Source organism: Aulostomus chinensis, chromosome 2 (assembly GCF_037954235.1).
Source record: "Aulostomus chinensis isolate RoL2024-O1b breed Wild chromosome 2, RoL_Achi_v1.0, whole genome shotgun sequence".
Classification (NCBI taxonomy): domain Eukaryota; kingdom Metazoa; phylum Chordata; class Actinopteri; order Syngnathiformes; family Aulostomidae; genus Aulostomus; species Aulostomus chinensis.
The window spans coordinates 7710695-7813116 of NC_141321.1; the positions used below are offsets into that span (position 1 = coordinate 7710695).

Here is a 102422-nt window from a genome sequence, read left to right on the forward strand (position 1 = left end):
AGCGAAGACTTTCGACCGACTCAACAACAAACAATATCGCCTCTGGTTAGCTTGCTAGCGAACTCGGTAAACATTAGCTAAAATAAAAGGCTAAAACATAAGACACGTAAATAGAAAAACTCACACAAGTAGCGTTTAGAAAACATTCCGATGTTGCCAATGACGCTTTCTTGCCTTACATGTCTTTAGGGAACTCTACCAGCGTAATATTACAGCTATTCCTTCATTAGGCTACAGCTAATTCCTCATCAGCAGGCGTCCCGACGCCTCGTGCAAACTGGCTCAATGTACAAAATCGGTTAAATGTGATTTCCGAACCTCGCTGGTCATTGTCGCTGTCCCCATCACTGCCGAACAATTCATCCATATCCGCCATTTCTTCCGAACTCGTAGGTAACGTAACCTTTAGGAAATAATAAATAGACCATGAGGGGGGAAGTTTCTGCTTCCGAGGTCAATCCGTGTAAAACCTCGACCATGTAGTGAGCCGTAAAGGCCAGGAGGGGGCGGTGTGACGCCGGTCACAAAACCCAAGTCGGGACAACTGAACCCTTCCTCCGCTCCTGGATTGCCAAAACTTGATGGTGGGCCGTGGGCCAAAGGCAAGTGCAAATATGCAAATATGCAAAAACGTTAAAAGCATTTACCAAGTCCTCTTATTTTAATATTGTTAATTTTTTTTTTTTTTAAACAAATGTACATGACACTGGCCTGCCATTACAGGTCAGTTTTTAAGAGCTGGTAAGAGCCAAAGACCACAAATGTTCTGTAATATGTAAGTAGATAGATACTTTATTGATCCCATAGGATCAAAAAGTGCTTAATATAACCAACTGTAACATCAGGAACTGATGTGCTTCTGGGGCTGCACGGTGGTGCAGTGGTCAGCACTGTGGCCTCACAGTTAGGGGGTTCCAGGTTTGAGTCCCGACTCGGGATCTTTCTGTGTGGAGTCTGCATGTTATCCCTGTTCCTGTGTGGGTTCTCTCTGGTACTCCAGCTTCCTCCCACAGTCCAAAGACATGCAATTTGGGGACGAGGCTGATTGGATTCTCTAACTTGACTGTAGGTGTGAATGGTTGTTCGTCTCTGTATGTTGGCCCTGCGATGGACTGGCGACCTGTCCAGGGTGAACCCTGCAGATTAAATCAAACATCAGTTTTAGTGATGCCTCTCGCCCATAGATGCTGGGATAGGCTCCAGCCCACCCGCGACCCTTACTAGTAAGGAATAAGCGGAAGACGATGATGGATGGATGGAGACGACGATGTGCTTCTGCTGCCAAATCGATACCTGGGTTTCCCACCTTTAAATAAAAAATACCAGCAGCAATGATATACTGTATATTATCTGGGGAAAAAAAGTTATACTTGTAGTTACATTATTATTGTTATAATCTATGTATTTACTACTGTTACTACTGGTGGGCCAAATCAAACCTTCTGGTGGGCCACCTGCAGCCAGCAGGACCTTGAACCAAAGGCATTGACAACCAGCACATGTGCCCCATGTTGTCTGTCCATGTTTGAATTTTCCCCGCTGAGATATTTTTTGAAAATAGATTAAATCAAACATAAGTTTTAGAGATGCCCTGAGTGTTGACATGAAGACAGCACTTACAAGCTTTCCACTTGACCTTCACACGCGTTATATGAGGCTGGATCCTGGAGTCAGGTGTGTGACAGAGGTTTACTCTCTGGTGCCCTGCCCTCAGTGCTTTCTTTGACTTTAGAACTCTTTGGAACTACTTAACATTTTCAGTGTCATCCAGCTAATGCAGCAATATGGCAACTGATGTATCTGTCAGCGCCAACATCCATCCGTGGAGTTTTTGTGTAACATGTACAAGTATTGTGTTACTGAGCACACATTGGATGAACTGAGAAGGTACTTGAAATTTTATCCTCAGATTTGTGTAATGTGGAAGGAGATGAACTGCGCTTGATCTCTCAAGGTCAAGGGTGATGTCTTTGGAGGGACTATTTTTGTCTGAGACAGGGGCGGAGATGCATGAAAACAGGGAGGTTTACTTTAATGTTGTACTGGGTCACCTTGTTAAGTTTTAGTCAGGTTGGTAAAGTCCTCTAGAATCCACAGGTTTAACTGAAAAACAACACAAAAAAACAACATTTAAACATTTTGCCAGAAACCTTTAAAACCAATGTCTACTCCATATTGTATGTTTGTACTGACAGTGGTTGCTGTAGTCATGCTAAACCTGTCTGTTGCTTCTTATGATAACACAAAACTACTACTTCCATCAACATATGATACATTTAGTGTCAAATCAAATTATTTTTGGATTCAACAGATTATTTTTATAATCAAATATCACATTTTGAAGGGTTCATCAGGCTTCAATAACACCTGACACCCTTCATCCTTAAACCATTATAATTTTCAATTAGAAAAAAATATTGTGAGAAATTTAACTACTGTTCAGCTCAAATTAATAGGCGTTATTCCTAGAAAAGGAAGACCTCCTTGACCTCCTCCATCTGCCCCCAATTTAGAGGTTATTTTTTCTCTCGATTCCAGACTGAAGAGTGGTTTGCAGACAATTTTATGACTTCATCCTTTTTGTTTTTAAAAGTGCTTTTACGTTTCTCCTTTAATTTGCTCAAAACTGAACTATTTGGCTATGTGAGTAATTTGTCAATAAAGAAAAACAAAGCTTTTCTGAAAACTTGCAACAGCATTTCTCCTCTTTTTATGGTATTTTTTGATTGACCAGCAGATGGGGTATGTTCGTCAGATGTCTGATCTCATGTGTCATAGTTAAACATTAGCATACAGTAAATGAATAACAAAAGGCACGATATCACATTTGCTTTGAAACGTGTTGAAAATGATCGAATGTCTATTTAATAGCAGAAATACCTGTATTTCATGAGCTGCAACAGTTGAAGTTCTAATATGATTGGCCCTTCAACAAAAAGGGGAGGGCTCACTTACACCATTGGCTACAAACGGAGAGACTCTTTGCTGATTGGTTTATTTAGACGTCAGTCAGAGAGGAGCGTCGCTCGCCGTGTTACCGCCCTTAACGCTGTGTAAGAACGCAGACAGACACTGCAGACATCGCTTTCACTGGGAAGACTGGTAACGAGTCAGAGGTCCTCTCGCTCCGTCCCATCACCCTCAGGTAAGATATACCCTCAGTGGTTTGAAAATATGCCAATTAATTAAAATAAGCGGGCCAGCTGGCCTGCTTTTACCCAGTATCACTTAAATGTGTGCCCTCTAGCTGTGTGGTTTAGCTAAACGGCTATCAGCTTGAGTCATCTATGAAGGTTAGCATGTTAGCTGCTAATACACATCACCGGACTATTTCGCAGTTGTGGCTCATATTGAGCAACCCACGAGTGGGTCCAGTTTGTGTCTTTGAGTGGGTCTTGTCGCGTACAAGCCAAGTTATATAACATTGCCTACAAACTTGGATGATGTTAATCACCAGCGACATGTTTACTGTCAGTGTGAAAACGATAAAGTTGACAACAGGAGATGGATGGAGGTGTTTAAGTAGGTTAACAGCCCCAAAACACAACGTACCTGTTGCTACGAGTGTAATGATGTTCACTGCAGTCACCACTCAGTCAGTTGCCAGTCTTAGGATTCTGGTGTGTGGTGCGGTTTTTGATTTCTCGATTTAAACTCGGCCGCCCGATCCTCAGGGGCAGCCATAGGGGCTTCAGCTGGGAGAGGCTGTGTGCTCAGCTGCCTTGGTGCAGCAAGACCATTGTACCTGGCTGGGACACATTTCCTTGTTCAGGATCTTGGGCCTTCTCGAAGGTAGCCGGAGAAGCAGGGCTCGGTGGTGAATGAGGGGTGTGGTCCTTGTATCAAGCCGTCCGGTTTTAGAGTGCGGTTTCTTTATCATATCTCTGAATGCTGGGAGTCAGGTATTGTAGCTGCCTGGGGTGTATTGACTAAGCATTTTTTGATGATACTGCAGTGTTGTGTTGCTGTTAAACAGGCCCAGCAGATATGGTTGTTGTTGGTTTTTTAAAGCTATATACAGTTGCGATTACCAAACCCTGCATCTCAGAAGCATCAACACGCCATACTTTTTGTATTATTTATACACTTGTTCTCATAAGTCACTGGCAAGCTGAAAAACTGGGTGCTCCAGCTGGGTACTCCTTGGAGTATTCCTGTTCTCATTATATAATAATTGTGTGTGTGTGTGTGTGTGTGTCCTCCGGCGTGTGCATTGTGAAGACAATCATGCATGTTCGTTTCACAAACACTCCACTTCCTGCCTGGTCCTCCTCAGGTCTGCACAACAGTTTGAAGAACAGAAATGATGATTGCCATTTACTATTATGAATAGTTTTATTTTAAAGTGGCAAAGTAATTCATGTTTTCACCCACATCTGCTATTTTTGTTTTTTTTCCGTCTGTAAGCAGTGTGACACCAATGTTACCTGATATTCATAAACTTTGGTGGGAAGTACAGTAAGACACTGTACATGTTTTTTTTTTTTTGTTTTTTTTGGCTAATCCATTTAACACGAAGTAAAGTGCGTTCTTCTTCTTCATCATTGCCCTTCTGGCTCTATGTACCGGTCACATGATTTTTTTTTGTAATTTATGTGAATATACCCTTGTGTCGCTGTCTGTTTTCTATGATTCTGTGACCCTTTGGGCAGTCATACAAGTGCTGCACACCAGTGTAGGACAAAGGATAGTTGAGCTGCAACAGGATATAAAATAAAGAGAATGAAAAAGAGGAGAGTAGGTGGGAGAAGGAAGCACATGCTCTTGTCTCATGGGGAAGTAGAGCTGGGTCATTCTAACTATAGTTTTTTTGTGTGTTGTTGGGGTGGTGTAATATAATAATGTACTAAGCAACCAGTGCATCTTGCTCATCTCTCAGTGGCAGTTACTTCATTTTCACCCCTGGGGATCGAAAAAAAGCACCCGACCTGGCTGTGGATTGTACAGACTGTGTTACAGATACATTTTAACTTACGTTTTTGTTTTAGCTGCTAAGGATTACGTAATAACTAGTTTCAGGGATGATGGACATCGCATCATACTCTGAACATGTTTTAAATGTTCTCACAACGAATGTGTCAGCTTGTGTTGAGCACATGTTAGAGAAATAGCTGAATTTTATTACCAGTATTTTTTTTATTGTTGTTGTTGTTGTTTAATTTAGTAAAACATTGTTTATTTGAAAACAACTGCACAAAAGGTTTGTTTCTGTTTTTTTGCAAGCTGAGAAATAGACATTTCAAATTTATCAGTAATGTAATTTTCTTGATAACCAAGCATGTACACTCATGATATACTTTTAATATATCACAATTGCAATATTGTACACAGTAATTGGAATATAACTTTTTCACTAAACAGTGCAGCACTTTTGTAAACGTTACCTTTATAAAAGAGCAGGATGCCTCTCTAGTTGACCCCGAAAACATGTTGTGACGTAACTTAAAACAGAGGTAAATTATTCTAAAAAGTCAGATGACAACGATGGAAATTTTTGGCAACTTCACGTTTTTGTTTTATATCAAAAACCATTTGAAAGTGATCAATAGTCCACCAGTGAAAGGTTACAAGAATCCTCTTATTTCATGATTTTCCTACAGATCAGTTATTTGGTTGTTCAACTGATTTGGGAAACATTAGACAATATTTTCCCATTATGGAAGAAATTGAAATTGGTCTTTTAAATCCACCTGCATAAGCAATTTTTTTGTTTTTGTTGTATTAAAGCTTTGCAGGGCTGGGTGGCATGAAAGGAATAAACTATGTCCAAACATAGCACATAGGTGAGTGTTGGAAGGTCGAAGGTGAGTGCAGACAGGTTTGCTGTATTATTGGCTCGGAGCCATCTGTTGTTATCTTGGAGGATTAGCAGAGAGGAGAAGGGGAATGGAATCAATCAGAGGAGGCTAATGGATCCTCTCAGTGTCTTCTCCCTCTTCTGAGCCTCCAGCCATTATCTCTGTCTGCATGCACCATTACTCCTGTCCGAAAGTCCCCGGCCTCTCTGGAAGCACCGGCCATTGCTTGAAATGTGTTGATTTATTTCTTGGTGGAGTGGAAAGTGGATTCTGAGGAAAGAGGGTATTATTGTAAATGGGGTTATTTTGAGCTGACCTTGTCATAAGATCATTAAAACTGTGTGACTTAGCCCAGGCCACTTTCTCTAAATCCTGACCTCAAATGTCATCACTCCATTGCCTTCTGCCAGTCTTAGAATTTGTTTGAGCAGTTTCAGCAAATTAGGACCGTACACTCATAAATCCTACCTGACGTCATGCAGCATTCCCAGCTTTCCGTGCCCACGTTGGCTTGTGAAAGTTGGTGTGTCAGAGTTGGGTCTAGATCTGAGACTCTGAGCAGAATACATCATTGAAGTGAATCTATTAAAAGCACATTTCCTGACTCTGAAAACTATAAAGAGAAATGCAAACATACTCACACGAAGCTTTCATATATTTCTGGTGTCCTGACAATCTCTGTTGATTAGGAAAGATGAACTAAATGATCCCCTCTCCAGACCACAGGCTTGGAATGAAGTCCCTAGAAACAAATCCTGGCATTCTTCCCTGAACACAGCACAAAAGTCCCAGAGGTTGATGCAGCCTGCAGAATATTGTTAATTGATTTGAACACATTGTATTTTTAATGTATTATTCTGACATTGCAACATATTTGGAAAGGATAAAGATATCCGGAGTGTTGTGTTGGTTATATTGATTCACTTCCATATGTAATTTTTAGAATTAGAAATGCACCAGGATATTTATCGACCCACAGACCGAAAAGGAATCTTCAAAGACGTGAGTAGGAGTTCTATGAACCTGTGCCGGAGAACTCGTCCCATCTGACCGTAAGTCTGTCGCAGTAAAATGAAACTGAACTGGATTCAGTACACAGAGAACTGTACAGAGGAATGTTCAAGCAGGATAAAAGGCAATTTCAGAGCAAATGAATTCAGTTTCATGAAACTGAATTCAGTTTCAAGTTTATTGTATTGCAGTTTCAAGTCATAAATTCAACTAAAAATGTGGCTATTAAAGTCCCGTGTTTTGATGCCGTGATTCAAGATGCCCAGTTGAAATAAAAATAAAAGTCATTCTAGTTCAGTTTGTAGCGACCCATAATTCAGCTTGTATAAACTGTAGTTATGTTTACGTCATCTTACAGCCCTTCACTTTCAGTCCATGTATTTAAAATGTTTCACCACCACACTCCAAAATTAGCTGTGTTGCTATTCAGAAAATGCGAGCCGAACTAATACTTCATTCAGCCCTGTTGCACCTCTCACTTCGATTTGCTGTATCCAAATGAACAACTTTACAGTAGAATGTGATATTATTACTATGTGATCATCATGTTCATAAACTTCAGTTGAAGCCATCTGTGTTGACATTTTAGTCCAACCTCATCTGCTGGTGCTCAGGCTGGTAAATGACCCTGCAATGACCGGCAGATACATTTCAGTTTAAATGTGATTGTGTAATAGGGAAGGTGAGGGGAGGAATTAAGTCTGGACAGAGCTGCAATTCTGGAGGCAAGAGCCTGTCAGACTGGTGAGGGAACTCCTTGGAGCAGGAGAAATCCCTCTGGCAGCTCCGGGGAAACGGCCCCAAATGTTTAAAGAATCCTTTGCCAAACCGCAAAGTTGAGTATTTTTTCTTCTGTCACTGTGTTAAGAAAACATTTCTTTTTCTTTTCAACAATGATTTAAAGCAGTTGGATTGAAGGGAAGTCATTAATGTTCTTCAGGCTTTACAGGTAAAAACTATCAGGCTCCGAAATGACAAGAAAGCTTGCAGTGCAATAAGTATTCCCCATATTCATTTAAATAAATACACTGATGTACTGTTTTGTCCTGGCTTGTGGGAGCCTTAAATTCAGTGTAGTTTGCGATGTCCGTACAGTAAGTGCGTGAGGAGCCCTGCAGAGAATCTGGAAATCATGAGGTCATGTTGTGTTCAGGCTGTGGCGTGGGAGAGCAAACTGAAGGCTGAGGCCTCTCTTTTCTAGTTCACAGCATACACACTCTGTCCCCGACTCTTTCACTTTTCCAAGCTCCATTTAATTTGCACTGTAGTCTTCTTGTACTTTTACTTTATTCCTGTGCGGTGTGATATTACTCAAATAGGTTTTACCCTCAGACGAATGGATGACAAAAGTAGTGGATGGATACACTCGTGTGATGAGAATGAGCTGCTTTTCTTTGTCTCTGAGGTCACTGTTGTCTAAAGCAGCATAGAGCTGGTTTACAGGAAGAGTTACTGGCAGTCTTCATGGGAGCGGTCAGATGATTTTTCTGAGAGGGTTCTCTCCCTGTTCCAGCTGTGTTTGTTGCATCATTGCAGAGCCTTGTGTGCAGTGGGCCAGCTGTGATCACAGCCTGTGAATGTGACCCACTATTGTTTAGAGTGATGAGGTAAACAATGCGTGCCTCGGTTGGAAAGTTAAAAGTTCGGATTGACTTTTTTTTTAATCAGTGAAATGAAAAGATGAGTCCACACCTCCTCTTCCTTCATGAATGTTTGTTTGATTGTGTGTTCTCCTGCCCTTGCTCATCTGTAGGTAACCTCCCCCTGGACTGGAGCAACGAGCCCGTCTGCTGGTCAGCGTTGTCTTGTGAGCTGTAGTGGGCATCATGGCGTTGGCATACAAAAAGGACCTAGACAAGTACAAGGATCTGGACGAAGATGAAATCCTTAACAAGTTATCGGCAGAGGAACTCAAACAGCTGGAGACGGCCCTGGAGGAGATGGACCCTGAGGTTAGAGCCCTGATGTGGGGAGGACAGAGGAGTACTGTGGGAAAAAAGTTTATTTTCAAGATAGAACCGATTTCCTGTTTTTTCCCGACTATCTTAAACCAAGAATCGAATAAGGACGCTACACTGAATCATAAACAACTGTTTAATACACAACCCATGGTTCAAAACACATCTGAAACGCATGGTTTTGGTTCCAGAAAGAAAGAAAGAAAAGTTCCTTTTAGATTGTGTGTATTTTCTGAGTGTGTGGCATACTGTATATACACACACACACACTGTTGAATGGACTTTGTGCTTGCTTTTCCGAGTCAAACAAAGCAGAGGAGAGCACAGTCTAACGCAGCTGCTTTTATTTTGACTGGTCAAACTTCAGCGCTTTATCCATCGCATTCATCATGAGCAGAGTTGCGTCTTTAACTGCATTTGGGAGGTTTGTTGGGGTTGAAGGTCACTGCAGAGTCATGTCTTTAGTTTGCAGGAGGAAATGGGCGCTGCAAAGATTGTAACAATCTGGAGAGTAGCATGTTCTGTCATTCAAAGCTGTTGTTTCGTCATCGCTCCACAGGCCAAGTAACTCCTCTCCCAACACGCTCACCTCCAGTAGTTTCTGGCACATCAGTGACATAGTGGTGATGTAGTAATGAATGATGTATTTCAGGCCACAGATGTTATTTCAGTTTTATTTTATTTAAGTTATTTCAGGCCTCAGGCCAAGTGCCCCTTTTTTTCAAAGGGCCTGATTGGAGCCGATCTGATATGTGTGTCAGAGAAGCCTCGTCACCAAGCTTTACACTTCTATGATGATTCCACTGTAGGCTGCAAAAAGAAAGCAAAATGCACCTAATCCAGTAATGAGCAATCGGTGGACTTAGTAGTAGGTTTAACACATCATGAGGAATCTCTCTATAAAGTGAAGAGTGCTGTGGTTGCGGTCCTAAATTCAACTGTACGCAGGAAGGGTGGAGGAGTAGAGGGACTCCGTGGCCTCTCTGGATGCTGCTCAGGAAATTTAGGGCTTGGGTTTCTACTGCTCCTCTGCACGTTTTCCACAAATGTTTTGCCGCAATGTTTTTCAGAATGCTTATAAAACCCAGCCTTTCTTTACTCTTGCATTTCATAACTGTATGGTGATGCAAGGGTCAGGGGAGTAGAGGTCATGCTGGGAGAGGTGTAGGGGAGAGAAACAGAATATAAACACACAATATGAAAGAATCAGCGGCAAGAAGTGTTGTTTTTGTTTTGTTTTGTTTTTTAATTCAGTGATTTTTACAGACTGTATGAAATTTGAACGAATGCAGCCACATCTAGATACATCGGTGAATTGTCACACCCTAAGTCTGAAATGCCAGAGTATGTAAACTGAAGAAAATCATACCCTTGAGTGGAACAGATGAGGGGAAGGGCATATACCAAAAAGGATATGATGTACGCACTTCCTTGAATGCATTGCAGTCTTAAATCAGGGAATTTTGCATCCAGCCACGCTTCTCAGTTCTAGTCTCCTTTCCCTGGCTGAGAAAAGAACTTAATGGGCAAGTCTAAGTAGCAACAGCTACATCAACATGCTGCCAAGTGTTTGTGTGTTTGTCAGCAGAGCAGTAGCCCCCCTCCGGTGCCTTGGCATTAAAGTGGGTGAGACAAGTCCCCCAACATGGTGGCCACACAAAGCTCACAGGAAACTCTGCACTGCTGCTGGTGTCCATGCACTTCTTCTGTTATTTTGGTTCTCCAGTATTCTGAATGGGCCTATTTCAAACAAGAAAAGTGTTGACTCTGGTTTTTTTTTTGGGGGGGGGGTGTAATGGTCAAAAAGTACTGCTGCATTTGACTTCTACCGATGAATGATTGTACTCTGCAGTACTGCATCCTCCAGCTGTATTAGAGCTCCGAAATTGGTATTGAAAAGGAAATGGTTAACCTGTGGTTGTATGAAGTGTTGCTCTGTATTTGCTCCACACAAGAGGGTGATTAGTAAAACAGTCTTTCAACGTATTGTCCAGTAATGAAATTTGCCCCCTCCCCTGCCTCTTCAGTGCTGAGAGACATACAGCATTACAGCTGTGCTGCCTAGATTTCCATCACAACAAATCTCTGCTTTGTTTTATCACACTGTTGAACCTCAAAACAGTGAGTCAGCAATGTTGAAGTTAACACCCTATACACCTAGAACCATTTTGGTTAACTGTCAGCATGTCTATTCATAGAATTAAATATTTTGTTTTTGCTTAACAAAACCAAATGTTTCAGTTTTACCTTTTTTGTAAGTGCTTATTTGGACACTTCTTTGTGTGAGTCGTCATAGCCCTGAGAATATCCTATATTTGACATTAGCGGGCCTGCCAGGTCTTGAGTTTGATTCCTAGATGCTATAAGCATCTTTAGGGTTTGGGACTGAGTTTCTTTTATTAAATATGCAATGAAGTTGTGATTTATCTCAACTGACTGAACAATCCTGGGATTAACTCAATTAAAGACTTTGAAGGTTCCACTTTAATAGCTAATAACACAAGCGGATATGTTCAATCATACAAATGTATATCGACTTATATTATTTCCAGGTTCAAATCTGAAGTTAAAGAGAAGCTACACTTTCACATACTGAAGACAGCAAGTCTCTAGGAAGTGTATTTTGATACTTTCTTAGCTCACTGGTATCACACATCTCCTTGTTTCCTCCAGAATGCTCTTCTTCCTGCGGGTTTGCGCCAGAAAGACCAGACAACTAAGAAGGCAACAGGCAACTTTGACAGAGAAGCACTCCTCAAGTACCTGGAGAAGGAAGCCATTGAGCACAAGGACCGAGAGGACATCGTGCCCTTCACTGGGGAGAAAAAAGGTGTGTGTGCTGGTCTACATGAATCCGCTGTAAAGCATAGGAAAAAAAAAAACTTTTGCATTCTAAAATAAAATTGCATATTTTCAACAGGAATGTCTGGAAAGGAAGTGTGTTATACCTGGTGTACAGTTTTAAATGTTGATGTCAGTAATGGGGTGTATCACGTGTTAATATTGTATGTGGCGGGCTAGAGAGCTGGTGTGTGTGTCTGACACAGCTATAATTACTCCTCCACTGTCTTTGCTGGTATTATTAATGCAGGTCTCCTCTTACGCAACATGCAGCACTGAGGAGTGGGTGGATTTGTACTCTGGGTTTGGAGATACTATAGGGAGACACTGGGAGTCAAAAAAGGGGGCTTGAAAGATGGAAAAATAAAGTGTGTGTGTGTGTGTGTGTGTGTGGGAGAGGTCTAGTGATTGGTAAATCTGGACCTGATGACTGAGTGTTTTATTCATCTTTCTTGGAAGAGGCTGTTTTGAAGCTATTAGCTGAATTTAATCTTTATTTCTTTTTAAAATTTCACTAAACAAAGTACCCTTTGTCTCGTTGAACAGAGATACATGTGGACACATGGAGTCGAGCTATTCGAGTTATTGCCACCACAAAATCTTGGGTTCTACTGTCTGAGTGACTATATAAGCAGCGCTTTAGTGAAAAACTAAGTCTGATGTTGAAAATGCGTGACACTCAAGCGCCCAAATGCTTCATTCTTAACAGTATGAGATGTTTCTCTCAAGACGATCATTTGTCTGTGGACGTCTAAACAGATGTCAGTGGGGAGGTAAAAACTTGTAAGGACTTTGCCGGTAATGCATGTGTGACCTGACCTGCTCAGAAGAAACCCGTCCTGTTGAACAGGTTGTGATAGGCACTTATTGTCCTCTAAAATAAGAGGCAATGTTTGATGTGACACCACGAGGGGGGAAAAAAAAAACATGGCTAAGTAGAGCAGGGTAGAGAACCCTCAGACTCTACAGGGGAAGTCCACTTGTTTGACCCACTGGAGATGAATTGCTAATTATATTTAATTTGAATGCTAATTATGTTTGTGAGTAAAGAGGACACATGTAGCAAATATCTTTCCTGTGGCCCTTACCTATGACAACATGGAAAACTTAAATCATCGTTGTGTTGGACGTAGCTGGTTCTCCTCCCCTTGTTATAGTCACCCCCTGCTGATAAATGATGGTGTGTATGTGTGACTCCTATGAATAACACACACGGGAACAAAACAGCCGGCTTAAATTCCATGGCAACCATTGGAGCCTTCTAAACGATTTTTGGCTCAGCAACTTTATGGCTTTTCTATAATTCATCTGTTGTTTTTCATTTCCTCTAGAGCTGAGTTTTGTCTGGTGAAGGATGTAGAAAGTCAGGGTTGATCATCTATGGAAGAAACTTAGTACTGCTATAAGTATAACAACTTGCACCATGGCCAAATGTTTGGTGTCGCCTCCATCAATTAATGGAATTGCTTTTTAAAAATGAATATGATGAAATACCCTTTGTGAGGTGGTGTTGTCAGGCTTTTTCTCTGGTTGTTAGCGTTAAGTCAAAGCCATCATAACTGGTATTTAATGCCTCTGTCTGCTCTCATCTACATGAAGCTGTGGACGTAGCTGCTTCTCCTCCCCTTGTTCAAGCTGTAATTTTAAGACGACTTTTAAAAGTTAAAATGGGAATTGGTGCATTTTTTTAATCTTCTAGTGTTTAGTGATACTAGTAATTGGGTCAGCAGTTAGATTTTTTTGGGATCTTCTCCGTCTTTCAGAACCCGGAAATGGAGTTTCATTCCCTTTTTCATTTGTTCCACATTCAAGTTTTTATGGAAGCGCATTAACAATTGGAATATTAAAAATGGGATCAAACTATTTTTTTACATCTCCCATTCAGGACATTCGTAAACTTTTTCATTAAATGTTATTGTTTTGTTGTTGTTTTTTTTCTGATTTCATCAAATTTTTCGAATGCGTGATTTCAAATGCGTAGTTCATCGACGGAGGGACAAATATTGAAATCCATGATTTAGAGCTGCGTTTATCGACTCTTTTGGGCTAGTCTTTCCTTGCTTGAAAGGGACTGGCACAGGGTGTCGTCTGATGGCTGTATCTAGGGTTCAGCGGCTCTCAGGAAGTGCCAGAGCCCCCACCAGGGACCATTTTGAGTAATTTGACTGGCTTGACTTACTTGGAGGGAGGGGAAGAATAAGGAGGGGTCTGTTCTGTTGGTGATTTGTGTGAGGGGACGGATATTTAGAAAGGCAGCGGATGGCACCCACTGGCGGGTCCCTCAGCTTGTTGTCGGAGCATTGCATTTCTGATTAAAACCCTTTCATTGTTCCTTGACTTCCCTCACTCCTTCCGTTTCTTCCCTGAGATTAGCTACCACGGCAATACCAGATGGTCAATGCTGGACTGAGGTTACCATGTCTGTATTAATGGTTGGGGAATGTTGTGTAAAACGAGCAGAGATTTATTTGTACAGCGCATGATAAGGACCATTAGAACTGTAACAAACTGTCTTCATATGTTTGCAACACTGACATCAAAGCTTTTAACACAGAGTGAGAGTAAAAACTCACGGTTGGTACACATGTCTTCAGTTGAAGATATTGTGTAAGAGAGGATTCATTCAAGTCTGACACACAGCTTGGCTTGGTAGAGGGAACGTAATGACAGATTTATGCTCAAAAGCACAGGAAGCAGTCACTGGAATGATTGTGTGAAGTGAACGCTGCAGTGTGTGCTGTCTAATGTCAGCTAGAGACATGTGTCCTGATTGGTCCTGGTGGGAATTCCAGGCAGCCTCCAGGAGTGAACGTGTTACAGTATGAGTGTGATCAGGGCGCTTGTGCAGACGAGATTAGGACTCTGTCTCCCCTGACTTAATACGGGTCAATAATAAAGAATTCCAAACCCATTTCATATGTAGTATGCAGAAGCTGTACTTGTGAATGCAGCCATTGGCTTTGCAGGCGCACGCACACATGCGTGCTTGGCAGTCATGCTGTCTCATGACACTGGAATAAGAATGGCTCTAGGAGAAGAACAAGTCACATGAAGCAATACATACCCAATTGAAAGTTTGGGTAGAAATATGAGGTTTATGTAACATCTCATAAAACTGTGCCGAAGTTAAAATGATTTGTTGCTGTATGTTACGAGGGCTGAATCAGCTCATTTATTTGTCCTTTCTGTCTGTTTCCTTAGGTAAAGTATTCATTCCTAAGCAGAAACCAGTAGAAACACGGCAGGAGGAAGTTACAACCCTTGACCCGGAATTAGAGGAGGCCCTGTCCAGTGCCACGGATACGGAACTGTGTGATCTTGCAGGTAAGAGATTGAAGCAAATGTTAACATGCTGTATTTCTTTGCAGGAAAGCAATGCACAACATTGTGTTAGGAAAGCCCATTCTCTGCTGGGCCAGTGAAACACAAGCCCTTTGAACCACTCAATCTACACAACCCTGATTTTTACTGCAAATGCTGGTGTGTGTGTGTGTGTGTGTGTGTGGGGGGGGGGCTTTCTGAGGAAAATGACATCAATTGTCTTCTGTGACCTTTTAGCCAAAAACCCAAAGACCCGACTGTACTTTTAATCTTGGAGTGCCTGTGTGTGGTTGCTCACTCTGCCTTTTGTTTGCAGCAATCCTTGGTGTTCACACGCTGGTTACCAGTACTCAGACGTATGATGGGACTGGAACGAAAGAGGGTTTCAACAGTAAGTTTAATTAAAACCTACATTCCAGTAGCAGCTCCACTTGCCTCAGCCCTTGTGGATATCAGTGAAACCCACTAGCCCTTATAGTCCGTCTGACAATCTCTTGTCCAATCTCTTCTCCAATTGATCAGTTTGTTAGGTTCATTCACAAACTCTGCTTTTGATAAGTTGCTCATTGATGGCACAGTGGAATTGCTGAGGAGCTACGCTGGGAATGAGGACTGTAGTTGACTCGCTCTCCGTCCTTTATGAAGTTCACTCGCGCATTGACTTGTGTTTCCAGAGGATTGAAACACTTGTCATGGTGGCAGGTATCCCCCTAGAAGAGAAGGAGCTGAGGGCACGTTGAAGGGTTGAAAACAGCGACTATAGTCTGTGTGACTTGTCCAAATCAAATTGTAATGAATACACAACGTGTGGTTTGTTTTCTAGTGAGTCTGGTTCAGTTTCACAGCTTGCAAAGTCACACTCACCAACTAAAAGGATTAATTGTGCTGGGAAATGTGAACTCTTCCCAGGGGTTTAGCAAACATCATATTTCAGAAGAAGCCCAAGTCCGTCCTCTCTCTGTCATGTTATCTGATATTTTGTTTACAAATGAACACATGACATGATCAGGCTTCCCATGATCCTCTGCATTTTTGTTCACGTCCTGCGATCGGGTGGAAAGTGCTGTCTCTGCAGTCACACTACACTTGAGTTCGCTTGCTTGGGGAAGGTTGTCCTGGCCAGGTTGTTCTGGTCCCCACCAGAGTTGGAGAACTACTTCCACAAGCACCCAAACAAACTCTACCAGAGGTTGAACTGCACCAGTTTTTTTTTTTAGTTTTTTTTAACAGAACTGAGCCAATCCTGGGTTGTGAAAGCACCCTTGGTCTCACCTCTCTTTGGATTGGAATGAGGAACAGTACCCTGTGTGTGTCTTTCCAGATGTAATAAAAGGGGAGAAGATGAACCCTGTGTTTGATGAGCCTCCCAATCCCACGAATGTAGAAGAAACCCTCAACAGGATAAAGAGCAATGACATCTCCTTAAAAGAAGTCAACCTGAACAACATTAAGGTGCAGCAACACAAACAGAAAGCTGATTTGGTCTCTATACTACACTCTGGTTCATCCATGGACCAACGGCTGTATTTGTGCTCCTAGAACATCCCTATTCCCACGCTCAGGGACTTCGCCAAAGCCATGGAGAAGAACACACACGTTACAAAGTTCAGCCTGGCAGCAACGCGGAGTAACGACCCCATCGCTTTGGTAAGAGAGTGTGGTTTGAGGGCTTCAGTGGCTTTCTTGACATCATAAAACTCTATATTTACATCTGACAGGATGATATACACCATGTCATTCATCTGCGTCAAACACATGCTGATGCTTTCTCCCATGAATTTTCTCTCGTTTTTCCATGTTCAAACAGACATTTCATAGAATGCATGTTCATTCCGTTTTTCCTAAAGGCCTGGAAACATCATGGAAATTCACTGATGAATTGTGTATGAACACTCATCTGAATGTCACCCTCCAGGCGTTCAGTGATATGCTGCGAGAGAACAAGACGTTGCGAAGTTTGAATTTGGAGTCAAACTTTATCACTGGAGCTGGCGTACAGGCGCTGACGGAGGCGCTACGAGACAACGACACGCTGACGGAGATCAAGATAGACAACCAGGTACTGTAGAGTGTGGGTGACACCGGCACAAAAGCCTTTATCCTCTGCACGTTGCATTTGCATAAAATTCCAGTTCAAACAAATCACCAGACTATCAAATGAAAAACTAGTTGAGCGTCCTGCAGCGGGGAAGGAGTTCACCATGTCTTCTTCTATAAACTAAAGTGTGTTAGACGTGTGTTTCAGAGGCAGCAGCTGGGTACAACAGTAGAGATGGAGATTGCTAAGATGTTGGAAGAGAACAACAGCATCGTGAAGTTTGGCTACCACTTCACCCAGCAAGGGCCTCGCTCCCGAGCTGCCGCCGCCATCACTAAGAACAACGACCTGGGTATGTTTCACATACGTGTTTAAACCTGCTGAAGATGAGTGCGTTGACTCCTGGCATCATCTGTTTTCACCTTCATCGTCAGAGTGTGTCACGACCGATGTTGTGACATACCCTGCAGAAACAGCTGCCTTTGCTTTCTTTCAGGAAGCCATAGTGATGACCTCTTCTCTCTTTTAGCTTGTCGTCCTGTCAAGGCTGCTGTAGCACAGGTCTGCTGCATGAGTGTGGTCATCAGTGCGTCATAGATTTTTTTCCACAGAGTTTGAGTGGATCATTCACTGCATTAACTGTACGGAGACTGATCTGCTTGAGAGTGACAGCATCTCACTTCTTGTTTCCTTTCATCCTGACACACTCTTGAAATAGCTCATGATGACTAACAAGACGAAGGTTGCTCAGCATGTTTGCAGTTCATCATTCCCTGTTTTCTTATTTGGGGGGAAGCCTCTCCTATTAACTACACATATCCTCTCCAGTCCGCAGGAAGCGAGTGGAAGGGGACCTGTAGGGGCGGAGCCTCACCTGTATCCCAATCAATCCCATTGTTTCATCTCACCATGTGGAATAACTTCTGCCAGTGCCCTGGTCTCATCTCACTGCGTGGGTAAAAGTCTTGTGCCAAATCACGGGGCAAGGCATGCTCAACTAGAACACACATCTGAGAAGAAGGGAAATAACTGGAATCGTCCCCTTGTCTGTCCACGTTCATACTCCTGCTTATTATGTGGTTGTTTTTGCAGGTATACGTCTAATTAGCTCTTAGTCATTTCATTTCAGCTGCTCTTTTTTGAGCTTTTGAATTACCTGCCCAGACTTTTTACTTGTTTCTTTTGTACTGTGCTCTAAGTGTGTGAAGTAAACATGAACATTATCAAGTAAGAGAACCAATGTCATTGTAAAAACAGTAACTAACATTCAGACAGCCCTCTCTCCTTCTCGGAGCAGCGTAGTTTGCTGTTCCTGAGCTTCTATTGGTATCATCTTGAGGTTGATCTGTCGACATGTAGAACGAGCCAGGAGCCGTCAGCTAGGACCCCAGCTCTCTGCCGTCTCACACAGAACGCTCATGATTTAGCCCCTTGCAGCAGTAGAAAAGACTGACGTAGTTTCCAGCTTCATGACACATAATGTTGCCGAGCAGATTATTGTTCATGTCATATGCTGGCTGGTTTGCAGGTGTTGTTTATTGGCGTTGCCTTGTAACGCCAGCCTGACTGAATGATTACCACGAGCAACGCATTTTAGTTAGCGCTGGCGTCAGCCGGAGAAATAATGGTGACTCATGTAAAGTTCATGACAGTACCACTGCATGATGTTTTATATTTCTTTACGGTTTTCCAACTGAGGAGCATATTTTATACTGGTGATATTCTAATGTTGGTTAACCTAATCACTCACACCCCTAACTCATCATTATGACCTGATATTCTAGTATATCTACTCCAGTCTAGAGTGAAGAGGAGTCACAACTAATGCTGCAAATGTTGGCTCAGCACATAGGTGCTTAACCTTGCCAAAGACTAACATGCGGTGCTTAAAGTATCATTACTGGACTCGTGTCTTTACAGCGAGTCACATCCTCCCCGTACCGGAGGCTGTTCACTAGAACTTGTGCTTTGCGATGTTCCATTTTATTTTCGTGGACCAGTTATAGTAGAATCTTGAACAAGTAGTGACAGGTGAGGAGGAGGAGTATGAAATCTCTCAGTTCAGCTTCTCAGACTGCAGCTACTTGCAAAAGGGTTTATGATTAACTTCTCCTGGCGTGTCATTTATTTACCTTTCCTCACACTTAAGCGTCAGTCCGCGCTCCACAGTAGCACACCAGTTACGATGTAAAAGGTGACAACATGCTGTGCCTGAAAATGAATTTCACAAGGTACATAACCTGCTTAAGATGGCTATTGAAAGACTAATTCAGCAGTTACCTGAAACTTGTATGTTCTGCTTTTAATGTAACAGGAACAATATTCTAGCATGAACCCATCACTCTTGGCCAAAAGTTCTTTCATCTGAACAGCATCACATTCCCTGGACACGTGTTTGGCTGAGCTACATGGGGTCTATATTTCGGGGTCCTTCCATCATCATATCTGTTCTTTCGCTCTTTGTCCTCTCTTTCCTCGGTCTCTGCGGTTTATTGTGCTTTGCAGGTTGTGCTGCTTCTTTGCTTGGGCTTGTTAATGGCAATAAAAATCTGTGGCTCACGTATATGAATTGTAACATGCCATCTCAAAGTGCACACACTCACTCTTGAGTGTGTACTATATGAATCTGCACAACTACTGCTTAGATTTTTTTTTTGTATGTTATATCAAATCCAGGTGTAGATTCCACATAAGGAAAAATGTACTATTATAAAATCACAAGACTTTGAAGAAATGCACTGCTGAATATCCTCAACAATAAATGTTTTTACATACTGTCTCTGCCGTCTTTTTTGTTTTGTTTTGTTTTAAAACCGATCCTCAAAAGTGAGGTTGAGCCTCTGTGATTGTCCTACTGGATGGCTGAAGTTAAGTCCAGCTGATTTTCTTGCTCCGTATAGCTCCACTTTTGCTTTGGGAGGTGCTTGGTGTCTGTTTGCACCCTTTAATTAGACCCAGTTTCTGTGATTGTTTGCACATGCCTGTGAAATGATGTAATCGGTATGACTCCATCCCTCTCTGGGTTTCCTGGGGCAGAGTGCTTTAGTGAGCTGTTGTCAGAGTCTCCTGTGGTTGGGACGGAAGTGAATGACTCAAGTGTTTCCACGCGAAGAGAAGAGAACCAGAGCAGCCAGTTTGTCATGTCTCTTAGTTGCCCCAGAGTTCAGCAGGGAAGATATAACCTAGAGTCAGAGTGTGGAATTAAATATGCTGTTGTACATTACAGCTGCTCCTTCAGACCAAGACTGTGAAGAGCAACTAACGGCTTCTGGTCCACATCTGGACGTGACCTGCATCTGTTAGTAGCACAAGCAGCTGCCGCTGGCAGAATGACTCACATTTTTGGAGTCACGGCTCGTAGAGGTGAAAGTGGTGAAGTACATTTACCTTATACATATATATGATTCAAGTACCTGTACTTCACATGAGTATTGGCTTTCTTTGGGAACTCTTGACTTTTAGTTCACTAGATTTCAGTGAAGTTTCTCATTACTTGGAAGCTTTGAAGTCAGTCAGACAGCAAGAAGGTTCCAGGTTCCAGTCCCAGCTCCAGCACAGGATCTTTCTGTGTGGAGTCTCCATGTTCTCCCTGTTCCTGTGTGGGTTCTCTCTGGTACTCCAGCTTCCTCCCACAGTAGGATGATTGATACTCTAAATTGACTGTAGGTGTGAGTGTGAATGGTTGTTTGTCTCTATGTGTTGGTCCTGTGATGGACTGGTGACCTGTCTAGGGTGAACCCTGCCTCTCACCTGAAGGCTGCTGGGATAGGCTCCACCCCCCCCCCCCCCCGCGACCCTTAACAGGATAAGTGGTAGAAAATGGATGGACGGATGGAATATTCCAGTCCTCGAATCCAAATTTGACTGAGCAACTTCCACTACTTATTTTGCCTCTTATTGAAATGTTCCTGCTAGCTTCCAGCACCTGAAGCTCACCCTGGCTGTTTTTTGGTCAACTTTGAATAATATTCGACCGGGAAGATTTATGCTTTGGCTCAAGTCCTGGTGTTGTGTTCCTTGTCGACCACTGCAAGAAATAAACAACCCCATATATTAAAGGAGTGACAGAGAAATGTAGATTCAGTTTGAATGCACTGTCTGTCTTCATCTATTTATCTGGGCTTTTTTCAACACCACCCCAACTGCCCTCCAGCCTGTCTCCCTTCTCCACCCTCCCTTCAGGGTGCTTGCTCTTCAGCAGGTATGTTCACCTGTTGGGCCTCATCAGAATGTTTTGGAGGGAGTTTACAACCCACAAGAATGCACAGATTCCTATCGAAATCCTCTCTTAGCTAGAATACAACCAGAAAAGCAGTCACTTCTATTTAAATACTTGTGAAAGGCAACCTGATACATTCTCAGGATCCATTGAATATATATAAACATATATCTTATCATTATAAGTATAGTTTTGTCAGTGTTTTTTTTTTTTTAACCTGTCTTGATTTTGAAATAGCTGAAATATTTCAATTTAATTTAAAAAATTCCATTGCTTAAAAACAAATCTCGCTGAATTTATGAACTGCAGATGCTTATTTCCATTCAAGCCAAGCCAGGGGAAAATAAGAACATTAATAAAATCTTTACTGGTTCCAATCAGCATCGAACATCCCAGAATTAAATCAGCTGCATCCTCCCAAGAGTCTCCGGAGTCCTGATCCTTGGCTTCTTCTAATCCCACCTCATCAAACTTCTAATGGGCCGAGACTGTGGCCAGGACAGACACTGAGGGGAAAAAAAGCTTCTGTGAGAGACCATAGAGGGAACATGATGAAATTAAACTGAACAAAACAGATGATGATGATTGTATCTCCGACTAAAGCTGATAAATTGTGTATTAAAAAGTTCTAAATGCAAGGCAGCAAGTTCTGACAGGACGTGAGAGTGCAAACTGTGTAGAGGTGGATGAATGAGGGAGGTGTGACGAAGGACACGCCAGGAGTTTGACCCCTGAAAAGAAAGTGTGTCCTTGCCACCTAGCAGTTTCCTCAGTCTAATTTCGACCAGTGGCACACATCTGATCACTCTCAGCTGGCCCAACCAAACGGAACAGTAAAGCTTAAAAGGTCCAATTGCACCATCTAGCGCTTTAAAACGATTTATCTAGAAAAGGCTCACCACAATAATCCAGCAGGGGGCAGTAGAAGCCCGTGCTGTCTGTCCATGGACGGAATTAACGTCACTGGGGCACTGTAGGTACTTATCAATCTTCCTGGGACTGAACAATTACTGATAACCTCTCTTCTACCTGATCGCCCTCTCTAGAGCCCCATGAAGAGAAGGAAGCATTTCAATAGAATGTATTCAGTCGTCAACATTTTGAAAGATGGAATATATCTGATAGTTCTCACAGCACCATAATTGCCACCATATTGGGCGGCATGGCTCAGGGGGTAGAGTGGCCATCTAGCAACCAAAGGGTCGCTGGTTCGATCCTCGACCCCAGTGACCATGTCGAAGTGTCCTTGAGCAAGATACTGAACCCATAATTGTTCCTGATGAGTAGGTTGGCACCTTGCATGGTAGCCTCCACCATCAGTGTGTGAATGTGTGTGTGTGAATGGGTGAATGAGACGACACTGTGAAGCACTTTGAGTGCCGCGAAGGTAGAAAAGCGCTATATAAAATTGAGTCCATTTACCATTTACCATAAATCCTTGAGTCCTGCTGCCTTAGCAAACCAACCAGCGAACGATTTCCCCCTGGTTGCAGTATAATCTCTGCCGTCATCTGTGGGTGCAGGCAGATCAGGAGGCAGCTCAAGAGATCGTTGTCATAGTAACATGACAGATGACTCACAGTGCCTCGCCTCCCTCCTCCCTCCTTCCACCTGATCTCTGTCTGGTTTGTGTGGTTTTGCCTAAAAAGAGAAAGTGAGCCAGTGAAATCATGGATTGTAGGTCAGCGTTCTGTTGTTTCTACTCATGCGGGGGTTCTGACATCATTAGATTAGAGGATAAATGTTTGGGTAAAGTGATTCATCCTCTTTCCTTCTTTGAAAACTACCTGATTTAGAGACTGTGGACATAAGCAGACGCGTCCCAGTGAGCAACAAAGATGCATGGAGAATGTGATATGAATAATGGACCAACCTGAAGTTCAGTCTGGTGTCAACCCTTGTTGAGCATTGTGTTTAATTAATGAGTTGATGTCCCTCCCCATGGTCTCTTTGTACTCTTACATAACTTTAATGACCTGATTTGCATGTGAAAATGCCATTTAGTGGGCTGACTACATGATGGTCAACAGCCGGAGAGACTCGTCATTCAAACATCATGAATCCCCTCTTCGCTTCCTATTGTGAAACCGATTTTTGCTCCACAGCAAATTAGATTTCATTGAGGTTCCTTTTGTGCATCCCAAGGCGGCACCTGCAGTCCTGGTAATGACCAGGCTTCCCCTCCACCACAGCTCGTGATCCAGAATCACACTCACTGCATTACAGTTACTCCTGAATAAACGTATTCAAAGGGGAGAAAGCACAATAAGTGAATTCTGTTCCATTCTGGGTTCTGAATAATCATATCGGTCTTCTGTTGCGCAGGCGACCAAAACCTGAAGCCTTGAACATTTAATCCAGTAATGAGAAGAGGAGTGTCCTCGCCTTCACATGCAATCACGTAACCCGCTTGTTTGACGAAGATTTATCTCCTTATTCAAGGCAACAGGTTGATATTAGATAACAACAAATGATGCACCGGTGTGTGTGTGTGTGTGTGTGTGTGTGTGTGTGTGTGTGTACCTGAAAAAAGATAAGTTAATGGGGACTTCACCGCATGTAAATTTGTGCCGAAGTCGTTTTATTTTCCTTCAACAGTATCATGTTGTGACCCTGTCTACTTACTGAAAAAGGAAAATTCATGATGTAATTACCAGTGAACAAGACGTCGTCTGATTGAGTGTCGAATTGTTTCCTTCCATCCTAAAGATCTGTATGAATGTTTGTGTGACTGTCAGCCTACAACCACTCAGTTCCTCCTTCTGCAGCCTCTGTGACAGGAACGCTCAGCTTGGGAACCCCCAAACAGATCTTTATAGCTTGCAACACGTGGTGATGAGCGGGAACATGTTATTTTCATGCTTGGCTGGTCATGGGACTCTTTCCTCTGAAGGACCCATAGTTAGTGGGTCTTTAGGGTTGCGGATGTTTGCTATTCTGAGGTGAGGAGTCACAGACGCCTGCTGAATATTTCCGCCCGGTGTGAGAGGTTGACCACTGACCTTCATTCTCTGTTGTGGTCTCCACCTGATGCAGCACACAACTGGCCAGAGAGCATTTCCAGCTCAAACTTTCACTTTTTGATTTTTTTTCCAGCAGTTTTAAAGGTCTAAAAAGCGCATGGACTTTGAGTGAAGTGCCTGAAAATGTATTTGATTTAGTTCGTTAGTGAGTCTCTGTGTTGCTCATTTTTATAATTTTCTGGTGTTTGCTTTTAATTTTCAGAGACGCGTAGACCCACTTATGTCCTGCCAAAGCGGTTTATACACTATGTGAACGCTGGGATCGGTTAATAAAAACTGTATTTTGGTTTTAAATTTGTAAGTTTGTGTTGTAGAAATGCTTCGCTCATGGTGACGGAAGAAGACCATTCCATGTCGCATAAATGGTTACTATTAGATCACCAATGGCTACACAAAACCTTTGGAGGCACGGCCAGTTCACGCTTGAACCCTTTCTTAGTTCTCCTCTGAAACCGCGTTCATCTCAAAGGTTCCTGAGTGATGTGGCAGGACCGACCACTGCAGTTACAGCAGTTTTAAGGGTTGATATCATTTGTTATGCAAAACCAGGCTGCATTTCACACTGGCCAGGGAAGAACTTGAGAAATTTGGGAACAGAGGAAACAGAAAGCCAGCCAGTAAAAACAACAACAACAACAAAAACAAACAACCACCTTAAGCAGTCCACAGTTGTTACCAAACACCTGAGTGACATCCTTGAGGACTTGTGACTTTCCAAGTGGAACTGCTGTGCCACATATTTTGTTGCTATATAATTTAGTACCAGGAATTCCACGAGCTTCTCTATCGGAATTACTTTCTTTGTCATAAGAGTGGTTCCACAGAGGACCTCGTGGTATTGAAAACAAAATCTACTTACATACAAAAAATGTATACAATACATCGATGCCATGCGGTATAGATAATCCTACAGAGAAAATAAACCCATAAATGAAGGTGAAATTTAATGTACAATTTTAAATTAGGCTTCTTTTAATTTATTACCAAGACAAAACCTTTTCAACCAGCCAACCTCAATGCCAGTCGATCTCTCCATAGTCTAAAATATGAGTCAGGGAGCAGAGTTAGACTTTGTAAGCAGTTTCGGAAGTATTCATTTGTGTATCCTTTCTTTGCAAAATCTATTTCTCCTATGTAAATAATAAAATAGCTCCACTGTAGAATTATTGGTCTCTGAGCTTCTTAAAAACACAAATTAACAATTAATATTATTTGTATGAAACTTTTAGATTAAATTTAGAGAGAAATTCTTCATCTTGAAGTAACTGCCCCTTAGCATCCCGAGCTGGTAACGAATATAACAGCATGTCTACCCATGTTGGTAAAATAACTATTTATTTTTGAAGATAATATTCACACTGTTCCAGATGTTAAAAAAGAGTTTTCAGTTCAAAAAAATCTACTAACAACAATACTTGTTACTTGTATTATTATTATTATTATTATTATTATTATTATTATTATTATTATTATTATTATTATTATTATTATTATTATTATTACGTTAGTACGCTTGTGTTTAAGGTATTCAATTTTCTTTTGAAAGCCAAACAGGAAACTGAGTTCTTCCTGACTGGACGTACCGACGTAATGTACGTCATGTCGTCAACTATACGGGTGGCTAAAGCTACCAGTGAGGCAGTGGTCCACGAACATGGCTGCAGCTCCCAGGACTGACATGCGTAACATGACCGGGGATGGGAACCCCCCTGCGTCCTGAACCGGCGACTGACGCGGCTGCAGCGAGTCCAGGGGTCCGCTGAAACCCACCGACGCGACCGGGCTTCATTTATTCAAGAGAAGATGGCGGAGTTCTCGCCCGTCCTGCCGATCCGGGATGGAGGAGGACGATTTGGCCAGCCCATCTTCCCTCGGTCCAGGTCCGGTTCTGAATCAGAGAGTGAACTGTCCCAGAGCCTGGCCCGGACCAAGATCCGCTCCTATGGGAGCACCGCCAGCGTCGCGGCCTCTCTGGGAGAGAAGTACATTGAGCATCGGGTTACAGGCAGCGATACCCTGCAAGGGATTGCGCTTAAATACGGTGTTACGGTAAGATGCTATCTGGATGTTTGTGCTGATGCAAATCCAGACCTGTGCCTCGCTGCATCTGGTCGGCTCAGGGTAGAGCTGTCAGCTCCCACGCCAACTGCTCACCGGCTGGGGTCGTTTTCTGTCGCTTAGCCCAGCACACACACTTTTTAAAGTGTGTCAACTCTCTCAGAGGAATCCGACGCTAGAGTGGCAGCTCCACTGGTCCCGCCGGCCTGCCGGTGCCCAGTTGACTTGATGTAGAACAACACTCAGCACAGCAAGTGCTTGATTGTGATGAGGCTCACAGCTCAGCTCAGTGCTGCTGCTCTGTTCACTGTATTACCCTTGTTGTTGTTGTTGTTGTTGTTGTTGTTGTTGTGTTTTTGGCTCATCTTGAGTGTCTCTGCAAAATGCGGCTGGTCTAACCTGGCACGCTCACATATGTGAAGAAAATGGTCCACATTGACAGAAGCACCCAGGTGGCCTGTCACCCTTGGAGGGGGTGGTGGTTTGCTCAGGAGGACTCCAGCGTGTCTTGTTGAACCCAAAGCTGATGAAAAACAATTAAAGGGTGTAAATGCTAGTTCATTACAGTGTTGTGATACTGAAACTCGGAACCCCTTTACACAGCAGACAAAACTGAAAACGTAGAGTTCAGCAGCAGCTACTACCGAACAATGTGTACACAATGTGAAGTATTCCACGCGGGTGGCCCGCTGCGACCCTGCTCAGTAAGAGTGCCCCGGCTTCCCAGGCATCTCAGTGCCCTGGTGCCTTTTAGTTCAACATTCCAGATCACAGGACAGTGATGCTACGGTTAGCACCATAGCTACATGTCGACGCCAAAGGAGTACTGTAGCTATTTTAAGAGCCAAGAACGCACAGGGCGATTATGAAATAAGATGAACAGCAATCAAAGTAAACGCAGCAGTCAGAGTAGCTGCAGGCGCTGTGGCGCGTGTGCTTCCAGCTTCCCCAGCTGGAGAAGTCCTGCTCAGGAGACGCAACATTTTTTATTGATGGATGTTCCCTTGGGACGAATCGTCTCCTTTTCAAAGGGATCGGAAAACGTAAATCAAGACCAAAACAGTTACAACACACTGCTTGAAATGTACAGCAAAGGTTGACAGTGTTAGCAGTGCAGAGTTGATGAACCTGAAAATACGACCACGGAAAAACAAGCGCAGGAGAAATGATTCAACTCCTTGCATATTGATTAGTAGGATCTCATTCAGTGACCTCTCCGACCTTTCATTTGGGGCACCAAAAGCCTACTTTAGCCTTTACCACCTTTGTGGGCTTGGTGGCCGGTGGGGCTGAGGCATAAAACGTCGGTGTCTACCAGAGTGTTTCTATGGATGACGATGATCCAGGGATTGACGGGATTCTAATTGAGACAATATTTCGAGTTTAGCTGTCCAGCAGAGAAGTGGGCGCCTCGGTGCGGCTGACAGCTCACACCCACGCAGGGATGCTGAGCCAGTATTGACCCCCGTCTTGCTCCTTTGCTGGCCCGGCAGTATTTGAGCCGTTTCTCAGCTGTTTCTCCTGAGCTCGTGGTCGCTGACGCATTAATAACACGTGATACCACCGTGTCCATGCTGCTGGCTCAGAGATCCTCCACTATGAACCCTGTCAGAAATGTGCTTATTAGTATTTCAGCAGTATAATAATTTTCTCAGGTGCCTTTGTGCACCTCTCGAACACTGATGTAGACGAACTAGTTTCTTTAAAAAACATTTGTTTTCTTAAAATTGTTTCTCTCGTACCTTTTTAACAGTGCACTAAAATCAGAATGCTGCTGGTCTCAGTCTCATGAGTACTTCTGCTGACTGTGACCTTGTTCAAGTTGTTGCTGTTTACATGGCGGTGTCTTATTCAGAGTAAATCTTAGTCAGATTAATTCCAGAATATTGCCGTGAGTGAACCCGAACAGTCTTTAAACATCTACTCAGTCAGCTTCAGTTCAGAGTTTGTGTGCTGGGACGGTCGAGGGTGCATTTCCAGGTGAACCTTCTCCCTCTGACAGTGCAGGTGTAAGGTAAGACTTTTGCTTGCGCTGAATCAGTGCCAGCTCTGATATTTGTGTTGATAAAATGTCAGAAACACATTGTAGTTGCTGCTGAGTCGAGGGTCTCAGCTCGCGGACGTGGCAGTATCACGTGGTAGCTGTGGTGGTCAGCACAGAGCAGCAGCTCCTCACACTGTCCTCCTCTCTGTTGCTCTGATCCACCAGATGGAGCAAATCAAGAGAGCCAACAAGCTGTTCAGCAACGACTGCATCTTCCTGAAGAACAGCCTCAACATCCCCGTGGTGTCGGAGAAGTGCTCCATATTTAATGGACTGTCTCTGGAGTCTCCTGACGGGGAGAGCGATGTAACGTGTCAGGAGACGGATACACCCTGTGTTGTGATGCAGGATATTGAAGGACCTTCGCCACCTCCTTCACCACCACCCACTGGAGATTCCACAGCCCCCCAGCCCCAACCAGAGGAGCTCTCAGCCAAAGACTTCTTACACAGACTGGACTTGCAAATCAAACAGTCAAAGCAGGCAGCGCGCAGGCTGAAAGAAGAGGAAGTGAGGTGAGCCAGGCCTGATGAAGTTGCTGCTTATTTCCTCCGTGCACCAACTGCTGGAGTGCACTTCCTCTGATGACCCTGTCTCACCCAGTCACCTTCTCTCTTCCTCATTTATTTATAATATCAATGACACTGAAATGAGAAATGCTCACTAGTTGTGGTGTGACCATGCAGATTTGAAGCCTTCCTATAAGGGCAACCCCCCCCCCCCCCCAAAAAGCAGCTTTTTGCTCACAGACTTATTTAGACTTGAAGAACTTGAAGTGGGGCGGCACGGTGGTGTAGTGGTCAGCACTGTGTCCTCACAGCAAGAAGGTACCAGGTTCCAGTCCTGGCTCCATCACAGGATCTTTCTGTGTGAGTCTGCATGTTCTCCATGTTCCTGTGTGGGTTCTCTCTGGTACTCCAGCTTCCTCCCACAGTCCAAAGACATCAAGAGGGGACGAGGCTGATTGATACTCTAAATTGACTGTAGGTGTGACTGTGAGTGTGAATGGTTGTCTGTCTCTATGTGTTGGTCCTGAGATGGACTGGTGACCTGTCCAGGGTGAAGCCCGCTTCTCACCCAAAGGCTGCTGGGATAGGCTCCACCCCCCCCCCCCGTGACCCTTAACAGCATAAGTGGAAGAAAATGGATGGATGGATGGAACTGGAAGTGGCTGTAACAGAGTGACGTGGCAAGTGAGGAATGGAAGATGGGAATCCGGCGTGTTTCAGTGCGGCTGTGCTAGTCAGATACCTCATTGTGCAAGTGTCAGGTATTTGGCTGTCAGGCTTGAAGTGTTTTCCTGATGCTGCGTGTTGGGACAGTGGTCCTCTCAGCAGTACACACATTCATACAGAGACACTGAGTCATTCCAGCACTCTCCTCTCCAGGCTCTGAGGGTGTGTGAACGGATACTGGCGCCCTCGTTCCCGGCCGTCTTCCTCGCGGCAGCTTCACTGTGTGTGTCTGATCTCTGGGAGAGGTGGCACCTTTTTTGAATAACGGTGCTACAGTTCTATAAAAAGATTGTTCACATAGACTGCTATAGGAGTGCAGGCCAACAATCCTCCACACGACTGCTCTCCTTATAAAGAATATTTATGTTCTTCTGTTCCAGAAGCTTTTGGGCGTGAGGTGGGGTTCACCCTGGACATGTTGAGGTTATTCTTTTTCATAAAGCATTATTTTTCTGTGAGTGATTAATTTAAATCGATCAGTGGTTTTGCCAGTACAAACAAGTGTACATTCCAGAGTTGCGAGGGATGAGCAGGCCATCCTTGTTCTCTCTTTAAGCTCATCAGATGGTTGTGATTAAGGTATTTCACTGCCCTGAGGAGGTTGGACAGTCAGCAAGACCTGGGGGGGGGGTTAAACATCCAGGTGACAAACTCCAAACGTGGTAGGTAGATCATGACAGGCTGAGTGAACTCAAGTTGGACACAGTTGATCCGCCACAACCTTTGATTGGTCTCCGCTGGGCTGCGACCTCGTTGCCATGAGCCCTTGATAGTGGATCTGTGTCATGGTACAGGCTGATCCACTCTTCCCTCCAGCTCACTGGTATCCAGTTGAATCTAGTCAGTCTAGTCTAGTCAATTAGAGTCGAGGCTAATCAGTCTAGTCAGAGTCTCGTCTCGTCTCGTCTCGTCTCGTCTCGTCTCGTCTTGTCTCGTCTAGTCTAATGTCAAAGACCACAAATGGAAAACCACCCTAATGGCCTGCTTACGCTTCTCTTTCCTCTTCAGTGTTTCCTCTCATCTGTCATCTCAAGAAGTTCTGACACTGAGTCTGAACCTGCTTGTGTTCTCTCTCACGTGTGTGTGTGTGTGTGTGCGTGTGTGTGAACGGAGAACGTATGTATGTGTATATATGTATATAGACACACACATACATATATGTGTGTATATATAATATATATAATATATATATATATATATATATATATATATATATATATATATACGTGTGTATACATATATATACACATACATATATATACACACACACACACACACACACACACATATATATATATATACACACACATATATATATATTATGGCATGCCGTTCAGGAAATTAATCTTTGAATATATTGTGTGAACCTCTGAATATATTGAATGAAACTCTGAATATATTGAATGAAATTCTGAATATATATATGAAACTCTGAATATATATACGAAACTCTGAATATATATATACATGCAACTCTGAATATATTGAATGAAACTCTGAATATATATACGAAACTCTGAATATATATATGAAACTCAGAATATATATACGAAACTGAATATATTGAAATAAACTCTGAATATATATATGAAAATCTGAATATATTGAATGAAACTCTGAATATATATATGAAACTCTGAATATATTGAATGAAACTTTGAATATATGGAATGAAACTCTGAATATATATATTCAGTTTCATTCCATATATTCAGATTTTCATTCAATATATTCAGAGTTTCATATATATATATTCACAGTTTGATTCAATATATTCAGCGTTTCATTCAATATATTCAGAGTTTCATATATATATATTCATAGTTTCATTCAATATATTCAAGGTGTCGGCAAATCTCATTTGCATTTGTCTGTCTGTCCACAGTCCGCTGTGTGAGTAACGTGTCCAAAGCTGACGATGTGTCGCTGATCATCAAATATGTTCAGTACTAAACTTACGTTCAGCCTGCATTGGTCTATGAATGTGGGCGATTCTTACTGTATATGAACAATATATGAAGAGCTACCCTTTCAGTTCACGAAATCCCTGCAGCCGCAGCAGCTTCTCCAGTCCCGGAGAAGTGCCGCGTCAGAGCGCAGTGCCATTACGCACGGCCGATCACTGTTTTACCTTCATTGAACCACCTGAAAACTATATCAAGCGAACCATACAGATCTAAATACGATCACTGTTTTACCTTCATTGAACCACCTGAAAACTATATCAAGCGAACCATACAGATCTAAATACGATCACTGTTTTACCTTCATTGAACCACCTGAAAACTATATCGAGCTAACCATACAGATCTAAATATGATCACTGTTTTACTTTCATTGAACCACCTGAAAACTATATCGAGCGAACCATACAGATCTAAATACGGACCTCTACACACAGCAGAGTGTTCCGTTAATAGTTCTGCTTTTTTATGAAGGAAAAACATGGCCGCCCGCAGGCACTGCCGTGAAGTCTGACGTCAGTTGAGTTTCATATATATATTCAGAGTTTCACTACATATATTCAGGATTCATTATATATATTCAAAGTTTCATTCCATATATTCAAAGTTTCATTCAATATATTCAAAGTTTCATTCAATATATTCAAAGTTTCATTCCATATATTCAGGGTTTCATTCAATATATTCAGAGTTTCACTCGATATATTCAGGATTCATTATATATATATATATATATATATATTCAAAGTTTTGTATATATATTCAGAGTTTCATTCAATATATTCACAGTTTCATATATATATTCAGAGTTTCATTCAATATATTCACATTTTCATGTATATATTCAGAGTTTATTTCAATATATTCAGAGTTTTGTGTATATATTCAGAGTTTCATATATATATTCAGAGTTTATTTCAATATATTCAGAGTTTCGTATATACAGAGTTTCATATATATATTCAGAGTTTCATATATATATTCAGAGTTTCATATATATTCAGAGTTTATTTCAATATATTCAGAGTTTCGTATATATATTCAGAGTTTCATATATATATTCAGAGTTTCATTCAATATATTCAGAGTTTCATATATATATATTCAGAGTTTCATTCAATATATTCAGAGGTTCACTCAATATATTCAAACATTCATTTCCTGAACGGCATGCCATAATATATATATATATATATATATATATATATATATATATATATATATATATATATATATATATATATATATATATATATATATATATATACATATACATATATACACACACACACACACACACACACGCACACATACATACATACATACATATATACACATACATACATACATATATATGTGTGTGTGTGTATATATACATATATATGTGTGTATATATATGTGTGTATATGTATATGTGTATATATATACACATATATATACATATATATGTGTGTATATATATATACATATACATATATATGTGTGTATATATATGTGTGTATATGTATATGTGTATGTGGTACAGAGGAGCCCTCAGCTGTGACCAGCGCGGCTGTTTGATCAGCCTCATCCATTATTCACACACTCGCCTCCACTCTGTTGACCAGTCTGCCTCAGGAAATTTGAAATGTGATTCCTTGCTGGAACATTTTCCACTGAGTAAACCTCATTTGTGTTTTTCTCATTCACAGGAACCATGAGGAGAGTTACGCTGCCCCCACTACATCATACCAGGAGATATAAAGGACGAGTATGTTTACTTGAAGCCCCATCTTAAGACGCACACACACACACACACACACACACACACACACACACACACACACACACACACACACACACACACACAAACTATGACACAACATCTTCATGATTTTTTTTCTTTCCCCTTCTGCTTTTATGAACCTATGTTGAACAAATGTGTTATTTTTTTTGCCTTTTCTTTATTGATTATTACAATTGTAATTGTTACAATGTGTGTGTGATTATTGTTGTTTTGTACCATTTTACTGGGAGACTCAGCACTTATGGGCATCTTATATCTAAGGACGCTTTATCATATATTGCTGTACAGAACCCACCTGTTGCACACCCCCCCCCCCCCCCACACACACACACACACACACACTCAGAGATTTCAGAAGGATTAGCTCATGGTACTTGCAAACTAGTGCTTCTGATTTTCTGAATCCCCTCCTGGAATAGTACCTTTCAAAGTATATCCAAGCCTTGGTCCTCGGTGTTTACCCTGTATGAGTGTGCCCCACACTGGAAGCGTGGATGGACTCAAGCCTCTCGTTTGCCTCAGGAGTGTGTCCAGGGGAGTAACAGAAGGGTTTGCTCTATTTTTGAAGTGTGAATGTATTATTTATGTGTGTGGAGACGTGTCTGTTACAGTTTTATTGTGCTTCTAAAGACTATTGCTTTTATTTGGGGAGAATAAATACATATTTAAAGACCAAAGACCCGACGTTTTGTCATGACAATGCCAGTAGAAGTAAAGAAAAGACAATGTTTTAATTGATTTTGCACTCCAGGAAGAAAAAATCACATATTTACATTTAAAAATATCTCATCTGGTGTCTTTAAAGAGATGGAAATGTTTATCGCTGACACATGCAGAGAGAAATGATTCAGACATCGCCCCCGTGTGGGCCTCAAGAGTTATTACAGCAGAACAGAACAAAGGAGTCAAGGGTCGCTGACTACAAAACATGTTTTTGGTCAAATAAGAAGCAAGAGTACATTAAGGTCTTACATATACAATAGATAAAGAAATATAGTAGGCTAAGACATCACACATAATGAGTAAAAGTTGATATATGTGTTTTTAAAAATATATATTAGAAACAGCAGTGGATGACAATGCTAGATTAACACTCTGGGATGTAAACGGAGAGCAAATGAGTCATTTTACTGCTTTGTTTGTCGTTATTAAATCCCTTCTCTTGATAATTCTATGGGAGGGTAAAGAAGTTCCTCTAAGCAGGTAGTTATTAGTACACAGTACCATGCTGGGGGAAAAAACTGCAAGAATCAAGGTTCTGTTGGAGGGAGTAGTCCTGTATTTCAGGCCTGAGACTGGAGGACGGAGGGCGGATTCACAGGCTGCTGTAGATCCTCTTGATGGTGTCGCCCTCGTCCTTGGTGATGATGCCCTTCTCGATGTAAGCGTCCACCTGCTGGTCCATGAAGTCCTTCAGTTTTGACAAGTCATAATCTGTAAAAAAAAGGAAATAACGTGTCTATAATTGAGAAAGGAAGTGAAACATCCAGGACACATAAGACAACAGAATCTTATCGTGATGCTTGAACTTAATGATCTGCTTGAATTCAGAGCAGTGCATAAAGAAAAGAACGAGGGTTATAATTTGAGATTTTACTTAGCTGTCAAAACAGTGGGTGGGTAAAGAATTAGGGTAGCATTTATATTTACGTACTATATTGGGTTGTATATAAAATAGGGATCTTCTTAATATTAGAGATTGTACTGGTTGTACATAGACTAGAGATATTTGTTTATAAATTGGGTTGGTTTGTACTGTTTAAAGGATCAGGACGATGTTTCTAACTTTCCATACATGAGCTGAAGATAAGAGGTAGGAGTAAAACTTCCTCCTACTCCTTTTTCAACATGTACTGCAGTATTCAATGTGTTTTGTTTCAGATTATTTGTGTACTGTATCCCGAAGTGTCTTCTTAAGACAAGACACCCAAACAGGCCATAATGTGGCTGTCGTTCATGATCAGGACGGATTAAGGTCAGAGTTAGCACGTCTGCTGGAGAATATAACCAGCAAGAACATGAAACAGAAAGGCAGAAAGATTGGTGACGGACACTTAACAGGTTACACTTATCAAACAATTCAATTGAAGGAAACAATTTACAACAATTCACCAAGTTCTAGACACACTGCTTGGACTCACTTTGCTCTAAAGTCATTATCCCAGCAGGATGGGGCTTCTTTTAGAGAAGAACCGACTCGGTATCATCAACCACGGCAAGAAAAGCAAACAGTGCCGTCTCTGCTCTGATGAGTAAAGAGGGGACAGCTGGACAGAGGACAGCGCGTATGCTTTTCTGCTCGAGCAGTGATGTACTTGATTGCTCTGAGACGCGGTTCACTACTGACAAACAAGACCTGTGTGAGGGATTAACACTCAGCGCTGCTCTTTGCTGCCCTGACTGTCACAAGTCCAGAACCGAAATCAGGATGTCGCCTCTCCGTCCATCTGCTGCTCTGGCTAATCTGTGTCATGTGTAGGCGCGCGCGCGCACACACACACACACACACACACACACACGCACACGCACGCACGCACACACACATTTACACGCCCTGTGATTGTCCTAATGGGTTCTTCTGGTAGAGTAAACACAATAAATGGCCTAGCAGGCGCACTCTGTTTCTATGGCATTGTTTTTGGTTGAAAAGGCTTTTGTTCTCCACCAGCTGTACCTTCTCTAAAGAGGAAGAAATGCAGAGAAAGTAGAGGGAGAAATTTAGAGTGTTGGACGAGCAGGAACTAATGTTCTTCATGCTGGCTGCTGAGAGTCCCTTACCAGGAATATTGGGTGAGCATTTAGACTCCAGACTGAGCTCGTCTGTTCTCGTACCATTATCTGTCTGTCTCCTCCGCACTGACAGGCAGGCACGGAGGCCCCTGTTGTCCCAGACAACCGCTACACACACTAGAATGCTAATGAAGTAGCCCATACACAGCCAGGTTGGAGATGAGCACCACACAAAAGTTCCCTGCTGCTACGGCCCTGCAGCTCCCATCTGCTCATCAGTACTGTAAACTCACTCTCGGGCTTTTTTTTTTTCTTTCTCTGCGGTTTTCAAGAGGCAGCCAGGAATCTGGGTCAAACCCTGTTCTATCTGTTGCACTGACTGAATTATTTTTTTGGCACCAAATATTGATCTGCGCACATTAGATCAGGCCACTGAGCATCAACTGTTGGTTCACTTTGATTTCTGGCCGAGCATCACTCGTACAATGATCACTTCGGCACTGCTTCGTTAAAGGACGTAGTTTCGTTACATCTTGAGAATGCTGCCCAGTACAATACAAGAAGCCTGGTTTGATGACCGTGTTCATATCTGAGGATGTCCAATCCATACACGGAAGGTGGTTTGCAGCTCCCCAGCTCCTTCCATTATTACCTATCATTTGGTTGTCAGCAAGTCCATAGGTTTTTGGACCCTGATGTGACTAAAAACTGGAAAACCACTGAAGGGTATACGCTACAGAATTTAAATGTTGATTCAAGATGTCTATACTCCATGAAATCATTGCCTAAGATCCTGGCCGGCACTCCCATTGAAGTATCATTCAACATTCTGAAGAGATTAGATTATCGATTGGAAAATATGGAAGGATAATGGAGTAACAAAGCTTTGTCATTTACTCTCTAATGATGACCACAATCGTTGAAAAGAATTTGATGATTTAATCATTGATTATAATATCCCAGTGAGCGAGTACTTGAACTATATCACTCTCCAGCATTCTATTGAATTATGTGTGTAACTGCAAACACAGATTTGAAAATGTTCGACGCAGTCATGATCTGTGAAACAAAAACATAGTTAAGTTATGGTATTCAACTTTAAATGATAGTAGCGGTGATCAATTTGATGTTTGGACAAAAAAAAAAAGGGCCAGAGATCTGCATAAACGGGAGGAAGAGCTGTCCTGGAATGATACATGGAAAAATGCAAGGCAACCCTTTCCATGTCTAAAAAACAAACTAAGACAATTCAAAATACTCAACAGATTATATTACACACCCTCAAAACTATTTACAATGGGCTTACAAGAGGACAGTAGCTGTCCAAAATGCGGCAGTACCGATGGAACCTTGCTCCATTTACTCTGGGACTACCATGAAATAAAAGAAATTTGGTTTGGCATCACAAAACGGGCCGTGAACCCGATCAACAAAAGCATTCCACTGACACCAGAATCATGTATATTAGGGGATTCACATAATTTAAAAAAAGTTTCACCTGGAGAAAAATGGGTCTTCCTCTCGTTGTGCATGATTACTAAAAAAATAATCATGAACCACTGGATTTGTTCCACGGCTCCCTCCGGGAAGGAATGGGTCACTGAGGCCGTGGAGACAATAAATTTAGAGAAAATGGTCTTTAGATTAGAAAATAATGACCGGGGTTATGTGGACATTTGGGTTCCGTTAGAAAATTATCTACTGTCATTATGGTGCACATGGTTTTGGTTTAGTTTTTGTTGTTGTTGTTGTTGCTATTGTTGTTTAGGAAGTTGGCTTGTTGAGATTTGATGAGCTTAGGTGCCTGAAATCATTAAAAAGGAGTAACGGGGAGGGATGGCTAGGGTTGGAAAGTACTGGAAGCGTGCTGTTTATCTGATTATGTCTCATTTAAAAAAAATGTTATTATTATTTTGAATACGTTTGTGTGTACAAGTATGTTTGTGTTTGTGTATATGTCTCTGTAAAATAAAATTTATTAAAAAAAAAAGCATGTAGTTTTGTCTAATTCCCCATCCACTCCTGTTCCCTTTGCTAAGCTAACTAGCAGTCAGCTGATCTGGTACGTTCTGACTCCTCCTCCTATTGAAGCGGCTCAAAGAGATGGATGGCTATCACCCTGTTGAGAGATCAGTGCCCTGAGCTTTGGAGAGCAGCAACATTTTCTTGGCTTTTTCCCATCCATCCATCCATTGTCTTCCGCTTATTCCTGTTAAGGGTCGCGGGGGGGTGGAGTCTATCCCAGCAGCCTTCAGGTGAGAGGCGGGGTTCACCCTGGACAGGTCACCAGTCCATCACAGGACCAACACATAGAGACAGACAACCATTCACACTCACAGTCACACCTACGGTCAATTTAGAGTATCAATCAGCCTCGTCCCCTCTTGATGTCTTTGGACTGTGGGAGGAAGCTGGAGTACCAGAGAGAACCCACACAGGAACAGGGAGAACATGGAGACTCCACAGAGAAAGATCCCATGCTGGAGCCGGGACTCGAACCCGGCACCTTCTTGCTGTGAGGCCACAGTGCTGACCACTGCACCACCGTGCAGCCCTGGCTTTTTCAGGTATGACAAAATATTCAAAGGGAAGCATCCAGTGACAAAGATTTGATGGTCTTTTCATGATGTTTTTTGTTGCTGTTGTTGCGTTAGAAGTGCAAATGGATTCAGTCTCTGCGACATTTCTTTTTGTCATACATGACTGGATCCACACACGCCATAGATGTTGAGGGACAGGTAGCGAGATTAACTCAGGGGACCTTTGTCTCAGGACAAAACCGCTGCATCACGGGTAATTAGGACAGACTCCTGAAGAATGATCCATATTCATAAGATTTCCCACTTCCATAAATCTATTTAAATTGCTAATTGAAGTTAACAAAAGAGGCTTTAAATGTTTTGTTCTTCTGTGCGTCACCTTAGACCCACCTGTGACCCACCACGACTCAAGAGAGGAGAAAATGTTTTCTTGTTCGTAAAACACAGCAAAGGCCGGATGGGGAGGACATCATTAGACTCGATGAAGTTATTCACAGACGTGATTCAGCTGCCGGACGTGATCAAGGTCTGCAGCTGAGCTCTTTCAATACGCGAAGAACGGGAGTGTGTCTCACCATCTTTGCCCTCTTCTTTGTTGTGTTTCTTCAACCATTCGATGTTCTTGCGGATGGCCTCCAGATACGTCTCAGACTTGCCGGGCCGATCTGAGGGGAAGACACAAGAACACATCTTACATCCAAGAAGAGTTTGAAAAGGCTTCTAGTGTAGAGCATCAGTACTCAGAGGAGAATTCCCTTGAAAGACACTCATAGATTTATTAATTATTTATCCCACAAAACTTTCCTCAAGCAAAACTTATGCTTCATTTTTTTTTTTTAAATCTATGCAGTGATGGGAACTCGGTTCATGAGAACTAAATTGAGGCTTGTGACTGATCAGGATTAGATTGTTTCACCAAATTTTCAATAAAATATTCCGCTAAATAATTCAAACACAGCCGAAAAGCTTCCATAAATTCTTATGTAACTCTGCACAGCCTGTTAACACATAGCACATATTTTAGTTGTCCTTGTGGGATTTACTTCATTCTCTGCTGAAATGTCCAGAGGATAATCCCGCTGTGTTTCATTTTGTTTTTCTCTCCTCTGTGCGTGTGTGTGACTGTGTATTGAGCTGACAGACAATAATGGCAGCTTTGATAGGCTTTCCTGTTGTTGTTATTGAACTGGCCTAGTTCAGGGACAAGCAGGGTCTTAGCTGGGATCGCCCTGGTGTTGTTTATGAGCCGTCGGCCCTGCTGAGCCCCAACAAAAGGTCTGAGGTGGTCTCAACCGTCACATTTGTACGCTTAACTAAAGCAGCACAGAGATGATTGCTTCATTTCATTCACTGAATTGATGTCACTTAGTTATATTCATGCATTTATTTGAGACCTCAGGAAAAAAAAAAATCAAAGCAGTTAAATCACATAGGAAACAAAGAGTCAAGCTGGATCTAGAACCTAGATCACTTCTCAACGGCTCAGTGTGAATCAGGTAGTTTTAGCGGGTCATCAGAGCGGCGTTGTGGACTGACTGGTCTCGGCTGACAGCGTCTCCTCCTTGGTGGAGTCCTTCAGGTTCTCGTACTCCTTCTGCATCTTGGCGGCTTCGGCCTTTGTGTTGTCGTCCTCGTCCAAACTCTTTGCTAGACCAACAGCAGAATGTTGAAAATGGATAAAAGTCTGCTTGTCTGATTAACAAGTACGTTTTTCGATAAATTTCTTACTTTTAAGAGCAGACCAAAAAATCGAGATGAGGTAGGCTTTTTTCTACCAGTCAGATAAATAAAGTATTTGTTGCAGTTAATCGGTACGTAGAAAACTTAAAGTACCTCATGTGTGGTGTAGTACTTATAGATCAGATATTTAAATAGCAAAATGCTAGACGTCATCAAGAGCTCGACAAGAGAAAAGAACCTTTCTAGATCAGTTTTATGTCTGAAGAACTGACAGACCCCGGAAGAGATGATAACCGGGTTTTATATTTCAAATATGGTTTACTTATAGAGCAATGATCAAACCATGTGTCATATTTTCTGATAAAAAAAAGTATTCTCTCTACCGTTGGATCCCATGAAATCCGGTGGCCCGAGAGATTTGCCCAATTTGTTCTTGGTCTGCATGGCAATCATAGCGTCCAGGTTTTCTGCGGGTGGGTGAGACAGGACAAATATTAATTTCAAGTTTGTGCAGCATTGTGTCACCAGTTCACAGTGCCGACAATGAATGGCAGCCTCAAGCTCTTCCTCTGTGACTCAGAGGCTTGAAGGGATTTAATTCAGTTAACGCAAATGAGGGATGAGTGTACGACGGTCCTAATATTCTAGTTTGCACTGCTTGCACTGTGGATCGTTTGTTTATGAATTGCATGCTGAATACTGGCCAGACTGCTGCTGTATCAGAACAGGCGCTTCTGATATAATTAATAATGTTTGTCACACCATGTACTGCTTCTCTGTGTCAAACTGTTGGCCAACAGTGGGTCAGGAGCCCTTCAGGTGTGTCACTCAAAACATTGCAGTCCAAAATGACACAACCACAGCAACACGTCCTCTCTGATCAACAATGCTGGGGTAATTATGATGTCAAACTCCACATGAATCCACGACCGGCCATGCCCTGGTTTCTTCCACACAGAGAAAATGCCAGAATGTTTTCAGTTTTTGGTTCAGATTCTGAAGGTGATGATGAAACATGGAAACTTGATTAATAATCGCTAATCACATGAAGGGGAGTTCCGCACACACGACAGCCACGCTCTCCTACAGTATGTACCACACCTCCTTCCCTGCACTTCCTCTGTGGATTCATGCCACCTCCTGCACCTGGACCACACACAAACACACACACACACACACACACACACACACACACACACACACACACACACACACACACACACACACACACACACACGCACGCACGCACGCATGCACGCACACACACAGACACACACACACACACACACTGCTCGTCTTCCTCCCTCCCTCTCCTCTGCATCTCTGGCTCTCTGTAGCTGAAGGACAGCTGTGTGTGCTCAGTTGTGTACCTGGGTCACTCACTGGAACACCGTATCCAGTCGGGGGCAGTTGCTAGGCGATAGTGACAACTGTCCCGTTGTCCCTGACAATCTGTAACAAACTATAAGGCCAAAGCCAGGGGAGGCTGCCAGGGAAACTCGCTTCCTATGCATTGTTAAAAGGCTGTTATGTTCTATGTGACGTAAGCCAATTTTTCTCTGCCGCCGCCACTGGAGGTCATCTGAAGGAGTATCGATCATCCCTCCATGGTCAACAAACGATTTAACACTCTGTCACAGCTTTTGTACACATTCTCAACCCACGACAGTTGGTTTCAGATTATATTTCTGCTCCCATTAGATAATGAACAGAAAATTAAAATTAAATTAATTTAAATAAATTTTCTTAAGTTTCCTGCTTCTAAAAGTTCAGGATTTTTCAAATGAAGCCTCTTCCCAGTCCTGATGGTCATTTTAAACAGAGAGCAAGGAGCGAGATGTCAGGTCTGGGGCTTGCTGCTGCTCACAGAGCTGATGACTTCCCTCACCAGCACTGCCTCGTGACCTTTTCTCTGGATACTGACGGGACGGCCATAAACCAGGCTGGAAATAGGACTCCCCTGACACTAATCTGTCTGTGAGAGCTTTACACTCGACTGCAGGGGCTGATAGGGAAAACTAGCCTGGTTCAACACGTATAGAAAACCAGGAGAGAGCAGTGATAAGAGGTTAGATGCATATATGCTAGAAGTGGCCATCTCTCTCTGTCCCACTCAGCGTGTGTGTGTTAGGCCACGAAGATCTAAGATGATACCCGTAACTTACATTGTTTCATATCAAACTCTGTGCAACTGACACCACAATAAAGACATTATTCTTGCTTTTTTTTCATTTTAGGAGTATTTCCTCTGGTCTGCAGAGTCACTGTACTGAGTTCCTGTTGTTCTCACAGTGTCATGGTCAGCCCTCTCATTCCTACCCCTAATTCGAATTCGTTCCTTGGTATGACAACATTCCTCATAAGCATTTCTTTAGTATAAGTAAATTATACCATTGTGACATGGCACCAATGAGAGTGACTATAAAAGATGGAAAGTAAAAAAATTAAAAATAAAAACCAACCTTTAATGAAAACGATTTTGTGAAACTAGAATGTCAAGAATGATCAGTTAAATAATAAACTACAATTCTGGTAAGATATTTAAGTGCGTTATGCTCTGAATACTCTCGAGTGGCTTAATCAATACCAAATAAATCATTCATTCTTGGTTTTTAAAGCAGCCATAACTCATCAAAAGAAATGAAACCTTTCTTTCAGCAATCTAGACTGAATTTACTAAACAGTGAGTAATTGATTAAGTTTTTTACAGTTGTGGAATTGATGGACTTTTTAACTCTCGCTCTCTCTATATGCATATATATAAATATACACACAAATCTATCTCTCCCTCTCTCTATATAATAGAAATATATAAACATATACGTAAATATAAATACATATAAACATATATGTATTTCTATATGTAAATATACACACGCATATAGATATAGACACAGGTGTAGAAAACATGGGATAAATGGTGGTTAAAGGACGTATGAACCATTCTGACAGACGCCGCGCTGACGCTGACATATGAACGCGTCTCACCCAGGTAGGAAACTCCCTCCTCAGGTGTGATGGTGCCGTACTTCACCATCATCTTCACAAAGTCAATCAGTGTCTTCATGATGGTGATCAGCGTCTCTCTCTCCTGAACGTCTTGATCTACAACGGCAAACAAGAAACCTCATTAAAACATTTTTTTTTGTAACAGGTTGCCATGGTGATAATGTTACTGTGCTGTACTTGACTGTGGGAGTCAGGATGATGGGACTATCATTAATTAGTGATGCGTGTGTGTGTGTGTGTGTGTGTGTGTGTGTGTGTGTGTGTGTGTGTGTGTGTGTGTGTGCGTGTGTTTATGTGTGTCATCTGCACCTCCTTGGAGGACATGTTGGGATGAACAAAGCAAGTACTGACTCATCTTTGAGAACATTATTGCCATGACAACAGCTTTGTAGTCCTGTTCTTGATCTGCTACCCAGGAGAAGAAGCCTGGAAGCAATACCGTGATCAGTGACCCGTGGGTAGGCCGGTACCTGAATTGAGGCTTCTGAGGAGGCGGTAGAAGTTTGGGAAGTACTGGAGGTCCTGGAGCCCGTCCTCTGGGCTCACCTCATTGCCCTCCTCAGGATCTTTGTCCCAAGTGTTGTCTACTGTCTCATCCCCTTCGTCCTCTGCATCCCTGTCCACCTCATCCTCGGTCTCATCCGCGGCCTCTTCCTCCTCGTCATCGTTGAAACTGCGAGTGGGCTGCTCCCAAGCATCCTGGAGGGTCATTCTTTTGTTCATCTCTGTTCTTATTTTCATAACATCAGCATCATCACCAGCATGTACTCAGCAGGTCTTACCGAGTCTGCTCCTGCACCCTGGTCCTCCTCCTCTCCTCTGAGTTCTTGGTCAGAATTCTCAATCTCGTTGTTTTTGGCATTTTTAGTGATGAGATCCTGGAGAGCCTCTGCCACTTGGTACTCCAGAGTGTCTGCTTGACTGTCTGTTATCTATAGAAAAACAGACAGACACACGCGCTGTGAGACACACGCACTGTGAGACACACGCCCCGTGAGGCACACGCCCCGTGAGACACATGCCCTGTTAGACACACGGGCTGTTAGACACACGGGCTGTTAGACACACGCGCTGTTAGACACACGTGCTGTGAGACACATGCCCCGTGAGGCACACGCCCTGTGAGACACACGCCCTGTTAGACACACGCCCTGTGAGACACACGCCCCGTGAGGCACACGCCCCGTGAGACACATGCCCTGTTAGACACATGCCCTGTTAGACACATGCCCTGTTAGACACACGGGCTGTTAGACACACGCGCTGTTAGACACACGTGCTGTGAGACACACGTGCTGTGAGACACACGTGCTGTGAGACACATGCCCCGTCAGGCACATGCCCTGTGAGACACACGCCCTGTGAGACACACGCCCTGTTAGACACACGCCCCGTGAGACACACGCCCCGTGAGGCACACGCCCTGTTAGACACACGCCCTGTGAGACACACGCCCTGTGAGGCACACGCCCTGTGAGACATACGCCCTGTTAGACACACGCCCAGTTAGACACACGCCCTGTGAGACATACGCCCTGTGAGGCACACGCCCCGTGAGACACACGCAGACCTTAAGAAAACAGAAAACAAGAAACGTCCACTATCATCTGGTCCATCGCCAGCCTGAAATGTTGTATTTTGCTTGTGTGCGAGCTCTGTTCGTGTTAGGGGAGATGGACAGAGGCACGTGCGCGGACTTTAAATCTACATGTAGCCCATATTGATCACTATCACTGAAAGATCTGCCTCAGGGAACCCATCAATCAGGCAGTTCCTCATCCTCTTCCTGTAAGTACACGACGGGAGAGGAGGACCCTGCTGAGGTAAGGTCAAACCACAAGCTACGTCACAACCTACCAGCCCCAGCTTGAGCAGCTTGGAGACAATCCTGTCAAATACTCCTCTGTCATCCTCCTCATAGATTTTGTTAGCGATCTTCTGGACGATGTCGTCTGCAGTCAGCGGAGTGCCGTCCACCTGACGGAAGCTCTCCGGATCATCTGAGAGGAGGACACACATGAGGCAAGTTATTAAAACCCTCTAGAAATCCCTTCAACTTCCTCCTGACGTCAAGCTCGTCTGGTTTCATCTGTCTGACTGAACACCGTTGAATGATAACAACATTGCTGGATATTTTAAGAATATTTCAACGACAGAAAAAAAACTCCCTGTTTCATCACTTCTGATTGAATCCAAATCTGCCAATACAAATTCCAATAGCAGAGCAGAGATCTTAAGAGTTTTTTTTCCTTGTAATTGATATTTTAATCAATATCAAAAAAGAAAAACTGGACAAACTCGATATTTTATGTCTTCAAAAACATTTCAACTGCGACGTCCCCAAGTCCCCATTTTCTTCAGCTCCCGTCTGATCTCATTCTGCTACTCATTTGCAGATGTAGACACCGCTTCTGATGTCAGAGCAGCTGTGACATCATCGCACCTGATTCTGATGTCCCATCTCTGATTTCAACCCCATTTTTTGGGCAAACAAATTACACAAATTTTGCAGGAGCTGTGTGTGCTTCCTTCACGCACATTTTCCAGTTTTCTCTGCCTTCATATCGCACAAAAATCGCACACTCCTCATACTCAAGATATCTTTGTATCTGTATTTTTCAACAAGAAAGCCTCGAGTGTAACAGCTTGGCTATTTCATAACTATCTCCGCTGCTATCTGAGGTCCACACACATACCTTGGCCTCTACTTGTGGGTGGACTCACCAGTGTTGCATCTTCAAGCTCTATTTCTATCACGCTCTCCAAAATAAGACATTAGATCCACATTGTGCTCTCCAAATTTAAATGTAACATAACCTGCTGCTTGTCATTGCTGGGCATCCACGTGAATTGATGAAGTGCAGCACTGAGTGCCGGGTGTCTGAGAGATGCTGCTTTATGCCGATGATGCTGAAATAAAGGTCAGTACAGTCAGATGTTGTCGATCTGAACGAAGACGATATCAGCCGACGAGGCACACATCAATTCCACAGGAAACTGAGGGTTTCATGAGGATGGCCTGTATTCAGAGGCAACTTTGAAACAAGAATGGACTTCATCACTGTGGTCTCAGAGGTCTGTCTTGCGTAAAGAGATAAAAGAATGCTTACTGCTGCTCCAGTAGTTTAGCATTAGCGGCCAGAGCTGCAGTGTTGCAGGGAGGGAGGATAATCTTTCTCTCCTATGTCCACGTGTTCTCTCTTTCAGTCTCCCTGCTTACTCCCATCACAGGCACGTGTTTTCTCTGCCAACTCTTTCCTAAAATGTCTCCTTGGTGGCCTGCTGGTGTCAAACAGAGGCACGAGGTCTGGGGCCTGCCCTCACACCACCTCTAGCTTCTCTACGCTGACATGGGCCAGCAGCTCATGACATGCCTCTCCTGCCACAGCAGCTACTGTATGCGTACCCTGGTACTTGCCGTAGTCCATGCCGTTCTTAGTTGAGTCGTAGTCCTCAGCCAGACGGCGGATCTTGGTGGAATCGGACTCATCTGGAATGTACTGATCCTTCTTCTGACCCGCTTTTTCCGGCACCTCAGTGGTCCCTTTTGACCTCTGGTCGTCAGCCAGTGACTTGAGTACCGTGGAGTCGTCCTGGTCTGACTCTGCGTCCTTGGAGACAGGGGGACGTTTGCTCTCTGAATGGAGGCAGAGACAAAATGATGGACAAGGGGAGATCATGAAATGCCATCACCGGAAGGTGGTTTAATAGATGAAGGCTGTTTTCCTGGAAGTGCTGCAACATGAAGCCACTCAGCAGGCAGAAATAAAGTCATTAATTGATTGGCAATAAGGTTTCCTCTTACCAGCTGACTGGACTGCAGCCTTCACACTGTCCGCCTCAGCAATCTGGGCCAAAGACACATGTTGAACAAAACATTATCATTCACAAAATAAGATTGGACTCAGTAATGTTGACAGGAAATGTGCAAACTTCTTTTGACCAGAAAATGAATGGAAATTTCACAACAGGACAGAGGAGGAGGGTCTTACCTGCTCTTGTATGGGCCTTTCTTCTGTCAGCTGTCTGTTGTACACTGTTTTTTCTGTAACAGACACAAAAAAACCCCAAAACAAACATGTATGGAGTCAGTAAGAATTCGTTTTTCATAAGACATTATGTAGGTAATAAATTAGAGATAAATAATATCTTTAAAAAAAAAACAAATCTTTAGTGTTGTTCAATTATATTTCTTATTCTACCCCCCCCCCCCACATCAGCGTTTTGGGTTGTCAGACTTCATATGCTTATATGTGCTCTTCCAACTCTCCCTGCAAAGGCAGACCTTAATCGGATTATCAAACAAAAGATTAAACCGCGGCGAAAATAGACCAGAAGCGGCCTCACCACGACCATTAAAAACCCCAACTCACGCTGAGCTGCGTGGCTGCATTCTGTTAATCAACAGATTTACAGCAACATCTTCAGAAATTATAAAACCTGCTGAGCAATTATAATGTCCTGGTCAATGTCAGTTTCTATTTGCATTTTGATTCAATTTCCCTCCGCTACCTTTTAATTCAATTATCAGATGAGATGGCCCGCTGGCGATGATCTGTTTTAAACCCGCAGGGTACGGGTTCGGTGCTCTTAAAGTTTTGGGAACTAAGTGGGGGGTGGGGTTGGAGGTTCTGTCAGCATATTGTAGGTGTTACAGTGAGAGCATCTACTCACCCGGGGAGAATCTTCACATATTGAATGTCAGGCTGTTTAAATGCCAACTCACCAGCAGCGGCGGCTGTAGGTGTGGGGAAGGCTGAAATCTGGCTCTCTACGCTCAGGAGTAGAAGCTGGAAAAGGATGAAAAGACCGACGTGCTTTGACGCCATCCTGAAACAAGCCGCGAGCCTCCGGAGGCGAACCTTTCCCTTTTGTCTTCTGCTCTTGAGCCCCCTCCAGAAGAACAGTGCTGAATGTGGACAGCTCCGCTCCGGTTGGCCGCTACCTGGTGCTGAAGCTGGCGAGGCTGCGAGCTGGGTACCTGGACTCTGACTGGCTGACTCTGACTGACTGACTCTGACAGACTGGCCGTATGTCCGCTGTGCACTGGAGCTGTCGGCGGTGCTGAAAGCAGGTCACCTTTTTAGACACACAAACAGATCGGCAGAGAGGCTCGACAAGCCCCGTGTGATCTGCAGCATCACCCTGCCGGGCAGTAATACTGCTCACTACACCAGGACCAGCCCCCTCTGGAGGAGGAGGAGGAGGCGGGGAACACTGCAAAAAGTGTCCACCCCACAGGCTCGCAGGGTCCCTGCAGGAACGGCCGTTGTTTCTACTGTGTACAGGCTTCAAGTTCTTACTTTGCACATCAGACTGAGACATGAAAGCAGGACAGAAATTAAACCGCGCAGTGGGACTACTCAATAGCTGAATCTGCTTCCTAGAACCGGGCCTTTGTTGGTATATATTAGTAAATATTTCTGTTTCTCTATTTTTTTATGGATCCTTAACAAACCCAGAAATGATCACCAACAGTCAAGACGGGGCTGTGACGTATTTCTCATCTGGATGTCGTTGATATTTTCAATTTCTTGTTTATTTGAATTATTTTCCTCGATGATATTGTTTTGATCTTTTTACATTTCCTCAAGTTTCTGTTGTTTGTATCTCCATTTTTGCTCTCCCTTCAGAATTCTTTAAAGATGTCATTAAACCGTATCATTCAAGGTGTAACAATAATGATAATAATAATAATAATAATATGGGCAAAATGACCTGATTCACCTGATCAATACATTTATACCTATGTAAAAACATAATATTTTAAATACTATGTCATATTTTTTTCCGGGAATTGTACATGGTGTCATATTTTTTGCAGTGTTACAGCAGGAAACGCGCCTGAGATGTGCGTCAGAGGCGACCTGCGCCATGGTTGTAAATCTCTGCTGTCCACTAGCCAGTCAATAGCAGCCGCTATTAAAACGGCAGATGATTACAACCACAAGCATAGGGGACACATATCAGGCCGGTTTTATGGCCTCTGTTCTCTCATAAACTGGCTAAATCGCTAATTAGATGTAGACACGCATCTCTGACATGATGAGTTTCCAGCAGCCTGTAAAATGAGGGTCACAACAAAAGGAACTGCTTTTATTTTCAGGTTTCTGGTAAACAGAAGCCCAAGGTCATGAAAACCTTTGGTGTCGAGCAGGGTTGAAAAGAAGAGTGTGATGGTTCCGGTTCCTAATGGAGACGTTTTCTGGGACACTGACCCCTGAGGACTTCTCGGCATCATTTCTGAGTTCCTAGTTTTATATTTGTGTTGGGCATCAATTAGGTTTAGGACGAAGACAAGGGCTGTCCAAAGAAAGATAGCTGTGCAAACTCTTTGTGTGTGTGTATGTGTGTGTGTGCGTGTATGTGTGTGTGTGTGTGTACATTTCTACCAACTGAGAACTCTGTATGTTTTGAATGCAGGAACCAGGGTGAAAATCTAGTTCAGACTCAGTAATTCCTCAGCAGAGTTGAGCATTTCTGATTGGCTGAGAACTCACAGCATTTTATTTCACCTTCCCGTGCAAGTAAACTGTTTATTTTTTCACTGTTGACTGTTTTTCACAGAAACAAAAAATGTGCGATTGATGAACTGGGGTGGTTTATATAATCTTCCCAGGAGTTTAGGTTGTGGTGGAGTTGCAAGAACATTTTATTTCCTTGAAGAGAAGTTTCAGGAACTCAGACCCATCCCAATGGGATCTGATCACAAGTGAGCAGTTCACACTTGGCTTCAACATGCATCTCCACTTGCATCTCCTGATTATTTACTTATTAAACACTGGTTAATTGAATATATTATTGTGTCTCTCTTGAATGAATTTTACAGGAAACCTGAAACACTCTCCTCTTACGCAACACTAATGGTGGGTCGTTTAATCTTTTAAAAGCCTCAAGTCACACAGCAGACTGTTCTTAGGCTCCCGGGTAACAGTTGCATAGCAGCTGAACACACTTCACCAAGGAGCAGACACAGTAACTTCTAACTGTAACAGCATTCACAACTAAACTCATACTCAGTGTCCCAAACAAGAACTGTTAATAGTTGGCCACACACGACCCCACAGACTTCACCAAAGGCCCGAGTGGATGGTTCCAGCGATGGCCCGGGAAAGTCAGGCCACAACCAGGTTGTACTTGCCCACCAAAGTTAATTTCTGTAGTAAACTCAAGGGCAGTTGGTGCTATTGGCAGATGGACTGATTCAGCTGTCTCAGCCATGGCAAATGTCAGTAGTTTGGGTCGGGTGACGGTTACGGTTAGGGTTAGGGTTGGAGGTTGGAGGTCCACAAATGCTGTGAACCTCCAACCCTCCAGCACAGAACAGAGGTAGAGGATGGCAGTTCCCAGTCAAAGGAGACGCACTTGCACTCTTTGGGAGTGGAGGTTGGCTGAGTGGCTGCCAGGACCCATTCGCCGTCATCCAGAGTTTGATGCTGTTGCGCAGCTCGAGGTATGGAACAGTGGAACAAGTTCACCATGCCCCGTAACTCCTGCCAAGACTTTACTGTGGCAGGTGGAGGAAAACTCACCACAGCCTCTACCTCTGATGGGAGGTTGAGTGCCCGTCTCTGGTCACACTGCTTCCCAGAAGGTCAACAGCATCCCTCTTGGCCGAAACAGACAAGAAGTTCCGTGTCTTCAACAAACACATTTTATCAGTACCAATACTTGAAGGATGGCTGTGTTTTAATATGAGTGCACTACTGCTGCTGTTGTTGTTGTGTGTGTGTGTGTGTGTGTGTGTGTGTGTGTGTGTGTGTGTGTGTGTGCGTGTGTGTGTGTGTGTGTGTGTAGGGCTCCATCAGACAAGTCATTAGTAGCATTAAGGGATATGATTTGGTTGATGTGATGTTAATCCTCTGGTCTATGAAAGCTGCAGGTCTGAGGCTAACCTTCATGCTGGTCAGTGATTGGCTGATTCGTCTCTCAGAGTTTGTTTTTTGTTGTTGTTTTTTTTTACACCCAATAGCGCTTCATTGTTCCAATCAAGTTCATGCAGAACAAACATAACAATGCATCAGCAAAACAGCTTTAGGATACTCAGGCCTCATTCATGAACAGTTCTTCAGCACACCGAGACTTTACCCTCAGTTTAGTCACTGACAGGAAGCAAAACCTGATTATTTTTGTAACTCCTTGCCCCTGACATCTGTTGTATCCCTCTTGTAATATCAAAATCTTTTCAACCCAGAGTGATTGACAGTCACAAGTTCGGGCTTACAAACAAACAACAATCAGGCTTTGTTTCCTGTCTGTAAGACTAAACAGTATAAAAAGTCGAAGAACATTAAATGAGGGATGTCCTTTGAGTCCAAAGTCTGTTTGACATCGTTGGCCTTGAGATTTGAGGGCTTTTAAAATATGACCTCTTTCCATTCTTGACCTCTCAGTAAACTAAACAAGTACAGGGAGGCCGACTGCCATCGAAGCCTTACTGACCATCTCAGATTAGCAACATCAACTGTAAAATCTGGTGGGATTTCCTGCTTAGGAGGACAAACTTTAGTTCAATCGGCTGTTTTATGTTACTTTCAGGAGAACATTAGAAGGCAACATCAGTGCACTGACCCCCCCCCCCCCCCCCATTGATACATTTTAGCCCTTCTGATTGACTTCTACCTTAAATGCATGCTAAGATGAATGTAAACAATTCACAGTGTCAGCCAGTGTCCAATCATGGACTTTATTTAATCATGATGTCACTTTACAGTTGCTGTGTTTGTGAAATGCGTGTGTGTTGGCTTTCTTCATTACATTTCACTAACTTGATCAAATAATATCAATATGAGTATGGTGTGAGACGCAAAGTGTAAAGAACAGACACCACACATTTCACCCAGTTTACAGAGTGTGTTCATCAAGAGTTCATCGCAGGAAGGCAGAATCTATTATACCAGAGAAACTAAATTCTCAAGCATACGTGCAGACTGCAGACATAGATAGGAACACCGTACAGAACCCATACCTCCAGCGCTTGGCCTGTCTCGGCTGAGTGGTGCTGCCAGTAACACCAAAGGATACTGCCCAGGAATATCAAGTTTTCATCTAAATGCGGAAGAATCACCAAAGTGGCCACCAGAGGCAGGTTCTATAACCGTATGCACTCAGGTCACGAACAAAATGTACTCATCTGCTGACACCCACGGCCCTGTTTAAGGGGTTACGGAGGCAGGCGGTTAGCGGACCGTGCTATGTGTGCGTTTGGGGCGTTTTCAGCTTCGTTTTTTAATCAGAAGGAGTGTGATCAGAACGCGAACCAAAACGCAGGGTGCAAAAGATAATTAACCACCCAATTATTCATAGGAGGGTTTTGGGCGTGACGTCACTCAAGCCAAGCAGAGAGCACTGATTCTGTCTGAATCCCTGATTGGGTTTAATAGGAACTTTTTACAATAATGAGTACAAAGACAGATTAGTGTGTTTACGTGAACACAATATTCTAATGACTGAGAATATTAGTTTCCATGAGCTTCAGCTATGTGATATCTGAAAAAACTGGTATATATAGTTAACTGTCAGATTTCTCTTCCGGTACACGGCACAGACTCGTATCGGTGACTTGACGTTGCTCTCCCGTGTTGTCATGTCATCCTCTTTCTTCTTTTTCTTCTGGGTTTCCTGCAGCGTGTTGATATTTGCACAGATTTAAAAAAAAAACTGAAGATTTCAGATTAATCTTTCAATAAGGCTGGAATTAATCATTTTCTTTGTCTTGTTTGAGGTTTTATTTTATTTTTTATACTTCATCAATATTAAATTTACAATCTAACTTGGTGTGTCAGCCATTGGTTATCATTGAGTGCCCTCTGGTGGTGCATTGGTTGTATCTTGTGTCATTATTTTCATCTCAGGTCAGGAGCAGTCATCCACGCGCTACTACACTTTCATAGTAATGAATATGTTAGGGATGTGGGATTCTGGGCTGCATCCTGGCCTTCCTATTTGTGTCAGGTGGTCTTTTCCTGGTGATGTGTGTGTTGGAAGAACAAGGCGGAGGCTGAAGACCTCCGACAAATATTCCACAGGAAGGAACAGGAGAGGAAGGCTAACTTTGATCTTCTCTGCTCTCTGGATGACTGTGGAGTCGAGGGCACAAGAGTCTCTCTGGAGCTCCTGAGCGGTCTTCTGCATCAGAGATTTCCTCCCCAACAAGCTCTGCACACCCCCTTCTCTCCCATGGTTGACCAGACCAACAACACAGACCCCAGTTGCTATCTGACCACCACCTGCAGGATGATGGACACCTGCAGATTAGAGGATGCAGGCAATAATCTTAATCCTGTGAAATGTCCCTCAATTCTGGTGTAGGTGTGACCAAAAAAACCTCCCCCACAGACAGAGAGAAGAGTCCCCCTACCCTGAACACCTGGTCTTAAGATGGACTACAAAACTCCACTGAAGTCTTTTCATCTGTCTCCACTACTCAGAGGGATTTACTGCTTCCTTTAGTGAAATCACCTCTGCCTTCAGTCGCTGCTTCAGGCCCAACGTGGAGGATTCACATTGTGTTGAATATGTTTGCCTTTAGTGAGCAGATCTCATAAGGAGTTATCCTTGCTATTGTAATGTGAACTGGGTCCAGGGTCAGTCAGATCCCCAGGCTTGGAGCAGGGCAGAGATATCCTGAGCACTGGGAGAAAAACACGATCAAAAAGCAGGAAATTCACAAGGCAAAATATCGAGTGAGAGCCGAGTGAGGACAATTCTAGATGTCCCAGGAGCTGATCAGATGATGTGGGGATTCCTCCCTTTGCCTCAGAGATGCAGTGTCATCCTAGGGGAGGAATGTTCAACTCCCAGCTTCCTGACAGGTAAATGAGCAGCTCTGCTAGACTACATTTTTATGAGCATGAGATAAAGAAGCTAAATGTTTGATGTGTGTGTCACAGTACATTGATGTTTTAGGCAGGTGTGGAGAAATGCTGGAAAGTGAGTCTGTCTGGGGTCGCATGAGGAGACAGAGGGATTTGAGGCAGCCTTCCTCCACAGAGGATCTGGGGGGGTTCGTTCTTCAAATGTTTGGAACAAGCTCCCTGCTAAGTTCCTTCAAAAACTGTGTGCAAGTGCACCAAGAGGAAGTGATGCTGTTTGAAGGTAAAGGGTGGTCACACCAAACAGTGATTTGATGGAGATTCACTCCTATATTTTTGAAAACATTCTGACATAACAGCATTTCTTCACACCTGCCCACAACCTTTGCGCAACACTGTATAACAAAATCCTCCTCTCACCATCCGGTCTCTGGGGATGGTGATGTTTGTCTCCTTCAAGCTGGGATCCTCTACCAGAGGTCTGGTGGGCTGAGGGTCCTGCAGTATCTTAGCTGTTCCTGGACTGAGCTCTTCTGGACAGAGACCTCAGGTGTTGTACCTGGAGTCTGCAGGAGTCACTCCCCCAGTTTGGGGGTCACAGCCCCCAGTGGCACCACTGTTGACTCTTCTGCCCCTTGTATCTATCCAGGTCCTGGTGCTCCTTCTTCAGGGTGCTACTGTGTCTTGGGATGCTCCATCTATCAGTCATCACCACTTAACCAGTCTGGATCTGGAAGTCCTCCAGGATCTTAGCTGGGTCCTTCTCCACCACCTTAGGGGTTCCTCCATTCTGACCTTAGGACCTGCAGCCCAGACTCAGTGCAGATGCACCATGCAGCCACTTGGTTGTGGTGCTCCATGGTGGCTCTTCCTGCCTGAATCTTCCACCTTGTTACTGTTGCTACTTATATTGTGTGGCTTTCTGAGAAGACTCGTAGCCCAGCCTGCATCTGGGCTCCTCTCTGGTCTGGTAGATCAAACTGTACACACACACACACACACACACACACACACACACACACACACACACACACACACACACACACACACACACACACACAGTAGGAGCCGTTAGTCAGATTCAGTCTGTTGGTTTGTGTCCTGCTACCAGTCTGCCACTGGGTGGCAGTATAGGTTAATGGTGCTGGGTCATACTTGACTCAGGTGCACTATTCAGTATAAGGTGCCTATGCACCGCATCAGCTGATGAGGCCCGGATGGGATCACGAGAGATGGAACTGTTAGTTCAATGTTTCACTCACATTTCATACTCACAGATCAATGGATGGGATGCGCCGTTTCCTCCATGAACTTGTGATTACACGGGAACTTCGAAAGGTGCCCACACCCATCACTCACTGGTTCCTCCTCCATGAAGACATACATTTTGGTGCTGTCCTTGTATTTTCTGAGTTATTCAACTCTAAGGGGGGTATAAATCAGTAGATAAAAGACAAACTATGAAAGGATCTTGTCATTTCTTTTCAAAAATAAACATTTAATTTATATTCATTAAAAAATAAAAATTGAAAACTTATTTTTAATTCAAACGCATTCACACACACACACACACACACAGCTTCAGCTACAGTTTCTCATTATCACACAATAACAACGCTGAGGTTCAAAATCTCCATCACCTTCCTATTGTCTTATAGGTTCAAGGTCAAAGACTCTTATAGACAGACAGACAGACGGATAGATAGATAAATAGATAGATAGATAGATAGATAGATAGATAGATAGACAGATATAAATAGACAGATAGATAGATAGATCGATAGATGAATAGATAGATAGATAGATAAATAGACAGATAGATTGATAGACAGATAGATAGATAGACAGATAGATAGATAGATGCATGAATGTATAGATAGACAGATAGACGGACAGATGATAGATAGATCGACAGATAGATAGACAATAGATAGATAGGCAGATAGATAGATAGATGCATGAATGTATAGATAGACAGATAGACAGACAGATGATAGATAGATCGACAGATAGATAGATGATAGACAGATAGATAGATAGATGCATGAATGTATAGATAGACAGATAGACAGACAGATGATATATAGATCGACAGATAGACAGATAGATAGGCAGATAGATAGATAGATAGATAGATGATAGATAAATAGATAGACAGACAGATAGATAGATAGATAGATGATAAATAGATAGACAGACAGATAGATAGATAGATAGATGATAGATAGACAGATAGATATAGATGCATGAATGTATAGATAGACAGATAGACAGATAGATAGGCAGATAGATAGATAGATAGATAGATAGATAGATAGATAGATAGATAGATAGATAGATAGATAGGCAGATAGATAGATAGATACATGAATGGATAGATAGACAGATAGACAAACAGATGATAGATAGACAGATAGATTGATGACAGATAGATAGATAGATAGACAGATAGATAGATAAATAGATAGACAGGCAGATAGATAGTTAGATAGATAGATAGATAGGTAGATAGACAGATAGATAGATGCATGAATGTATAGATAGATAGATAGACAGATAGATAGATGCATGAATGTATCGATAGATAGATAGACAGATAGATGCATGAATGTATCGATAGATAGATGATAGATAGATAGATAGATGCATGAATGTATAGATAGACAGATAGATAAATAGACAGATAAATAGATGCATGAATGTATAGATAGATAGATAGACAGATAGATAGACAGATAGATAGACAGATAGATGCATGAATATATAGATAGACAGATAGATAGATAGATGCATGAATGTATAGATAGATAGACAGATAGATAGATGATATAGATAGATGCATGAATGTATAGATAGATAGATAGATAGACAGATAGATAGATGCATGAATGTATAGATAGATAGATAGATAAATAGATAGATGATAGATAGATAGATAGACAGACAGACAGACAGACAGATAGATAGATAGATAGATAGATAGATAGACAGACAGATAGATAGATAGATAGATACATAGATAGATAGAGTGGCACATGACAGTATGTAGGTAGTATAAAAACAGACTAAAATGAAGTACCTTCTGGCTCAGGCCCTAATAAGACAAGATGAAAATAAAATTAAAAGAAATAAAGGTAAAGTTACAATAAAGTACCTGTAGGAATAATTTACAGTGATGAAGAGTGCAGGTCACTGTGCGGGCTGAAAGGCAAAATGCATTTTCACTTTTCCCTTTCGTCTGGCGTATTTTCACCGGCGGTCACAGCAGATTCCGCCCTGCAGACCTGCAGCGAACACCGCCCTCATTCTCTGAAAGGTAACGTTCAAGGTCCCTCGGAAAGTAGACGGTCTCCCTTTTCAGAGGAAAAGAACTAGCTTCTTAGGGGCTCAGTCAGATAAAAAAGTGTCAAATAATATCAAGAACATGGTTAAACTAAAAAAAAAAAGAAAAAGGCCAGAACACAACAGTGTCGGCCAAGTAGCTTGCATCAAACAAGAGCGGGCAGAGGATCACCTGACAGCGTCATGTGACAGGGAGAACATCATGTTTCAGACAGTTACTTTATCAAGTCAGTTGAACAAACAGCAAGTCCATAAACAGAAGTGCAGCCAGTAAACAAAGTGGACAGAAATGTTCATCATGTAATCATCAGTCACTGGCTGGAAACTCAGCTGGTTCAGAGTTTGTTGTTCAGAATAATGAATCTTGATTGACATTGTTTCCGTCCTTTCTGAGTTTTCAATTTCTCAGTGGAAATAATTGTATGTTGGAGGCAACAGTCCAGCAGAGCGTGAGTTTATGTTTGAGCGTAAATTTGGTTACTGTATTCAAACTAATGCCAACACTCATCATCAGCTGTCACTCTTCCGGGCAGAGGAGCAACTTTCACCAAGATGGCGGCCACCTCAGCTGACCGAGCTTCACGCTGTAGTCAGACCAGCCAGGGGAGAATGCTTCAGTAAACACAACGCAGACGCGACAGCAGCTCTCATCCCGGCGTCACACTGACAAAGACCTGAAGGCTGTTTAGCTTTTTAGCTACACTCATCTCCTCACATTTATGACGATGATGCTGATGTGTTTCATGGTGGGGAAGCAGCTGTGGTTCTGGGAGCAACTATGAGACTGAGCTGGCTGACAGGGTGTGATGAAGGCGACCATTTGCTTCCATGAGAAAGTCTCAGTGTTGCTCAGCAAAGTGACGGTGATGTCACTTAAATCATGAAATGAAAAAGTGTAGTTTAACAAGTATCCACGCCAACCGTCAACCGGAATACTCAGATGTTGCTGTTAAGTGGGCTTTTAGTGTTTCCATTGGGACCACGGGGATGGTAAGTTCCTGCACCCTGCGCGCGCGCGCACACACACACACACACGCACACACACACACACACACACACACACACACACATACACACATAGGTTTGTGTGGCTATCCTTGTTAGGACATTCCATTGACTTCCATTCATGTGAATATCCTAACCCAAGCCCTAATCTTAATCCTAAACCTAACCAATCGATGCCTAACCTCAACCTTAAACTAACTACAATTTACACCTTCACTCTAACTTTGACCAGGTGTTCAAAAATGAAGTTCTGCTGCATCAGGATAGGTCTTTGGTCCCCGTGAGGACGAGGGGTCCTAATAAGGTTAGTGTTTATATCAGAAAAGGTCTCCAAACGATAACAAAAACCAAGTATACACACACACACACACACACACACAAACACACACACACACACACCCCACTGTTACCTGGCTGTGATGGGGAGGCCTGTGGTCCTACTCGACCCTGAACACACCGCACAGGCTTCAGAGCAGACACAAGACCAAAAGCAGCACCTACCCCTCCAGACTGCACACAGGGCGGGTCTCTCTCCTGTGCTGCTCTCTTCCACATGTGGAGGGTAGAGGAAGTCTAGACATGTCACTTTTCCCATCACTGTGTGGACGTCACTGCTCTGGACCAGTTCAGGACGAGTGGAAAAAGTAACCAAAGCCCTCTCATATTCATAAAGGTTAGAGTCGTTTCATTTACTATTAACTATGATTGAAGCTGCAAAAGCTTTCTGCTCATCAGGAGAGGCACAGAAAAATGTCATGTAATATTAAAGAGCAACATGATTCATTCTTTTTCACTTTGTCACCTACTGGATGTAATAGAGGAGCCTTCATGCTTTTTTGTTCATAATTTTAGAACTAAGTTAAGATCAAATTCATTCATTGAAACAAACTTAAACAACCTAAACTAGTCACCTATTAGTTTGTTTGTAGTTTCAAGACCGGACTTGGATGCTGGATACAGTTATGGCTTTTTTTTGGGGGGGGGGGGGTGCATGTTTGGGCCAAATGTTTTGTGTGTGTGTGTGTGTGTGTGTGTGTGTGTGTGTGTGTGTGTGTGTGTGTGTGTTCTTTTTGGTAATGTTTAAAACAGGGTTTGTCTCCAGAGAACATTAACTTTCTATTCATATCAAAGCCAAAAGCAAACTGTTTGTAGGACTTCAAAGACGGCAGGCTGAAGACAAACAAGCCTTTGAATGGACGCTCTGATTTATTCTATTCAGATTGCTATCGGTGGTCAGCAGGCCTGCTGAAGAGTCGGCTTTGTTCCATTCCAACATCAGCTTTCCCAAAACAAATAAAAAAAAGAACTGCAAAAAAACCCCAAAGTGTAATATTCATATTTACACTATACGATAACACTTTATTTAAACTTATCTAGTAACTAATTTCTCAGGGGTTTTAGATGGAAGAACTTGAGACCTTCCACTGCTGTGGATCCAATACTCACTCTTCACCACTAGGGGGCTATGTTTTCTTCCTATCCACATACCATTACAGGAGGAACGGAGAGATAATACAGAAGTTAGAGGATTGACGCTGATATGTGCCTGTCTGTTGTTTTAATGCCAATTGCTCAAATTAGAGTTTCGAGTTAGGAAACCACCACCGACAGAGCACCAGGCAGACTGCTGATAATCACTTTTCTCTTTTTCTATCAAGATGTATTAGATGTACTATTTTTACATGTGAGCGGCTTCAGGCAGCTTCAGCACATGAACCAATGAACCAGGAGATCCCATGTGTTCCCAAAGATACATGCAAGGAGGGATCAAACATGTGACCCCCACCCCCACCCCCCCCACAGCGGTTCCATCAACAGATGAGTCTCTCTTTCACTGTTAAGTGATGATGCCGCCGACTTCGTCCTCATCCTCTGATTTCTGGCCAGCAGGTTCGTCAGCTCATTCGGCCACAGGTCAGTTCAGTCCTCCGTGTTGCATCGGTGTTTCTGAGGCTGCACCTCTGAGAATGAATGTGACAACGTAAGTCACATGTTCAGCTGGATGAAGCCTGTATGTGTGGCCCATAGCAGCCGGACAAAGACAGCATGTTTTGGCAGCCATTTAAGATCTGGATCATGACACGGTGATGCAGTACGGATTTTCTGGATGAAACTACAAGGCCAAGATAAGGGTGAAGTATGAGTGGGTTGGAAAAAAAAAGTGATTTAAGGAATGAGTCAACATTTATATGCTTTCTTGCCAGGAGTTTTATAACATCGTCTTCACCACATGTTACCAGAGGAAGTGGAGGAAACGCATGAATGTAACGAACTGATTTTTATGCGGATTAATCAAACAGTGTGTAATATGTTAATTTATAGATTTTTGAGGTGCTGGCAGATTAGTAATCCCTCTACTTGCTGGGATTGCAAACTAAACCACACACATTCTTTATAATCTGATCTAATTGAAATGAATCCAATCTAATCTAACTGGGAAAGGGCACAGTGATGGCAAAGAAAATGAAAAGAATGAGGATAAATAAAAGTAATTCTATTCAAATGCATTTAAACAAAAAACACAGACAAAACAGAAATATTCTGAAAGGGAATCGCTAATGTTGGCAGCTAATAAAACCACAGCAGGCATAACAGACACACACACACACACGAAAAATGTACAAAGCAGATCTTTCTTAAAATACTCAAAAAATAAATAAATCAAAACCTCTCATACTGTATCAAAGTATTTGTGATTATTCCCACCTCTCACACCTCTGGGGTCTTGCTTGCTACTGGCCTTTATGCTAAGCTATGCTAACCATTCGGTGACAGTTCCTTCATCAGAACTTCTGACGACACTTTGATGAGCTGTATCGACCTCGCTACACTGATGGATGGTCAGCGGGTGGGTGGTCTGTCTGTTCAGTTTTCCTGTAAGCTCAACAGAGACATAAAGCTGGACCTCTCTTCTCCCTGCCAAAATAAGTCTGCTGGAGTCTCACCAAGCCACCAGTAATATGTTTTCCTGGACTGGGGCGCAGAATCGTCCAGAGGGCATCTTAATGAGCCAAAAATGTGTAGTCACTGATTTTCCTGCTCATTTCTAAATGTGTGTTGGCAAATTTCTGCCTGTCTCGCATGTGTGTCAAATGGACAGGAAACCAGTAGCCTACTGCACCATTTGCGGTTTATTTTCCAGATCTGATCCTTCCATGCATTTTCCATCATGGCAACTGTTTCCCCTAAAATAATGAGGCAGCAATATTTCTTGATATTTGTCTCTCAGTGACTGTATTATTCTGAAAGGGAGTAGCTAATGTTGGCAGCTAATATGACCACAGCAGGCAGGGAAATAATTGTTTTAATCCCATACCGTCTAAAAATGACAGAAAATTGTCATAATGGCTGCCACCTACCAGGAATAGACCCATTTTCTGTCCTTTTTCCCACTTCACACAGAAATACTGTCAGAGGAATGGCAACATAATGTTTAAGAAATCTTTAATAAAAGACAAGTGATACACCCTTAAGAAGGTTGACACAGATACACGATACACACACCTTGTCATGGCTGGTCTTATGTACAGATGATTCAAGCAAATCCCATTCAAAAACGTGCACACACGCACATACACACAAAGAAAGAGACTGATTACGACATCTGATTATCCTCCATATCGACATATGCCTAATGCATGTTTTTGGCCATTGGTACAGTACACCTTTGCACACAAAGGGAATGACTATAGGGAATGCTATGCAACGTAATGCACTGTCCTGGTGTGCAGCACTGATCCATTGAGTGGAAAGAGTCTAAAAAATTCCCTCATTGAACCACAACAGCAGGATGTTACAATGAGCTCCATGGGAATGGATGCAGGAGAAAGAGGAAGAAAGGAGAGAAAGGAGGGGATGTGAGTAGTCAGGGGTGAGTGAGTGAGACGAGAGAAGGAGAAGAGTGAGAAGGAGAAAGAGAAGTGAGAGCGAGAGGTGACAGAGGTCAGATATGAGAGGTTAAAGCGTTCCTTCATCCAGGAGTTTGTTGATGCCGTTGCAGATCTTTCTCAGAGCCAGTCTGTACTCCTCTCCTTCCCCATACAACTCAGCCAGGAACTCGCCGTGGGCAAAATGGTTGAAAACATGATCGATGCGAGCATGCGAGCGCGTGGTCAGATGCTGCTCGACAAGGGTGTGAAGCAGGTCCCGACATTCCAGCAGGAGCTCTGACAGAATATTCCTGTCGAAGGTGTACTCCACCTCGTAGAATGACACAGCCGTCATGGCTGCCTGGTTCATCTTCTTCTTGAACCGCTCCACCGTATCCAGCTCATCGGGGCTGAACTGGTGGTTGCGGTAGAGGATGCCTATCTTCAGGGCGATCTTTATGACATCCTTGATGATCTTGTGGGCCTCCTTCTTGCTCTTGGTGAACTCCCGGCTTGCTTTGTAGAGCTCATCCAAAATCTCGCTGCTGATGTCGTCTGTCAGCATGTTGGCCACCACCATGGTCGCCATCTTACTCAGGATCTTCTTTTGGGCCTGCAGAGCCAGGGAGCGAGAGTTGAAGCTCTCCTGTCCTGAGGGGACAGAAAAGAAGAGTTTCAGGTTGGTTGAACTAAATAACAGACATACATTATTAGGCGTCCAAGCACAAATGGTGAGGAATCTGATTGTGCCCGCTCAGGTAAGACCTTCCTCGTCTTCTCCACTTAAAGTATGTGGAGTTAAGAAATTATAAATGCCACAAAAATGAGATCTATTATCAAGGCCCAAAAACCCACGGATACTCAAACCCAGTCTCATACATGAAACGACCACAAAAATTACATCTGATGATATTTGTTAAGTGGACTGGTGACCTTTCCAGGGTGAACCCCACCTCTCGCCCGAAGGCTGCTGGGATAGGCTCCACCCCCCTGGGACCCTTAACAGGACAAGCAGAAGAAAATGGATGGATGGATGGATGGAAGAGTTTGAGGAACTGAATATAAGATTTGTCCACATATGAACAAAAGCTCGATGGAACCGTATTCAGTGAGGAACAGGACAAACTTTTACACACTGTAATATAAACACGAGTCCTTCCTTTCTCCAGGAGTCAGTGGCTGGACATAAAGAGCTCTGTGTGCCTCTGCACTAACTCTCACTACTTGCTGTTGTGTAACAGGACGATTGCCTGCAGTACTTAATATGTTCTCAGGAAAAATGAAAGAATACTGTTGACGCAAACTGCTCTCAATGATTCAGCCGCTTTGGCCGCCCTTTTCAAACTGAAAAGATGCTGACGAAAGCACTTGAAGATTTACAAAATTTAAAAGTAACTCAAATAGAACACAGTCTGAGGCTGAGCAAACCAATGCTAAAGTAGATGAAATGCGGTGCAGCCACATTCTGCAGCAGGGCGGCGTCCTTCCTGGAGCTGGCACTGATGTAGTGGTCTGACTAGGAGGAATGACGCTCTGGATAACAGCTGTACACCGATAAGAACCTCTCTGCACATTCTGTTCACATTGATCACCGGGTTGCATTGTTGTTGCAATTTAGTATGGAGAAGAATATGAAAGAGCGCCCGAGTCCTCAATGGCAGCAGCCTCACGGCTGTCTGTGTGGATGTGAGGAGAGGGACGGGTGTTTATTTAGGTGCCACCCAGCTGCAAATTACACAGCAGATAACTCTGTTATGATTAAAGCCAAGGAAAGAGGCTCCGCTTCTCCCTCCTGTTCTCCTGTCCCTGGGCACACTGTCAGAGTCATCATCCTCCACATGTACGACCATGGATGGAGGGAAGGAAGGCGGGCAGAGAGAGAGAGAGAGAGACGGGGGCGTCATTGCCCAGTGGGTGCAACACACAGCAGATGAGCCCATTCAAAGAGGAACACCTGCCTTGTTGTCATTATAATTTTATTAAAACAGACAGCTACATGACCATGTACGATTTTCATCATCTGTCTGTGTGTGTGTTTGTGTGTGTGTGTGTATATGTACTTTACATACACCCACGTTCATGAGAGGCTGAGTGCTGCACAATGGGAGAAACCCCATCTGTGACATTTCGTGAAGTGAAATGACATTTCAAGCACAGATAATTAGCCCACTGTGACATTTAACAACTAATAAAGCAAATGTTTTGGGTTAAACTCATTTCCAAATATGATGGGATGGACCCTCTCACTACTATTCCAAGCAACAACATGAGAGTGAGGGTAAGAGGAGGGAGGTAGTGTAATGGCGATTTTAAACCACACTCAAAGTTGCAGGATGAAATTTAGAATATTGTTAAAAACGGTCTTTCCAGTGTGTTTATGAGTTAAATCAAACCAGCTATGGAGACAGGCCAGTCACTGTGCGGTAGCACTGCAGGAATCTTCCTGCTTGTCTGATATGTTACTGTTTTTCAGACTGTCAAGTTAAAAACTTCATCCACATAAAACAGCGAGAGTTGAGCTTCAGCTACTTGTAGCGGCAAACAGCTGTTAACACTCGTCTTGTTTGTGCAACTTTAATTCAAGTCATGTTGAGCACGTTAGCAAACACTTTCCTATTTACATATTCAACAGACATTCAGCAACATTAGTTTCCTAGTTTCCACTGTGTGTGTGTGTGTGTGTGTGTGTTCTCAATATTCACTCTCATTCATTCGTCCACCAGCTTCAGAAGTGTACCAATGTGTTGCAACTGAGAGGAACTAGAAATGTGAAACACTGCTCCTGCATGTCTAAGTACAACAAAGTGCATGCTGATTGGAATGTAATTGTCAGCACATTGTTTCCATCTTCAGTCATTCACTCTCCAGTGAGGGCAGAGGACAGTCCCCCGGTCCGTGACACTAAGAACCAGGCCCCCACCGGCCTGCTGGTTCTACTTTTTGATGGTGCCACCAAACCCTGACTGATGTGTGTTGGAGTGAGAGAGTTGATGTCCTTAAGCAATCATTCAACCAATCTCCCCTTGATAACTGCTACCTTGCTATCTGTATATCAGAGGAAATACAGATAAAATGAGTGGAGAGGATGTGCTGGTGCTAAGCTGAGCTGGTAACAGCTGCAAATCAATATCTGTCTAAAACAGCCAGCTGGGATGGAGGAGCACAGGCTGCACCGACCGCAACAAGCCTTCGTGCCACCTGTGATCACGCTCGGATCGATCCGTTCTCAGCGGATAAACCACTGTTTCCTTTCATGCTGCCAGATGAATCAATCAACTTGGGGGCTCTTCTGGTTTGGGACCGCAGTGTAGATACTTTATGCTTCTGTATCAAGGTGGTGGAGAGAGATGAGACTTCCCAACAGGCTGCAGCTCAGAAACAGCTCTGATGGCATCAAATGTAAAAGGTGACGTGTGCAGAGACCATGACGTGCTAACCTGCATCTAGGCACGACAGCGTCATGGTGGTGCTTCCATGATATTTCAACAGCATCACCAGGAGCTGTAACTGTGGTTTCATTGGGCTGATCCGTGCCTCTCATCAATAGGCTCTCTTTGTCAATGTCATTTCCTGTTTCTCTGAAGCAACTCTTTGTTCCAGTCAGCCTCTGATATTCAGAAACCCAACTGGATAGATTTCAGAAACCCTGGCACACTGATGAAGGTGACAGCTTGCTCCATAAAGCCGGCCTTGTCAGACCAGTGGCCAAGCAGCCTACTTGGATTTCTGCCTCCTTGCGGCATGTGTGCACTGTTTGAAATTAATTTATTGTTGTGTGCCGTTAAATATCTAGGAAAACACCAGTCTAAGTGAAAACAGGAGCATTGAGGGTTCAGTGCAGGGTTAAAAGTAGACTCATTATTTTTCTGTCACCCTTCACCACAACAGCCTGAAGCCTGTTTATGAGGGCCAGCAGGTGGTTATCAGCTCTGTAGCCTTAACCCCTGTCTCAGAGGTTTTCACACCCCAAAGAGAAGAATGCAGAAAAAAATGAGGGAGTGTCGGAATTTGAGGTTTGAGTGCTGGGGAGGAAGGAAGGTGATTCAGAGTCTGGCTACAGTTTTGACCACTTCCTGTGAGTGAGGCTACTACATGAGGACGCACCACTCGTCCCTGCACGGTGTCAGAGGAGTCCAAGCTGCCAGGGGATGAAGCATCCTTATCTCCCGCCTGCCTGTTATTTCTTGCATCTCAGGAAGACTTCTCAAAATAAAATGTTTTATTTTTCCTGTGTGAGAAGCAGTGCCAGTCGGAGGAGCCATCAGCCCATCAAAGTGGTTACATAAGAGTGTTTTGGGAGTTAAAGTTTACACTCAAAGTCAGGATTAGTAAGGTGCTCACCGCTCTCTGGCAGTGGCTGTTGACCAGACAGTCTGTCTTTGTCCCGCCTGATGTTTTTAGAGCGCTGAGTCAACACTTTCTGCTGCGTTGCATCAGGACATACATACAGAGTGGAACATGGAGACCTGCCAAACCTGCTCCGCTAAAGGTGGAGCACTGTAAAAAATACGCATCTGAGATTTATATTCGTTTCAGTCACAGGCATAAGAGTAAAAAAATAGAGCATTTCTAGGAAAATGGGTTCACAGTTGCCTAAAATCATCTGCACCACAAAGAATAGAAATCCACCAGGATCATTTTTTTGTGGTTGGCACATGAATGTCTTTTGATAACAATGCCATGCAATTTAGGAAAAGAAGTGCTGCACACTAAGCTCTATAACAAATATCAGGTTTCAATTCAGTTCGTGGCTTTAACCATAAATCAATAATATGGCACCTCTGGTAGACTCCCTCCAGCTACATTGGCAGGCTTTGGAAGTATATTTCTTCAGAAGTTCATTTAGCTAATTTTGAGCCATTGTCAAATGAATTGCTAGATGGACATTTTGTGCAGCGTGCTGGGCACCTCGCCGTGATGGGATCCCCGGGCTTGTATTGGTCTGGTTCCAGAGTAACCAGAAGAATGAGCCATTAGCGGAACCACTATCTCACATTGATGAGAGCAGTCTAGCCTCCATCGAATCCACGACGGAGCCACCTGTGGGCTCACTGGCCAGAACCACGGTGGGAGTGCTGCTTTTCACTGTGTCTCAACAGAAGATGAAAAGATGAAGTGAATATAGTAAACAGCATCACAATGAACTATCAGTACTGTTTACTGTCACATTTATAGCATGTAGATACCAAAGGTAATAAGAGAAATGAACTGGAGGTGTTTTGACTCTGTCGTTGATGGACTGGATCACTGCTGGTAGTTTAATAAGACATGGAGAACTCCATCCATCCATTGTCTTCCGCTTGTTCCTATTAAGGGTCGCGGGGGGGGGGGGGGCTGAAGCCTATCTCAGCATCTACGGGCGAGTGGTGGGGTTCACCCTGGACAGGTCACCAGTCCATCTCAGGACCAACACATAGAGACAGACAACCATTCACACTCACAGTCACACCTACGGTCAATTTAGAGTATCAATCAGCCTCGTCCCCTCTTGATGTCTTTGGACATCAAGGAAGCTGGAGTACCAGAGAGAACCCACACAGGAACAGGGAGAACATGGAGACTCCACACAGAAAGATTCTGTGCTGGAGCCGGGACTGGAACCTGGAACCTTCTTGCTGTGAGGCCACAGTGCTGACCACTGCACCACTGTGCCGCCTCAGGAGAACTCATTTAACTTTGTATTGTTGTTATTTTATTATTCAAGCATGGAAATAAAGTTGATTGAACAAAAAAATCTGTATCATTCTGAATGACATAATAAAAATAAAACATAATATATATGTATATTTGTATATATCTGTGTGTGTGTGTATATATATATATAAATATATATATAAATATATATATATATATATATATATATATATATATATATATATATATGAGATTATCTCAGGCACATATCGGTGTTTCTGTAGCTCTGATTCAAGATTACACAGCAACTATGGCAAGAGGACTGACTTTCTCTTTTATTGCTGTATGTTGTCCGTCATTACATTTCCAGGAGGATTCAGTAAACTGACCACCATCATAAACCCCCGCTGTAAAGAACTGCCACATACTGCTGCCAATCAGTTATTCAGAACTGTTTTCTATTCTTGTTCTCGACTTGGAGCTGAAACTAATTTATTCCTGTATGATATGTTTTCCTCTGTTTCTACCAGGCTCCAGATCCTGACCGTATCAGGTATCTCTCTCTCTCTCTCTCTCTCTCTCTCTCTCTCCAGGCTTCCATGTTCGAGGTTGCTAGTGACAACATGTTCATGTTTAGTATGTTTATTATATTGGATCGAACACTCACAGGTGCTCAGGTTGTTTTTGCTGGACGACATGTGAACACACATGCTCAACACACATGCACACACACACGAGTTATACTCAGTGAGGGTATGATGAGTGTATCACAGCCAGACAGAGGAGGACTAAAAAAGCAACTATTCAGTAGTCCACGAGCTGCTCCCCCCTGCGGCTTGTCTGTCCTCTAAACATTATTAGTGCAAACAGTGCCACAGTAAAGGCCACTAACAGACAGCCTGACTCAGACTTTCACAAAGGTAGAAGAGCTTAGCAGTGTGTCTGCTGACAAAATATTATTGAAGCCTCTAAACAGCGAGATGGTTAACCCCCCCCCCCCATGACATTTACTTTCCATCTCAACCTGTTTTGCTTTCATACGCACTGATGCATTTTAGCAGCCTGATGCCTTTAAAGGCTCCTCTAAAATGAAGAGTTGGCCCTTCTTTGCACCATGTGAATGCTGAAAAAGCCAAAAATGTCTTCCTGAAATTTTCTTTTGAAATCTTTGTAAATCAGGGTGACACCGGTGGAGGTAGAGGGGCCGTCTACCAACCGAAGGCTTCAAGCTTCACTGTCATGAGCAGGATACTGAACCCCTAATTGCTGCTGGTGGGCCTTGCATGGCAGCCTCCACCATCAGTGCTTGTGTGTGTGTCTGTGTGTGTGAGAGAGAGAGTGTGTGTGTGTGTGTGTGGGGGGGGGGGGGGGTGAATGAGATGACCTTGTAAAGCACTTTTAATACCGCCAAGGAAGGAACAATGTGGTATCTACTCACCATGTATGAGTGTACAGTGTCACTTGTGTGTCACACGCAGCCTGTCCAGCGTGAACCCCGCCACCCCCCAGTGTCAGCTGGGACATTCCCCAACCAACATCCCCTGACTCTTAATGGATAAGCAGTATAGAAAATGGATGAATGAATGGATGAATGATGGATGGATGATGTATGGATGGATGGTTGGATAAATGATGAATGGATGGATGTATGAATGTATGGATGAAGGATGGATGGACGGATGAATGTATGGATGAAGGATGAATGGATGGATGAAGGAGGGATGGATGAATGGATGGATGAAGGATGGATGGATGGATGGATTGTGTGTCATACACCACCATGCGTTCTTCCTTTACTGCAGTCTTTTACATCACACTGCTAAGGTGCCGCTTTCACAGAGGACTGACCAACCCTCCACCATGGATCGGTCGAACATCAAGTGCTCTTTGCTCAGGAGAAGTAAAGAAGAGGAACAGATTGACTTCTTCTGTCTCTGCAGACTCCCTCTGGTGGCCTCACAAGCCTCTGTAGGAAATCAATTAAGCAGGCTGTTCAGCGGCAGCAGTAAAAGAAGGTTTTAACAGCCTGCAGGGCCACTGTTGAAGAGGCCATGGGGGCCAATGGACTGGAGAAGGGAGCAGACGATGGTTTGTTGTGCCAGCTGGTACAAGAGGCAAAAATGCCACAAAGAAGTGTTTGTTTTCTAGTCACCTGGGCTGCAGGCTTGTTGCAATACTGCTTCTGAATTCCAGAATTATCCATGCTGTGGAATAAATGGAGGCTTTTTGTCATTTTCATGTGTCTCCTCCTCCACTCATCGTGTGCTGCAAAGGCTCTGTAACTCCTACTTAACAGACAATGACTCAGACAACACCACCCCTGCATGTTTTGTGTTTTTTGCAATGTGAGTGTTTGTATCTGGGTCGTGTCTGACAAAACGAAGGTATCACAATGATTGAAGACGGACAAAGACGTAATGAAAGATGTTAAATGACCCAGGGCCAAATCTCTATCTTATCCATTGCAATCATGTAAAAATGGTTCAGTAAAGAAAGACATCAGTGTAGGATGAGAAGAATGTGGCAAAGACCTCTCAGTAGGATGAAAGATGCACTTGAAACTGATTCAGATTAAAGTGCTACTTCACCCAAAAAGTGCATTTTACCTTTCAAATACTCACGAGTTGACTTCACCAAAACGCTATTTCACCGTTGCCTCATTGCTTTGTGGCTCCACACAACTTGGCACATTCTATTGAAACAACTTGCATGAATCCATTAGCACCTGGTCACTGTTTTGTTGAACTGTCAGTGTCATTTTATTTTTTTGTTTGTTTTTTAGCTCAATTGAAGGTGTTGTGTATCATTGAGCAAATGACTATGAATGAGATGTGGATTATAACGGACTGCGCGCTTTAAGATTTTGGACAGTGTGTTGTGTGCGGCTACCGGGCGCCGTTAGCTTCAAGATAAATGTGACCATCTCTTCAAACATTCCCGAGTGTCAAAGAATTAACGCAAAGATAAATTAACATTAGCTCGATGAACTCAAATATACCCAAACACGAAAGTGCACTGGACACGTTTCGCTAGCTCCTTTTTACAACAGACATTTTGTTTTTCCTGCATTGTCCTCATGTCTATCAGTATTTGGGAGACTTCGAACTCTAATGAGACCACTTGAGAAATCAGAGAAAATGAAAACTGAAAATTTGGGCAGCGTTTGCGACCCTGTAGTTTGGCAGGCTCATAAACTCCCCTCCACTTCCTCTGCATTTGGATTAAATGTGACAGACCTGTCCGAAGGAACACAGTCAGCACTGAACTCCTTCATCTCTTTTACGTATAAAAATGGAACAAATTCTGTCTTAACTGATGTTATCACTGTGCATCTCCCATATACAGATAAAGTTACTTCAGGGGGAAAAATGATAGAGAGCCATGTTTTCTGCCCAGAGGAGGACCAATGAGGTCAGGTTTGTTGTTCTCAACATGTAAAATCTGACTCAGAGCCAGTTTCCAAAGGGCTCTGATAAAGGTCATTGGCTGTGTCATTAACAGCTACTCAGGATGTATTGGGGCAATCAGACCCTGAAGGTTAATAAATAACTCTCTTTTAATTCCTGAACGGCTTTCATTTGCATGGAGATGGGTTACACAGTTCAAAGTTCATCCCGTTTTGTCGATTATTTAATGTTATGGCTGAAGCTGGAAAGTCAGAGCAGGCTCATGCTTTCCGAGGATAACGTGGCACATCAGGACGTACAGACTCGTCCTCCTCACAGACACCACAGGCTCATAGGACCCACTGCTAACTTTGTGAAAAACATGTGACGTGACAAATGGAAGTTACGTGCTGTTAATCATCTCTACAGAATTTTGGTTTATATTTGTCCGAGCGGGAAATGTGGATGGGCTGAGACACAAAACAGCAGGCTGAAATAAACAGGGAGAAACATACGGTTATAAATACACATTAATGAACGTAAACAACAAAACTCAGAGAAATTGGGGGGGGGGGGGGCAGAGATCCTTGATTTGCAACTCCAAGTCAAGTCTCCAGTCTCTAGTGGCAAATCTAAGTCAGGTCTCAAGTTGCGCATGTTTGACATAAATGTGACTTGAGTCCCAGTCTCAGACGAGTCCCCATACTTGGAGTAGAGTGGAAATGCTTCATTAAAGTTGCTGTTAGAAATGTAAGAAGTAGTCAGATGTACAAGTCATGTGTCTTCTATCTGGACACGAGTAAGATGAATGACCAAGTCTTGGGTTTGTCTCTCCAGAAACCTTATTTCTAGATTTAGACTTAAATCCAGATAAGATGTGATTGATAAAACTTCAAATAAGTTCTTTGTAACTTTGCATACTTGTGGGACAGTGATTAAAAACTTAAGTGGAGCTGCTGGAAAGCCAAGAGACACGTAAGACCTGGTCGGCCTGGTTGGGGTATTACAATGCAGCAGGACCGTCGTGGAGGGCTTGGGTCTCAATAAGAGGAAATCGATGAATGTTAATGCTGCTGTAATGAAGAGGTTTAATATACAGTAGGAGACAGTGTTTATCCTGGACTGAAATAAGTGTCTCTACTGTGACTAACAGTCCTTAGAAAAGCACTTGAAAGTCTCTTTGAGAACAGACCGCCACCGGCTGCAAGACAAGACTCATTCAATGCTCCATCCCACATCTCTGGCTGTCTCTTTCTTGTAGTTCTAATGGCAATGTCCCTGTAGAGCTGATCCGTACAGATGAGATGAAATGAGGCAGTGGCAGGAGACGTGGGACTGATTAATGTGCAGCTGGCCTGATTGCCTGTCACAAGGAAAGAGAAGACAGCGACCTCCACCTTTAGCTGTGCCCCTGGCTCTCATCACTCTCTCATTACGAAAAGAAGAGCAGGCCGGTCCACTGAGGAAGAGGATGGTATTCACAACATCCTGTTAGGACAGAGCAGGACCCTGTGAGAACCCTGCCCTTTGACCACTCCTCTGATGTAAAGTTAATGGCTTCACCAGCTGTGGGTTGCTGACATCTGCTATTGTTTAGTTAGTGAAGAGCCAGGCCACAGTTAGCTGGTTAGCTGGGCATGGGAACTGGCTGGAGGCAGTCTCCCTTCTCTGCTTCCTTGCCCTGTGGGAACATCTCAAAAACACAACTCTGCTGCCTGCTCACAAATCCAGCTGAGGGCAAGAACACCCAATAACTTCTATCCATAAATAAAACATTTGTTACTTTTTAAAATAATTCAAATTACCAATATCTACAATTTGATCCAGCTTGCCTCCAAAAATTAAGCAGTTGTTCACTGGTATATCTCCAATAAATTTAATCAAGTGTTTGGTGGCTCGGCTCGGCTGCAGTGTGAATAAGGCAACCCGCGTTGTCTCAGGTTTCACGCGACCTTCCTGGCGCATTCTGATTTTGTCAGTGTGCCGCCTGTCAGGCTGTCAATGTTGAACCTCCGGAAAAAAAAGAATTAATAAAAGAAATTGGGCTGTGCTGTGCTGTGCGAGCTGCTCACTCATCTCTCAATAAAGTTTTGGCCTTTGCCATTAGATCAGTCTTCCTGTTGATGTCCCCCAGCCTCTATTTCGCTCCTTTTTTTTTTTCTAACAATTTACGTGTGGGTGATCTTACATGAATTAATCTCTGCTTGGGAACTCCCACCAGCCGGGGAACGCTAACGTGAACTGCACAAGCGCGACCGTGTTTATAAACAACTTGTATCGCGATTTTCGCACCTTTTTTATCGATCATGGCAGCGCACCGGCAAGATCGTGAAGTCCGCGAGCTGCACATCATCCGCGGTGAAGAGGAGATCCGGTGGCAGTTCGGGACACGGTGATTTATGGGAACGTCACCAGCATTTTGAGACGCGGCACTTTTATGTGTTACGATGACTGGAAGCTTGAATGCGCCCTAAAGCCGAACAATGCACTAATGTCTGCAGAGAGCAGGAACAGAACACGTTCTTCTCTGTTTAAACCAGAACCACTGGCGGTGGCGGATCAGTTATGTTAACAGATGCAGAAAAAAATGGTGTGATCATGAAAAAGAGGCCACCTGTTAATATCTGCAAAGAATAAGAAGCTTAAAGAAGAAGCAGACATCATGTCCAACACGTCTATGTAATGTGTCAAACACACGCAGTAGGATCAGACACAACAAAGGCACTGGTAAGTGTGTTTTGTAGCAGAATGCCTTGGTTTGATTATGTGATCGCTGGGGAATCCGTTCTTGTAACATTCACAAAAAATCCAACTCAAAGATAGCCCCTCAAGTTCTTATGATTCATGAAACAGTGGAACACTGTGTGGGTTTGTGTCGTGTGTGAGGTGTGATGGCACTTTGGGAACAGGATGAAGTATCAGGGCCTTCCTTCTTTTGTCTCGCCAGGAACCCAGAGAGAAAGTTCCCTTGCCTTTGCTTATAATTACTATAATGTTTGACAGAGGGAGAAGTGCGATGGAAGCAGGAACAATGCTCATCAATTTACTACGTTTCTCATTTGACAGCATTCAGACGCTCAGTTTAATGGAGTAGAATTACAGAGGGGAAATGAGGACTGCGCTTGAAAAATACTTTAAATTAGCATATAGTTAGAAAAGGAAATGCCAGCCATTCAACTGATGCTAATAAGGATGGTGAAGGTGGGTGAAATTATATGTTCATATTTTGATTGAATGTGTTGCAAAGCCCCTTTAGATACGGGCCCCCACACACAGGAACATCCACTCACCCCGGTTCCCTTATACATCATCCGCAGCTTTAGTAAGAACTGGCTGCAGCATGTCTTTGTCTTATGTTCAAGAATCTCTTCCTTTCTGTCTCTTCAATTTCTCACCAAATTACACTGAGCTGAGTGGCAAGGAAGTAAATGTTTTCCAGGCCTGGGTGAGTTGCTCCTCTCATATGCCTCGGCCAAGTCTCAGCATGCCGTGGCATCACTTACAAAGAGGCACACACGTGCGCGCAAAGACACACACACATACTCACATGCCCGATCATCAGGGCCGTGCCAGCTTTCCCCATAACTTTGGCCTCCTGGTCTATTTACTAGTTCACCCCCTCTAACTGAGCTTACAGAGAAGTGAGGCTCTGGGAAGCTTAAGAGAAGACCACTAACGGAGACTACATTGTCTAACACTGGTTTTATAGACAAGCTAAACATGTTTCTGGACTTCTTTGTTTGTATTATTCTTAAAATGTACTGTAAAAGAGCCTGTTGGGTAAATGATTTGGCCGATCATTCTTCCAGTTGGAGGCAAGAAAAATATTTGGTTTGGGTTGGTGAACATCAGTAGTTAGGCTAATGTTGGGAAATGGAGTTTCATAAATTGGACTTGAAATGTGTGTGTCCACAATGTAACAGGAGCCTAACATTGGCATTGCTTCTGTGGCGCCATCTTGTATTTTTTCACACTGCATGCCACCACCACCTCCTCCACCACCACCACCACCACCACCACCACCACTCAATGCATTGTGAAAAGAATGGCAGCTTTTTGGGAATACATGTAATGACATGTATGTGTATTTTCAATAACCCCGTCTCAGTGCAGGTGCTGCATGATGGAGCTGAGACCAACAGAAACCAGCTAACTGCTCGGAAGCATACCTCAGTCAAAAGTCATCAAATTAATTTTTCTCCCAAACAGTCCCTGCCTGTATTTATAGAACTAAGGTGGCGTATAATATTTATAATGAAAAATTACTTGACATTGCCCTTTTAGAATCAGTTACATTGCTGGAATTAGGTTCAATATGCCCCTTTTTAACTTTGGGCAACAATAGAAAACATTTGTTGACAACTTGAAGCGTCGCTGCTGCTAATCATGGCTGACTTTGTAAGAGAGGAAAAAGCGGGACCCTAACCCGAACCCTGAACCTCGTTTATTAGACGAGTTGACGGAGGGATGCTAGCACTACATTCCCGGTACCACTCTGTGTGTAAAGCTCCTCGATGCAGGACAGCCAAGAGGAGGGTCTGGATGGTGATTAAATGTATTTCCTATAAAGTTGCCATGTTTCTTTAAGAGATCTTGGTCATTTCACATATTTTCTTCTGCTCCCCTGCACAGAGACCACAGTGATATGAACTCTCCATCCAACTGCTGGTTAGACAGCAAACCACTTAACAACCATACTATTAAAGGATTAGTAACTTATCTCAAATTTCAGGCTTCAGGAAGTAATACAACTGGCTGGCCAGTAAAATCTGAAGACCTGACAAAGACTGAACAACGAACTTGTTGGCATTCAGCATCTGCAGTGCCCATGAGGCTTGATGTAAAATGAAATGTCTCTCCAATTTTGCATTGACTTCCCCTGAGTGGAACACAGCAGGCTGGCCACATGTTAGTTTAGTTTGACCTTTAAACGACACCGTGATTGCATTTCAGTAGTCAGAACAGACGTAGATGACTCCGCTTTTCAGGAAGACTGATGAAAACAACCTCTGAAGGAAATACAGGGAGGATTAGATGTTCTGGGAGCAAAGGCCAAATGAGAATGAGGCTGCGTTTTAGATTTCTCTGCTGCCTCAATTAAAAGGTTGCTCCTGTTTTGATTGCTGTGATAAAATTGGATATAGGCGACGTATGAGTTTGGAGTTTGAAGGCTCTTGCTGTGCATGACATGCTTCAACGTGACGCTGAAGTGCCTCTGCTCGCTTGGCTGTCAGCCCAACACTAACTAATGACCAGGAAATAACTGTGGTTCGCTCTCACATAAATACACACACGTTTGGAGAGTCATTTCTGACTTTGAGTGAAACTCAGTCCTCTCCAACAGCAGCCTGAGCCAGATCCACCCATGAGTTGATTCTAATCCTTAAAGGAAAGGCTGGTGTCACATTTTAGTTTGCCATTATTGCCCGTTAAATGTATAAACCCACAGATTAAATTGCTACATTCGCTAGCTTTGTCTGGTTGGTCTTGTACCTCCCAGTGGGAAATAGTTTGAGGAAATAATGGGGTAATAATCAGAGAATTACCATGTGACCTTACATTTCCTAATATGGGGGAATCTATATATCTAATATTACAGGGTGCACGTCAACTATTTTCACCTACCATTTTTTTTAAAAACAATGCAAACTTTGAAGTTTTGCGGGAGATGGGGAAATAATTTCCTAAACTAAATTATTTCAACTATTATACATAACCACTACTGGTGACCCGTCCAGGGTGAACCCCACCTCTCGCCCAATGTTAGCTGGTATAGGCTCCAGCCACCCCCCCACAAGTACCTTGGGGTCTTGTTCATGAGTGAGGGAAAGATTGACTGTAAGATCGACAGGCGAATTGGTGCGGCATCTACAGTGATGCAGACTCTGCATCGGTCTGTCGGGAGCTGAGCTGAAAGGCAAAGCTCTCAATTTACCCATCAATCTACCCTCACCTACGGTCGTTGGGTAATGACCGAAAGGACAAGATCGCTGGTACTAGAGACAGGGTGTGGCTCAGGCATCTGGTCAGGATACCTCCCAGACGCCTCCCTGAGGACGTGTTCAGGGTACGTCCAAATGGTAGGAGGCCTCAGAGTAGACCCAGGACACATTGGAGAGACTATGTCTCTCAGCTGGCCTGGGAACGCCCCGGAAACCGTGAGGAGGAAGTGACGAGGAGCTGAACCAAGTTGCTGGGGAGAGGGAAGTCTGGATCTCTCTGCTTAGGCTGTTAACCCTGTGACCTGACCCCGTATAAGCAGAAGAATGTGGATGGATGGATGGATGGATGGAACAAACCGAGGTCCAGGGTAAAGAAGATTGCTCGATAACCAATATTTTACTTGTTATAGTTGTTACTGTACTGTAAACTGATAATAAAAAAATACCCAGTACATGGAAATAATCATGCTGTATATTGCAGGTGGTACCTTGAACCCAGTTTTTCCTGTTCCACAATATTCTAATGCTATAATGAGCACAGTGAGCTCTGCTTTGCCAGAGTTAAGTGTGAAAAGCTTTATGTGTAACTGCCTCCCACGCCACCTAATTTTTGTTTTGCCTTTTCGCTGCAAGAGAAAAGTGGGATGGTAACAAACAAACGGCTAAGGTTACATTATCTGAGACATCTTGTTGGGTTTGTTTGTGAAGGCAGCACAGCAGTTTCCTTGTTACTGAGCAGCCTGTCATTTCAAGGTGGTTTAGCCAAACTCAGGCTGCATTTGCCTCTACAAACATATCAGACACTGGCACTAATGACAAAACCACCTGTGTAGGCCACTGAGTCCAAACCAAAAATGGACATAAGAGGTCCAATGATAGATTTAGATACCTGTGCAAGCAAATCGCAGCCCTGACGCCAGTCTAGCCTTACCTCAAACAGCTCGCCTCTTGGCCCTCCAGTGAAACCGCAGCCTTCCCCTCCTCACGAGTGCGTCTGAGGGGCCTAGCAGAACGCCTGTGTTTTAGCAATAGCTCTGTCATGGTGAAACAATTCTCTCTCTGAACATCCCAAAAAACTATGAATTGCCACATTTTGTATTATATAAGAAAAAGCACCAGGGACAGGGATGTGGGAGTTTGGAGATTTGTCTGTTGAGGCAGTTCTAAAAAAATAAAAAAAAATCTCCTGAGTAGCCTTTTCCACTTTCTCCAGGTTTTTTTTTTTTTTTTTTTTTTTTCATGTTGCAATTTTCCAGAACCAGCTTCTGGTGTGTAGTTGTGTGTGTTTCAAGGGCTGGGGTGCAGGGAGCTCCATCTGTGGATCAGATTAAAGGCTGAGGATAAAAAAAAAAAAATTAAAAAAATAGGGGATGCATGTGTGGGGCACAAGACCAAGGGAATGAGCAAGCGTGCAGGCATTTTTGCAAGTGTGTGTGTGCATGTCTGTCTGTGTGTCTTTGTGTGTATGACAGAGAGAGAGAGAGAGAGCTAAGAGTGTGTGCAGAGCTGGTCCACTCTGCCAACACGGTAATCATGGGTGCCCCTGGCTTGTTCTGATAAAGCAGTGAATGGCGGGGACTGGAAGTGAGCGTGGAAGTGTGGATTAGTGGATATTTGCTCAGATTATAGCAGATTTATCGCATTTGTGAATAATAATAATTCTGACCTGGTTGGAAGATAAAACTGAAGTTGTGTCATCAAACAAGATACATTTTGTGTGTGTGTGTGTGTGTGTGTTTATAATAGAGCTACGACAAAGAGTCCTCATGGATCGTACAGCTGCTGCTGCTACAGCCAAACAGGGCCTCTTTCAACAAGTCTGTTTTCCATTGAAAATGTGAAGTCAACTCCAACGACTGGAAATAGCTCCGCAGATGGCAGATTGATTTACTGTGTGAGGGTGATTTGCATCACCATGATTAGTCAGCCAAAAGAGACTGTGGGCTGATTACTCACAATCCTCCAACATAATGTCGCAGTAATAGACCAACTACCAGAATCGTCTAAACCAGGGTGAAGGAAAATCCCTCCTCCTGTTTGTATTTCGTAAAGTGCACGTCCTCCATTTTCTTCAGCAGAACAGGTGTGTTGATGTTCTTGCTTTGATTGCTCATCAGGTGAGGTCATCAGCATGTCTGCTGTATGAATCACTTTGACTGTACCGGTGAAGAATTTGCATGTGGCATGACTAGATGATTAATGGCGTCATTAAGGACATTTTTTTTAATGCTTCTGAAAGGAATTTTTATAAAATACTTGAAGCTGAGCTATGTGAAGCCAAGTTTTTCTGCTTTAATACAACAAAAGTTGAAATCAATAGATGTGCGAAATAAGTCATTTCTGTTTGGAGAGACTAAACCCTGACTCTCACACGATAACCTGCAACCTAACTATAATTCAAAACAGGCTGTTGGTGTGGCTGGATATGTTCTTCTTGCATTCCTCGGCTAAGATAAATCGGCAGTTGAAAAACATCAGTTGCAGCTCAAAGGCTTTATGAGGCAGGAAAATGTTGTAAATCAGCAGCGGTAACAGCCACGTTTGAGTGTCAACCCCTCAGAATCAAAGAGTAAACTGAAAACTGCATATAATTAATCTACACTGATATGAGTGCAGGGATAACGTACTGCCCTTTGCTTCCCACTTCATCGATAAACTTCAAGTTCTGAAAAGTTCTTTGTATAAATGCGGCAGCCCTCTCAATAAAGAAAATGACCTAATATTCTCTTCTTATTTCTTGTTTTAATGTGACGATCCTATTTGTAATCATACTTTTTAAATCTTGAAATTATCCATCCATCCATTTTCTACTACTTATCCTGTTAAGGGTCATGGGGGGGGGTGGAGCCTATCCCAGCAGCCTTCAGGTAAGAGGCGAGGTTCACCCTGGACAGGTCACCAGTCCATCACAGGACCAACATAGAGAGACGAACAACCATTCACACTCACAGTCACACCTACGGTCAATTTAGAGTATCAATCAGCCTCGTCCCCTCTTGATGTCTTTGGACTGTGGGAGGAAGCTGGAGTACCAGAGAGAACCCACACAAGTACAGGGAGAACATGGAGACTCCACACAGAAAGATCCTGTGCTGGAGCAGGGACTGGAACCCGGAACCTTCTTGCTGTGAGGCCACAGTGCTGACCACTGCACCACCGTGCCGCATTGAAATGATTAAGTTAAAATGATTTTATACATGCTGGTATTTTAATGATTTAGCAAATCAATTAACTTCACACTTTGCCTTTAGTTTTTTAGACTATTTTTATCATTTCTGACTCTGCAGTAAACCGCACACCATTGACCAGGGATCATTACAGTAAGATGTCAGAGCCACCCATGTGAGGAGGAGAGGAGAACCTGAAGTTCTCTTTCTGTATTCAGTAAGTCAAGTGTATTATTGGCCCTCAGGGCAAAACTCACATTCTGTAGAAGCTTAGTGTTAGAATTCCCCCTGGCTGAAATCAGCAGCTAAGGATGCATTGGGGGGGGGGCTGCCTGTTGCCCACCATGTTAACTCATAGCCATTACATTTTGTGCTCAGGGATACGTAAACGACCACAATCACAACAGCAGCGAGCTCCCGTGGCAGCAATAAAGGTCAGCGTTACATAATCATCAACATCACATGCAGTAAATAGAGTCTGGAGACATGCAGCAAGTACCAGCATCCTGTAGCCTGCAGACACTGAACTGGACCCGTCCCAGCTCCATTAACGTTAGCAAGCATGCTCCAGCTAGCAAGCATGCTCCAGCTAGCAAGCATGCTCCAGCTAGCGAGTACAATGGCAGGTCGTAGCGCAGTAAGTGCTAAAACCCAGATTACAAGTTAGAGTCGTAGAACGTCCGGTTCCCTCGTCTCAGAGTCAGTCGGACTTTCGAATGGCTTCTCAGTTCAGTAGCAGCAATAAAGTCTGTGGTTAACATGAACTTAAGATATGTCGACTTTTTGCCTACAGCATACAATCCAGTAGTAAATACCATACTCAAATTTCTAAAGCTTTTTTGTTTCTTAAAAATAATGACTACTGTCGAGCGGCTAAATGAAATTACAGAGGTTGCAGCAGGCATTAAATGTCATTACACCAAGCACAGAGACGGGAAGCTGGTTCCAGTCACGTTGAGGTCGTCTCTCCGTGGTGTCGTTTCTTCATCGTCATTCATTCATGTTAACATTAACTTTGTACCGCCGACAATGAAATCAACAGTTCAAAGATTATGAAGGTGGTGTTCGTTTGTGAGGATAATCATGCAAAACAAAACATGTCAGTCATATTTTTTCGGGCAATTCTAGCACATGTGGAACCATAAAACAACAGCAAAAACAAAGACTCCAGCTTCCACGGGGTAACCTGAGAGTGGACGTACAGCATCAGAGGGTGAAGTATTGCACGTGTCTCTGCACGTCATTACAAATGTTAGAAACACTAATAGCTCCACTAATAGTCACGTCAGATAAACCTTGGTCGTAATCACCAACAAGTTAGCAACCTCATATCCCTCGCTAGAACTTTTGTCCACCATGTTTTCTAAAACAGTGAAACATGAAACTAGCTTGCTAAACACTTCAACAGCTTCACTTCCTTACGATACACCTCAATTATCTCTATATCATGCTAATGACACGGAGGGCAACAACAGCGGCAGCAAACAGAGCGCAGTCACACATTAAACCAGGACTAGAATTCTGTAACATCCCGTGTTGAAAACACAGCCACTTGAATCAAACTCAGCTAACCTGTTCTGGGACAAGTCACAATTCATTTGGAATCAGGAACGTTCAAGAGAGGAAAAAATATCCAAGGCAAGTTGAGGTATGGAGCAACATCCCATTTAAAGAATGGGATGAATGTAAGGTGGTGTAAGGCTCTATAACGTAGGTCTCACCCTCTATCAACAGCCACGAATGTTGCGGGGGTGGGGCTAAGTGTCAAAGCCACCTGAAACAAAACACCTCAGTATTTACGCTGCTCGAATGCTCATCACCTGCAGATCCCTCCTCCAGCAGGAGTACAGGTCACGTTTGAGCGCAGCAGCACTTTTAATGTAGTTTTCAAGTCACAATAGAATTAATATTTCACCCACAGTTCACCACACTAGTAGAAAGACTGATGATTCACTCAAGAATGAGTCAGGCTTTCGCTCTCAATGAGGAAAAATGTCATTCTGCATTCGCGCTCCCTATATAGGAAAGAAGGGTTAATATACTGAGCTCAACAAAGCTGCAGCAGGTCCTAGCGGCAGCACAAGATTTGTCTCTGAAGCAACGGAGTGCATGGCTGTGAGATGATTCAGCCTGAGTCTCTACGATCGACTGGACCGAGGCTTCGTATGAATATCAACTTTCAGCCGTCTGATATCAGTATGGAGGAGCTTGCCTGATGTTTTGTTCATCTTCCTTTGCTACTAACAGACAAAGGGCCAGATGGACAGACAGATGGTGGAGGTCACAGACCACCGCTAACATATAGCGCTCTAAACAAACAGCCGCACTTATTACATGATAATTATTACACCATCACTGTCCAGCGTTTGACAAGCAAATGTGTCCACACACCCCGGCGACACAAAGGATATTTTAAAGCGTTATTGGATGTTTTGCGTGTATTTATTTGCTCAAGCAGGTTTTCCAGAATAAAACCTCCTTATTTCACTCATGATCATCTCACGAAGGCAGGTTCATCTTCAGGCTTGAATTTTCCAGAGCAATACAGTTCCAGCAGTAAACCTCATCATTGTAGTAAATCTTTTTCCTGACTTCTTGGACACTCCTCCACTAACTTCCAGTACACTGTGAATTGACAGTCTTATGTGTGATGCACCAGAGACGAGACTTCCTCCCTCTGAATGTGTTGATGGTGATCAAACTGGCCGCACGTGCTGAGTTTGCCTGTAGCTGGTGGTGACTGAGCTGGCTTTCACCCGAGTCCTCAGCAAGATCCGCCAGTCACCAGCATCAGAGCAGTTTTGACACATCGCTGGAATGAGCTCCAGATACACTATGAAAGACTTCTTGACAATAAAGATACTGTACACAGCAGGTGAGGGATCAGCCTTGTGGGGGTTTCAGATCCTTGAATATGTTCCAAATGACCCGAAAAGCCCTTCATTCTCTTTTGGAAACTGAAGAGCAAAGTTTGTATCAGTGATATGGTGACCTACCTGGTGAGAGGTCTCCGTCACTCTGCTCTCCAGAGTCTGAATCCATCTTCCCCTGCAGGACAAACGGAGGCTGCAGAAAGTCGTTGATTCCTCTTTCTTCTTGGTCCCCTTTCCTCTCCAGGAAGCTGAAGAAAAAAAAAAAGAAATAAAACCCACAATTTCTCTCTTTTCTCCCTCGGTGAGTTGAACTTCCCCTGCCAGCCGGATCACAGCAGCTGTGAGAGGAATGCTACTAGGCTGACTTGCCGTTTTTTTTTTCTTGCTTTCCTTTTGCTCCCTCCTCTACTCCTGACTCCCTCAATTTCCCTCTTTCCTTCTCCCTCTCATCTACTTTTCTGTTGCTCCCTCCCCTCCTTCACTCTCGGTCCGCCTCCCTCTATCCCTCCCTTGTCTGTACCACTCGGTCCCTCCTCCTCCTCTCATTCAGTGCTGTCACACTCAGCCTCTTCACGCTCTCCACTCAAACTCTTTCTCTGCCTCTTTCTGTATGCTGTAAGTGCCTTCTCTCTCTCTCTCTCTCCATCCCTCCCTCTGTCTCTGGGTAAGAGGACTGCCTATGTCTCAGCACAGCAATGGGAGACTAATTCAGGCAACTTGAAATTAATCCCCAGCAGTAACAATCTCATGACACCTTGTTACTGGCCGCTATAAAACCAGTCACTTACTACCTGTGGAAGTCACATGATGTGGGGTCAGGTCGCTGGTTGACGACATACCAGCGTGGAATGAATCTCTGGTGCAGCTGGTGAAACACGTTTACTTGCATCCACAAAAACAAGTCCAAAGACGATTTCATATTCTAAACAGACACAACACTTGATCTGTAACTGTAAAAGCTACTGATGCTGGTCTACAAATCAAAGATATCACAGCACCTCGCCGACTCCAAATGATGAACGATGACGGCTTCCAAACGCAAACCTAACCTGTGATTTTCTAAATCCAGACACAAAAACACACTTTAAGGAGAAAAACATTCCCCAACTGACAACCTGGTGGAGGAGGGGAGCAAAACTTTTTGGGGAGAGTCAGTTTTTTGGCATTCTCTTAGAAAGCCAGACAGAGGTAGAGATAGAGACCCTCGGAGACCATCCCACGGTTAGGACAGTGACTGATAGTGTGTGTGTGTGTGTGTGTGTATGGGGGGGGGGGGTGAGCATACTGCCATATCAAATGCGATCTTGCAGATAAGGTTCAGGATCTTGGCGAATTCATGACAAATCCTCCTAATCCTTCCTCTCTGGCATAGTCAGCCACAGTAGCAGGCATCAACACAAGAGTTTTGTTAGCTTAAGTTACAATTGAGCTCTACCGCACCAGCCGTGAAAGTTGTTCCAGCGATTTGTCTGATTCTACAAATTCTAAATCTCATACTGAACTGTTATTTCATGAGTGCCATGTTTGCCCTCAGTGACAGTTTTAGTCAAAAAGGTTTGAGAAAGCTTGACAGTGTCGTGCTAACACATCCCGGCCGCTATCCTTCATGGTGTTAAGTCGGATGCACGCGCACAGAGAGGAGGACAGCTATATTCTGGTGTAGTTCTGAGGAGGACGACAAATAACCATGCATTTAAAAAAAGATGGCGTGTTCCTTTAAAAGACAGGAATGTCTGCATCAGCAGTTTGGTGTGTTGTCTGAACCTTAACGTGTGTTTGTTGTTCTTAAACCTCACTGGACCTGAACCACATTCAACAGCGTTTCAATGGTGAATGTCATCTCAAGAAAAATGCTAAACTCCAACAGCCACGACCAACCAGATCACAACGTTGTCTAACCAGGAAATCTGAGCGTCCATCACAAAATAATGCAAAAAGATAAATGGCTTTCTGTTTATTTGAGATTAATGTGTCACGAAGCTCTATATTTGAGATCCAGTTGGACAAACCTATTACATTTTGAGGAAATACCAAAAGAATTTTTGCCTTAATGAGGTGCCTTTGTAGTTCTTTTCTTTTTGTCTTCTGGGTTTGATTTCCTGCCTGATGCTCATGAATAGCAATTATGAATTTTGGAAGTAAGACTGTCCTTGAATTCACAACAAGTGAGACAGTGAGAGTGTTTCCTGCTCTTCTCTGCAGTTTATTCAAAATGCATCATTTCAAAAAGATAGATAAATAACTCTGTGAGGAACAACAGCCACGCGGAGAGCAGTTTGTTGTGGAAAAAAATGTTTCTCCGCCCGCTTACAGCAGCAAGGCAAAGAAAAACACTCTTTCCATTATGCAACTGTTTCAATTAAGTAACCCACAGCTGAACACAAGCAGCAGTGTTTGTATGTAGTTTGTAGTAGCATACGAGGTAAGCGGGCACAAGCGGGCACATAAACAGCTCAGAAATATCAACAATAACTGCATGTGACACACCGGTGACCTACTATAGAGAACAGGTAGAGGCATTTCAGGTGGAATTTATTCTTTAATCAACCTTAACTTTGGATCTGTGGTCTGCTCAAGCCACGTTAGGCAGAGAATCACAAGTGTGGGGGCAGCTGGGTGTGCAGTTGGTGGTCCGTCAGTGGGTGCTGCCATATCCCAGGTGTGTGGCTGAGTGTTGCTCAGCAGGAACACTGGACACCAGATGGCATCGGCCTGCCTGATCACGGCCGGAGGCTCATTTATCCTCAACACAGTGTGTGTGTGTGTGCGTGTGCGTGTGTGCTCTCTCTCTCTTCTGAAATACTTTATACTTATTTGACCTGTTTTGAAATGGTGTGTGTGTTAGTGTGTTTGTGTGTGCATGTGTTGTGTTTGTCTGCGTGTGTTTGTGTGTGAGCTGAATAAAGTAGAAGAGACTTTTTTAAATCAACTTAGAAAATGTAATCAGAAAATATCCGTGAGTGCAGCACAGTCCCTCTGGCCTTTGAGCCCAAAGGTTTGGCCGAGCCGACACGATTTAGTTTGTGATGTAATCTCTCTCCATCATCAGCATCTTCAGGAACGTGACCTCAGTAACAGCGGGGTCGGTTGAGTTTTTCATCCTTTGCTCATTTAACTACTCAGTAGAAGCTGAAGTCAAATCTCTTGTGTCACTGCAGGACAGGATGAACCAAGCTCAGTCCACTAATATGAGAAAAAGACCAGCAGTGGAAAACAAGTGTGTTATTCAAGGCCCGGATACTGGAGTGTCATCTGATTTCAGGTCAAAACACAAAAAACAAGATAACGGGGCTCATTCCTTCCATCTTTTTGTCCATCCATCCATCCATTTTCTTCCACTTACCCTGTTAAGGGTCACGGGGGGTGGAGCCTATCCAAGCAACCTTCAGGTGAGAGGCGGGGTTCACCCTGGACAGGTCACCAGTCCATCACAGGACCAACACATAGAGACAGACAACCATTCACACTCACAGTCACACCTACAGTCAATTTAGAGTATCAATCAGCCTCGTCCCCTCTTGATGTCTTTGGACTGTGGGAGGAAGCTGGAGTATCAGAGAGAACCCACACAGGAACAGGGAGAACATGGAGACTCACACAGAAAGATCCTGTGATGGAGCTTGGACTGGAACCTGGAACCTTCTTGCTGTGAGGCCACAGTGCTGACCACTGCACCACTGTGCTGCCCCCATTTGTTTTTTTTTTTTAAAACAAAAGTAAAATGAACAACTGAAGTAAAATCATGATTAGGGTTTTTAGAATTTGGACATTTTAGGTTAAAAGAACGAGTAACTGGATGGACGTGACTATGGCGTCAATGGAAAACCTACCATAATAAAATCCAAGTTGATAAATGAATGAACAATAATAATGAAATGATAATAGTTTAAGATATAAAGTGCTTCTATATTTCAACAGTGTCAGTGGCGACTGTAAAGGTATGGGTGCTGCTGCGGGAGCCTCAGGAACTGTGCACTGTGATAATCTTCCAGTGTCACACACGTGACCAACAAATTGAAGTTGTGTGAAATGGTGAGGGAAAAGAGAAGAGGGTGATCTCTAGCGACAGGGTGTCTGTGGTGTGTTCGCTGACTCTGACACACCAGCTGCTCCTTGAGGCTGAGGCTGGCTTTCTCTCTGGGGTGCAGCTCTTCACTAAGAACAAGGACGTACAGGTTTCCCTCTGAGCTGAGGGCCAGTGATGATGATGATGATGATGATGATTCTGACACAGATGCAGGCGCTTGGTGAAAGCACCTGTTGAACTACGAATGGAGGAATCTTTGAAGCCAATGACACTGAAACGTGTGTGACTGGACCAAACCAAATAGCTCTGAACTTTTTAATTACCTTTTATTCATTGCTGTTCAAACAAAACTGAATATTTAGTCATCCTTTTTTTTTTTTTTTAATTGACCCATAATAAACACTGGGAAACATCAAGTACCGATTGAGGCTGTTGAGGAAGGAAGCACGCATTGATATTCACTCACACTGTCATCTACTGGGTGAAGAAGGTCAATATCAACAACTTTAACTCTGACTTGGCCCAGTTAAACATCAGGGCAAAGGTACGCCAGTACATTGTTACAAAATAACAGCACTATACAAGGTAATTTATTATAATAATAATAATAATAACAACAACAACAATAAATATCAAATTAATTAATTCATCAGCTTGGTGCTACTTTGGTAGGCTTTTCATTCACATTGCGTCCCATACTTCCGTGTATTCTTATTTTCTTTTTCCCCTCAACTTTCAAATTAAAAAAGGACAATTCCAAAAACCACAACAGGACATACCAGGACCATAATTGGACTTTGTTTATTTTTCATTTTGAACCAAAAATGAAAAAAAAAATTAGCCCTGTTATCACTTTTTTGTTTTTTTTGTACTTTGGTCTGAAAAAAAACCATATACGTATGTATATATATATACATACATTTTATATATATATATATATATGTGTGTGTGTGTGTGTGTATATATTATGGCATGCTGTTCAGGAAATTAATCTTTGAATATATTGAGTGAAACTCTGAATATATTGAATGAAACTCTGAATATATTGAATGAAACTCTGAATATATATACGAAACTCTGAATATATATATGAAACTCTGAATATATTGAAATAAACTCTGAATATATATATGAAACTCTGAATATATACACAAAACTCTGAATATATTGAAATAAACTCTGAATATATATATGAAAATGTGAATATATTGAATGAAACTCTGAATATATATATGAAACTGTGAATATATTGAATGAAACTCTGAATATATATACGAAACTTTGAATATATATATATATAATGAATCCTGAATATATCGAGTGAAACTGTGAATATATTGAATGAAACCCTGAATATATGGAATGAAACTTTGAATATATTGAATGAAACTTTGAATATATTGAATGAAACTTTGTATATATGGAATGAAACTTTGAATATATATAATGAATCCTGAATATATGGAGTGAAACTCTGAATATATATATGAAACTCGACTGACATCAGACTTCACGGCAGTGCCTGCGGGAGGCCATGTTTTTCCTTCATAAAAAAGCAGAACTATTAACGGAACACTCTGCTGTGTGTAGAGGTCCGTATTTAGATCTGTATGGTTAGCTCGATATAGTTTTCAGGTGGTTCAATGAAGGTAAAACAGTGATCGTATTTAGATCTGTATGGTTCGCTTGATATAGTTTTCAGGTGGTTCAATGAAGGTAAAACAGTGATCGTATTTAGATCTGTATGGTTCGCTAGATATAGTTTTCAGGTGGTTCAATGAAGGTAAAACAGTGATCGTATTTAGATCTGTATGGTTCGCTTGATATAGTTTTCAGGTGGTTCAATGAAGGTAAAACAGTGATCGGCCGTGCGTAATGGCACTGCGCTCTGACGCAGCACTTCTCCGGGACTGGAGAAGCTGCTGCGGCTGCAGGGATTTCGTGAACTGAAAGGGTAGCTCTTCATATATTGTTCATATACAGTAAGAATCGCCCACATTCATAGACCAATGCAGGCTGAACGTAAGTTTAGTACTGAACATATTTGATGATCGGCGACACATTGTCAGCTTTGGACACGTTACTCACACAGCGGACTGTGGACAGACAGACAAATGCAAATGAGATTTGCCGAAACCTTGAATATATTGAATGAAACTGTGAATATATATATATGAAACTGTGAATATATTGAATGAAACTGTGAATACATTGAATGAAACTGTGAATATATTGAATGAAAATCTGAATATATTGAATGAAACTCTGAATATATATATGAAACTGTGAATATATTGAATGAAACTCTGAATATATATATATTTGAAACTGTGAATATATTGAATGAAACTGTGAATATATATATATATATGAAACTCTGAATATGTTGAATGAAAATCTGAATATATGGAATGAAACTCTGAATATATATATATTCAGAGTTTCATTCCATATATTCAAAGTTTCATTCAATATATTCAGAGTGTATAATGAGTGTGTAATGAAAATTTGAATATATGGAATGAAACTCTGAATATATATATTCAGAGTTTCATATATATATTCAGAATTTCATTCAATATATTCAGAGTTTCATTCAATATATTCAGAGGTTCACTCAATATATTCAGAGGTTCACTCAATATATTCAAAGATTAATTTCCTGAACGGCATGCCATAGTATATGTGTGTGTATATATATATATCTCCATCCATCCATTGTCTTCAACTTATTAAGGGTTGTGGGGGGATTCCGGGGAGGAGGAAGTAGGACAGTGGGACAAGGAGGCGATCACCTGAGGGGATCTTTCAGGAACAGTAACAGGAAAGAACTGTTAGTTCTCATGTTGCCCCAGGAGCGGAACCACGTTTTTTACATATACTAAGGTTACAACTTGCATCGGCTGTATGAACCGAGTCAATATCAAACCAGTGTCACCCTCTCATCCAAATGTGGTCACTTGCAGTTGGAAACCACTGCATGGCAACTGCCAAAATGCCACACTGGAGGCTTGAAACCAGGTGTCCACAGCCCAGCTTTGTCCCATATTTTTTATACATTCTATGTCATATACTTTCAGAAATGTAATCTAATAGATAGGCTTTAAGACAACGGCAGTATGCAGTGAATAATAATTTGTCACGCTTCCACAGAAAATTGTTAAATGATATTGAATATCTGTTGTCGAAGGGAGCGACTCGATCCGTAGCCATAGTGACCAGCTGTGTTACTGGAGGGCCTCTTTTATTCAGAAAACAATCTGCTCGCCTGCAGCGGCTTGAAAATGATGGGAACAGTGAGACTGAGCCAAAAAAGTATTGTGTCATGGGATGGGAATAAAAACAACAAGCAATCATATGCTAAAACACTGAAGCAGCGCCATTGATGTCCAGAAAAGCTGCTGTACCAGCTTTGCAGCCTCAGCCCGGAGCCTCCTGGCAGACTTATGGTGACACCATAGGGGACTAAACGGGACTAAAAGAAGAACTAGAGCTTCTTGAAACGATGAGTGCCTCTATTCTCCTCTGAAGTACAATGAGAACTGACTTTAAAAGGGAGGCTGCATGAAAAAGGCCACAAAGTGCAAGTTTGCCTTTGATCCAGTGCCTTTACTGGCAGAGAGCCTGGGTTTCCTGGTCCGGGCCAGTCTGGAGTGACACATACACTCCTGCTTCACGATGAGTCAAGCTTCTCTGCTGAGGATCAAAATGCACTGAAAGACTCAGTGAAACTGAGAGAAGAGGAAATGTCTCACAGCACCCTGCAAACCAGTGTCATACCTAACTGTAAGAGGAGGAATTTGCAATGACGATTTACCAACATTTCCAGTTTACCAGTCTGGTAGATGTTTCCATAGCAACCGGCAAAGGCTCGCTTTTAATGAAGCAGTAATCCAGCAGGGAACTGAAACAGAGAGATGATATGGCCACTGGCATTAGATAATTTTAGCATTGTGTGTGTGTGTGTGTGTGTGTGTGTGTGTAAGAAACAGAATGTAGTCAATTAGCTTGTCAATCAGAGCAGAGAGCAGCCGAGTCAGACCTTCTTGCTGCAGGGCTCCTATGTCTGAGTTGTTCTGAAGCAGTCTGGCATCTTGCCCAAATAAATCTATTATGCAGTAAAATAAATAAATGGGACAAGATGGACGACACCATGTGACTCCCAAAAAACCACAAACGAAGAACCAATAAAGACGGAAAACACACATATGTTAAGGAAGTACTGAACATCTGATTTTATATAAAACCACCTAAAACAATTACAAGTGCTATTGATTTGCAGTCCGCGTGTTTTCTTCTCTCTGACTTGCCTACACACTCTAACTCTTGTTCAGCATGTCAGAGGATTTTACACTGACATAAATTTCCTGGAAGCTTCCCTTAAACGCTACTTGCCGGACCCAAACCTTAACCTTAAATCAGTCCTTCACCCTTGAAAGATTTATCTCGCGGATGCTCCCTTTGTGCCTAAATGGATGAAGCGTCCCCATAGATTGACCGTGTTAACAGATTTATGTCCCCGCAGCATGAGGAATACCTGGAAAACGCACGCACGCACACACACACACACACACACACACACACACACACACACACACACACACACACCACAGCACGGGCGTGGTGGGGGATTTTTGGCCCCCGTGAAAATGCATAATATTCGGGCCCCCTTCAACCATTTAATATTATGTTTGATATATTTCAAGCGCCCCTGTCAGTTATGTGCCCATAGATTCATATTTGGTTTCCCTTCTTGAACTGACCACAGAGCCCCATCTCAGACTTGAGAAGAAAGTTACCACAGATCTATGAAGCAGATGCCTGAAAGCCCACAGTCTGGAGCCAGAAGCATCACTCACGGATATCTGTGTGTGCAGTGTGTATGGAAGCTCCCTGCTTCTCTCCACTGAACAGCTGCAGCTGCCCTCTTTAGTTTATATCACAGTGTCAATGACTGATAAGAAGAAAACAAAACTAAACAAGAGACTCCCAGGAAAACTAGCGGGGTGAAGTACTTCTTAGCCATGTTAGACAGCAGGGCGATTGAACTATTTCAAAATCTGTTCATCCAGCACATTCAGTCCAGAATGGAACATCTGAATAACCACCGGAGGGATAAGTTTCCATTCATTAAATGGTCCTCTGAGAGCGAACGCCAGTCAGCTTTCTGTTCCTGTGTCTTTTCATTTCGCTTCATAATGAGGTCAGAATTATAGCATGTCCAACGCTGTTGCTTATGAAACCTACAAAACATTCTGACATTCCCATTGGCCGCAACTGTTCTTTTCTTTTAGTGTTTAGTACCAAATGTGTGCGTGTGACAGCACCAACAACGTGTCCACCATCACTCAGTTATTCACTCCTTCTTTCTCACTATGCAGGGCGTTCTATGTAGATTATGGGGAGCTTATCTGAAAAATAAGAAATAACTCTTGGACGCTGGTCTCCTATGGCTGGTGGTCCTGCTCCTGTGTGTCCTGATGGCTCCACCTGATGCGCAGTGGGGACCACAGGATGTTAAAGAGGGAAAAAAAATGAATCCAGTAGATCCAACAGTCTTTCCCCTCCATGTCTGTCTGCCATTTTTCTGGTGTGACCATTGGTTGTACACCTCTTTCCCCATGGCATTGTGGGACACGTTGAGTCAACTCTTCGGGGTGTAGGCTACTCATTTTCAATTTACATTCCTAAGTGCTAGCAAATAGAGTATATATAGAGGACTAAGTAGTGACTCATCTCAGGTTCAGGCCAGCGGTATGTCCATGCACTTGGGAAAAGGGAATATTCCTTTTAGAAATTTACCACATTCCAGTAAAGAATGCGGTGCGTGTGTGTGTGTGTGTGTGTGGGGGGGGGGGGGGGGTGGCAATTATCACGGTGATCTGGCACATTTATGTCGTCCCCACAGTGCACTTTTATATCAGTATTAGTGTTCAGTATCAACCAGAGATGCTTTGTCCCCATGAAGAATGATAACATGGTGTGTTTAATGTCCCCATTAAGCTTGTTGTTTTCAAGATGTGTGACAGCAAACACAGGTTGACTCAGTCTGAAATATTACAGTACAATTTGGAGATTTCTTTTCTCCTGAAGTCTGATGTTTTGCATGTATTTAAGTTTAGAGATCCTTAAGAACATGTCCTGATGTATTGTAATGATAAAACACAATGTTAATTGACCTCACTAACCCTCTTGCGTTTAAGATATTACAATCACATGTTATTCTTCTGAATTACATACTTTTGATTTGACAATGAGATTTTAGAACAGGAGTAGCATCTCCGACTTCCACTACTCAGGGAAATTTGTCTGTACTTTGTCTTATAGAAATCATAGATGTAGCAGACTCCACTTGAAAGTTTTTCCATGTGCTAATTTTTTGCAACCATGTTCTTTTTTTTAATAACTCTACATTAAAGTCTTTTTTTTAACATCTTGTTTAATTTCTTTCTGTCAAATGACTTAAGATGTTTTTAGTGTTGTCAGACTCAACATGACTTCTGTTATGAAAGTGAAAATGTTTCACCGAGACTAAGACGAAAAAAAGCATGATTTTAAGTTCTCAATTAAGTGCCGCAATCAACATAGTGTAAATGTTCCATATATTGTCATAAAGTACATGATTTGATATGATTGTTTAGTTTAAAGAAAATATGTCTAAGTTACCTTTTTTAATATTTATCTTTCAAAAAAAAAATCTGTTGGAGGAACGATACATGTCTAGAAGACACAGAACTCTATGATAGCATGTCAGACAGTGCATGTTTTTATCCTTTGCTAAACCCTTGATCAGATGTGCCCACTGAATGTGACACCACAACCCCTGGACTTGACATCAATCCCGTTGTATCAGCCTAGAGCAGTGTTTCTCAAACTTTTTCAGACCAAGGACCACTTAACCCATAAAACAACACTCAAGGACCACCTACCTCAAAATAGCCCAAAAACAATATGCCAACTATGTTTAGTTTCCATGTGCCGTTTCAACTTTGCAGGTTTCATACACTCGTTAGCCAACGTTTCATAGCACAACACACAGTGTGGTTTAGGATCCTCCTCGTCGCCAGTCCAAAAAAACCCAAACTGTATGTAGTCGCTATGGTACCTCCGTTTCAACTTGGCGGTGGTTTTTTCTCGTTCACGAGTTGGCAGCGGGTTCTGCTTCGATGACGACGCGGGCGCAGGATAAACATCCTGGGGTTCAACAGCGTCTCCTGTCGAGTCAGAATTTTCCTCTGCTTTTCTTTTACACGACCCAGTCCTAAGCCACTGATCCATTGTCTGATGCGATTGTTTGTTCTGGTTTCTAAATCTTTCTAGAATTTATGACGTCATTTGTGCGTGAGCCCTTAACTGACAGCGCGCAAGCCGGAAAAAAAAAAAAAAACAGCGTGCGAGCCGGTAACTGACAGGACGGTTAGCAGGCTAGGTGGACAACTTGCGCACCCAACAGACGGGGCCAAGCGACAATAAATATCATTCCATGTTACGAAGTACAGTGGGACTCACGTGCTTTATTCAATAACACGACACATTGTTCACAACAAAGATTGACATTTTACATTTTAAAACGTGATGTCTTTTCATCTTGCGGACCACTGGGGGTCGCTCGCGGACCACCAGTGGTCCGGGGACCACACTCTGAGAAAGCCTGGCCTAGAGGAAGAAACCTGCCCTGAACTCAGTCTAGTGGTTAGTGCTCACCAAAATAAAAATGGCAAGAGAATCTACGATAAGAGACAGTGCTATCTGTACTGCAGAAAGCCACATGCCAAAATGGCAAGACATCTGGAACATGCATACAAAAATAGGGTAGATGTGGCAAGAGCCTTCCCAAAGGGTCGAAAGAGAGGACATAACTACTAGAATATATCTTGAACAAAGGCAACTATGCCCATAATGCCACTGTAATGGAGTCAGGAAAAGGAAAACTTGTCCCACGTAAACGGTCATCAAAAGAAGCACAAGGAAGTGATTTCCTGCACTGTGCGTACTGCCAAGGACTTTTCACACGAAATGTTCTGTGGAGACGCGCGAATTTGTAAACTCAAGACTGGACCAGTCATCACAAAACCTGGCAAGAACCGTGTTCAGGCTCTTTTCGTATTCACCGTGTCACGTTCTGGGCAAGGAGGGGACTGGACTCAAGCGCAGAGTTCAAAAAATCGACAGAGTTTATTGTAGCAAAAAACAATGAAAAAAATCACTACAATGGGGAAAGTTACAAATAAATAATAGGGTCTTTGCCCCGGAGTACCTCCGGGCTCAGGTCCTGAACAGAAAACGTGTACAGGGTAAGAAACAAGAGGTGTCCAGACAAAGTGACAACTGAGAATACATGGTGTCCAGGAGCAAACCCTAACTGGGACAAAATAGCAACTGAAAATTCTCAAATGAAGTTTTAGCATAAGCGCAGGAGACTAAGAAGCGCCTCGAGAGCAGGAATCATACACGAGGTAACTGCAATACTCTGGCAGCGGGGAGCAGTAGAAGGGAGGCATAAGTAGCCGGACTAATTAGCAGCCCTGCCGTCGAGGGAACCGCCCCGCCTCCACACGCTCCGACTATCAGAGGGAGGGAGAGATCAGTGAACTTGCGCACGGGTGAGAATATGACACACTGGGCCTGTGCCCTCACTTATCTGCAGGCAGCTGTGGGCAGTTATGGGATCCATGAATCTGGATCCTGTAACTGAAACAATTAAGAATGACCGTGTCATTATTGAATATGGGGACCACTGGCTCAAGAACTGTGGAATGATATTAAAAAGTCAACAGTGCATGTAAAAAAAAATGAGTGAACTGGGACGACTGCAGGACAACGCCAGGAAACATACCCCATTAAAAAAGATGGAGGATTTAATTAATCCTGCGAATTATCTGGAGGTGGTCAACGCTGTCACAAGTACTTGTGGCCATGAGAGCAGGACCAACACATTTGCCATTCCATCATTGGCAACAAAACTTGGAAATGCCTTGGTTAAAGTGAGCAAGCTCTTGAAAGCTCAATGGTAAATGTTTAGTGTTAAAGAGAAACTAAGCAGGATTTTTCCCGTGGCTACGCTACATAATTATGATAGTTAACTACATGACTTGTGACTTGTTGAGAGTGAGAATGGAGGCTCCGCCTTCCACCTGGTGCCTCATGGCTGAAAACCAACTTTGCAATATCAGTGTAGTACTTGGCCGCCGCCCTGGTGTCCCAGCTCTCGTCTCTGTGCACTGCAACACAAACGTGCTCCATAACCCATAATCTGTTCTTTATGACAGTTAAGATGACACAAATATACATGTTGTAACATCGCATATGTTATACAGGCCAGCTGACAGTCTTGCATGGGCCCAGGACAAGATAATCTTAGATGGACCCCCCTCTCCCAGATCCCTCCTTTACCTTTGCTGATCCTCTCCTCTGCTTTTCATCTTCTCTTCTTCTCCTCTTTGTCTCTTCCTCTCCGATGGAGCTACCAAACTCAGTTGTTTTCTGTCGGAGATAACATTTTGTTTCAGGCAGCTTAATGGGAGTACTGGATGGCAGACTGAGACTGGTTCATGAGCAGGAAGTGCAGGCTGGTTTAACAGCAGGGGAAAAGAGGTGATGCAGGCAGTGGTTGGTGCAGAGGGACAGAACTCTGAAGAGATGCAACAGATAATTACAGTTCAAAATGTGCGAGAAGAGAGGACAGGGCTCCATGTAGCAGTCAAAGCCTAGAGCAGCATAGTTATGAAATGGTTGAGGGCTACCTGAACCAGCCTTAACTAAACGCTCTGATGTAGAAGAAGGTTCCAAGCCTGGACTTAAATGTAGATAGAGTGTCTGTTGCTCTGACCCATGGGGAGAGCAGGTTTAAAAGTAAAGTCTGTTTTTAGAGGTACTGGGTGTCACTAACAGGACTGCATTCTGGGAGCAAAGTGCTCTGGTGGGACAGTAGGGAATGATGAGGTCTTTCAGATAAGGTGGAGTATCTCAAAAACTAGAATGGCATATCATGTAGGTTTATGTCAGCTGTAAACCGACGACTGAGGGCTGAACACGGCTCAAATCACTGAGGACAGATGCTTATATATTGTACTGTATGTACCAACGCAGGAATTGGAACTGTAGCTTCTCCTTTATACTGTTACTAAAACTTTTATTTTTGTCTCCATACAGGTTGAGCTCCACAGAAAAGAACACCTTGGCAGGCGGCAGAGGTTAGGGCAGTAGAGAGGCAAATGAATCAGTTCATCCGATCTTGTACTGTACCATCAAAGAAAGACTGAGAAATCTTTGAGAGCTGAACCTGAAGCTCTCAGTAACAGAAACTGGCAGAACTTGAAATTTTATGTCTGCGACAGGATTACTGCCTTAAAAAGGAAAATGCACCCTCAATAGTATGGCAAATACAAAAAAAGTGGTTGTGGAGAAGCTTTGTTTTATTCTTTGTCATTTCTTCTGTCTGAATAATAACTTCCTCCCAGTTCCAGCTTTGTGGAAGTTGTCCTGTATTGTCTGTTCAGTTCTGTAAAACTTAAAGGCAAAATCCAGTGTGAAATGGCCTTGGGGTGTATTGAAACATGTTTCATATGTTCACATGTGTGAAACATGTTTCAATACACCCCAAGTAGTTGGGAGTTGTGTACCAATCTTCCCTGCTGTCTTTATCACCTTCTGGAGAGCCTGCTGTTCTGCCTTCGCACAGCTTTAAAGCCACAATCTATGGTATAAGGGATTCTGTATGATTCTGGGTGCTGCTATAGTAGATATGAAATGTGAAACTTGAGGTTCACCCTGGACAGGTCACCAGTCCATCACAGGGCCAACACATAGAGACAGACAACCATTCACACTCACAGTCACACCTACAGTCAATTTAGAGTATCAATCCGCCTCATCCCCTCTTGATTTCTTTGGACTGTGGGAGGAAGTTGGAGTACCAGAGAGAACCCACACAGGAACATGGAGAACATGGAGACTCCACACAGAAAGATCTGTGCTGGAGCCGGGACTGGAACCTGGAACCTTCTTGCTGTGAGGCAACAGTGCTGACCACTCAACCACCGTGCCGCCCCCAAGTGCAATTTGTAGGAGAATTTACTACATTATTTGCCTATTTCAATATAAATATATGTCCCCACTAGTAACATATAAATCTTTGTGAAGTAAGCAAATTTATGCCTGTTAAATACCTGTTAACAGGTTAACTCGTTTTTCAGGGAGTCCCCACATAGCAGGGGAAAACAGTACGACATCTCCGCTTTGACTTTTCAAAGGTTTGAAGCCGTGTTTTGGCTCACTAACCAATGGCTGCTTCACCTGATTTTTTCCACACTTGTAGGACCTCTAGAAAGGGTAGTCCCCACAAATGATGATTGCAAAATTGGTCCCCATGGATTATGGAAACCAGTAAGTATGTGTGTGTGCGTGTGTGTGTGCGTGTGTGTGTGTGCGTGTGTGAGCCAACTAAATGACTTTAAATGGCAAAAAGTTAGGAAATGCAATATAAATACAGACAAACTACCATGAATAACCATTTGAAATGAGGTCAATATTTAGCCTGATTTCTCCACAGTATAGTATTGACATGCTTGATGTTAATCAGCTAGCCAGAATGCTAACATTAAATCAGCAACACAAAAACTAGCTAGCCAGTAGACTACATTATATTAGCTACACAAAAACTATCAGCATGATCAAGACAAATATACAAACCATGAAGTATCATCTAGGACAGTGGTTCCCAGTGCACCCCCTTCTATATCTCAACCGGGTTGACGGGTCCCCAATTCCCCACACCTCTGGGGGAAAAAAAATGCAACGATGCCACATACAGTGTGTAGATGATAACTTCTTCTACACTTGAGTTCTGAAACCTCACTTCCTTACTGAGATATATTTCTGTCAAACTATGACAGGCATTCAGTGTGTTCCCACCTCAAAGGTTGAAACATTCACAGTTTCTCAAAAAGTTACTGTAAACTAAGACTGGCAGTGCAGCTGACGTGGTCATGGACAGCTAGACATCAGCAAACATGCTATCATCATGCTAACATGACTGTGGATTTCTTACATCAATGTGAGTCTGGAGCTGAGAGGGAGGAGCATGAGAGGACTCTCATGGACGTGTGTCCTCAGCAGTTGATCAATGATAGGACATGACAGTGTTAGTTTCCAGCGTGAGGAAGTGATAATGAAGGCATCCTGTCACTCTGTAGCTAATAAATGCTAGCAAGCCTAGCACTGAAGTGGCTGACTCAGAAACAACAACTATTAATTCTATTGATCCACCAGTTTGGTTTCATTAGCCAGTGTTCAGTCCTGACATGGTGGGATTTTCGTTTTAACTTTATAAGAAAAGAATCACCTCAGCGACTTCTGGATTGGTGACACAGAAGAGAAGCTTGATACTGCCTCTTAACTGTCATTAGTGACATTAAACATTTGAGACATGGTGGAGATTATTGTGAAGCTCATTGTGTTTGATTGATTTTCACAACAAATCTAAAAAGGAGTTGTGCAGCTGAGATGATTTCCAGATGGAGGGTGCAAATGAGACTTATATTCACAAGAAGATAGTCATTCACTTCGGGAAACATGCAAGAAAAAGTTTATTACACACTCACAAACAGTACAAAATACAAAATGAATGACAAACAGAATTCGTACACAAGGCAGATTTTAAAGAATGCGTGCGCAACTACTGATTTGGTGATGTGCCTCAGAGAGGCCCATTGATTATTCTGTTTAGCACTTGTGCTGTTTTTTTCCCAAGAAATGTAAAATCATCTTCCAGGTGGCTGTGAGTCAGTGGAGTTGAGATTGAGCTGTTCTGCTGTCCTGCGTCACTCGCTGACGGACAGCTGACGGTTCACTTCCCTGGAGGACCTGTACCACACAAACGATAAACCTCATTTACATGTATTTTCTGTTAGTTAGTTTTCTTAGTTTTCCTTGTTTTCCCAGCATTTGAGTAAACCTGTGAATTTTTTCATCCCGATCCTGTGGGTGGCATTTGTGTTTAGAGCGAGGAGGCCATACAGACAGAAGCATCAAGTCAAGTCAGTTTTGTGGCACCAAATCACAACTATTGTTATCTCGTGACTCTTAACTAGCAGAGCACATCGAGTCCCTCGCTCTTTCACTGAATTAACACCCAACAACTCTCCATGAACCAGCACATCTGAGACAGCAGAGATGAAAACCTTCCTTTACCAGCAGGAATGTGGAGCAGATCCAGGCTCAGTGGGGAGGGTCATTTGCTTTGACCTGTTAAGGGGAGAGAGAGCAGGAGAATGAGGGCAGAAACTGAGATGGATAAAGGAAAGAGAGAGACAGAGATAAAGAGATAGAGTGTTGGGGGCGTTAAAGGACAGATCCTGATCAAAGGTCCCAGGTTCCTTACGGTAGTGCTGGGGGCCAGGATGATGCCATCCAGGGTACCTATCATCAGATAAGGTCTTCCTAAGATGTTCCTAAGGTGTTTTGGGCCCAGCACAATCAGCTGATTTGTTTCATGTGGATGCATTGATGAGTACAACTGCACATTGTCTGCATAGCAGTGAAAATTAATCAAGTGTTTCCTTATTATGTGACCTAGTGAAGCAGACACAGAGTGAAGAGGACTGGTCCAAGCATAGACCCTTGTGGAACACCATAACTGACTGTAGTGGTTCCAGAGGAATTATTGTTAGCAAGTCCAAACTGAGATCAACATAGTAAATATGACCTAAGAGAGATGTGCTAACTAGGGGTAGAGAATCTTTAAGCAGCTTACTCGGGATGAGGTCTGGAAGACAGGTGGAAGGTTTTGAGGAGGAAATTACTGTACATCAATGGGAGAAAAACTATCCGGGTGTATGTCTTGGCCTCCAGCTGTCTCTAAGGTTCCTGAGGTTATAAATAGCGTGGGGTCAACTGATGGCAGGGGGAGAAGAACTTCCTTTCTCGTAAGTAGAATTTTATTGAATAGTAGGCAGCTCTACTGTCACAAAGGGCTTTCCTTCATTTCGATGCTATCCAGCCTGATTGCATGTGACTCTTCCAGTTTGGAGCAGCGCCATGTCCTCTCCAGGTTTTGTGTTGTTTGTTTAAGTAGGTTTTCAGAATTGTTCCACTGTGCTCGTTTCCTTTGTTACATAATTTTCTTTCATTTCTCTGCAAGTGATGCAGGTTTTTGTTTTAAATGGGGCAACAGAGTCCAGAGTTGTTGTTGTTCGTAAGCTGCCGGCTGCTCTATCAATAAAATGATCAGTTTGGGAGGGACTAAGGTTGACAGCAGAGTTCTCTGCTACAACGGGACATGACACAGAATTTAGCGCCAGTGGAATCACTTCCTTAAATCCAGGTGTGGCCTGATCAGACAAACATCTGGAAACTACAGTTTCCTTCGTGGAGTGAAGTCCATTAGTACAAATTCAAAAGAGATTAATTGATGGTCAGATAAAAGCGCCTTCTGTGGAAACACAACTAGATGTTCAGCTTCAATTCTACTTGTTAGGACGAGGTGGAGGGTGTGGTTGTGACACTGAGAGGGTTCATGAACAGACTGATGGAAACCAATTGAGTCTAGAAAAGAGAGAAATGCAGCACCCAGACTGTCGTTGTCAACATCCACATGAATATTGAAGTCTCCTACAATCAGGACTTAATCTGTTTTAGAACTAAACTGGACCTAAACGCTGAGGATTCAGATTAGAATTCAGAGTAAGGACCAGGAGGGCAGCACTCAATAATAAAAAGAAGAGGCTGTTGAGTTTTCCGGGCTGGAGGAGAAAAACTGAGAACAGGCTTTCAAATAAATTGAACCTTATTGTGGGTTTGGGATTTATTACTAAACTTCTGTCAAAAATGGCAGCAACTCCACCTCCTGGGCCAGAGCCTTGAGGGATATGAGTGTTAATGTGACTGGGAGGAGTGGATTTATTTAGACTCCCACAGTCATCATCACCAGCCAGGTTTCAGTGAAACAGAGCAGGTCAATACAATTGTCAGATATCAGTTCATTCACTAATGCAGTTTTTGATGACAGAAATCTGATGTTCGATAGCGATGGTCTAATTTTTATATTCTTTAGAAGTAATGAAGTGGTAGTGTAAATTGTCGTTATTTTTTGGGGATTGATTCCTCTTC

The 102422-nt window shown here is 43.0% G+C and overlaps 5 protein-coding genes and 1 long non-coding RNA gene across 9 annotated transcripts in view; 2 read left to right on the plus strand and 4 right to left on the minus strand.

Moving 5' to 3' along the window:
• The window catches only part of leo1 (LEO1 homolog, Paf1/RNA polymerase II complex component), a 17388-nt gene extending 16911 nt beyond the window's left edge, over positions 1-477 (minus strand). The window contains exon 1 of one of the 2 annotated variants that reach the window (XM_086225500.1): positions 319-477. In XM_086225500.1, coding sequence (XP_086081626.1) covers positions 319-376 — 58 coding nt within the window. In that variant the 5' untranslated portion in view covers positions 377-477. Of the gene's footprint in view, positions 1-124; positions 275-318 lie in introns of those variants that run through there. The other variant, XM_086225508.1, reaches the window with a different exon arrangement.
• A 2506-nt stretch (positions 478-2983) lies between these two features.
• On the plus strand, positions 2984-19746 carry tmod2 (tropomodulin 2). Its single transcript, XM_086225522.1, has 10 exons — positions 2984-3145; positions 8563-8761; positions 11441-11597; positions 14810-14932; positions 15246-15320; positions 16251-16381; positions 16469-16576; positions 16845-16988; positions 17175-17319; positions 17796-19746. The coding sequence occupies exons 2-10, from the start codon at positions 8636-8638 to the stop codon at positions 17825-17827; spliced, it is 1041 nt and encodes a 346-aa protein (XP_086081648.1). The 5' UTR covers positions 2984-3145; positions 8563-8635; the 3' UTR covers positions 17828-19746.
• Positions 19747-25807: 6061 nt separating this feature from the next.
• On the plus strand, positions 25808-33372 carry lysmd2 (LysM, putative peptidoglycan-binding, domain containing 2). The gene is made up of 3 exons (XM_086225554.1): positions 25808-26258; positions 28477-28826; positions 33202-33372. The coding sequence occupies exons 1-3, from the start codon at positions 26013-26015 to the stop codon at positions 33251-33253; spliced, it is 648 nt and encodes a 215-aa protein (XP_086081680.1). The 5' UTR covers positions 25808-26012; the 3' UTR covers positions 33254-33372.
• Positions 33373-33946: 574 nt separating this feature from the next.
• scg3 (secretogranin III) lies at positions 33947-48413 on the minus strand. 2 transcript variants are annotated; one of them, XM_086225541.1, is made up of 12 exons: positions 47982-48413; positions 47248-47300; positions 47061-47103; positions 46674-46892; positions 45113-45255; positions 44038-44187; positions 43726-43954; positions 43235-43351; positions 40630-40713; positions 40103-40213; positions 39142-39231; positions 33947-34730 (listed from the first exon to the last, which is right to left on the minus strand). In XM_086225541.1, exons 1-12 carry the CDS (start codon positions 48082-48084, stop codon positions 34612-34614), a joined length of 1461 nt encoding a protein of 486 aa, XP_086081667.1. In that variant the 5' UTR covers positions 48085-48413; the 3' UTR covers positions 33947-34611. The 2 variants fall into 2 exon arrangements, with proteins under 2 accessions (XP_086081667.1, XP_086081658.1); XM_086225532.1 differs by having other exon boundaries at positions 33948-34730; positions 46662-46892.
• A 6112-nt stretch (positions 48414-54525) lies between these two features.
• Positions 54526-57458, minus strand: LOC147268966 (uncharacterized). Its single transcript, XR_015111224.1, has 3 exons — positions 57224-57458; positions 55345-55492; positions 54526-55049 (listed from the first exon to the last, which is right to left on the minus strand). It is a non-coding gene; the product is annotated as an uncharacterized LOC147268966 (long non-coding RNA).
• Positions 57459-61843: 4385 nt separating this feature from the next.
• On the minus strand, positions 61844-83719 carry tnfaip8l3 (tumor necrosis factor, alpha-induced protein 8-like 3). 2 transcript variants are annotated; one of them, XM_086193475.1, is made up of 3 exons: positions 83657-83719; positions 83411-83535; positions 61844-62936 (listed from the first exon to the last, which is right to left on the minus strand). In XM_086193475.1, the coding sequence occupies exons 2-3, from the start codon at positions 83454-83456 to the stop codon at positions 62374-62376; spliced, it is 609 nt and encodes a 202-aa protein (XP_086049601.1). In that variant the 5' UTR covers positions 83457-83535; positions 83657-83719; the 3' UTR covers positions 61844-62373. The 2 variants fall into 2 exon arrangements, with proteins under 2 accessions (XP_086049601.1, XP_086049609.1); XM_086193483.1 differs by lacking the exons at positions 83411-83535; positions 83657-83719 and adding an exon at positions 81987-82126.
• Positions 83720-102422: the final 18703 nt, after the last annotated feature.

What these genes read in the sequence shown, in the direction of transcription:
- tmod2 (XM_086225522.1), top strand. Translation starts at nt 8,636, where the DNA reads ATGGCGTTGGCATACAAAAAGGACCTAGACAAGTACAAGGATCTGGAC. An exon ending in GGAACTGTGTGATCTTGCAG is followed by an intron (nt 14,933 to 15,245) that starts GTAAGAGATTGA and finishes TTTTGTTTGCAG; the next exon opens with CAATCCTTGGTGTTCACACG. An exon ending in AACGAAAGAGGGTTTCAACA is followed by an intron (nt 15,321 to 16,250) that starts GTAAGTTTAATT and finishes GTGTCTTTCCAG; the next exon opens with ATGTAATAAAAGGGGAGAAG.
- lysmd2 (XM_086225554.1), top strand. Translation starts at nt 26,013, where the DNA reads ATGGCGGAGTTCTCGCCCGTCCTGCCGATCCGGGATGGAGGAGGACGA. An exon ending in CGCTTAAATACGGTGTTACG is followed by an intron (nt 26,259 to 28,476) that starts GTAAGATGCTAT and finishes CTGATCCACCAG; the next exon opens with ATGGAGCAAATCAAGAGAGC. An exon ending in CTGAAAGAAGAGGAAGTGAG is followed by an intron (nt 28,827 to 33,201) that starts GTGAGCCAGGCC and finishes TCTCATTCACAG; the next exon opens with GAACCATGAGGAGAGTTACG.
- scg3 (XM_086225532.1), bottom strand. Translation starts at nt 48,084, where the DNA reads ATGGCGTCAAAGCACGTCGGTCTTTTCATCCTTTTCCAGCTTCTACTC. An exon ending in GGCTGCAGTCCAGTCAGCTG is followed by an intron (nt 46,893 to 47,060) that starts GTAAGAGGAAAC and finishes GCCTCCATTCAG; the next exon opens with AGAGCAAACGTCCCCCTGTC. An exon ending in CCTCAGAAGCCTCAATTCAG is followed by an intron (nt 43,352 to 43,725) that starts GTACCGGCCTAC and finishes TTGCCGTTGTAG; the next exon opens with ATCAAGACGTTCAGGAGAGA.
- tnfaip8l3 (XM_086193475.1), bottom strand. Translation starts at nt 83,456, where the DNA reads ATGGATTCAGACTCTGGAGAGCAGAGTGACGGAGACCTCTCACCAG. An exon ending in TGACGGAGACCTCTCACCAG is followed by an intron (nt 62,937 to 83,410) that starts GTAGGTCACCAT and finishes CTGTCCCCTCAG; the next exon opens with GACAGGAGAGCTTCAACTCT.